Below are 120,992 nucleotides of genomic sequence, written 5' to 3'. Positions count from 1 at the left end.
CCACCCACCAAGGCAAGGATTGCGCCGAAGTGAGGAATACTCTCCGCCACGAATAGCACCACCGCCACAATACCCGTACGCAGCAGACAGCGCTTTATGCCGAATGCTGAAGAGGAGAGAACGGGAAAGATTACTCATTCAGAACTTGCAAATAAGAAGACGAATCCTGTTGTAGCCAAATCAGGCTTAGGATGTGTATTTACAATATAGTACCCAGTATAAACTTCTCACTGCTTCTGTAATGGCTTGGCCGCTCGACCGGCGAAATGAATGGCGTAAATTTTTAACCTTTCACTGTATGGACTGGGATGTATTGCCAAACGCTCGACTCGCTCACATGTGTAACGTCTGGCTGAAGATGTGGTGGTGGTGATGATGGTGATAGTGATGATTGTGATGATGGTGGTGGTCGGGATGTTTATATGGATTGTGGCGGTTACGATGATAATATTGTTGATAGGGTGAGGGATAGGTGTGGAATCTGATGAGTGGGTGAGTTGGGTTAAAAGCCGCTTTGAAAGGTATTCCAATTACAGCTGTGTCCGATTAATGTAAGAGGAAAGCCCGAAGTGATGCAGGTCTCGGACATCAACCACTTCGGCGAAACCCTAGAGCACGGGTATGGTGCTGACAAGCCTAGAAACATAATCAGGACGGAACTTGGATTCGAACCCAGCATCATAGGGTCTGTCACACCAAGAGGATGCGGCGCCTAAGACGACTTGGACATCCGTGCCAAAAAGTTAAGGTTCGCCCAATTCTGTCATGGCATGCAAAATTAGCTGTAGTAATATGAAATAATCGGGTGATCCATAACTTTTTTGTCGTAGTATGATATGTGGTGTTAATGTATGCTATGTTGCAGTGGTCATGTTCATGTCGATGATGAGTTTGATGGGGTTGTTGGTGATAGTGATTCTGGATGATGATGATGATGATGATGATGATGATGGGGGCGTTGGTGATAGTGATTCTTGATGAAGATGATGATGATCATGATGATGATGAAGATGGGAGCGTTGGTGATAGTGATTCTGGATGATGATGATAAATGTGGTCAACGACGGACCTTTTGGTATCTTGAAGATCTCCTCAAGCTCCTGGGCGAAAGGGTTGAGAACGATGATGAAGGCACAGAGTAGATGGATGGTGATGACAATCTCGACCACATACAGCATGGGGCCGCTGCTCACCGTCTTAAGCACGTTGGGATCAAGTTTCTTGCCGTACACGAAGTAGCCGACTGTCGACACCGGCAGGTACATCGCCAACACAACTACAACAGGGACACGAGGCTAGATGGGGTGTAGACACTGGCAGGAACATCTCCAAAACAAGGCAAATATCTCCTTATTTCACCATAAAGCCATGCCATAAAGACAGATAGGTCCCATCTTTTTAAGCATTTTTAGGAAATAGTATCTATAAACTCACCACACCCATAACATAAAGACAACCAAGTCAATAACACAGAAAACGAGGTTCAGCTAACAGTTTTCAACTGATAAAGTTAGTAACCTTTATTTAGAATACTAGGATCACCTTCCCGAAGCAAGAGCTTCCACGAGCATATTTATTACTTATTAGCCAAATCAAGCCCACTTTCCTGTGCTTAATATGATTGGACTATTACACATATCAATAGTCCAATCGGAGAACGTTTCACAAAATCAACATCCGGGTTCCATAAACATGGCCGCTGCCATAGATTATCGATTTGACGCTGAAGTCTTTTCAACAATTAAGCGAAGACAAGTTTTTTCAAGTTTTAAATGAAGTCGCCCAAGACCTGTGCTCTTAACCGGCGCTATGACGAGTACAGTCATTCCCAGAACTGGTACACCTTCGTATGAAAGTGATTTACCGCTGCCGGCCTTTGTTGACACGAATGTGTCTTTTCCCAACCTTTAAACCCCTCAACGATTGCTTTTGTCTGTCTGTCAGGGATGAAACCGCGAAAGTTTTTCGTTATCTGATTAACAAGGTTGTCGTCATCTTTGAAGTCATACAAGCTATAAACAGCGATCTGACTAGATATCACGTTTTCATTATAAGGGACACAACTCTGATCTACGCGAGGTGGCGCCACAATCAAGGCAAGAAAAACGGTCCTAATGTAGCAAGGGCAGAAACTATGATTCATACAGGCTAGTGGACACGCTTGCCTCGGGAAGATGTACAAGGACATTTACTTGATATTCTAGAAGGTACAACTAGAAGCACTGAATGGATTTCCACTTCACATGATGTACATGATTTAAAAGAGATCAGGCACCCGGATGTCGGCTAAGTGTGCCCGCACGCACGCACGCACGCACGCACGTACACACACACGCACACCAAATATTAAGATGCCATTATTTCGATGGATTCTTTTACCGCTGACCTGTTACTGCGTCTGCATACTAAACTACCCACCCTGTCAATCAAAGGTCCATGCTTGCCGCAAAAGGCGACTATGCTTGTCGAAAGAGGCGACTAACTGGATCGGGTGGTCAGGCTCGCTGACTTGGTTGATGCATGTCATCGTATCCCAATTGCGTGGATCGATGCTCATGATGTCAGTCACTGGATTGTCTGATCCAGACTGCATTATTTACAGACCGCCGTCATATAGCTGGAATATTGCTGAGTCCGGCGTTAAACAACAAACAAACAAACAAACAAACAATCAAAGGTCAGCAATTGTACATACTCATGTAGGCGAAAAACACAGCTCTCCCAAACTTGGACTCGTCTTTCATGTCTGCCTGGAAGGTGGGGAACGCTGGGTGCCCCCCGAACGCGAAGCAGATGGTGCCGAAGGCTGTGAAGAAGGTGAGGAACCCAGGTGGAGTGTGGACCACGGGATGGTGGTTGTGATGATTGTCAACCAGGATGTTGGAAAACAGCACAACACAGGCTATGCTGGTGGCCACCGTGGCTCCTATAGCTACAGGCCTGGAAACACAGAGGGGATGCGTGACTATATGTTTCACTAGCAGCTGTATTCAAGGCGACACATCTGTAATTTACTTCACCCAATGTACATTTCCGGGGATTATAACCTGGGTTTAAGATTGACGGGTGAACATTTAAACCACAAGGCTACCCCTTCCAGCCAACTCACACAAAAGGGAGAATGCTGTAGCAACTAAACTTCGCAATGGGAGAACGCTTGAGTCACTAAACTTTTCAATAGGAGAACGCTTGAGCCACTTGACTTCCCAGTCTTTATATGGGAGAACGCTTTAGCCACTAGACTTCCCAAAGCTATAAATGGGAGAACGCTTTAGCCACAAGACTTCCTAAAGCTATGAAAGGGGGGACGCTTTAGCCATTAGACTTCCTAAAGCCATGAAAGAGGGGGGGGGGGGGGGGGGGGGGGGGGGACGCCTTAGCCACTAGACTCTGCAAGAGCTATAAAAGGGAGATGAGCCATCTACACTGACGGGTATGGCGTTGACAACAGTCAAGACAAGACCCGGCGAGGCTGCAGCCATCTACACTGACCGGAATGGCGTCGACAAGCCAAGGATCACAATCGGGACGAATCTGGGTTTCGAGCCAGCAGGAAGTGGTTAGCATCCCTGTCTATAGACAGAAGCATGATATTTTTTAATCATATACCTGTATTTATATGTATTATGCAAGGCGAGAAAACGTTCTCACCAGAAATCCTTGGGCGTACCGAGCCACGACAGCGGGGTAAGAACTCCCGCCACAATGATGAGCCAATAGCAGAAGGACACGTTGGCATGCACGTCAGCCAGCAGACTCTGGATGTTCTCGGAGGCGAGGAGAAGGAAGACCACTGACACCCCGAACAGTGTGAAGTTGATGGAGAACGACACAAGGTACCTGGAAGTAGAGCCGTGGTGGGATAAAACAGTGAATGGTTTTGTGTGTTTATTGTTTAATAAAACACTCAGCAATATTCCAGCTATATGGCAGCGGTCTGTAAATAATCGAGTCTGGAGCGGACAGTCCAGTGATTGGTATCATGACCATCGATTTAATCAAGTGGGATGACAAGCATCAACCAAGTCAGCGAGCATGACCATCCGATCCTGTTTGTCGCCTCTTGTTACAAGCATTGGTTGTTGAAAATCGATTCTAATCCGGATCTTCGCGGGTAGTCAGTGCATGAATGGCTGGTAGGCTGGCTTGTTGTTTAACGCCGCACTCAGCAATATTCCATCTATATGACGGCGGTCTGTAAATAATCGAGTCTTGACCAGACAATCCAGTGATTGATATCATGAGCATCGATCCGCGCAATTGGGATACGATGACGTGCATCAACCAAGTCAGCGAGCCTCACCACCCGATCCCGTTCGTCGCCTCTTACGACAAGCATAGTCGCCCTTTATCGCAAGCATGGGTTGCTGAAGACCTATTCTACCCCGGATCTTCACGGGTATGGTATGTATGAAACAAGTCTGTGTGTCATCGTAGCCTGTCCACGTGACTCGCCGCTCAACAACTTGTTTTTCTGGACCATTCTTAAATATTTACAGGTTATTTACAGGTTTCTGTGACAGTTGTAATTATAAGTGAGTGAGTGGGTGTGTGAGTGAGTAGGGTTTTATGCCGCTTTTAGCAATATTCCAACAATATCATGGCGGGGGACACCAGAATTGGGCTTCACACATTTTACCCGGGGGGGAATCGAACTCGGGTCTTATAGTTGCCGAGAGGGGACATCGCTTTCTCGCGACTTATTACGGCCGTAAGAAAACAAGATATGTGCATCGCGGTCGGGTAGCCTAGTGGTTAAAGCGTTTGCTCGTCACGCCGAAGTCCCGGGTTCGATTCCCGACATGGATACAATATGTGAAGCCCATTTCTGGTGTCCCCCGCCGTGATATTGCTGGAATATTGCTAAAAGCGGCGTAAAACCATACTCACTCACTCACTGTATCGAAAACAATAAAATACTTTGTTGCAAGGTGGGGTTTTTTCAAATGATTCTGATGTAGCTGTAGATGAAAAATTATCTAATATCGATACCAAATCCCTGAGGCAGTCGTGAAATAACACTACAAAGCGAATCAACATTGCACCCCACCCCCAACCGAATATCAAATGGTCGATCTCTAACGGCACCTCCGACGTACCTGCCTGGTTTCCCATATGTCACTTCGCCGATAGCTGGGTACGGGTACCTGACCTGACCCTGGTACTCCTCGTACCTCTCCCTGACCAGGCACCACGCCCTCCCAAGCACGTCCCCCGTGTAGGCCGAGATGATACAGCACAGCAGGATCAACACGAGGCCAATCCAACCTGAACACAATGGTGAGGAGTTCATATCTATAGACTGGATATTACCATCGTGCATTAGTCCAGATATAACCGCCGTGTATATCATTAGTCCAAATATTACCACCGTGTATATCATTAGTCCAGATATAACCGCCGTGTATATCATTAGTCCAGATATTACCATCGTGTATATCATTAGTCCAGATATTACCATCGTGTATATCATTAGTCCAGATATAACCGCCGTGTATATCATTAGTCCAGATATTACCATCGTGTATATCATTAGTCCAGATATTACCATCGTGTATATCATTAGTCCAGATATTACCATCGTGTATATCATTAGTCCAGATATTACCATCGTGTATATCATTAGTCCAGATATAACCACCGTGTATATCATTAGTCCAGATATTACCACCGTGTATATCATTAGTCCAGATATTACCATCGTGTATATCATTAGTCCAGATATTACCATCGTGTATATCATTAGTCCAGATATTACCATCGTGTATATCATTAGTCCAGATATAACCACCGTGTATATCATTAGTCCAGACATTACTACCGTGTATATCATTAGTCCAGATATTACCACCGTGTATATCATTAGTCCAGATACAACCGCCGTGTATATCATTAGTCCAGATATTACCGCCGTGTATATCATTAGTCCAGATATTACCATCGTGTATATCATTAGTCCAGATAATACCATCGTGTATATCATTAGTCTAGATATTACCATCGTGTATATCATTAGTCCAGATATTACCACCGTGTATATCATAAGTCCAGGTATTACCACCGTGTATATCATTAGTCCAGACATTACCAACGTGTATATCATTAGTCCAGACATTACCACCGTGTATATCATTAGTCCAGATATTACCACCGACTGTCGTAAGTATGGGAGTTTTGGTATTCGTAACCTTAAGTTTACTTCGTAAACGAAAATCTTGTACTAAAATTACTTATCTTAAAAAGTAAAAAAGTTGTTTAAGTAAATAAAAAATCAGATGTAAGGCCTAATGCCCACTAAGACTTTACATGTAATTATTTCGAATTGTTGAATTAATGCTATCACACTAACAATGGATAATGATCATTAAAAAGTAAGTTACGGTCACAGTCCATGTTGTCATAAACTGTGTATCTCACCTGCACCCTCCACGGCGCTCGGTAACGCCAGCACCCCCGACCCCGCAATTTCCCCAACGATGAAGACGGCGGCAGTCCATATCGTCAACCCGTGAGGCTCGTTACCCTGAACAAACGACAAACAGTATGTATACTAGCCACATTAAGAAACTGTGCACGGAGAAAATATAGATATAAGGGCACACCGTCCATATATGAAATATAGGTTTGAACACAGCAATTATTGGAGACATTCAAACGCTCATGCACGTGCCATGCGATATGACGTCATTGATGGGGGCCTATGGACGTGCAATGTGTAACTGCACGTGCATCCTGTGCAGCTGTACACAGCATGTGCAACTCAAAATTCGCTGTCACTTTGGAAAGCATGATCTGTGGTCATTCAAAAATTCAAAACTTCTCAGGCGCAGACACAAGCATATCACAAGCAAATCATGCCAAGATTGACAGCTGACTGTTGTCAGTCTGGAAGCAGGTCGTTGTTGGTCGTAATAGTAACACATTCTCGTTTCCTGCGCGCATGTACACCGTCGTGTATATCAGCGCCATTCCACTCAGTGCTTCTCGATCCGTTCACCAGAGAAAGGCTCCTCTTTAGAGGTGAGGTGAAATTGGGTTTAACGTCGCGTCCAAGATTATTGCACTTATATAGCGACGTGCATGCACGTGTATGTGTGTGTGTGTGGCTGCTTGTACTAGTCCGGACTGATGCCGATTTATAGTGCTAGCTCACTGAGATACCATGCCGCAGTTTAACATGAATACCCTACTCAGACACAATGTACTGACTCCGAGCCGACCAGTCCTTGTTTTAGTCCCTTAATGCCGAGCGCCAGACAGGGTAACAACAAGTACAATCTTTTAACGTCTTTTTGTATGACGCGGCCCGGGATCGAACCCTGGACCTTCCGCTCTCCGGGCGGACGCTCTACCACAAGACCACGGAGGCGGTCGCTCCTCTTTAGAGCAAATGTATTTAAGCGGAAATGTTGTATTCCAATGAGAGACTATTCAGAGAACAACTGAACATCTGTTTTGAATTAGTTTCAAACCAGTTGTTTATTCTCAACACCGAAACTTCTACCATAAGTATAATAAAGGGGAAAAGTAAAACCCATTATGCGGTGTGTATATGATTGTCTCACCTGGACGAGCAGGTCCTTGTCATAGTTAACCGCCATTATGTCTGAAAATAATTAAATGCAATTAAAAAAAACCCCATTTTGGCTTATATTGCACACAACGTATTTTCACGGTCATATCGCTTGTCATGATGTATAATGGCAGTAATTCTGTATCGTGGTCGCAGAGTTGCGCCCCTTTGTCGAGCACGGATCCCCTGATCACCTCGGGGTTATCTCGCTCATTAAACTCACACGCCGTGGTATAACTGAAATAATAACTACAACTTTATCGAAAAGATAGCTCATATTAGAAAACGACACCTGAATTTGCTTGGCTTTTTGGTCAGTTATAAAAAAGTGGTACTTCAGGCAAATAATTAAACTATCTCTTGAAGATCATCCTCGATTAACCACGGAGTCCATAGTAGAATATCTTTTTTCACGACGTAATACATCTGGTTATCGAACATGTGGAGAGATGTCATATTTTGTGGCACCTGACGCTAACTGCAAACGAAATCAGTTATGTCTGACGAAACGGTACCCTCTCATTAGAATCCCACTGGTTGTACAGCTTAACGAACAATGTATGGTGAGTGTATACAAACCAACTGACTGTCACCTCACGGTGATAATGGGATAATCCAACAAAGACCAAGTTAAGATAAGAGTTATTTATTTTGATATTATACCAATGACATTTTCTAGGAAGAATTCTATAATGGTTTTACCACGTTGCATGATGTATATTAATAACAAAACAAAAATATGTACGGAAATAAAATGTATTTGAAGCACAATTTTTGTTCACATATTTTGTTCATTTCTTCTCAGTTGGTGGCCAACAGCATCCGGGTACTCAGCAGGAGTCTTCTGTGCTTGTTGATGAAGGTAGTCCTCATGTCGAGCAAGTCGACTTTCAATTCCTGTGTAGATTATATTGCGCTTTAGTGGTGCAGCGCAACTTTACCGTGTTGATCTTCTTTATCACCCAATGAAGCGATAAACGTATGGATGGTGGTGTCAAAGGACACAGCCGGCTGTGAAATCCTTCCAGCTTGTTGGTCCGAGGTCTTTAAAGATTCCGCCGGTAGAATCCGGGGTAGAATAGGTTTTCAGCAACCCATGCTTGCCGTAAAAGGCGACTATGCTTGTCGTAAAAGGCGACTAACGGGATCGGGTAGTCAGGCTCGCTGACTTGGTTGATGCATGTCATCATATCCCAATTGCGTGGTTCGATGCTCATGATGTCAATCACTGGATTGTCTGGTCCAGACTCGATTATTTACAGACCGCCGTCATATAGCTGGAATATTGCTGAGCGCGGCGTTAAACAACAAACCAACCCACCAACCACAATTCAGCCCAGTAATACCCTCCGCACTCCGGGCAGACGCTCTACCGCTAGACCACGGAGGCGGTCTTAGTACTCAAAAGAAGCAAAAGAACATGCCAGTCTACTCAAGACCGAAGTTCTGCAGAGGCTGAACAGACCTCCATCCCCGTTCAGAAAGACCGAGGTCACATTGTGTGCTTACTAAACCCAGCCACACTGATAACGCTTACCAGATGTACGTATCATCAGCCTTGTGCCTTGCCAGCTGGTATTGATAACAGGAAAGCGGATTGAACAAAGTGCAAGATCAGTTACAAAACGACAAGGATGAGTTGCTGAAGACCTATTCTACCCTGGATCTTCACGGATCAATTTAACAATAAGCTGGGATATATATACCTGATATACTGTTCAAAGCCGTGTTCAGCCCAAATCCATCTCTCTACTCAAATAATAGCCTCTCAAATATTCCGGAGATTCCCGAGAGAGTGTAACATCATACAATGTATTTATGTGATGGAATGACGCATAACGTACTTGATGCAACTGCTGCTCAATAAACCGTGCTGTGGTTGTTTGTATTGAAGTTTAGTATTTCCGCTATGCCAAATTTGTTCCGTAATCTTTTTAATATTTAATATTGTTCAAATTAATTTCATCGAAATGGTGTGTGAACTGAGCGGCACCCTTACTTACAGCAACGACGATCATACCACAGCTATTGACCACATGACACGAACCTTCGTTGACAGAGAATGGATACATATGCGTTGACTCGTTTAAAGTCATATTTGATGTGTGAAGATCCGGGTTAGAATAGGTCTTCAGCAACCCATGCTTGCCGTAAAATGCGACTGTGCTTGTCGCGAGAGGCGACTAACGAGATCGGGTGGTCAGGCTCGCCGACTTGGTTGATGCATGTCATCAATCCCAATTGCGTGGATCGATGCTCATGATATTAATCACTGGATTGTCTGGTCCAGACTCGACTATTTACAGACCGCCGTCATAAAGCTGGAATATTGCTGAGTGTGGTGTTAAACAACATACAAACCAACCAACCGTCATATTTGATGTAGTCAACATAATATTTCGCGCGAAGTTTCAACGGTGACGGGTCAAACTGTACCATGCGTAAAAAAATCCGTCAATAGCAATCAGCAGTTTGTTTGTTTGTTGTTGTCAGCAATATTCCAGCTATGTGACGGCGACTGTACCAAAGTGATATGCTTATAGTTATTATTATTTCAAATAAACATAATAAGAGCTGCAACTAAATTAACACGATATTGGAATATATTATTTGTGGTAAAATATTAGGTTTAGATACAATTTCTTCCGGTCATTGCATCAAAATTATTTTACGTTATGTCACTGAGTATTTTTTAACTGAATCATTGGCAGGGCTGGGACAAAATGTGTGTTCCGCTGATTGCTATCTCAGGCTAAGTGTACAAGAAAATACACAGAGTAATTTTAATCTTTGCATATAGAACAATACCCAGCATAACAAGAAACACAATTTAAAGGGGCCAGTGATGTTTTATCGCAAATGTCACATTTGTATTGACCAAGTTTATTATCACCTATTCGTTTACCTGAGAGATACGAGAGGATGCCCTCTTGCCAACAGTCAATATAGGTGAGGTGAGGGGAGGTGAAATTGGGTTTAACGTCGCGTCCAAGATTATTGCACTTATATAGCGACGTGCATGCATGAATACCCCACTCAGACACAGTATACTGACTACGAGCCGACCAGTCCTTGTTTTAGTCCCTTAATGCTGAGCGCCAGACAGGGTAAAAACAAGTACAATCTTTTAACGTCTTTTGGTATGACGCGGCCCGGGATCGAACCCTGGACCTTCCGCTCTCCGGGCGGACGTTCTACCACAAGACCACGGAGGCGGTTCAGTCAATATAGAGATATTAATGCTTAGTTTAATTAAGGCGAACAAGACTACTCGTATTTTTCGCATTAATTTCAAGATTTACACTAATAAATACGGTATATACTCGAATATCCATTAGAATAGGTCCCCGGCAACCTATCCGGGTCCCGTTCCACAAATCGACAGTAGCGTTCAGGTGTTTCTTACTCGCATACATAAACATAGGATAAGATAAGATAAGAATATAGTTCATTATTGTGTCACACGGCATAGCATAATCATTTACATACGGTAATACATACATGTATTAGATTTTTTAACATAGACGGTGCGTTGTCCGGACAAAATGGCCTATGAGAAACATAAAACCAAGTAAATACATGGATAAAAATAATTAAAAAAAATAAAACTGTCTAACATCAATTTCATTGAAAGCACTGGATGTACTATGAAAAGATACAAATGTGGTTTGCTCTGTGGGTTGTAATATTTGACATAGGCGTGTGTAGTTATAAATTGTATGGTACCAATATCACGAAAATATGATATAACACGCCAAATCAGGAGAAAGTATTCAGGAGAAATTCTTTCAACTTTTATATATGGAGGGTACAGTTGGAGCAAGAGATGGAACGAACGCATCACACTGCGTTATAAAGACAGTTTAACCAGTGGGACATATTCTAAAAGGTTATATAGTAAAGAAGTTTTGTTGCCTAATTCAAAACTTAAATCTGAGCACATTTCACAAAAAGTCAGTTTCATCCTCAACTTCGTGATTGTCACAAAATGTACACACACGTTCATGGCGAGGACTGGTGGGTCGTGAAAGTCGACCAAGGGTTTAAAATAGGACACTAGGATGAGATCTATCCAGAACAGAGCGTAGGAAGCGCTAAGATCGCTTTGTAGGACGGGGCCCTGATGGTAACATTCATCACCACTCGCCCCTTTCCGTAACCTGGAAGAAGACTCGTCCCCTAATCGATGAATGTTATGTGCTAAAATACCACAAACCAATCAGAATGCGCGTATGACTGCGCGTAATTCGGTCAAAGAATCCCGCAGGAATAATTTTTTATTTTACATGTCTGGCATCTGAAACTATAGTATTACCTAAACTACAGTTAAATGTGATCAATAATAATGTAAGTCCCGGCGTGTTGTATATAGCATGTGGAATATAAATGTTAAATGGGGAAATTAACGTAAATCATTCCGCAACGAGTTTACAATTATTTTGGCTATGCCCGTTTGCGCTCGGAATCCAGTCGCAAAAAATCCTCGAGAGGGGCACGAGTCTATTCGGCTTGTCCCGGGATAACACGAGTTTGTCACGACTGTGATGTCTTTGTAGGAGGCATTCGTGCATTCGGTGCGGGATGGTTCACATATATTTCCCCAAATATTATATGTATTTCAGATGCAAGTTACAGCACATCGGGACATGCGGAATTAACAGTATGATTGACATTTATAAGTTGCTATAATGAACAAGGGTATTGTTACAGCATATCTGTAACAAATCCATTATACCAGCAAATAGCAGAACAAATTAAATATGTATTTATTATAGTATGTATTAGATTTGAAAGTGATAAGAATCATTATACATTGATTTACGTTAATTATCAATTATACGTTAAACCCAACTCACTCCAACACCCCGTACAACGCATTGTCTCTCTTCAGTAATAGGGAAACAATCAGTTTCTGAAACACTGAAATCAAACTTGCTGGACTGTCAGATAACCAGAGTAAAGCTACCCTTTAACAACCATCACTCCATTAAAATTTGACACGAACGTTGCTTCCTTGTTCAAATCTAACAGTAAAAGTACTCCTCTCAAACTTACATCAATAATTTCACAACAACATTTTGATCTAAGCCAACCGTTACTCAGATAACCAGAGTAAAGCTACCCTTTAACAACCATCACTCCATTAATATTTGACACGAACGTTGCTTCCTTGTTCAAATCTAACAGTAAAAGTACTCCTCTCAAACTTACATCAATAATTTCACAACAACATTTTGATCCAAGCCAACCGTTAAATGTAAATCATGAATATTCTCAACCCACCTTTTTATCGTCAGAGGGAAGGGACGGTTTTTCTGATTTCACTCAATGTTTTCCTGCCGGTGTCGTTATCACTCACGTGATGGTCTGTCATGTCATTCAGTGTGTGTCCCGTGTCACCGTCACGCTGATACCCGCCTGTCTGTGTGCCGGTATCGGGTTGCCTATACGCCTGACCTATATATACATATACATATGACAAGGTACATGTATTGTTTGCAGGCCACGTGCTGTCGGGACCTAGGCCTGTATCAGTTGTTGTTCAATGCAATGGAGTACTCGGATAAGCACCGTTAGTTCAAGGTGTGGGAGGTTATTATTTGAATATATGCATACATAGAAACCATGAGTTATGTATGGCTTGAGGGGATCGTTCGAGCTAAATGCGTTCGTCTATAAATTATTATTTTTTATCTATATCCTACCTCAGTGTGTGTGTGTGTGTGTGTGTGTGTGTGTGTTGTTATTTCTCTATGTGTGAGGTGTACTGTGTGTGCAATGTATGTATATGGTGTGAGTGTGTTTTGTCTCTATGTGTGTGTGTGTGTGTATGGTGTGCGTGTGTGTGTGCGTGCGTGCGTGCGTGCTTTGTCTTTATGTGTGTGTGTATGGTGTGCGTGTGTGTTCGTGCGTGTGTGTTTTGTCACTATGTGTGTGTATGGTGTGGGTGGGTGTGCGTGTGTTTCCTGTTTGTATCTGTGTTTTCACTATATGTGTACAGCTACCCCCTCCCCCCCACCCCCTCTCCCACACTCCCACACGCACACACACACACACGCGCACACACACACGCGCGCGCACACACACACACACACACACGCACGCACGCACACACACACACACACGCACACACACACACACACCTCTCCACAGATGCGATGGAAATGTCCTCCACGTGTCTTCTGTACCATTTTTGTTAAAAGCTTTACTGATTGCACAATCGATACTGAAACTGAATTATTCTTGATTTAAAAACTTTCAAATATATTCTATATAAGTAGCCACTGGTACGTAAATTTGTACATTTTGTGAGTTGATATCATTTGTCATTAACATATCAGATTTAAAGTCATTATCCAAGAACAGAGAGAGATGTAGACCATAACTTGTATTACTTGCTACACTTGAATAATACGTGGAATTCATCTTCAATTTCACCTCTAACAAACTGAGTAAGGATAAGATTTATGGATGAACAACTTCTTTATTACAATTAGGAGCAACGTTTCGGTGTAGGTTCTAACACCGTTATCAAGTAAGTGATTACTCGCTAGATAACGGTGGTGGAACCCATCACAGCACAGGTTGGATGTTACTAATATCATGTGAAATCCATAGAAAAGAAAAAAACAAAACACATGTGAATAATAGATTCCTTACATAGATACCTAGTTACGTTTAAGATAATCATCCTACTGCTTTCACAGTTTAAAACATTGCAGAGGACATCTGCATTCTTCCATTATTAGACCCGACCGCGTCATACCAAAAGACGTTAAAAGATGGTACTTGTTGTTACCCTGTCTGGCGCTCGGCATTAAGGGGCTAAAACAAGGACTGGTCGGCTCGGAGTCAGTATACTGTGTCTGAGTGGGGTATTCATATTAAACTGCGGCATGGTATCTCAGTGAGCTAGCACTATAAATCGGCATCAGTCCGGACTAGTACATGCAGCCACACAAACACACACACATACATGCACGTCGCTATATAAGTGCAATAATCTTGGACGCGACGTTAAACCCAATTTCACCTCACCTTCCATTATTACTTCATCTAGTAATTAACTACCCTTACTTACTTGGCTATGTAAACACCTATTACATCAAGAATTGCTTGACTTCTTCGCACATTTACCAATACCCCAAAACGTTTGAAATATGTGGTATGTCCTTTTTCGATGGCAGCATAATATTCTGGTCCTATATCTCCTTACCATAGTAATACTGGTGCAATTTTTACGGTCAAAAAGTTACACAGGTAAGCTTGAACAGCGAGATGTTTCCAAGCTAATGACCACATTCATATTGAACAAACATTAAACCCGAATATTAATAGTAAATTACTTGCTTAACCAAAAATTTCCATACGCCCATCTTTCCTTTTTGGCAACTATTCCATTTCTGAACACAATTATGTTTGTTCTATTCAAATTTACCACTAATCCTCATTTCAAACAAAAGAATTGTAATATATTTAAGTGTTTTTGTAACCCACTTACTCTCTCACCGTTTTATTATTCAAACGTGAAGTTACCAACATGTGACATGTAGCAATATTAATCAGACAATCCAGTGATTGACATCATGAGTATCGGTCCATGGAATTGGGATACGATGACATGCATCAACCAAGTCAGCGAGCCTGACCACCCGACCCCGTTAGTCACCTCTTACGACAAGCATAGTCACCTTTTACGGCAAGCATGGGTTGCTGATGACCTATTCTACACCGGATCTTCACGGGTCGAAGCGAATGATGACAATAGCGATAACGAAAACATTAAAATGGCATGTGCTGTAAAATATATGTTTCTGCTGCGTGAACTGGCAATGACTGACAAGATGAAATGACAGCTCATTGAAATTATTAAACATATGAGACATAATTAGCCCTTAATTAATATTTTACATTGTGTCAGCAACATTGCTGCCATATAGCTATATACCTTTGTGGGCTTTAATGAATCAGGGGTAGCCCAGTGGTTAAAGCGTACGCTCGTCACTCCGAAGACCCGGGTTCGATTCCCGACGTGGGTACAATGTGTGATGCCCATTTCTGGTGTCCCCCGTCGTGATATTGCTGGAATATTCTAAAAGTGGCGTAAAACCATACTCACTCACTTTAATGAATCATTTATGTATAATGAATTTGGATTTGCCGAAAAGTATATGATTGATTACAACTTCACTGGGGAAAAAAAGTGACTCATGGCTTTCTTTTCCTCCGCGGGTTTGCAACAATTGTGCGCGTTCAGTTTGAAAAATGTATGTTTTGAATGTATTTCATGTGAGGAAAACATGATTCGTCAACATGCGAATACCACTCACACTCACACCACGCACACACACACGTAACTCCCCTGTTGATATTACTGTTGCATTTTGTACCCCTTTTGAGTTATTTTATTTCTAAATGTGTATTTTGCATTCTTTCCGTGGGTTGTGATTTAATCCTGAGACAGAATCACCCTAGAGTGTACCGCGAGGAGAGTGATTACATCCTGTCACCTCGGTTCGCCCTGATTGTGTTTCTAGGTTTGTCAGCACCATACCCGTACTCGCGGTTGTTACCAAAGCGGTAAACGTCTGAGACCTGCATCACATCAGGCTTTTCCTCCACATTAAAGTGACACGTCGTGAAATAACTGGAATACTGCTAAAATAGTGGCGTTAAACCCAACTCAATCACTCACTCTAGACCCGTGAAGATCTGGGTGGAATAGGTCTTCAGCAACCCATGCTTGTCGTTAAAGGCGATTATGTTCCTCGTAAGAGGCGACATCTGATCGGGTGGTCAGGCTAGCTGACTTGGTTGATGCATTTAATCGTATCCCAATTACGTTGATCGATGCTCATGATGTCAATCATTGGATTGTCTGGTCCAGACTCGATTATTTACAACCGCCGTCATATAGCTTGAATAGTGCTGAGTGCGGCGTTAAACAACAAACAAACACACAAAATCACTCACTCCAACACAAAAGTAAATAACTTGCCTGCAACATTTAAAAGAGAAATACCACTACAATTATTTGGGTCCGCGAAGAAGGGAAAATACCTGATCTAAAACTTTGTTATGCAGTAGTTTCAAAAAGGAAATGAGGTAAGGTCCTGAAAACATAAAAAGGTATTTCCTATTTGCAATGCTGTGTCATTATTATCTGTAATGTACTCCACTGGATAATCGAAAGTATGCTTTGGCTTTTAATGAATCCATTAATCATAGCCGTGAATGTATTAAACTTTCACAAACAGTTGGAACGAAATATGCTTTGGGTAGAAATAAAAAAAACGTATTTCAAAATCCTCGTAAACAAAAGTGATGGCGAGAAGTGTGTATTTAACAAAACCTGTTACCAAATCTTTATATTCATTTGATTTTAATCCGAAAATGCTTTTCCAAAAAGAACATTAAAACGAAAACACACATATTATTCAAAATAATGATAATTATTTTATTGTCATGATATGCCGTATTTACAAGAGTAATCAGATATAAACATTAGTCTCTTGTTAAAACATTAACTGTTCTTCAGGAAAAACATATATAATTACACTATTTAATTCATTTTCAAAAATAGTACATATAGAACAATGACGTTTTGTAAGAATACATTGTCACGTATGACCTAACCACGTGGTTCGTCACTCATGCTGTCGACCACTCGTTTGTCCAATCAGGAATCGATTGTCTACAGGCATTACTTTGACACTGCCGGATGTGACGTAAAATACATTCATGTCATAACATAATCTCGAAACACTATTCGAGTTTATCTGGTGGAAATACATCATGTTTTGCTCCATGAGATTCCAGTGCTCTGCAAGTTAACCTGGGGAGCACCAAGAGATCCTTCCAAGAAGAAAAAAAGAACAAACAGAAAATAATGTACTGCTTCAATGGACGTATACGAGTAGAGTCCGGTATAGAGAGGTTGTTGTTATCCTTACGTGCGACATTGATCAGCATTGACCTGGGTTTTGTTGAGTCATCGTTCACAATGACGTTTGTCTAGTGACGTGCTGATAATTGACTTCCAGTCTAAAGTACCCTACTTATTAGCATTGATATGTACACAACTGACAATAGAGCAGTCCACAGGCCCCGAATCAGGATAGTTATATTACTAAAACGCCGGACCATGTATATAAATAGACAAGGTACCTCACTCGTCATCTTGGCCGAAGTTGAAATCATACACGCATTCTGATTGGTTTGTCGTATTTTCGCACAAAACATTCTACGTTAGGGGGCGAGTCGTCTTGCCGGTTACGGAAAGGAGCGAGAGATGACGAATGCACTCGAAGGATCAAACTGCATTTCTGCTAGGGATCGACCATTGATCTTCTGGACTTACTGGGTGTTAAGAAAAGAAAGTGTAGTTTAAAAAAAACTGAATTAAAAATTGTTCGTATTCTGCTCCCGGGTAGAAAAACATGTTTCCCGAAAAATATGTGGTTGTCTTGAAATATCTTTACAAAAAGCCAAAATAGTTGGTCCCTTAACACATGTTTCCCACTTTAGTAGGTACGCACTACCTTGCATGCATCGACACTCATACAGGCAGGACGACTATTCGAGGTAACTATGTCAGTATGCTGTCTCGAAAAAGCAGGGGGCACGGGTGGCCCAGTCGTCTAAGGCGCCGCGATTCGCTGTGCAGAGTTGCGTCCCTTGGGCACGCCAGAAACCTATGATTGTGGGTTCGAATCCCGGTTCGACCCGATTATGTTTCTAGGTTTGTCAGCACCCATACCCATGCTCGTGGGTTTCACCGAAGTGGTAAACGTCTGAGACATGCTTAATTGTTCTTTGTGAACACGAAATTAGGTCAACTTTGAGTGAGAGAGTAAAACAAATATTAATTCAAAGTGTCGCATATCATATCATTTACACTGTTAAAAATGACGTTCAACCTATAAGGTAACGGTACACTTTAAAACAATAAATGTCAACATAAAAAACAACAACTGATGATGATTCTATCACAAATGTATTGCACGGAGAGGTTGTAAGGGAACATGTATCCCTCTGATTATTGTGGCGAAATGTCGTAAATGTGTCCTGACTGCTGAAGTCAACACAGGTCGACATGAAGATCCATTGTCTTAGAAACCGAACTGTTCTTATTATCAAGGTTCATATATATGTATCATTTGGGTATTTACAAATACGGAATACATTTGTGCCACAGACCTTAATATGAGGATAATAAGACTTTTTTATTTATTTCGAGATAAAGCCAGTTCAGTTCTTCACATCAAATACATTCTATATACTGTGAGCGTAAGTAATTTAGTGTCCAACTGACAGATATTGCACAATGACGAGAAACATCATTTTCCCCATAAAATGTGTACGTGATCCTTCCCATTCTCTAACACCAACCAACCATCAGTAAATAAAAATATATACCCCTATAGATAAGTAGTCCAGGTACTCTTAGGTACACAAGGAACCATTGGCAGCCATTATGTTCATACATACAACTGCCTCGGCCCAACCGCAACACCCCCCACCCCCCCTGCAGCGTAACACCTTGATTCACCTCCCACCCACCCGACCCCCACTTCACGATAACTACCGCACACCCGTTACACCCCACCAACCTGTCCCACCCCTAGGAGCCACTGACAGCCCTTATGTTGATATAACACGGCACAACAAAAACATCTTCTCCCCGATGCACATCCACGCCCCGACCCCACCCCACAACCAAGGCAACCACATTCAACCTGATCTCCCCCCCCCCCCCCCCCCGGAACCACTGGCAGCCGTGATATTGACATAACAGGGGACAACAAATGCATCTTCTCCCCGATGCACATCCACGACCCGACCCCACCCCACAACCAAAGCCACCACATTCAACCTGCCCCACCCTACGCCTGTCCCACCCCTAGGAACCACTGGCAGCCGTGATGTTGATATAACACGGCACAGTGAAAGCGCCTGGCGCAAGGAGACCAGCAAAGGCAGAGTACGTGGATGCGATACCAGCGACCAGGCCCACGAACACGATCTCATACAGAGCCACCCTCTTGTGCAGGGGGACCTCACTGCAATAAACCACAGAAACAAGCATTATGTTATAGTTTCAAATATACAAACACAATGGGATGATTAACCTCCTGTCACAGTTTTATTTCACGTGGTGGTGGAATTTACAATTGGGTCAGCAAAATAATTGAATCCGTATGGCCCTGAAGAGGTCCCTTTAAGCTGATATGGATACTTCAATATTAGATCGATACATGCACACAGACACTCTGACAGGCAGACAGACAGACAGACAGGCAGGGAATCGCAAGGAATCACGGAATCTGGGAATCACAAGAATCACGGAATCATGGAACCTGGGAATCACAAGGAATCACAGAATCATGGAACCTGGGAATCACAAGGAATCATGGAACCTGGGAAACACAAGGAATCACGGAACCTGGGAATCACAAGGAATCACGGAACCTGGGAATCATTAGGAATCACGGAATCATGGAACCTGGGAATCACAAGGAATCACGGAATCATGGAATCTGGGAATCACAAGGAATCATGGAATCATGGAACCTGGGAATCACAAGGAATCACGGAACCTGGGAATCACAAGGAATCACGGAATCATGGAACCTGGGAATCACAAGGAATCACGGAACCTGGGAATCACAAGGAATCACGGAATCATGGAACCTGGGGATCACAAGGAATCACGGAATCATAGAACCTTGGAATCACAAGGAATCACGGAACCTGGGAATCACAAGGAATCACGGAATCATGGAACCTGGGAATCACAAGGAATCACGGAATCATGGAACCTGGGAATCACAAGGAATCGCGGAACTGAGGAATCTCGGAATGCTACAGGAACAGGTTCATTGGCCTTCTTGTATATATATAATAAGTGTATCGTACCGACTGCACCTATCATCACATGCTAGTTAGCCTTGAGATAAAACACGTATGTATACGACCCAGATATTGCCTTGTTAGGAGAAGGTAAAGTCCACATATCGGACACCATCGGGAGAAGAGTGCACCACGTACATTTTCTCCCAGTCCCCCTCCATCTTGGTGAGTTTGAGGTAGAAGAGGGGTGGACAGATGAAGGCTAGGATGGAGATGGTGGATCCGCCAACAAGTGCCAGGATAGCGCCGAACTTGGGCACCGTCTCAGCACCAAATAAAACCAGGGCAACAAGAACAGTCCTCAGTAAACAACGTTTCCAGCCGAAATCTGAAACAATATTAATGACATACTTAAAATTAGACTATGATCTACGGCCTGGTATCTGCTTACAGCCTAGGGGGCACGGGTGGCCCAGTCGTCTAAGGATTCCCTGTGCAGAGTTGCGTCCCTTGGGCATGCCAGAAACCTATGATTGTGGGTTCGAATCCCGGTTCGCCCCGATATGTTTGTAGGTTTGTCAGCACCATACCCATGCTCCTGGGTTTCACCGAAGTGGTAAACATCAGAGACCTGCATCACTTTGGGCTTCCCTCCCACATTAAGCTTATACACCGTGATATAACTGGAATACTGTTAAAAGCGGCGTAAAACCCACTCACTCACTCACGCTTACAGTCTACTTCAAGGCAATGTAATAAGTGTCAGGTGTGAAACTTAGATATTGTTTTTTGTTGTTGTTTGTTTGTTGTTTTTTGTTTTTTGTTGTTGTTGTTTGTTTTTGTTTTTTTTGGGGGGGGGCTTTTTAACGCCGCACTCAGCAATATTCCAGCTATATGACGGCGGCCTGTAAAAAAAATCAAATTTGTAAATCCATTGATCGATACTTTGAGCAGCGATTAACGCCATCGGTGTACAATGACCAAACAAGCAACCAAGTCACCAAACATGGCAAACTGAGACCCAGTATTCCGTTCATCTCGCCTTCAATACCGTATTAGACAATGCTTTCACTTACATCTTGTGAATGAAACACGTTTTTTTTTCTTAAATGATAGATATGTCAATTTTTCCTGGTAGTTAAATACTTTTTAAACATTGAATAAGGACATTGATGTGATCTGTGGAATAAAGGCAAACTTGTTTGATTCGATTTTTAAAAACAACAATCGTTATAAAAGACATCAAAATGGTAGCATGTGGTTTGTGAATTTGAAAATATAAGTGTTGCCATTTAATATTTTATTATATGTATGGGCTCAGGAGAAAATCGACCCGTGAAGATTCCGGGGTAGAATAGGTCTTCAGCAACCCATACTTACCGTAAAAGGCGACTATGCTTGTCGTAAAAGGCGACTAACGAGATCGGGTGGTCAGGCTCGCTGACTTGGTTGATACATGTCATCGATCCCAATTGCTTAGATCGATGCTCATGATGTCAATCACTGGATTGTCTGGTCCAAACTCGATTATTTTACAGACCGCCGTCATATAGCTGGAATATTGCTGAGTGCGGCGTTAAACAACAAACAAACAATCAAACAAATCAGAAGAAAATCTTGCGGGTTTGATAGCGAAAGTTTCAGACTTAGATCAAAATGATGATTGACTCTTTGTGCAGTGTCTTTATCTCAAGCTGTTCGGGAACATTTGTGGTTGTACTGAGATAGATATACTTACGGTGGGGTACTTTGAATATTTCCTCTACTTCCTGACTAAAAGGGTTGATAATGATGATGAATCCACAAAACAGATGAAGGGTGACGAGAATCTGCACAGTCACCAACATGGGGCCCGACGACACCGTCTGCAGGATGTTAGGCTGGGTATCTTTCCCGTACACGAAGTACCCCGTTACAGAGACAGGAATGTACATGCACAACACAACTGGAAAAAAGCAGACGACACTTTATGTTGAAGCATACGACATGTCGGAGATTAGCATTATGAGAAGCAGTCGACACGTTGGATGGACATTAAGAGGAAGCATACGATATGTCGGAGATTAACAGTATGAGAAGCAGACGACATGTTGGATGGACATTAAGAGGAAGCATGCGATATGTCGGAGATTAACAGTATGAGAAGCAGACGGCACGAATATTATGGAGAAGCTGACCTAACGTTGGATGGACGTTAGGAGGAAGCAGACAACATGTCGGAGATTAGTGAGTGAGTAAGTATAGTTTTACGCCGCTTTTAGCAATATTCAAGCAATATCACGGCGGGGGACACCAGAAATGGGCTTCAAACATTGTACCCATGTCGGGAATCGAACCCGGGTCTTCGGCGTGACGAGCGAACGCTTTAACTACTAGGCTACCCGACCGCCCCATGTTGGAGATTAACATAATGAGGAATCACATAGGATAATCGAGACTGATAATTCCCTGGCGTTGACGTTTTCTGTTTACGTCATAATAGGGAACCCGATGTTGATTGACGTTAAGAGTTAGCAGACGACATATTAATTAGACGTTATTGGGACGTAGACGTTGATAAGATGTTTTAAGCAAACTTTTATTGACTTTTACGTTTGTTTGACGTCGGATTCGTAAGCAGACGATCGCAACACCTAGGATGGAGGCAGCAGACGTTGGACTGACATTTTGAATAAGCAGGCGACATTTGGTTCTGTCGTTATACGAAAGTAGATAACACATTGACTTCACATGTTGGGGATGTAGATTTTAGAAGGTCGTTATGAGAGTTAAGACAAAGCATTTGGGGGAAACGGCAGAGAGTACACTGGATTTGCGCCTTCGGTGCCAGAATTCGACGTGGATAACGTCATATTCACGTGATGTCTATATGGTATCTGTTTGTTTGCCAGACGTCAACACCCGTTTGGCAAATGTTCACACCGTCAATGCAAGTTTGCAAAGGCAGAAGATGATGCAAGGAAGTCTATATTAAACCGAAATGGTTCTAATTCGATGTGGATAATTATGTCCCTTTGTTGTGCTAGCAGTTCTTGGGTTCGAATCCCATATAATCCCGGATCTTTCAGCACCATACCCATGCTCATGGGTTTCAACAAAGTAGTAAAGGTCTAAGACAGGCATCACGTTTCGTCCCACATAAAGTGGACAGACAGGCCGTGATATTGTTCAGAGAGGCATTAAACCCGACTCACTCTCTCAATCAATCCAATATAAAATGTGTTTCATGTATCATTGACTCCGACAGCCAGTGTTATTATTGTTATTATTCGAGCGTGTTTACAAAATAAATCTTTTAGCCGAGACATCAAAACTGACCACTCACACCTTCGTTTCTTAAACGGTTCTTCTTGAGCAGAATGCCTAAACTTCTACAGACCCAATTCAACATAAATATTCTTTTTTCAACAAAATCAGTAAATATGCACGTCGCTGTATAAGTGCAGTAATATTGGAAGCGACGTTTAACCCCATTTCACCCCGCCTCAACTTCTCACAGAGCTCAAAGCCAGACACGAACGGGCACACCCAAAAGGACCATCTTCACGAGGCAAGAGAGTTAACTGACTACAAAAGTCCAGTTTCCACCCTTGCCGAACTAGGCTGGAATTCCTGGGCTCGACCGTAGCGCCACCAGTGGCACGAGTTATGTCCATTCTATGCCTCTCCCATGTGGACCAATCAGATTCCTACTCTCGTATAACATGCATTTGCTTCAAACAAAATGGTGGCGCCCAGTCAAGACGATCTGATCGACCATCAAGGTCTATTTTGTGATAAAACGGTTCTTACTTCGCGAAGTACATCAAATCACGTGAGCACCTTGATTAGAAACATGAAAAGATTTGGAAAAGATCTGTTGACAACGAGTTGGCGATGCACATGCTTTGCAAATCCTGCAATCGACCGAAATCTGCATGACAGTTTACGAACCGGATTTCCATTTCGGTGCGCGATTTTGATTGGACTATGCATAGACTCGTTAGTCCAGCCAAAATGTAACTCCATAATCCCAGCCTAGTTCGGCAAGGGTGGAAACTGGACTTTTATAGTCAGTTAACTCTCTTGCCTTGGGAAGATGCAAAAGGACAGGTACAATACGTCATGCACGGAATTGGGAGACACAAGGCCACCTTTACATTCGTAGAAAATAAATGTTTGAAATGGCAAAATATTTACTCAAATAAACTTAATCTTTTGTTAAAACTTGGTAATTACCTACTCATGTAAGCAAGCAGGACAGCTTTGCCGAATTGCCTGTGGTCCTTCATGTCTGTCTGGAAGGTGGGGAACGCTGGGTGCCCTCCGAACGCGAAGCAGATGGTGCCGAACGCCGTGAAGAAGGACACAAAGCCAGGAGTATCGTGAACGACTTCGGGGAGGTCCTTCTTGTCGATGACCATGTTTGTGGTGAGGATGATACAGGCCGTGCCTGTCGCCACGGCAGCGCCTACTGCTATTGGCCTGTGAAGAACAAAGAGGAAGAAGTGAACATTCTAGAAAACTAAGTCCTCAGAACGATCTTAGCTATCTCGTAATAACCACTCAGACAAATTCAGGTTTTCCCACGACAAATGCATATTACCGTTACGGAAAGTTAAAACACTGACATCGTGACAAGCCGTGTTTATGTTATTAAGAACAAAAGAAACGTCTAAATAACGTCGCAGACAAGCATGCAGGAATGGTGTTTTAAGATGGCGTCTTACCAGAAATCTTTCGGAGTGCCCAGCCAGGATAAAGGTAGTAGTATGCCAGCCACTATCAGCAACCAGAAACAGAAGGAGATGTCTTTGTGGACGTCAGCAAATAGTGACTGGAGGTTCTCTGAGGCAAGGATCAAGTAGACCACAGCTCCGCCGTACATGGTAAAGTTGATGGAGAAGGATACAAGGTACCTAGATGGGAGATAAAGATGATTATACACTTGCAACTGACCCCAAATCCTACATGATTATAACCTTGGGGCTATAACCAATTCTCCAACTTTCACACTACGTGATCTAGGGGCAGCCAAGTTACCAACTCTCTTTCTAGGCAACCCAGGGACAGTCAAGTTACCAACTCTCTCACAACGTAATCTAGGGGCAACCAAGTTACCAACTCCTCTCACCACGTGACCTAGGAGCAACCAAGTTACCAACTCTCTTACGACGTGACCTAGAGTGAACCAAGTTACCATCTCTCTCACCACGTGACCTGGGGTGAACCAAGTTACCATCTCACTCACCACGTGACCCAGGGGCAACCAAGTTATCAACTCTCTCACGACGTGACCTAGAGTGAACCAAGTTACCATCTCTCTCACCACGTGACCTGGGGTGAACCAAGTTACCATCTCTCTCACCACGTGACCTAGGGTGAACCAAGTTACCATCTCACTCACCACGTGACCTAGGGGCAACCAAGTTATCAACTCTCTCACCACGTGACCTAGGTGCAACCAAGTTACCATCTCGCTCACCACGTGACCTAGGTGCAACCAAGTTACCAACTCTCGCACCACTTGACCTAGGGGCAACCAAGTTACCATCTCGCTCACCACGTGACCTAGGGGCAACCAAGTTACCATCTCTCTCACCACTGACCTAGGGTGAAGCAAGGTACCAACTCTCGCACCACGTGACCCACCTTCCAGGTTTCCCGTACGTGATCTCCCCAATGGCCGGGTAGGGGTATCTGATGTGGCCCCGGTACTGCTCATAGCGGTCTTGGATGATGCACCAGGCCGTCCCCAGCACGTCGCCGGTGTAGGTGGAGATGAAGCAGCACAGGAACAGCATCACCATCCCGATCCAGCCTAGGAATAGAGATGTTAGTTGTGTACTTCGTGATAATATGTTGTTTGTTTGTTTGTTTGTTTGTTTGTTTGTTGTTTAACGCCGCACTCAGCAGTAGTCAAGCTACAGGGCGGCGGTCTGTACATAATCGAGTCTGGACCAGACCATCCAGTGATTGACATCATGAGCATCAATCCACGCAATTGGGCGTGATAATATGTGATACTTAACATAACAATCACCATCGATACCCACCACAACCATACCTATTTCTCATCCGAATCGCATTCACACCTTCTCCTATGCCTAACTTTCTAACACCGCCACTAACACAACCACACAGAACTTCTGCAACATCTTGTGACACACCAACATCGTTATCCACCACCTTCTAGCACCGCCACTAACACACAGTAGTGGTTCAAGCGTTCCCTCGTCACGCCGAAGACCCGGATTCGAATCCCCCACATGGGTACAATGTGTGAAGCCCATTTCTGGTGTCGCTCGCCGTGACATTGCTGGAATATTGCTAAAAGCGGCGTAAAACAATACTCACTCACATCCTTCCAGCACCGCCACCAACACACCCACACAGAACTTCTCCAACATCTGACACACCACCACCTTCTAGCACCGCCACCAACACACCCACACAGAACTTCCCCAACATCGCACACACCACCACCTTCTAGCACCGCCACCAACACACCCACACAGAACTTCCCCAACATCTGACACACCACCACCTTCTAGCACCGCCACCAACACACCCACACAGAACTTCCCCAACATCTGACACACCACCACCTTCTAGCACCGCCATCAACACACCCACACAGAACTTCCCCAACATCTGACACACCATCCCCTTCTAACACCGCCACCAACACACCCACACAGAACTTCCCCAACATCTGACACACCACCACCTTCTAGCACCGCCACCAACACACCCACACAGAACTTCCCCAACATCTGACACACCACCACCTTCTAGCACCGCCACCAACACACCCACACAGAACTTCCCCAACATCTAACACACCACCACCTTCTAGCACCGCCACCAACACACCCACACAGAACTTCCCCAACATCTGACACACCACCACCTTCTAGCACCGCCACCAACACACCCACACAGAACTTCCCTAACATCCACCACCCACACCACCACCTTCTAGCACCGCCGCCAACACACCCACACAGAACTTCCCCAACATCTGACACACCACCACCTTCTAGCACCGCCACCAACACACCCACACAGAACTCCCCAACATCTGACACACCACTTCTAGCACCGCCACCAACACACCCACACAGAACTCCCCAACATCTGACACACCACCACCTTCTAGCACCGCTACCAACACACCCACACAGAACTCCCCAACATCTGACACACCACCACATCCTGGTAACTCATACGATTAGCCCGCTGGAGATCAATTATACCTAGAATCATTCTGGTGTTTTTGTTAGTAATATATCCAATATTCACATCAGCGTGGTGCTTAATCTTTGGTTCATCTGACATCAAATATTCGTAGGATTATTAATACCAATGTCAATTATATTATTGATGATGACATGGTAATCTGCTTATTGCGTGTATCTCGTAATAATAATAATCGCACTGCAAGCCATATCATGTTTGTTGAACAGATGGTGTTTATACCAGGCCAGTAGCTGCTCCTTTGGTCCCATATAACACTTGAGGGAGAGCATGTGATGTTCTACTTCTCAACGTTACCAGTATTCCAGATGTGTCGCACACCTAGGTCCGCTTGCACAAAGCGGCCTTAGCGCTAAGATAATCGTAACTCCCATTCTTTATCATTGGCTTACAATCGTCGTAACGCTAAGTTCCCGTTCTAGGCCATGTAAATAATCTTGACCAACTAGGGCTTAACAGCATGAACACCAACCCAACCGTCGGGGTACGCTGCGACACAGTCATTCAGGTCACACATTGTGAACCCGATCATCATTAGTCGGCCCTTAGGAAATGCATGGAGTACTGATTCCTGTCCTGTCCCGGCATCTCAAAAGGGGTACCCGGTAACATGTGACAGTGATCGTCTACTCTCTGCTGCGTTTAGTTCTCATTTATTTGTTTTGATGAAGGTACTATGTTTTCATGTTAACATGTTTAACATTGAAATCCTCGGTGACAGCGTAATTTGTCGGCTATGATAAAGTAGCTTAACTAGTTCGTTTCGGGGACTGCTGTTTCACGCAGACGTCAGAGCAAGAATCGGCAAGGCAAGGACAGCATACTTGCAGCTGAAGAACATATGGAGCTCCAGGGTGGTATCGACTCGTACGAAGATCAGGCTGTTCAACTCCAACTCCAACTCCAAGTCAGTGCTACTGTATGGAGCCGAGACATGGAGGACAACAAAGACCACCACCAGGAAAGTGCAGACTTTCATCAACAGCTGCCTGAGAAGAATCCTCCAGATCCACTGGGGCAACACCATCAGCAACTCAGACCTGTGGCAGCGTACCAACCAAAGATGAGATCCGGCGCAGAAGATGGGGATGGATTGGGCACACCCTGAGGAAGCCAGTCAGTAACATCACCAGACAGGTGCTGTCATGGAACCCCCAGGGAAAACGAAAAAGAGGGCGGCCAAGAAACACCTGGCGACGGGACCTCGAGGCAGACAGCAAGAAGACGGGACACACCTGGAAACAACTAGAGGGGGCAGCCCAGGACCGAGGACTCTGGCGGACTGTTGTCGGCGGCCTATGCTTCGGGAGGAGCGATGGGCATTACTGACTAACTGACTGTTTCACAATTTCACAAATATTACATACACATATAATTAAGAGAACAAGTCTTTATTCTTCCTATCGATCAAATAGGGAGGAACACACAAACATGGGTATGCATATGTGTTTTGGCGTTTAACGCCGCACTCAACAATATTGCAGCTATATGACGGCGGTCTGTAAATAATCGGGTCTCAACCAAATAAAGCAGTGATTGACTTGAGCATCGATCTACCCAAATGCATACGATGACATGCATCAACCAAGTCAGCGAGCCTGACCACCCGATCCAGTTAGTTGCCTCTTTCGGCAAGCTTGAGTTGCTGAAAGCCGCCAATTCCAACCCGGATCTTCACGGACTTTATGTATATGGTGCTGACAAACCAAGAAGAATAACTATGACGGTTACAACCAATGGTTATAGGATTACGGCACGCCTAAGGGACGAGAATCTGCAGAGCGAATGTGACTCCCACAAAGACGTGAATTGTGACAAATATATTTCTGCGACAAGCTATTTGAAAACGTCAAAGCCTCTGTCATATTAATATTCGTATTTATGAAAAGACACAACAAACTGAAGGGAAAACAAATGTTCCTAGGTAATTCATTCTATTATTATTATTATCATTATTATTATTATTATTATTTACAGATTTTAAAAAAAGCAGCAAAGAGGGTTTGGGTGATCCTGGCACAGTCAGGCTGGTTAGGCTCATCATCAGCTCAGGGCCCTTGCCCCCTCTACACGCAGCCCAGACAGCGAATGAGACATCTCCCAGGAAGCGCTGCCTAGTCAAACCCACCCAGAACTTTTCGGAGAATGTGAAGACTCCCCAACACTGCAGCCTTCTGCATTACCCAGATTGTCAGAAGGGCTGTATTCCTGGTAGCAAACGCGGGTACTCTCCAGATGTCAGTCAACAGATTGGGAGGTACCAAACCTAAGGCACCGAGAACAATGGGGAGTCGGCCAACTTGGTACTTGGGATGCAAGTGTGACATTTCGAAAGCGAGGTCTGCCTATTTGCCATTTTTTTTCCTGAATCTTGTCAATCACATTAGTGTCCAAAGGGACAGAAAATTCAATGATATAAATGATTTCATATGATTTATCAAAAAGGACAAGATCAGGTTTGTTGGCCTCGATACGTCTGAAACTGTATACGGTCTTATTCCAAAGAATTTTGCATTTATCATTTTCCATGACGCCCTCTACATATTCTGGGTCGTACCATGGATGGACCTCTGTGTCAAAACCACAAGCATGGCGAAGACGGTAATAAAAGAATCGAGCAAATCCATCATGCCGCTTAAGATACTGTGTTTGTGCCAAAGCAGGACATCCACTGAAAATGTGTTGGACAGTCTCATTAAATTCATTGCATATTCTGCATTTCATAATTTCGATATTGATGCAAAATCACACATTGACGTTTTCGAGTTGGTAAGTGACTGGTCTTAAGCAGCAAACAGAAAGCCTTCTGTTTCACTTTTTCGGGCAGCTGACTTCATCCAAGCGAAGGACTCTGCAGGGTTGCTTCTGTTCTCAACACACTGCACATATACTCGATTAGTAGTAGTAGTAGTAGTAGTAGTAGTAGTAAGACCGCCTTTGGGCGTCCACCCGGAGAGCGGAAGATCCGGGGTTCGATCCCCGGCGGCGTCATACCAAAAGATGGTACTTGTTGTTACCCTGTCTGGCGCTCGACATGAAAGGGCTTAAACAAGTGGGCTAGCACTATAAATCGGCATCAGTTTGGACTAGAAAAAACAGCCACCCACCCACCCACCCACATTAGTTGTCCCCATGAGTTCGTTATAACGGTAGTTTGAAAGGTACATGTTCCCGATATCGATACTCTCTGTTGTTACTGTTCTACATGTACATACATGATCAGAATCTATCAATTGTGCAAAATATCTTCAAATATCAAATTAACGTATAATGATTCTTATCACTTTCAAATCTAATAAATACTATTATAAATACATATTTTAATTTGTTCGCTATTTACGGTGGCACATTAGGGACATGGAGTCTGTTTTTCCATATTTTGATATTTCACTTACTTTTATCGTTACCTTTTGCCAATTAACACGATTTGTCTTACAAATATGTGATAAATCATGTGTAAAGAAGATATTGAATCGCTGAAGAGTGAAACGAAAATGTCAAAAACTAAAATGAAAATGTCAAAAAACAAAAACGAAAATGTCAAAAACTAAAATGAAAATGTCAAAAACAAAAGCGAAAATGTCAAAAACTAAAATGAAAATACAGAAAACTATTTCAAGCGCGGTGATAATATTTCTACCGCGATGGAAATAGTTTTCACCGCGGTGGAAATAGTGGTAAATAGTTTTCTGTGGTTTCATCTTAGTTTTTGACATTTTCGTTTTGGTTTTTGACATTTACATTTTAGTTTTTGACATTTTCGCTTCACATTTCAGCGTGTCAATAGCTACTTGAAAGTACATTTTCCATATTTTCGGTTGTTTTCATACATGATTTATCACATATTTGTATGACAAATTGTGTTAATTTGCAAAAGGTTACCATATATGTAAGTGAAATATCAAAATATTGAAAAACAGACTCCATGTCCCTTATGGGCCACCGTAGTTTAGCCCAGATATGCTGTAACAATACCCTTGTTCAATATACCAACTTCAAAATGTCACTTAAAAAGGTTACTGTAACAATTGTTTAGTTATAACACAGGCTCTCGATATGTTTAGTACGGTGGCCCATAAGTACGGTGGCCCATTTCCATATTTTGATATTTCACTTACTTTTCTCGTAACCTTTTGCAAATTAAGACGATTTGTCTTACAAATATGTGATAAATCATGTGTAACGAAGATATTGAATCGCTGAAAAGAGAAACGAAAATGTCAAAAACTAAAATGAAAATGTCAAAAAACAAAAACAAAAATGTCAAAGCTAAAATGAAAATGTCAAAAACAAAAGCGAAAATGTCAAAAACTTAAATGAAAATGTCAAAAACAAAAATGAAAAAAAAAAAAACTATTTCCACCACGGTGATAATATTTCCACTGCAGTAAAAAACATTTCTACCGCGGTGATAATATTTCCACCGCAGTGGAAATATTATCACCGCGGTGGAAATAGTTTTCTGTATTTCCATTTTAGTTTTTAACGTTTTCGCTTTGGTTTTTGACTTTTTCGTTTTTGTTTTTGACATTTACATTTTAGTTTTTGACATTTTCGCTTAACATTAAAGCGATTCAATAGCTAATTGAAAGTACATTTCTCATGTTTTCTGTTGTTTTTATACATGATTTATCACATATTTGTATGACAAATTGTGTTAATTTGCAAAAGGTTACCATATATGATAGTGAAATATCAAAATATTGAAAAACAGACTCCATGTCCCTTATGGGCCACCGTAGTTTAGCCCTGAACGTGTTTAACGCTTTAAGGAACAAAGGCAAAATATCGTTGTGATAACATTTAATTATTTTAGTGATCAATAACGCATTCCTATTTTAATTGAGTGGTCCAAATCCAATACATTTATGACCTGAATACTTGAATCTCTGAATATTGTATCATGTTGCTTTGATAACTCGTGGATTGTAGAGATGAACTTACTTGACCTGATATTTTGTACTTGGAAGACCTTGGCGTTCACGGTGTCCTGTTGTGGCATTTACAGAGCAATTACAGAGCAAGAGACCACCTCCGTGGTCTAGTGGTAGAGCGTCCGCCCGGAGAGCGGAAGGTCCGGGGTTCGATCCCCGGCCGCGTCATACCAAAAGACGTTAAAAGATGGTACTTGTTGTCACCCTGTCTGGCGCTCGTCAATAAGGGGCTAAAACAAGGACTGGTCGGCTCGGAGTCAGTATACTGTGTCTGAGTGGGGTATTCATGTTAAACTGCGGCATGGTATCTCAGTGAGCTAGCACTATAAATCGGCATCAGTCCGGACTAGTACAAGCAGCCACACAAACACACACACGTACATGCACGTCGCTATATAAGTGCAATAATCTTGGACGCGACGTTAAACCCCATTTCACCTCACCTACAGAGCAAGAAATACAGGAAAACGTCTTGACAAAACTGACAAACATGGCAATAATGTATACAGATATTAACTCTGAACCTCACACAACCCTTAAACGACCTTGACTGTATATCATTGTATTGTTTATGGCGCCTTATTCGTTCCCAGCAGATTGTGTATGACTGTGAACACTCTATGTAAACACAAATTAGGACTAAAACAAACTATTTGCCAACCTAATATTAGAATTGTACGTAGGGACCGTCCATTATATATTCTTGTTTGGTCTGGGATATTTGTTTGAAACAGAATATTTTCTTTCAGTCTGAAATAACGCCGCTTTTAACAGTATTCCAGTCATATCTCGGCATGTCAGCTTAATGTGGAAAGCCCGAAGTGATGCAGGTCTCAGACGTTTACCACTTCGGTGAAACCCACGAGCACGGGTATGGTGCAGACAAACCTAGAAACATAATCGGGGCGAACCGGGATTCGAACCCACAATCGTAGGTGTCTGGCGTGCCCAAGGGACGCAACTCTGCACAGCGAATCGCGACGCCTTAGACGACTTAGACGAGGTTCAATGAACATGGGGGGAGTGTCATAAGTTCTGCAATCCTAAGGTCATTAAGATTACATGTTACACTCTCTAAGACACTCTTAAGCTTAAACTGCAGTGTGGACACGCCTGGGGTAACACATACGCAGGGGACACAGGGGAAAATTCAATGTTCTGTGGTTGTGGTCAGTGCAGAGACAAGTGTATGTCCTCAACATGTGTACTATAAATTACCCCATTGTGTCACTGACGTTGTTGCTTTACACCAACCAGCTCACGCTTTGAAACAAATGCAAATTAATGTCAACATGACAATCCTCAACTTAACTATGACAAAGTAGTAAATTTGGAATAACAATGTTTTTATTTACTGTAAAGGCGACCTTTCGGTATAGATCCGTATACCGTTGTCAAGCAAGGCTGACTTGACTTGACTTGACTACCTTCCTTGACAACGGTATACCGAAAAGTCGTCTTTACAGTAAACAAAGAAATTGTTATCCTTAACTTGTGTCTACTTTGTCCTCCGTCAGCTTCTAAGTAATGCCTATCAAACTATTCAACGTACCTATGACCGAACATTTAGGAGCGTATAAATCTGAACCCAGTCATATGACCGAACATGTAGGAGCGTATAAATCTGAACCTAGTCATATGACCGAACATGTAGGAGCGTATAAATCTGAACCTAGTCATATGACCGAACATGTAGGAGCGTATAAATCTGAACCCAGTCATATGACCGAACATGTAGGAGCGTATAAATCTGAACCTAGTCATATGACCGAACATGTAGGAGCGTATAAATCTGAACCTAGTCATATGACCGAACATGTAGGAGCGTATAAATCTGAACCTAGTCATATGACCGAACATGTAGGAGCGTATAAATCTGAACCTAGTCATATGACCGAACATGTAGGAGCGTATAAATCTGAACCTAGTCATATGACCGAACATGTAGGAGCGTATAAATCTGAACCCAGTCATATGACCGAACATGTAGGAGCGTATAAATCTGAACCCAGTCATATGACCGAACATGTAGGAGCGTATAAAGCTGAACCCAGTCATATGACCGAACATGTAGGAGCGTATAAAGCTGAACCCAGTCATATGACCGAACATGTAGGAGCGTATAAATCTGAACCTAGTCATATTAGATTTCCGTGTCCTATATTCACGGCTCTTACGATTATTGCACAGGCTAGAAATACAAGAAAATGAAAACCATATTTACACACCTCTGAAACATATTCATTTGCATTTATATTTCTTTGTTGTCAAGACCCGCATTAAAAGGTGCAAATATGGCGGGCAAATGACACGTATATTTGAAACGGTTGTCATATGCATTTAGGGTTACATGTTCATTTACTAGCATGGATAATTTAATAGCATGTGTATATAATGTTGTAACGTTAAAAGTCAGAATTTAACCTGATGTGCCCATTCCTTTCAAACATGTATACATGAACTGACAAGGAATTGCCAAATGTAGTCGACCAAGAGAATGTCACAAGCGACGCAAATGCATGTGCATGTGACAGCACAATATGAATATAGTAGCATAATCAAGAAATACAATCTCGATAAACATATGCATTCAGAGGTGAGAATATTGTGGAAATAATAAGACCATATGGAAATTGAGGTGAGTTTTAAAAAATATGGCTGGTGTGTTAGGACACAAGAGAATTTGAGAGTATGGTAGAATTCGCCTCAGCAAGGTGGCAAGCATAGATATCCGCATACAATATTCAAGGTCTGCATCAGTATAACTTACAGTCATAGAATGATGACGCGACTAGCTGCCATCTTGAAAACATGGCAGCCATCTTGGATTTCTTTTATGGTTAACGTTTATCTCCTCAATATTTACCTTGTATAATATTATATGTGAACAGTGTATGTGTTTATACGTCATATCTCCTGTTGTGTTATTGGTGCACCTCGCTTGATGCCCTCCGTCACCATCCACCGTTTAGATTATGATTGACAAGTTTTTTTAATGAAAAACTACAATTCCGATGGTCTTTACCTGCTCCCTCGACAGCACTCGGCAAGGCCAGCACCCCCGACCCTGCAATCTCCCCGACGATGAACACTGCGGCAGTCCATATTGTCAGTCCGTGGACGGCTTTAACCTGGAACAGGTGGATGGAGCACAATATATAGTGTGTCAGGGAACAGGAATAATGCTGCTTACTTAACTTACATGTGCCCGTTTTCTCAGGTTTACACAGTTTCCTCTACTCATCCGATATATTGCCGGCCACACGTCCGATAAATCCGTGTGCACTCAACAGATTTATTCCTGTCTACTCAACAGATTTATTCCTGTCCACTCAACAGATTTATTCCTGTCCACTCAACAGATTTATTCCTGTCCAATGAACAGATTTATTCCTGTCCAATGAACAGATTTATTCCTGTCTACTCAACAGATTTATTCCTGTCCACTCAACAGATTTATTCCTGTCCAATGAACAGATTTATTCCTGTCTACTCAACAGATTTATTCCTGTCCACTCAACAGATTTATTCCTGTCCAATGAACAGATTTATTCCTGTCCACTCAACAGATTTATTCCTGTCTACTCAACAGATTTATTCCTGTCCACTCAACAGATTTATTCCTGTCTACTCAACAGATTTATTCCTGTCCACTCAACAGATTTATTCCTGTCCACTCAACAGATTTATTCCTGTCTACTCAACAGATTTATTCCTGTCTACTCAACAGATTTATTCCTGTCCACTCAACAGATTTATTCCTGTCTACCCAACAGATTTATTCCTGTCCACTCAACAGATTTATTCCTGTCTACTCAACAGATTTATTCCTGTCCACTCAACAGATTTATTCCTGTCCACTCAACAGATTTATTCCTGTCTACTCAACAGATTTATTCTCAACAGATTTATTCCTGTCTACTCAACAGATTTATTCCTGTCCAATGAACAGATTTATTCCTGTCTACTCAACAGATTTATTCCTGTCCACTCAACAGATTTATTCCTGTCTACTCAACAGATTTATTCCTGTCTACTCAACAGATTTATTCCTGTCTACTCAACAGATTTATTCCTGTCCACTCAACAGATATATTCCTGTCCACTCATCAGATATATTACCGTTTACTCAACAGATATATTCGTGTCTACTCAACAAATATATTCCCGTCTACTCAACAGATATATTCCTTTATCATATAATGGGTAGGTTTCTCGGCAGGATAAAGCCAACGGATAAAAACGATATCCGTTGGGGTCATATGCGGATAGAGATGCAAATATCACAGGTCAAGTAGGGACTACTTTCACTGTTTATAAACAAACATGGCGTCGCACTCGTCATTCGGCGATCGAGTCAGAATTAACCATCGGGAATCTAGATAAACTACAGGGATAATTGCTATCATTATGAAAAGAACAGTCTAATATACTGAAAATCTGTGTCTAACTGTGACGCAGCTAAGGCATTTTATAAGTTTTGGCAACTTTGGAGATATAAATTTCGAAACAATTTGGCGAGGGCACGCGGCCTAGCCAAACGGGATCAGTAGCCATATCTGTGCTTGTAGACATCTGCGGCTTGAAACCTTCTCCACAAATTAAAATAGTTGGATTTGACGGAAATATGTTTGAATTGTTACCTTGTTTCGTTTTGTCGCTATGTGAACATCTGAGTACACTTCTTATCGTAATGACAGGACAGACCGACTGTCAACAACGTTTGACCGTGGCCGTGACGTCTCAAAGACTAGGGTTAGAGTAGCTTCCCTTTGACAAAGGGCAGTTACTCTAGCGGACAGACCGATGGATTGCCGCGAAAGGCAATTAAAAACAATTGTTGTTTTGCGTATATGTTGCATCGCCACTGTATAAGAAACAGATTTCAGTTGGAACTATATTTGCTACTGTCACTGTCCGACTGACACATCACTTACCCTGTGACGTAATAAATATTAATGCGCGCATTGCAGGAAAACTCGCAATGTTTCGGTAATGTTTGTGAGAGAGGGAAAGCGATTTTGAAGCACAGAATTAAAGAATGACATTATATGATAAAGAGGTTATCACGCGAGTGTGTTTGGGGATGGTAAATATCCTGCATTAGGAATACATAGTGTTTATTCCTAATACAGGATATTTACCATCCCCAAACACACTCGCGTGATAACCTCTATGTCCACTCAAATTTACTCCGTGTTTACTCACGAACAAAGTAATGGACCATCGATCCTACCCAATAGATTACCTTCTTATCTTCCATATTCAACCCATCGGGGAAAGAGGACGAATGTTTTCTCGTTGCATCCACCATGTCGGTTAACTCCACAAACTACGACAGCTGTCAGTAACGTTTGTCAAGGATCATATGCTGATTTATGTACACCGGTAATGCGATATGACCATGCCCAGGGTGAAATATGGCGTATCGAGTGTATGCTGTGTGACCAATGTGATAGCTGAAACAGCTTAATCATTGTCGGGATCATCATCCTCAGCAGCAGCAGCATCAGCAGCAGGGTGACGACATCCGTATTGTCACTCAGTGGGGATTAAGACAATGAAGATATGTGCGCTTTAACAGAAATAGGATTTGAAGCTCCCGGTCTTTAGGACTAAAACCATTTTACTCTTAACCCACTTAAGTTAGTGTGGTCCGGTCAAATTAGTCTCCTCGTCGTGTTTTCCAGAAGTGTCATGTTTTACCTACCAGGTGTGGTGAAAATATAATTAGGCCTTTTAAATTCATTCTGTACAAAATGGCGAATGATCATAATTTTTTAAAGAGTGAATTCCGAGCCGTATTTTTTTTAATGATCAAAGATTAAACCCTTTATGGTCAGTCGTCAATCAGTATTTTTGAGCCAACGTATGCTAAAGGTGTTCCGTTGCTCTATATTAAGGAGCGCCTCTGTAGGATTCCGGCGCAGGCTTTGTCATGTTGCCTCTATCACACGAACGCTGGTCGTAAGATCCGACAACAGTGGTCCAGAGCCCCGTTCCACAAAGCGATCTTAGCGCTACGATTGTCGTAAGTCAGTGTTAAAGAATGGTAGTTACGATCGACTTAGCGCTAGGATCACTTTGTGGAACGGGGCCCAGGTGGTTAGGCTCGGGTGCTTGGCTTACTACAATAAACGCCTGCCTTGCAGAAACTCCGGGTCGTATTTTAGTCTACACAATTTAGTTGCCTAATGCTCCCTTTTCATGCCGCTAGTGTACTGACCCAGGTGTAATTACATTGAACACACAAAAGATAAATTATTTAAGGATCAAAAGGGGTTTGTTTTTGTTTAAATTTATGTTTGGGTTTTCGGTTCTTACCTCAATGAATCTGATACAATACACTGTCAATCCTTACAACTGATTGTCGCAACAGAATCACAATGTTCATATTTTCCTGTGACCCTCTAAATCGCAATTGATCGCCGCATACGACGTGAACCTGAGCCACAGACATTGCAACAGCTTAAACAATTACTACAGACCGGACTGGTAGCATTACCCGACGTATGATCCGTACTATCAGTCCATTACCCAACGTATGATCCGTACTATCAGTTCACTACCCGACGTATGATCCGTACTATCAGTCCATTACCCGACGTATGATCCGTACTATCAGTCTATTACCCGACGTATGATCCGTACTATCAGTCCATTACCCGACGTATGATCCGTACTATCAGTCCATTACCCCACGTATGATCCGTACTATCAGTCCATTACCCGACGTATCGTCCGTACTATCAGTCCATTACCCGACGTATGATCCGTACTATCAGTCCATTACCCGACGTATGATCCGTACTATCAGTCTATTACCCGACGTATGATCCGTACTATCAGTCCATTACCCGACGTATGATCCGTACTATCAGTCCATTACCCGACGTATGATCCGTACTATCAGTCCATTACCCCACGTATGATCCGTACTATCAGTCCATTACCCGACGTATCGTCCGTACTATCAGTCCATTACCCGACGTATGATCCGTACTATCAGTCCATTACCCGACGTATGATCTGTACTATCAGTCCATTACCCGACGTATGAACCGTACTATCAGTCCATTACCCGACGTATGATCCGTACTATCAGTCCATTACCCCACGTATAATCCGTACTATCAGTCCATTACCCGACGTATGATCCGTACTATCAGTCCATTACCCGACGTATGATCCGTACTATCAGTCCGTTACCCCACGTAAGATCCGTACAATCAGGCTATTACCCGCCGTATGATCCGTACTATGAGTCCATTGCCCGACGTATGATCCGTACCATGAGTCTATTACCCGACATATGATCCGTACTATCAGTCCATTACCCGACGTATGATCCGTACTATCAGTCCATTACCCGACGTATGATCCGTACTATCAGTCCGTCCATGGACATGCAGTGCCAGGCAGCCCTTGAAGCTAATGGTGGACACGAGAGATAATGAGTTTTCATGTTTTCACCTTTACAATTTCCTATGCTGGACACGTCCACTGTTGTCCGGTTTGACAACATATTGTTGTTCTTTTTAGTACATAAAGCCCCCGTTACACTCTCAAAAGCTTTGATAAAAAACTTAGTCAAAGAAAACTTTGACCAAGTTTTCTTGGTCCAAGTTGGGCTGTTTACACTCATCAAAGTTTTTGACAGGCCGTCAAAGTTTTGGTGGGAATTATCTTGCCCAGGTGGATGCTACTGACGAAGAATTGTTTGCTGTTGTCATATGTATTTTGTGTATTGCCATGTTGAGAAGGCGGCGTCGGGGTAGGCAAAGGCATATTTGGTCCCGAGAATGGCTGCTCGTTGTTGAAACAAATCAATTGATTCTTCCAACATCTCGTCAGTCGAAAATAGTTGACTAATTTTGACTAATTAAATGTTCCTTGCAGTCTGATTGGCTAAATTAAATCAACGTCATCAAACTTTAATCAAAGTTTGACGAGAAATAGGATGGTTTCTATTCCACCAAAGTCCCGTCAAAAGCATGTTACACCATCAAAAACTTGGTCAAAATTGACTTTGACCAAGTTTTTTAATCAAAGTTTTTGACAGTGTAACGGGGGCTAAATACTCATTTGTTTGAAGATGTTGATATTTTGTTATTTAGGATCTTTTATAAAATGAACTGCATTTAAAAATATCCCCATCAAGATTTAATCAGATTCTTAATTTCTCCATAGACCACCGATGGTGGTACAAGTGCATATATACAGTACAGAGATAAATATAACATGTACATCAAGCAGGCTGCGTGCTTTTAGATTTAGCATTCAAAGTGGTCAATACAAATAATACATATTTTGATAGAAGTTTTAGCTCGTTTAGATAAGTTGTTGAAAATAGGCTTTTCAATGAAAGCACATTTAACTAAGTTAAATATCTGCTAGTGAAAGTCCTTTGTTATCAAAAGCTTGACACCCAAATATATAATGAAATCCATCAGCTATTGCTGGGGAGTTACAGAGTGAACATAGACGTTGTTCTCTGGGTACATTATTCTAGCGGCCAGTCTCGACTGGTAAATTGTGGTTATTAGTGCGAACTTTTAAGAGCGGGTTAACAAATTTAGGTAGAAAGAGATAGTTTTCAAATAATGGCATTTTTTTAAGATGTTTATAATAGAAACCTTTTGAGCGCGGCAATATTGAACTTCTCCAGGATTGTAGAAAATGATCGGTCAATATTCTTTCCACAGACAAGACTAGCCACTTGGTGTTGAAATCACATGGCATATTATATACTTGGGTATATAATAAACATTCTAAATTATTTAACCAAGGGTGAATATTGGAGTTTACGTTAGCACCCATCTGAATTGATATATTAGAGTCGAAAACCTATTTTGTGGAGAACGCATGTCTATGCCAAAAACCTATAATTCTCTCAGCTACTCTAATATTTAGGGGGCCCTGCCTAAATCACCATAGACCATAAAAGAAGGAGTAGATAATTCTAAACATGAGTTGATACTCCCAGGAGTAATGCCCTTAAAGTTGCAAACTGAACATTCTGACCAGATTATTTAAATGGCCGTCATGGCGGCCATATTGAACGTGTTTTACTGCGGATGCCATGTCTTTTGCCCCCAAGCACATAATGCCTGCCAGCGTATTTAATTTCAAACAAAGTGATATTGGCTGTGCATGATCGCACTTGCTAGTCAGCGACAGCTTTTGATACGGTTTCGCTGAGTTCAAGATCACTGAGTGCATGAAAGTAGGAGTTATTGTAATTTTTTTAACTGTATTTCAGTTAAACCACATCGTGTCAGCTTAAAGGGACTAAGAAGGCCCCGTTTACCTCTATGGTGAAACCTACGAGCACGATGTTAACGAACATATGGTCATAATCAGGGTGAGCCTGGGATTTCAAACCACGATCTGAGGATCATGACACATTCAAGGGACGCAACTCTGTACAGAGAAATTGCGGTGCCTCGGGCAACTGAGCTACCATACAAATCAACAAAGTGGTGTTTAGATATGTCAACGCCCCTAACACTGAGTACGGGTTTAATACAAAATTGTTGCGCCAACAAATGAAGGATGACGATCGGGGAAAATCTGAAATTGAGTTAGCACGCCAGAAACCTATGATTGTGAGTTCGAATCCTGGTTCGCCCCGATAATGTTTCTAGGTTTGTCAGCACAATACCCGTGCTCGTGGGTTTCACCAAAGTGGTAAACATCTGAGACCTGCATCACTTCGGGCTTTCCTCCCACATTAAGCTGACACACCGTTGTATAACTGGAATACTGTTAAATCCAACGCATCCGCCACGAAGTCGGTATGTTGTAAGGAATATGGTGGTAAATATTTTCTGCACATGTGTACACCAACACATATTCAAAGTTTTTGACAGTGTAACGGGGGCTTAATACTCATTTGTTTGAAGATGTTGATATTTTGTTATACAATATCTTTTATAAAATGAACTGCATTTAAAAATATCCCCATCAAGATTTAATCAGATTCTTTATTTCTCCATAGACCACCGATGGTGGTACAAGTGCATATATACAGTACAGAGATAAATAAAATATGTACATCAAGCAGGCTGCGTGCATTTAGATTTAGCATTCAAAGTGGTGAATAAATTTATATTATATATTTTAATAGACGTTTTAACTCGTTTAGATTAGTTGTTGAAAATAGGCCTTTAAATGATAACACATTTTAACTAAGTTAAATATCTGCTAGGAATAAGTGAAAGTCCTTTGTTATCAAAAGCTTGACACCCAAATATATAATGAAATCCATCAGCTATCGCCGGGGAGTTACAGAGTGAACATAGACGTTGTTCTCTGGGTACATTATTCCAGCGGCCAGTCTCGACTGGTAAATTGTGGTTATTAGTGCGAACTTTTAAGAGCGGGTAATCAACAAATTTAGGTAGAAAGAGATAGTTTTCAAATAATGGCATTTCTTTAAGATGATAATAACAGAAACCTTTTGAGCTCGACAATATTGAACTTCTCCAGGATTGTAGAAAATGATCGGTCAATATTCTTTCCACAGACAAGACTAGCCTCTTGGTGTTGAAATAGGGTCAGGCCACAGGAGCTTAATAAACATTCTAAATTATTTAACCAAGGGTGAGTATTGGAGTTTACGTTAGCACCCATCTGAATTGATATATTAGAGTCGAAAACTTATTTTGTGGAGAACGTATAATATGTCTATGCCAAAAACTTATAATTCTCTTAGCTACTCTAATATTAAGGGGGTCCTGCCTAATTCACCATAGACCATAAAAGAAGGAGTAGATAATTCTAAACGTGAGTTGATACTCCCAGGAGTAATGCCCTTAAAGTTGCAAACTGAACATACCGACCAGATTATTTAAATGGCCGTCATGGCGGCCATATTGAACGTATTTTACTGCGGATGCCATGCCTTTTGCCCCCAAGCACATAATGCCTACCAGCGTATTTAATTTCAAACACATTGATATTGGCTGTGCATGATCGCACTTGCTAGTCAGCGACAGCTGTTGATACGGTTTCGCTGAGTTCAAGATCAGTGAGTGCATGAAAGTAGGAGTTATTTTAACTTTTTAACTGTATTTCAATTAAACCACATCGTGTCTGCTTAAAGGGGCTTGGAAGGCCCTGTTTACCTCTATGGTGAAACTTACGAGCACGATGTTAACGAACATATGATCATAATCAGGGTAAGCCTGGGATTTCAAACCACGATCTGGGGATCATGACACATCCAAGGGACGCAACTCTGTACAGATGAGCCATTCATACAAATCAACAAAGTGATGTTTAGATATGTCAAATCAACACTGAGTACGGGTTTAATACAAAATTGTTGCGCCAACAAAATAAGGATCACGATCGGGGCAAATCTGAAATTGAGGGGAAACCGCCTAAGTGGTCTAGTGGTAGAGCGTCCGCCCGGAGAGCGGAAGGTCCGGGGTTCGATCCCCGGCCGCGTCATACCAAAAGACGTTAAAAGATGGTGCCTGTTGGTACCCTATCTGGCGCTCGGCTTTCAGGGGCTAAAACAAGGACTGGTCGGCTCGGAGTCAGTATACTGTGTCTAAATTTGGTATTCTTGTTAAACTGTGGCATGGTAATAATCATGGACGCGACTTTAAACCCCATTTCACCTCGCCTGAAATTGAGTGGGCACGCCAGAAACTATGACTGTAGGTTCGAATCCTGGTTCGCCGCGATAATGTTTCTAGGTTTGTGGGTTTCACCAAAGTGGTAAACGTCTGAGTCTAGCTTCACCTCGGGATTCCCTCCCACATCAAGCTGACACGCCGTTGTATAACTGGAATACTGTTGAATCCGCCAAGAAGGCGGTATGTTGTAAGGAATATGGTGGTAAATACTTTCTGTACATGTGTACACCAACACGCCAAGAGCCACACACCCATCCCGTAATAAATAACAAGTCCCTAACCTTAGGCACAATCCACATCTGCTGTATGTATAGTTTAATCATCTGTACACGTGGATTATTTGCTGTGAATTAGTGACGCATGTCGTATTAGTCAGCTACTAAAATGAGGACACTTGTAACTCACTGAGGTCAGATGATGCCTACTCCGGGCTATGGAGCCAGATATTGAAGCAATGCGAAGATGCCAGCAAGGCTCTATTTCAAATTTTGGCGAGAAAAATTGGCGATGTAATCTGAGCGCCCATTGGTCAGAGCACTCGCTGGATTTCCTTTCTCTAGAACCAGGTTGCCGCTTGATTCGTAGGTTAAAAATAGCATCTACGCGACAAAGCGGTCCTACCTATACACACGTAGCTCTTAAAGAAACGGAATATATTGTATGTGTAAATATAAAACGTCAGGGCCAGAGAATAGCCAGTGTCGATTCCACAAGGCGTAAAAGGCCATTCGTCACCACTCGCCCCTTTCCGTAACCTGCAAGAAGACTCGTCCCCCTATCGATGAATGTTATGTGCGAAATACGACAAACCAATCAGAATGCGCGTATGATTTCAAGTTCTTCGTCAAAGAAACCCTCAGAAATAATTTTTGATTTTATACATGTCTTGCATCTTAAAATATACCCAAGACACAGTTAAATGTGTTCAATCCTACTGTATAATTCCGCATGTCCCGATGTGCTGTTACTTGCATCTGAAATATATATAATATATTGGGAAATATATTTGAACCATCACGCACCGAGTTGACAATTGTTTTAGGTATGCCCGTTTGCGCTAAGACGGAACCCGGTCGCAAAACTGGCCATGGGAGGGGCACGAATGGTAAAAGGCAAAATAGCGGTAAAAACTACATGGATCACTGAAAATCAGTGATGACACCAGGCGTTCGCGAAAGAGCAGGCATGTCCTGCTGTACCAATGGTCACACAATTTGCATAAAAAAGTAAGTGTTTGTTTGTTGCCCGACGCTTCACAGCAGCACTCCTGCTATACGATGGGGACTAACCTTTTGCTGCCGACCAACAATTTAATAATTCAGGGACCCTTGTTTGATTACGGCTATTAAAGCATATCGATGAATAAAGCGACATCAGTGGCTTTGTAACTAAAACAGCAGTCAAGTTCATCCAAGGATGATTTGTGTGTAACACTCCCATTAACCATATTAGATGTCACTGTGATAAGCATATGTTGCAGACTAAAAGAGTTGTAATTACTTCAGTACAGTACGGTGATACTGCTATATCTGATAGCGAAGCAGCCTATAACTGCAGCTGTGCATCCTCCCGAGGCAAGGACGTTAACTGACTACAAAAGTCCAGTTCCCCCACCCTTGCCGAACAAGCTGGCATTTCCAGGCGCAACCAGTGGCTATTACGAGTTATGTCCCTTTTATGTCCCTCCTACTGACCAATCAGATTCCATCACTCATATCACGTTTCGGTAGATATCCACATACCGTTGTCAAGCCTTATGTGCGCGAAATACGCATATGTCGGAATGCGCACGTAAAATTCCTAATTTAAGGATCTACACCCAAGCGTCGCCTTTACAGTAATTAAAGAAGTTGTTATCCATAAATTGTCTCTACTTTGTCATCCGTCATCTTCTAAGCAATGCCTATCAAACAATTCACTTGCATTTGCTTCAAACAAAATGGCGCCCCCCCCCCCCCCCCCCCCAGTGAAAAAAACCGATCGGATCGATAACCAAGATCTTTATTGTAAAAATACGGATCGTACGCCGCGAAAAAACATCAAATCACTTGAGCACCTTGATTAATAACATGATTGCAAAATATCTGTCGATGCCCAATTGGCGATACACATGTTTTGCAAATCATTCAGTCAACCGAATCTGCACGTTGAAATCCATGTAGTTCGTTACGCGATTTTGATTGGACTATGCACAGACTCGTTAGTCCAGCCAAAATGTAACTCTTGGAACACGGGAGCTGGACCTTTAAAGTCAGATAACGCCCTTGCCTCGGGAAGATGGCAGCTGTGAGTCCACCTGTGTCTTTGAAAAAATAATTGGTCCTCATTTCATACCTAAAGAAATATTGTTCTCTAGAAATGCTGAATGCCCTGGATAAAATGTTCGGCTCGGCACAGATAGAAATACGTGTTTTGATTTAGTGACTGAAAACACATTTGTCGCTAACGGAAATACCACGCCCTTCCTAGAATATTCAATGAGGGTCCCTAGTTGTGGGTAATATAAAGTACAAATTCCCAGGATGCAGGACCTTGTTTGTTGTACAACGCCGCACTCAGCAATATTCCAGCTAAATGACGGCGGTTAATCAGACAATCTAGTTATTACTATTGTGATCAACGATCCACGTCGTAGATTAATTAAATAAATATTCGTTGTGTTCTTTGTAATTCCTGCATTCTGATCAGCTGAATTGGTCACGTGTTATTGCATTCATTTCCCAATGAATGTAAACATTTAGGCCACGCCCACCGAAGCGGACTACTTTTTATTACTTAGGAATGTCGGGGAATCCCAATAGTACAGTCCAGGGAATTCCCTTTCTCCTCACGTGTATCGTCATGCACGGGACATTTAGCGACATTCATGCATATTCATTGTCCAAACCACCCATTAAGACCGAAGGCCGAGAAGGAATGAAACAGCAAACGTGCAGTCTCCCTCGGCTGTTTTTTTTCCACTTGCCACAAATTCCATGTCTTCGAGTTTAAATACTAAGCCGCACTTTACAGCTGTGTCTTCCCATTCTCAGAGAACTAATGTTTGAGTCTGGCGGTGACTGACCATGTCATCCGAAACCTTCTCCCGGAAATTTTTGATCCGGTTCGTTACAGTCTGACTCATTCGTCACCACTCCGTCACCTGCAAGAAAACTTGTCCCGGAATAACTCGAGTTGGTCACGAATGGGTTTGACTGTTGCAGTTCTTCTCACCTCTTGCCTTGATTGACAGGTCCTATGAACCTTGTTTTGATCCTACTCTCCGTTGAGTGGCTACTGACTTTGTAGGCGTGTCAAGTTATGTGCATAAATCAAACAATCACCTGATTCATATCACGCCACAGTATGTACTCATACATCTGGAATGTTTATCAATCTCGTCATTTTTGTCTGCTTTATTATTTACAACTGATGTTACGCGGATTCATACAGTTTGCAAATCGGTTTTTCGATTCATACCCCAATGAACCGAAATAAATACAGTAAATCCTTAACACACACACACACGCATGTATATATATAATTTTAAACAATGTCAGAACACGATCATTGTGTGAAACTTTTATTACTTAACAATGCTATATGTACACAACAATGATTTCCGGAATCAATTTACCCCCCCCCCCCCCCCTTGAAAATACCATCTAATTGCCATAGTTCAAGATCAGAAATAAGTTTGTTATAAAGTTTAATGTCAAATCCTGAATAATCGAAATAACGTTGGAGCTTGGGGACCAAAACGCTATTAAGGATAACTTTTTTCAAGATATGCGATAATTGGCACGTACAATAAATGAAAAGAAAATGATCATCTGGAGTGAGTGAGTGAGTGAGTGAGTGAGTGAGTGAGTGACACAACATTCAGCATATGCAATTGTATCACGGGATTCGCAGTTGATCGAATCCAGGCCAGACAAACCAGAGGGTGATATCATGAGCAACATCTCACACCACAATGACCTAGTCAGCTGACAGTTGGTCGATTAGGTACCGGTACTATTTTTGACTACTACCTACTACTATAGAAAAAATACAAGAAAATCTACAGTTTATCGATGTCTTTTGTTATAGTATTTTAAGTCCCATTTTATCACAAGGACGGGATACAGGTACACACACATACATGTACGCAACACTCTCTGAATCAAACGCAGTCCGTATGTGTGTTGTTAAGGGAACATGGCACCATGCTCTGTCCTACAGTGTAATCAATCTGTTTTTTTATACTGTAAAGATTAAAAAAATATTAAATGTTTTTACCTTCTTGGTCGAAGCATCACCATTTATCAACACATCCGTAATTTCTGATTCCATGATGTTGATGTGGCCGTATGCCTGCTACCATTACAACACTGAACGACTAGGCTGCTTAGTATAAAACAGACCGATATCAAGTTAAGGTGGACTTTGGCGTAGTTGTGATACGACATATCACATGAAACACTGATAGCCGTCAGCGTTGTTTCGAAAGACGTGACATATATCAATAAGATTTAACACGTGCACATCACATGGAACAGGGTTTTGGATAATATATAATTATTTTTATGCTTCAAAATGTGACCAATCAGGGAGCAGAACAACTGACCCCATATGAGCCCGAATATTGTCAGTAAAAATCCCAGATGGTTGTTACTGAACTAATATGAGACCGCATACCGTCAGTAACAGCCATCTTGGATTTTCCAACACCCACATCACATATTTCACATGGAAATTCTTGTACAGAAATTCTTTATTGGACATTGTTTTTTTATATCATTAAGTGTGACGTGCAAGGACATTAATCTTTAATGAAATCTCTTTCGTGACTTTATTAATAAAACTTATTGAGTAGTCGACGAAGGAGGGCAGTTGAACAGAAAGAGGGCTTCTGCAAATGATCATGCCCTAAAAAATAATGTTACCGTTATTAGAGCTAAAATGGGTAGAATTTGTAGCTAATCCACAAAAGAATATAGCTTAAAACAGCAGCTTTCGTTTAGTAGCAGTACAAAAAAAACTCCCAAAACGGAGGTCACTGATGTGCTAATATAAGATAGCTACGCAATAAATCGCAAAGAACAATGACGAACGAAGGATGGTTTATTTACGAAAAAACAGTTCTATCATGACGTCATTTCTGTAGATTCGAACATGCGCTCGCAGCTTGATGACGTCGTAAATTGGACGACGTATTTGAGTTGTGAGTTGTTCCCCATAGACGTAGCTGGGCAGCGCAGATAAACGCAATGGCCGAACGATCGCATCCTAAAAGGGGAAATATGTGACAATCGGTATTGGGAGAAAGGGTTCAGATAATCGACGTAAAAGTTGTTTTCCGCCCCTCGTGGTTTATTCTCCCGGCAGGGGGCACGGGTGGCCCAGTCGTCTAAGGCGCCGCGATTCGCTGTGCAGAGTTGCGTCCCGTGGACACGCCAGAAACCTATGATTGTGGGTTCGAATCCCGGTTCGCCCCGATTATGTTTCTGGGTTTGTCAGCACAATACCCGTGCTCGTGGGTTTCACCGAAGTGGTAAACGTCTAGGACCTGCATCACTTCGGGCTTTCCTCCCACATTAAGCTGACACGCCGTGATATAACTGGATTACTGTTAAAAGCGGCGTTAAACACAACTCACTCACTCACTATTCTCCCTGCAGTGTTTTATTATAAGAGTAACGCTATTTTTCAGGGCATTATCATTTGCAGAAGCCCGAGGTCTTCCGAGGGCTTCTGCAAATGATAATGCCCTGAAAAAGAGCGTTACCGTTATTATAGCTAAAATGGATGGAATTTGTTATCAAATAAAAAGAAACAACAATATCGGTTTTGAAACATTTACTGCAATCAACACGAATGTCACTGACCCACTTTTACAAATATGGAAACGTCATAGAACAAACCATATGACGTCACTATAATACGTGACGTCACTTTCTTTACCCCATGACGTCACCTAACAACGGGCTTGATAATTGCCCGTCAAGCAATATGAGGGCATTATCAAGTTACAGAGGCCCGCTCATTTCTGATAACGTGCGGGCGGTTTAATGATCCATTTTAGCTATAATGTATGATAAATAACTCCCACTCGTCGTATATTTCTTAATAACAACGTTATAGAACATACTGCAAGATGACGTTACAATAAAGAAACATCACGCCAATGACGTCACATAACAATGGAATATATAGCAGCTCGTCGTTAGGCAAAAGAGGACTGCTATCACGATTGTTTCATTTATTGTTTTTAGGTTAACGCCGCACTCAGCAATATTCCAGCTATATGATGGCGGTATGTAAATAATCGAGTCAGGACCAGACAATCCAGTGATTGACATAATGAGCTTGGATGCACTCAATTGGGATACGATGACATGCATCAACCAAGTCAGCGAGCCTGACCACCCGATCCCGTTAGTCGCCTCTTACGACAAGCATAGTCGCCTTACAAATTTCTGATAACATGCGGGCATTTTACTGATATTTCTATCCATTTTAGCTGTAATACTTTGTTTAAACGTTCACATTTAGTGCATTATATATACCATTGTTAACGTTTGTGTTTGCATATGCATTACGGCGTTGTATCGGAAACATATGTACTGGTCACGCCATTTATACCTATTGTAAGGGTCAAGTTTACATTTTGACATGTGCGATAAAGATACCAGACAGTGTAAACTTTTCGGCATAATAAATTTGTTGGTGTCTTTAGTTGCCGTATACGGTGTCACATTTAGGTTAACGGAAATCTATTATGTATGTGTATGTATGTTTGTTGTTTTACGCCGCACTCAGCAATATTCCAGCTATGTGATGGCGGTATGTAAATAATCGAGTCAGGACCAGACAATCCAGTGATTGACATAATGAGCTTGGATGCACGCAATTAGGATCGATTACATGTATCATCCAAGTCAGCGAGCCTGACCACCCGATCCCGTTAGTCGCCTCTTAAGGCAAGCATAGGTTGCTGAAGACCTATTCTACCCCGGATCTTCACGGGTCCGGAAAACTATTAGATCCGGCTGACGCCTCGACCAATATTTTCTGCTAAACAAATACGGCAACTAAAGACACCATAACTAATATTATTATGCAAATCTCTAGTATAATTTAAGGGTGTATTTCAGAGACGCACTCTCTGCTTCCACATGCTTCATTTTGGGAACATCTGTGCATTAATTAAAGCTTTCTTAAGTGAGAGTGAAGTTAGGTCTAACGCCGTTTGGAACACTAATTCAGTTATGCCTAGTAGATTCTGTGAAGGAGAAATCATGACAATCTGTTGATTCTACTTTCGACATGTGTAATGTCTCTATAATTATACATAATGGCCTTAAGTTGCGTCCAATCTCTTTAAAATCAGATCTTAGTTCTCACTATCGCTAAACAAAGATCTGAGGACATCCCATGACGGGTCACGTCAGAACGACCTTTCATCCAACCAATCAGAGCGTCGCTTACCAGATCATGAAAGTGACAGACGGAATGTGTTTTCTGATCATGCAACCTCGAAATATTTAACAGAGAGTATTCCGAACGACAGTTACTGGCTCTATGATTTTATCCATACAATCTAGGCCATCTGTAAGCCATTACAGAATGTTCTTTTTATCAGTTTTAATGATTTTAACTGAGAATACGTCAAAATATGTTTCGAAGCGTAGTCGCCAGTTTGAAACTAGCGTCGTAAAGCTCGAGAAAGGTGCCTTCTGATTGGCTAATGTCGATTTCTTTTAAGTCATTTCATTGATCGGTCAAAGTTCGCGAGAGGTCGTTCTGGCGTGACCCGTAATGGGATGTCCTCAGATCTTTGTTTAGCGGTAGCGAAAACTAAGATCTGATTTCAATGAGATTGAAGGTGCGTGCGTTTTACTTGAATACGAATATGAATACGAATTACATTTGTCATGCGCTAAGCCGCTTAACTCCATACACTAGGTAAATGCTCATATCGCTACACAAAACAGGGAAGCTCTGCTGATACAAGATCATGAATACAAGACAAATAGATGTGGCAGTTTGTGTTGATTTTAAATTTGATAAAAGAGTCTGAACAAGAATGTCTTAAGAAGGGACTGGAAGATAGTCAGAGTTTCTGCTTCCTTCACATGTGACGGGAGATGGTTCCACTGACCTGCAGTATTGTAGACACATGACCTCTGCCTAAACTTTGTCGGTTTTGTCTGTACAAAGGAGGTGTTTCTCGGCATAACGGAGGTGTCTAGGTTGTTGATATATCTGGATAAGGTCAGAAAAGTAAGAGTGAGTGAGTGAGTGAGTTTGGTTTTACGCCGCTTTTAGCAATATTCCAGCAATATCACGGCGGGGGACACCAGAAATGGGCTTCACACATTGTACCCATGTCGGGAATCGAACCCGGGTCTTCGGCGTGACGAGCGAACGCTTTAACCACTAGGCTACCCGACCGCCCCCCAGAAAAGTAAGAAGGTACCGATTGGTTGCAGCAGTGATACGTTAAGGTCAGGATATTGTACACTCTCCAGAGTTCCATGAGGCCGGCAGCCAGCTAGCATAGTACCTCTGCCACATGCAAGCGCCATGTGACGATTCGTCACATCTTTCGCAGTCCATTCAAGATATTGCATATGCTTTTCATCCGTTTCATGTTTGACGAGTCTACACATTTTCATAAACAAATGTCAAAGAATGGTTAACTTTCATTTAGAAAGTATGCAAATACGTAAAAATCTACTTGTTTTTGCGTAGTTATCCTATGTTTACATTGGTTGTACGGCTCCACGTGCTGTCATCGAAGCCCAACGGAGAGCTAGCGACACGGTCACTTTGATGCATAAATATATATTGTCATGCAACTCACTGTCGCAGTTGTAGTAGCATATCTATTTAGTTATGCAAAACAATATGTAAAGCGCCCCCAAATACTTGCATTAGTCCGTTCTATACTGATTTCTGAAAAAGCGCGTTTGTTTACAAACAAGAGAAACGTCCGGTCACGTGATATGCAAATTAGCCTGTGGCAGTGGTGTTATGCTGAGTCACCACTGTGACGGAGTGTGGATATTGTACTGAACTCGACCTGTTACTTGGAGCCAGTACAGATCGATAAGCACACGTATTACGTGCGCTGACACAAGTATTACGTGTGTTTTGGTTCTTGCCAAAATCCTTGCTGCCGTGTTTTTAACACGATGTAATCTGGTTAACTGCTCCTCAGAGATGTTACAGTGTAGACTATTGCAGTAGTCGAGTCGAAGAGCATAAGGTTTCCATCTTCTCGAGGCAAGAGAATTTACTGACTATAAAAGTTCAGTTTCCATCCTTGCCGAACTAGGCTGGTATTATGGAGTTACAGTTTGGCTGGACTAACGAGTCTATGCATAGTCCAAACAAAATCGCGCACCGAAATTGAAATCCGGTTCGTTAACTGTCGTGCAGATTTCGGTCGATTGCAGGATTTGCAAGCATGTGCACCGCCAACTCGTTGTCAACAGATATTCTCCAAATTGTTTCGTGTCTTTAATCAAGGTGCTTACGTGTTTTGATGCTTTTCGCGATGTAAGACCAGTTTTATCACAATATAGATCTTGATTATCGATCAGATCGCCTTGACTGGGCGTCGCTGTCTTGCAACATCACGTTAACTCGATCCTGCTTCAAGCATACCAATGGCTCACAGACGCTCATTTTCGGACAGGCGTGGCATTTCGTAATGTTGAATATTTGCGTAATTTTGTTGTTTTTCTGAGTGGTTGTTGTCAGCACGATGCACAACAATGCATATGGAATCCCGTTAACGCACATGTTTTTATACCCATTCTTGGGTAGTGAAATGCATGGGGCTTGCATAAAAGTCAACTTTTGCATGGAATGCAAGCTTTTCTGTAGCAGTTGCGTTTTTGTGACTTGATTCCATACATGTACTACAATATTGAAAAACAAACTTTATTTGTTTGAAAAATACACTAAAATGTTGGTGTCACAGGAACTTTTGTTTTTGAGTATATATCCAAATAAAGCCTTGCTCCAGAAACTCGATTTATAATCGAAGAGGGCCATGAGTATAACTCTTTTTTCTTGAAGTTACAGATTTTGTATTAAGTTGAACTAGTTCTTCTCTCTGACTCGCTTCTACCATTGCGCTAAATGTATCATACGTTTTATTTTAGCCAGAACCCAGTTTACAGATTTTATGTAAGGGACATAACTCTCATCTTCGTATCATGATCCGTGCAGATTTCTCTCCGGACAAGATATGTTTATGTAGAACAGTATCGTAATAGTATTGCTCCTGGATGGTGCTTGAGAGAACGCATCTTTTTAAATGGTAAGCAATTCCTTTGACCGACTGTGGCTTGAGGAGAATGTGTCTGAGGAGACCAGCGGGGTACCTGCAGCCGATCGCAGCTGCTGAATGTTTCGAAGGCTAGCCTGATCGTATTCGTAAACCTGCCCTACTCCTTGGTTATTTCAGGGACGTTTAATATAGATCGTGTCCCTGTTAGTGCTTGTTTGTTTGTTGTTTACGCCACACTCAGCAATATTCCAGTTAAATGAAGGCGGTCTGTAAATAATCGAGTTTGGAGCAGACATAGCCGAGAGTCGCGATGGGGTTCTACAGCCAAGACATGTCATGACGGTAGGGCCCCATCGCGGCACTCGGCAAGGCAAGCATGGGTTGCTGAAAACCTCCAAATGTTTTATATGTAAGCATTGCCGCTCAATCGTTTTAATCATATTTATTTTTGAGGGGGGATGCGGGCGGAAGTCTTACGATCATTTCTACCCCGGATGTTCACGTGTGGAACTGATTAAGGCCAGTAGGAGCTTTACGTTAAAGTCTGCTTGTAATGGGTCTAGTATTGAACGTTATCGAGATGACAGCTGCACTGATCTTAATGTGCATTTAAAAATCATTCATCCCTGTTTTGCAATATCTAATATGATTTTAATGATGTCGAATTCATGATCTTGAATTAAAATCAGTGTCAAGACCCCAAAAAGTTACATTGGTCAATGTCTGGTGTTTATTTACATGCAGCCGTCATATAGCAAGAATATTGCAGTGTTAAACAGCAAACAAACGGGTGCAGGCTAAAACGGCACCCCAGCAAAACGTCACCGATTTCTCTGGCGGAAACGGCACCGCATTTGGCGAAAACAGCTACTATGTGTCGGGCGAAAACGGCACCTCTATTTTTAATGAGGATAAGAACAATTTTTGTAGTAATATATATATATGGTTTATTTACATGGTCACAGTTATCACAGCATGTTGTTGTTTTCTGACATTCTTCTCTCATGCAACACATCGAAATGCCATTGTGAATAATTGTGATCTGACAGCACCATGTTAGGCCTCTTAAATACAGTTTCAGTTTAAATTGAGTAAAGGTACTTAAAACTTCAAAGCTTATAGTGTTTTCACATTAAGTTAACTGCGCCCCCCAACCAGTCGGCGAGTAAATTGGAGTAGGGGTCTAATTTCTTACTTGTTTTATTTCACAATTTCACAATTATTTGTGTTTGTAAGAGACGACGTGAGTTTAATTTCTATTATTTTTCTTCAAAGCATGTCACATTTTCACAATAAGTTGTGTTGCGTATAAGCTAAGTTGGATTATAGTTGGAGTAGAGGCTAATTTCTAATGTAAACTTGTTTTAGCATCTCACAATTATTGGTGTTTGAAAGTTACCATATAAGTTTAATAGCACTTATTTGACCAAGGTATAAAAATAAGGTGCCGTTTTCGCCAGGCAATAGTAGCCGTTTTCGCCAATCGGTGCCGTTTTCGCCCGGTGACGTTTTGCTGAGGTGCCGTTTTCGCTATAACCCCAAACAAACAAGCATGCATGATGTGAGCGTGGAGTTCTCTTTCATTATATAATATGCATGTAAGTTTGGGGAACTCGAGTTTTTGCTACGATTTAAGAGTGGTTAGTCTAGCATAGTATGAGTACCTAGATCTATGTAGTTCAATATTTCATGATCTTGAATCATTCAGTGACCAAACCCAGAGTGTAGTAAAGGTTTCCTTGGCCAGGGGATTAAGATGGAATATGGGATCAAATTGAAAAATAAATATTTATTGTTTCATGCCACAGTTGGCAACATTCTAATAATATCGAGTCCAGGCCAACCAGGGATTGATAGCTTGATAAACACCTTGGGGTCACAGAGCCTTAGTACCCAATCATCATTTTCTTAAGCCCAAATAAGTAAGCCAATTAACATATTCCAAATTTGCTGCAGTCAACACTCAACCCTAACACATAACAATGGAATATATAGCAGCTCGTCGTTAGGCAAAAGAGGACTGCTATCACGACTCTTTCATTGATTGTTTTTTGGTTAACGCCGCACTCAGCATTATTCCAGCTATATGATGGCGGTATGTAAATAATGGAGTCAGGACCAGACAATCCAGTGATTGACATAATGAGCTTTGATCCACGCAATTGGGGTCGATTACATATATCAACCAAATCAGCGAGCCTGACCACCCGATCCCGTTAGTCGCCTCTTACAAGCATAGTCGCCTTACGGATTTCTGATAACATGCAGCATTTTACTGATATTTCTATCCATTTTAGCTATAATACTTTGTTTAAACTTTCACATTTAGTGCATTATATATACCATTGTTAACGTTTATGTGTGCATATGCATTAAGGCGTTGTATCGGAAACATATGTACTGGTCACGCCATTTATACCTATTGTAAGTGTCAAGTTTTCATTTTGACATGTGCGATAAAGATACCAGATAGTGTAAACTTTTCGGCATAATAAATTTGTTGGTGTCTTTAGTTGCCGTATACGCTGTCACATTTAGGTTAACGGAAAACCATTATGTATGTGTATGTATGTTTTTTGGTTAACGCCGCACTCAGCAATATTCCAGCTATATGATGGCGGTATGTAAATAATGGAGTCAGGACCAGACAATCCAGTGATTGACATAATGAGCTTGGATGCACGCAATTAGGATCGATTACATGTATCATCCAATACAGCGAGCCTGACCACCCGATCCCGTTAGTCGCCTTTTACGGCAAGCATGAGTTGCTGAAGACCTTTTCTACCCCGGATCTTCACGGGTCCGGAAAACTATTAGATCCGGCTGACGCCTCGGCCAATATTTTCTGCTAAACTAATACGGCAACTAAAGACACCATAACTAATATTATTATGCAAATCCCTAGTATAATTTAAGGGTGTATTTCAGAGACGCACTCTCTGCCTCCACATGCTTCATTTTGGGAACATCTGTGCATTAATTAAAGCTTTCTTAAGTGAGAGTGAAGTTAGGTCTAACGCCGTTTGGAACACTAATTCAGTTATGCCTAGTAGATTCTGTGAAGGAGAAATCATGACAATCTGTTGATTCTACTTTCGACATGTGTAATGTCTCTATAATTATACATAATGGCCTTAAGTTGCGTCCAATCTCTTTAAAATCAGATCTTAGTTCTCGCTATCGCTAAACAAAGATCTGAGGACATCCCAAGACGGGTCACGTCAGAACGACCTTTCATCCAACCAATCAGAGCGTCGCTTACCAGATCATGAAAGTGACAGACGGAATGTGTTTTCTGATCATGCAACCTCGAAATATTTAACAGAGAGTATTCCGAACGACAGTTACTGGCTCTATGATTTTATCCATACAATCTAGGCCATCTGTAAGCCATTACAGAATGTTCTTTTTATCAGTTTTAATGATTTTAACTGAGAATACGTCAAAATATGTTTCGAAGCGTAGTCGCCAGTTTGAAACTAGCGTCGTAAAGCTCGAGAAAGGTGCCTTCTGATTGGCTAATGTCGATTTCTTTTAAGTCATTTCATTGATCGGTCAAAGTTCGCGAGAGGTCGTTCTGGCGTGACCCGTAATGGGATGTCCTCAGATCTTTGTTTAGCGGTAGCGAAAACTAAGATCTGATTTCAATGAGATTGAAGGTGCGTGCGTTTTACTTGAATACGAATACGAATACGAATTACATTTGTCATGCGCTAAGCCGCTTAACTCAATACACTAGGTAAATCCTCACATCGCTACATAAAACAGGGAAGCTCTGCTGATACAAGATCATGAATACAAGACAAATAGATGTGGCAGTTTGTGTTGATTTTAAATTTGATAAAAGAGTCTGAACAAGAATGTCTTAAGAAGGACTGGAAGATAGTCACATGTGACGGGAGATGGTTCCAGTGACCTGCAGTATTGTAGACACATGACCTCTGCCCAAACTTTGTCGGTTTTGTCTGTACAAAGGAGGTGTTTCTCGGCATAACGGAGGTGTCTAGGTTGTTGATATACCTGGATAAGGTCAGAAAAGTAAGAAGGTACCGATTGGTTGCAGCAGTGATACGTTAAGGTCAGGATATTGTACTGAACTCGACCTGTTACTTGGAGCCAGTACAGATCGATAAGCACACGTATTACGTGCGCTGACACAAGTATTACGTGTGTTTTGGTTCTTGCCAAAATCCTTGCTGCCGTGTTTTTAACACGATGTAATCTGGTTTACTGCTCCTTAGAGATGTTACAGTGTAGACTATTGCAGTAGTCGAGTCGAAGAGCATAAGGTTTCCATCTTCTCGAGGCAAGGGCGTTAACTGACTATAAAAGTCCAGTTTCCATCCTTGCCGAACTAGGCTGGTATTATGGAGTTACAGTTTGGCTGGACTAACGGGTCTATGCATAGTCCAAACAAAATCGCGCACCGAAATTGAAATCCGGTTCGTTAACTGTCGTGCAGATTTCGGTCGATTGCAGGATTTGCAAGCATGAGCACCGCCAACTCGTTGTCAACAGATATTCTCCAAATTGTTTCGTGTTTTTAATCAAGGTGCTTACGTGTTTTGATGCTTTTCGCGATGTAAGACCAGTTTTATCACAATATAGATCTTGATTATCGATCAGATCGCCTTGACTGGGCGTCGCTGTTTTGTTTGCAGCAATTGCAAGTGATACGAGAGGTGGAATCTCATTGATACATAGGCGAGGCTTAGAAGGGTCATAACTCGTAATAACCACTGGTGACGCTACAATCGAGCCCAGGAATTCCAGCCAAGTTCGGCAAGGGTGGAAACTGGACTTCAAAGTCAGTTAACTCTCTCTCCCTCTCTAACCGGTCTCAGCGATCGCCAGTCGGTCGCAAAGGAAATCAGTCGCCCAGAGGTTGCATCGGGGTCGCAATGTCTGTGTGACTGCAGATTAAAGGGGAAGTGTACACGCAAAAATCACTTTCTTTCTTTTTCTAAACAAAACGCAATTTTAGAATTAATTAGTATCTGTGTTTGAAAATATACACTCATTTTTTTCACAGTGAACGTAGGAAGCTCACAATAGTGTGAAAATGATATGCCGTTATGGGGCCTTCGTTTTTCGCGCTAAACAGGCCTGAGTTATCCCCCTTAGATTATGACGTAATTGATGCCAATTCAACTGGGTCCCTGTCTATTCTCAACGCAAAAGATATCAAGTACCAGTTTGCGGTAAAACAACATGGCCTACGACACACTCCGGCGCAGTGGTGACTCAGCATAACACTATGCTGGCTGGCATCTGAGACGCTAGAATCACACACCTGGACCTACACCACGTGAAGCGGCTCTAACAAAGCATGATGACGTCATAATGTTTATCAATTGGCACCAATGACGTCATATTGCAAGGGGCATAAGCCATGGTGTTTTTGTTGTGGAAATAGAACACTTGGTAAATGTGAAAAATATAAATCGTTTTAATGCGAAAAATATGTTAATTAATTGTGATATTTTTATATTTTTGTCTATGACACTTCTATGTTAACACTTTTAATGTGGAAAAAGTACAAGAAAAATAGGTTCATTTCCGTGTGAACTTGCCCTTTAACCAAGCAATGTTTGTTTCCCTAATAGTTGTCCCTTGTTGTCAATCTATTGGATATTGTTTAAAAGCAATTCTCACATCTTACTTATATAGGCACAATTTGGCATAACTTGATTGATAAATTACAACAAGACGTCGAGAGAGCTATAACCTTGAGCGTTAATGATCTATACTGAACAACAAATGTTCCTATCGCAAAAAACGATAGAACAACAGGGCCGATGATCTCGTCGCGGTAGCGCTGTCCATTGAGATTTCCCTCTACCGCTATCAAACGGGTCCTCTGTATTGCTGTAATCCCACCCCATACCATAACGCTGCCGCCCCCGAACCGATCTTCTTCCATGACACAATGATAGACGTAACGTTCACCTCATCTTCCCGAGGCAAGAGAGTTAACTGACTACAAAAGTCCAGTTTCCACCCTTGCCGAACTAGGCTGGAATTCCTGGGCTCGATCGTAGCGCCACCAGTGGCTATTACGAGTTATGTAAATTCTATGCCTCTCCCATATGGACCAATCAGATTCCAACTCTCGTATAACATGTATTTGCTTCAAACAAAATGGTGGCGCCCAGTCAAGACGATCTGATCGACCATCAAGATCTATTTTGTGTAGATACATCAAATCACGTGAGCACCTTGATTAACAACATGAAAAGACTTGGAAAATATCTGTTGACAACGAGTTAGCGGTGCACATGTTTTGCAAATCCTGCAATCGACAGAAATCTGCACGACATTTTACAAACCGGATTTCGATTTCGGTGCACAATTTTGATTGGACTATGCATAGACTCGTTAGCCCAGCCAAAATGTTACTCCATAATCCCAGCCTAGTTCGGCAAGGGTGGAAACTGGTCTTTTATAGTCAGTTAACTCACTTGCCTCGAGAAGATGTAGACGTGCTTGACGGTGGTTTCCTGTCAAAATGGGACGTCTGGTGGGTCTTCTGGCGACAATCCCTGCACATCTGAGGCGACGACGTACGGTTTGTGAAGATATTCGTCGAAGGCCAGTGATGCTTCTTGCAGTCACTGTTGCTGGCTGGAATCGATTTCGTAGGTTTGTTGTTCGAATCCAGTTGTCTTGTCGATTATTGGTTACGCGTGGCCTGCCACTCCGAGGATGGTCTCTGACTGCATTCGTCTGTTGCCAACGTTGCCATAAACACCAAATGGTGTTTCTGTGGACGTGAAATTGTCTTTCAACATCACGTTAACTCGATCCTGCTTCAAGCATACCAATGGCTCACAGACGCTCATTTTCGGAAAGCGTGGCATTTCGTAATGTTGAATAATTGCGTAATTTTGTTGTTTTTCTGAGTGGTTGTTGTCAGCACGATGCTAAACAATGCATATGGAATCCCGTTAACGCACATGTTTTTATACCCATTCTTGGGTAGTGAAATGCATGGGGCTTGCATAAAAGTCAACTTTTGCATGGAATGCATGCTTTTCTGTAGCAGTTGCGTTTTTGTGACTAGATTCCATACATGTACTACAATATTGAAAACCAAACTTTACTTGTTTGAAAAATACACTAAAATTTTGGTATCACGGGAACTTTTGTTGTTGAGTATATATCCAAATAAAGCGTTGCTCCAGAAACTCGATTTATAATCGAAGAGGGCCATGAGTATAACTCTTTTTTTTGAAGTTACAGATTTTGTATTAAGTTGAACTAGTTTTTCTCTCTGACCCGCTTCTACCATTGCGCTAAATGTATCATACGTTTAATTTTAGCCGGAACCCAGTTTACAGTTTTTATGTAAGGGACATAACTCTCATCTTCGTATCATGATCTGTGCAGATTTCTCTCCGGACAAGATATGTTTATGTAGAAGTATTGCTCCTGGATGGTGCTTGAGAGAACGCATCTTTTTAAATGGTAAGCAGTTCCTTTGACCGACTGTTGCTTGAGGAGAATGTGTCTGAGAAGACCAGCGGGGTACCTTCAGCCGATCGCAGCTGCTGACTGTTTCGAAGGCTAGCCTGATCGTATTCGTAAACCTGCCCTACTCCTTGGTTATTTCATGGACGTTAAATATAGATCGTGTCCCTGTCAGTGCTTGTTTGTTTGTTGTTTACGCCATACTCAGCAATATTCAAGTTAAATGACGGCGGTCTGTAAATAATCGAGTTTGGAGCAGATATAGCCGAGAGACGCGATGGGGTTCTAGTCAAGATATGTCATGACGGTAGGGCCCAATTGTGGCACTCGGCAAGGCAAGCATGGGTTGGTGAAAACCTCCAAATGTTTTATATGTATGCATTGCCGTTCAATCGTTTTAATCATATTTATTTTTGAGGGGGGATACGGGCGGAAGTCTTACGATCATTTCTACCCCGGACCTTCACGTGTGGAACTGGTTAAGGCCAGTAAGAGCTTTACGTTAAAGTCTGCTTGTAATGGGTCCATCTAGTATTGAACGTTATCGAGATGACAGCTGCACTGATCTTAATGTGCATTTAGGAATCATTCATCCCTGTTTTGCAATATCCAATATGATTTTCATGATGTCGAATTCATGATCTTGAATTAAAATCAGTGTCAAGACCAAAAACAAATACACTGGTCAATGTCTAGTGTTTATTTACATGCAGCCGTCATATAGCAAGAATATTGCAGTTTTAAACAGCAAACAAACAAGCACGCATGATGTGAGCGTGGAGTTCTCTTTCATTATATAATATGCATGTAAGTTTGGGGAGCTCAAGTTTTTGCTACTCAGTCATTTGAGAGTGGTTAGTCTAGCGTACTATGAGTACCTAGATCTATGTAGTTCAATATTTCATGATCTTGAATCATTCAGTGACCAAACTCAGAGTGTAGTAAAGGTTTCCTAGGCCAGGGGATTAAGATGGAATATGGGATCAAATTGAAAAATAAATGTTTATTGTTTCATGCCACAGTTGGCAACATTCTAATAATATCGAGTCCAGGCCAACCGGGGATTGATAGCTTGATAAACACCTTGGGGTCACAGAGCCTTAGTACCCAATCATCATTTTCTTAAGCCAAAAATAAGTAAGTCAATTAACATATTCCCATTTAGCTGCAGTCAACACTCAACCCTAAAATATGAATTTCTTCCAGAAAATTAGATATTTAGTTAGATCAACACCTTAAAAGTTGTCCACTTGGTGGTGTGACTATGAATACATCAGGCTTACATTCTGAAAAGTGTTTTTCCAGTCAACAACAGATAAGTAAATCTCCTTTTTGTAAGGGGTACTTGTTATCATGGTTACTGAATACTGATATTTTAAGATTCTAATTTCTACTGAATCTTAGAACATGACAGCAAAGCAGTGTTGTGCATATAGGCCATGGATCACATCTTCCGGTACTGTATGTTTAATATGGGCTAGAAAACGTCCATATGCCAACATACAAAGGCAGCCTTCTCGAAAACTGCTCTCCGTGGTCTGCCCGGAGAGCAAAAGGTCCGGGGTTAGATCCTCAGCCGCGTCATACCAAAAGACGTTAAAAGATGGTACTTGTATACTGTGTCTGAGTGGGGTATTCATGTTAAGCTGCAGCATGGTATCTCAATGGGCTAGCACTATTAGACCTGCATTAGACCAGACTGGTGCAAACGCACGCACGCATGCATGCACGCACAATCTTGAACGCGATGTTAAACCCCATTCCACCTCGAAACCTGCTCGAATACTTCCTGAAGTTGTTGTACAATCCTTGCTTATAAGTAATGATCAGTATATAACATGAGAAGTTATGAGAATATATAAATAAGTCCATGCTGAATATCTTTTCAGGGATTTATGCCCATGGCATGCAGATTTGGAGGGGGAAGGGGAATCACTATTTCGTTCATATTACCTTAAGTTCAGATGTATTCAACATTGCATTCAATGCAGTTATGTCAAACAAAGCATTAACGCCTCTTCCTGTCTAATGTCGTTGTCAGTGGAATACACGACACATCTTTCTAAACATTCATTGCCTTAGTTCTAACTCTAATATGTATTGGGAAGTGTTTAATTCTATTAATCACTTAAAGAATGCCACTGGCAAGCAGGATGTGTCTTTTGTCTTTGTACCAAAGGGAAGGAATTGGTAAATATGAAGTAAAATAAAAACCCATCTTTCATATCTGTGGAAACATTCAATTGATTATTTAAATCTTCATACACACAATCTGCTTCTGTAGTTTTCCCATCTGCACATTATTAAGATAAGTAAACTAATAATTTAACTATAAACAGTTTCAAACAAAATAACATTATGGATTGTGACTTCATTATTCTTTCTGTATGACGTTTCGATAAAGATGCAATTACCTTGACCAAACTCATACCTCCATGATTTGCTTTAGGCCAGGCTTTTTTTATTTTTTAGGATTACGGATTTTTCAGCCCTAAGTCTAGGGTTGGAGGAGGTTGAAAAAAGCAAGAAAAAAAGCCAGATGCATTTTTTTAAATGCAGAATGACTCTGGCATACTTTATGAACATATTCTGTGCTCAAAAGACCGCCATTTGTGAGGATAAAGCCTCTTGTAACAATATAAATTCTACCACTTACAACACGAACAATTATCAAGGGAGGCTATTCATGTTCGGCTTCGAGATCAACAAATATCGATTATGTATCTCATTACTAGTTTACAATGGTACATTCATATGTTTTTTATCGAAAGTTGATGTTAACAAATAAAATAACTGACTACGCATCTATCGGCGAGGAAAAAAAATTGGAAATCTGATTATTATTTTTACATTTTCTCAAAAATTAGAGTCGATGGGTCCTTAATCTGAAAAATATAAAATGCCTGGCCTTATTGAGGTACTAGAATCTGTACTGATATGTCACTCGGTCTTCACTGAACACATTATTATTGTGTGTTTGTTTGGTTTTTAACGCTGCACTCAGCAATATTCCAGCTATGTGACCGCGGTCAGTAAATAATCGAGTCAGACAATCCAGTGATTGACATCATAAGCATCGGTCCAAGCAATTGGGATACAATTGCATGCATTGTCGCCTCTTAAGACAGTTATCTTCGCCTTTTACAGCAAGCACAGGTTGCTTAAGACCTAATCTAAATCAGATCTAGGGTTTTAATGAGTGAGTGAATGTTTGTTTGTTTGTTTATTTGTTGTTTAACACCGCACTATATTCAGATATTCCATCTATATGAAGGCTGTCTGTAAAAGACAATCCAGGCATTGACATCTTGAGCATCGATCCATGCAATTGGGAAACAATGGCATGCATCAACTAAGTCAGCAAGCCTGACCACCCGATCCTGTTAGTCGCCTCTTACAACAAGCATTGTTGCCTTTTACAGCAAGCATGGGTTGCTGAAGACCTATTCTACCCCGGGCCTTCACATGTTCCTTATAATTGAACTATACACTTGATAAACAATTTCAGATCAGAACATTATTATGGCATCAAAGTTCTTCGTATCATATTTATGCATATGAAATAATTAATAAAGGGTTTAATAAAGTCCTTTTTAAGTCATCGTCATATTTTCTACTTCTTCTTCGAAATAGCGTGATGGATGTAGCTGAAACTTTGTGTTTCTGTTTGTTGTTTAACGCCACACTCAGCAATATTCCATCTATATGACAGCAGTCTGTAAATAATCAAGTCTGGGCCAGACAATCCAGTGATTTATTTGATGAACATCGATCTACGCAATTCGGATACGATGACATCAGTGAGCCTGACCAACTGATCCCATAAGACGCCTCTTACGACGAGGATTGTGGATATTTGTTACCATGGTTACTAGGGGTTCAAGTTTGTTCAAGGCATCAGATAACTAGGATATTGTTGGATATGATGTTAAACAACAAACAAACAAAACAAATTTACCTTTATCATATTTATTTTACAGAAAGCTCAAACCTATTAAATATATTTCTGATGTACATTCATGTGTTTTTTTGTAGGCATCTACAAGTGACTGAGTAATTATACTCCAAGCAATAAGAAGCAAGATGTTTTGCCAGAGGGCACTAGCTAAGATCTCCAGAAGCCTGACAAGATGCACAACAAGACCTGTCCTAGGCTCGCTGCAGGGCGTGCTGCGGTCACTGTGGCAGGTGTCCCGAGCCAGCTCCACACAGGGCACGCTGCACGAGCTGAAGACTCGGGGGTTGGTGGAGCTGAGTGGTCGAGACACTGTGGACTTCTTGCAGGGTCTTGTCACCAGCGATGTTGCCGCCTTGGAGGGAGATGTAGCCGCTCAGTACTCCATGATGCTTAATGTGCAGGTACACCACATTCACTACCTCTTCACTTTGGGCAAACCATTTCTAATCAACATCGACCAACAACAACAATGTCCCTGAAAAGATTAACTGTATGATTTTCAGATGTTTTCAATATCCATAAGTAAGGATTCAGTATGTGTTCAATATCCATAAGTATTGATTTAATATGTGTTCAATATTCATAAGTATTGATTCAGCATGTGTTCAATATCCATATGTAAGGATTCAATATGTGTTCAATATTCATAAGTATTGATTCAGCATGTGTTCAATATCCATAAGTAAGGATTCAATATGTGTTCAATATTCATAAGTAAGGATTCAATATGTGTTCAATATCCATAAGCATGATAAGCATGATAAGTAAGGATTCCATATGTGTTCAATATCCATAAGTAAGGATTCAATATGTGTTCAATACTCATTTATTTCTTGTATGCATTGAGCATGGTGGACACACCACTTTGTGTTTGTCATTACTCGTATGGTATAAATTGAGGTAAATTAGAAAAGGGTCCAAAGTATATTTGACATTGAGACAAATTCCTAAGTTTCCATGAGATAACGTTTGTAAGACTGGTGCCCTGATGTCCAGGGTCGAGTGCTGTATGATCTGCTGCTGTATCGACACCCGGACAGTGCTGTGTGTGGTCAGTCTGACCAGCCCCGCCTCCTGCTGGAGTGTGACCGCACAATGCTGGACGAGATGCTCAAGGTCATCCGAAAATACAAGATCAGAAAGAAGGTGAGGCACTAGCATGTTGAGGAGTCCAACACAGTTGTAGTGACCTGACTTACAGAGTTGGTCATGTTTGTTTGTTTGTTTAACGCTGCAAACGGCAGTCTGTTAATAATCGAGTCTGGACCAGACAATCCAGTGATTGACATCATGACCATCGATTCATGCAATTGGGATACGACGATATGCATCAACCAAGTCAGCGAGTCTGACCAACCGTTCCTGTTAGTCACCTCTTACGACAATTAGTCGCCTTTTGCGGCAAGCATGGGTTGCTGAGGACCTATTCTACCCTGGATCTTCACGGTGGAGTTGGTTATGATTTGACTTGAGAGTTGTTTGTTTCTCATTGAAAATATGTTTTCCCTTGTTTAATTGAACCTATCAGTGACAATGCATAAGAGACCAGACAAATTTGTTTCTAGATGTACTGACGTGTCTATCCAAAAAGTTAAACAAATAGCTGACGACGTGTTGTCTTTTATTGTAATTCAATGAATACCCTGTGTTGACTTTTTCGAGGTGTATGATTAGAAAACACATTCCTACTGTCACTATCCCAATCTGGTAAGCGATGCTGTTGTTGGTCAGATAAAAGCTCGTTCCAACATGACCCATTATGGGATGTCCGCAGATCTTTGTTTAGCACTAAGCGAGCACTAAAGTCTGATTTTAATGAGATTGGTTGAAATAATTAGGGATGTCACAATGCAGGTACTGAAAATTAATGCATCCCCAAATTAATACGACTGCTAACCCCTGGCCCAAAATGTGACTCAATATCAATGGGACTCCCCCCACCCATCCCCAGTGGAATGATGCATATCCTTACCTTAATTCAATCAAACAGCAAATAGCACCGCTTATTAGCACTGAGTAGAGCACTTCCGTAAAAACAATAAACAGTGTTTTCCTAAAAATAACACACAGTTTATATGTTTACCCTGTTGACTGGCATTAACATGATTAAGGTTCAAAGGCAATACAAAACTGAACCAACAACAGTTCACTGATTGGTATGCGGATAATGTGTCAACAAGTTTGACATGAGTGGGTAGAACTCTTGACACCAGCAGTGATAACTCACCGGATGCCCATTGTGTAATTCCTATTCTTTGAATGACATTGTTATATACTTGTTACAACTACTACTCAATAAATCATGTTTGTTTTATTTTCAAGTTGGTATTTCCGCTATCCAAAGTGTGCAGTGAGGCCATCTTATTGTTGATAGTCATTTTGGAGACATGAATGCGAAGTTAATAAATGCGAGCAAAGACCACTCGCATTTTTCGCATTTAATTCACGCTCGCATTATTTTCAAGTTTTACTGTATCACATGATACGATACATATCTTGATACAGAAGCCATGATAGCATATGTATCTACATACTACATATAAGACATTTTGTTTGGACATCCTAGTCATTGGACTGAGAATAGAGTCCAAAGACTCACTCATAAAGTAAAGAGTGAGTGAGTTGGGTGTGACGCCGCTTTTAATAGTATTACAGTTATATCACGGCGTGTCAGCTTAATGTGGGAGGAAAGCCCAAAGTGATGCAGGTCTCAGACATTTACCACTTCGGTGAAACCCACGAGCACGGGCATGGTGCTGACAAACCTAGAAACATAATCGGGGTGAACCAGGATTCGATCCCACAATCATAGGTTTTTGGCGTGCCCAGGGGACGCCACTCTGCACAGCGAATCGCGGCGCCTTAGACGACTGTGCCAACCGTGCCCCCCATAAAGTAAAGATGGACAACTGACTAATACCCATCATAACACTGAGTCAAGCCAACTATTCTCTATGAGAAAATAATAAGAAACAAGCAAGTTTATGTACTGTATTATGCCAGGCAGCAAGGAAAAGCTGGTCAGTCAGGCCGGTTTCATATCAGAAAAATTACCAAGAAAGTTATGAGGAATTAAAAAAATAGTTTGTATTGCATATTGATATTGATCATGTTGATGTGAGATCAACAAGGACAATCAATATGGGGTTAAACGTGAATCGATGTCAAATTAAGTGTATCGGGTTTTGTATTGTGCAAAGTTTGGTGACGATGCACCAGTGTACCGGTGAATCGTGACATCATTAGAAATTATGCTTTTCTTTTTTGGGGATTGGAAATTAACATGTAATTTATCACTGTAACATTCTCTATAATTATTATTCACTCTCCTTCCTTTTGGCCAAATGCTCTACAAAACTGTTAAACAAAGATGATTTAACAGTGGTTGTTCTATTTGTAAATTGAGGATTTATAATTTTTATTATAATTGGTTTACAAGACTAACCGACAAAATAAATTAGAAATAAGAAGAAAAGAAAAAATGACTTTTGACAAATTTGATTAAGTCAACTTAGGTGAAATGGAAAAAGATGGGACATTTTATCACCGTTGTTCATAAGAAAGGGTGAATAATATGTCTAAAATTCTTTATTCTAACAAAAAAATCCAATCAGTTATCTTTCAGTATCATTTGGCAATCCTGCTTCCATGATGGTGTGACCTGCAAGTTTGTTTTCTATTCATTTGTAGGAGGGCGGTCGGGTAGCCTAGTGGTTAAAGCGTTCGTTCGTTACGCCGAAGACCCGGGTTCGATTCCCGACATGGGTACAATGTGTGAAGCCCATTTCTGGTGTCCCCCGCCGTGATATTGCTGGAATATTGCTAAAAGCGGTGTTAAACAATACTCACTCATTTGTAGGAGTCCTCATCTGGAAGTGACTCGTGAAGATCCAGGGTAGAATAGGTCTTCAGCAAGCCATGCTTGCCGTAAAAGGTGACTGTGCTTGTCGTAAAAGGCGACTAACGGGATCGGGTGGTCAGGCTCGCTGACTTGGTTTGATGCATGTCATCATATCCAAATTGCATGGATCGATGCTCATGATGTCAATCACTGGATTGTCTGGTCCAGACTCAATTATTTACAGACCGCCGTCATATAGCTGGAATATTGCTGAGTGCGGCGTTAAACAATAAACAAACAAAACAAACAAAAAAATCATCTGGAAGTTGAAATTCATTTTTATTGTGTTTTGGACCAAACATTTTGTTTACAACTGCCCAGGAGTAATAAGAGGCCTTACACAGCTGTCTGCTCATTCTTTATGAATAAGTTACCAATCATGGGATTCCATTGTCAGGTCAATATCCGCCCTGTGGATGAGGAGTGGAGACTGTTTGCTGTGGTGACGGACGTTGAACAGAGAGGGGTGACAGTCGGGGTACCTGACCCCCGAGTGCCTACATTTGGGAGGAGGGTTTTGCACCCTGCTGACAGGCCAGGTGAGGAGATGTGGTGTGAGGGAGGAGATATTTGATGTTCCTGACCCCTGGGTGTCTAATGTGGGTCTACACCCTGCTGACAAGCCAGGTGAGGAGATGTGGTGTGAGGGAGGGGATATTTGATGTTCCTGATCCCTGGGTGTCTTATCTGGGTCTACACCCTGCTGACAAGCCAGGTGAGGAGATGTGGGGTGAGGGAGGTGATATTTGATGTTCCTGACCCCTGGGTGTCTTATGTGGGTCTACACCCTGCTGACAAGCCAGGTGAGGAGATGTGGTGTGAGGGAGGAGATATTTGATGTTCCCGACCCCTGGGTGTCTGATGGGGGTCTACACCCTGCTGACAGGCCAGATGAGGAGATGTGGTGTGAGGGAGGGGATATTTGATGTTCCTGACCCCTGGGTGTCTTGTGTGGGTCTACACCCTGCTGACAAGCCAAGTGAGGAGATGTGGTGTGAGGGAGGTGATATTTGATGTTCCCGACCCCTGGGTGTCTTATGTGGGTCTACACCCTGCTGACAAGCCAGGTGAGGAGATGTGGGGTGAGGGAGGTGATATTTGATGTTCCTGACCCCTGGGTGTCTTATGTGGGTCTACACCCTGCTGACAAGCCAGGTGAGGAGATGTGGTGTGAGGGAGGTGATATTTGATGTTCCTGACCCCTGGGTGTCTTATGTGGGTCTACACCCTGCTGACAAGCCAGGTAAGGAGATGTTGGGTGGAAGAGGGCGGTGAAAGAAGTGTTATGACAGACTCCTGTCATCTTGCATACGCATTCCTTTGGGTAAAAAATGTGCTAAGAATGAAAACTGAGGTGATTCTGAGATTCTGAAACCTAGTATATGAGGATCCTGGCATGGCAAAGGGACACAACTTTGTAGAGCGAAATGTGGGAACCTTGGCACCTGGCAATTAATTGTATCAATAGTATCTGAAAATATTTTGAAATAGTAAACATGCTTTTGATCCTGCACATAAAATATTTAATTTCTACTTTCACTTGTTCTGCATCAGACCTGGAGGTAGAAGGGATGGAACTGGAGTCGGAGACGGAGTACCACCGGCGCCGCTACATGTGGGGGATCCCAGAGGGGGTGTCGGACCTGCCTCCAGGGAACTGCTTCCCACTGGAGAGCAACCTGGTGTTTCATCAAGGAGGTAAGCAATGTGACTTTTCTCATCAGCCATCTTCTACACAACCTGCACATGTTCATAAGCTGCGGTTCTTGTCTTAAGGGCGGCGGCGGTAGGGTGAAGTGTCTGGGTTTGATTCACCCACCCCCACACCCACCCCAATGTGTGAAGCCCATTTCTAATGTGCCCTGCCGTGATATTCCTGGAATATTGCTAAAAGTGACATAAACCCATCCCTGCTCATTTTGTCTGAGGCCAGGTTTCAGGAACGCTTTAACATTTTTTTTGTTTGATTGGTATTTCTTAAAGGTTTTCTCACTAAAATGGTTGACTCAAACATTATTGCATTAACCCATGAAGGTCCGGGGTAGAATAGGTCTTCAGCCACCCATGCTTGCCGTAAAAGCCGACTATGCTTGTTGTGGCGACTAATGGGGTCGGGTGGTCCGGCTCGCTGACTTGGTTGATGCATGTCATCATGTTCCAATTTCGTGTATTGATGCTCATGATGTCAGTCACTGGATTGTGTGGTCCAGACTCGATTATTAACATACCGCTGTCATATAGCTGGAATATTGCTGAGTGCTACGTTAAACAACAAACAAACAATGAAAACATGTTAATGAAGTTTAGTTTTCCTCCTTGTCCCAGGGTTCCCATATACATGTGTATGTGGAAGTTATAAGGTTCAGAAGCATGTGCTGTTTATGTGTTAATGATCCAAATCTCGATTTATTAATGCAAGTGAGTTTGGGTTAACGCTGCTTTCAACAGAATTCCAGTTATATCATGTGGGAGGAAAGCCCAAAGTGATGCAGGTCTCAGACATTTACCACTTCGGTGAAACCCACAAGCACGGGTATGGTGCTGACAAACCTAGAAACATAATCATGGACCCATGACCATAGGTTTCTGGTGTGCCCAAGGGATGCAACTCTGCATGAGAGTTACGACGCCTTCGATGACTGGGCCACCCGTGTCCCTTATTAATACAAGTCTTGACTCCTTGTTGAGGTGTCGACAATGAGAAACGTTGTTGTTTCACCATTTTTGATTTGTAGGTTCATGTAAATTTATGTCATGGCGCATATTGACCAGGGTGCCGTTGTACAGAGCGATCTTAGCGCTAAGGAGATCGTAACTCCCATACCTTAACATAGACTTACGACAGTCATAGCACTAAGGTTGTTTTGTACATTGGCACCAAGGAAAATCTGTAAAACAACAAATTAAGTTGGTCTGTCCTAAAAGTACTCCTGCATCTAGAAATGTATGAGAGACTCAAATTCAGTACCCATACATTGTTATCTTGTCAGTTTGATTCCTTAAGTCCGGGATGATGGCTGAGTCTTTTATGCTTGCAGTGAGTTTCCAGAAGGGCTGCTACATTGGTCAAGAGCTGACCGCCCGGACGCACCACACCGGGGTCACCAGGAAGAGACTCATGCCTCTAGTGTTTGACAGGTATGTGTTCAGTCGTCATGCCACAGATGGGTGAGTGTTTGTTTGTTTGTTGTTTAACGCCATACACAGCAATACTACAGCTATGTGATGGTGGTCTGTGAATAATCAAGTCTGGACCAAACAATCCCGTGATTGACATCATGAGCATTGATCCACGCAATTGGGATATGGTGACATGCATCAACCAAGTCAGCAAGCCTGACCACCCGATCCCGTTAGACGCCTCTTACGACAAGCATAGTCGCCTTTTATGGCAAGCATTGGTTGCAGAAGACCTACCCTACCCCAGGTCTTCACGGGTCTGAGTGAATGAGTGAGTTTGGTTTTATGCCTCTTTTAGCAATATTCCAGCAATATCACGGTGGGGGACACCAGAAATGGGCTTCCCACATGGTACCCCTGTGGGGAATCAAACCCGGGCCTATGGTGTGACAAGCGAACGCTCTATCCACTCGGCTAGCACACCTCCCCACAAGTGTGTGACAGATTGTTCCATCGCGCCACTGGTGTTTGACATGCTAAATACAATCTATAATTCTGGTAAAAGTTTACTTTGTTGTGCAAAGAGCTGAGAGATGTGTAGCATTAGGGGGTAACTATTAATGCAACACAACTGTCCATGTTGTTTAAATCAATGACAAGTTACAGTATCAATAGTTACATTGATGCTGTGCTACACAATCTGTACTGATGATTGATAGAAATAATAAATTGAACAAAACAAATCCATTTGATTTGTTTCAAAATACAGATAGGGATCTATCTAGACCTGATCAGAGACCGAAATTCGTCCCCAAGTCTGCAGGAAATGTCAGTACAATATCCCAAATTGGAACAATTTCCCAATTCTTGCTGTTATAGCAATGTCTTTGTAGAGGTGTCTTGTATTCTACTGATGACATGGCATGTATTGAGGAGAGGCTGTAATGCTTAGTTTAATATTTTGCATTGAAAGCGATTTGAAATTATCTCTAAATTTTTGAAAATAAGAAGTTGAAAAAAAATCAAAATTTTGAGCAAAATAGAAATGTTCCCAATATGCCTACCATGGGGACTTAATTTGGAATCCAAGACGAAATCACTGACATAACTTATGCAAGATGTTTCAGGCTTTGCCATCTTGTCAAGTTATGCCAGGAAGTCTACGTTTAGGACAGTACATTGGCTTATCAACAAGGCCTGGGTTCAATTCTCCACATTGTGTAGAGGTCATTTCTTCTGTTCCATGCAGTGATATTGATTGAATATTGCTAAAAGCGGAGTAAAACCATACTCACTCACTCACTCCCAGTGTATCATATCTCAGTTTGGTTTTCATCAATACCCTGGACCCTTTCATCACCAACCTTTGTTTTGAGTCCAGGTTGACTGACACGACACTAAACATAGCTGTCCAATCAAATTATCATGACTGAAGCAAGCAGTGATATCCCCCTGTACTTGACTTGCCTTTGCATGCCATCTCAAATACCATCCAGAACATCTTATTGCTTTAGGATCCCAATCTTAATACTGAGGAAAACATCTTTCTATGGCGATGAGACCACCTCTAGTGGAAAGGGTATCTGCCCAGAGAGCTGAATATCGTGGTCGATCCGCGGCGAAGTTATACCTAAAGACGTTAAAAGATGGTACTTGTTGTCACCCTGCCTGGTGGTTGGCATTAAGGGCGAAATGAGGAATGGTTGGCTCAGGGTCAGTGTACCCTGAGGAGGGTATCCATGTTGAACTGTGGCATGGTATCTCGGTGGGCTGGCATGGGCTACCATTGGCTTGCACAAGCAGCCACACACACACACACATCCATGTCGCTAAACACGTTCAATAATCTTGATCGAGGTGTTAAACCACATTTTACCTCACCTTTATGGTGGTGAACTGGCCAGGGTATATATCTTAATAAAATGGAAACGTGATACACTGAATAATTGACAATGTCACGTACTGTAGTGGCTTTATAAACCACCCACACTAGTCCCCCTGTTTAACATCACCCCGACTGACTGATTTCAGAGATGGCGGTCCCATAGAGACGGGGACGAACATTACAAGAGATGATGGCAAAAATGTTGGCAAATTCAGAAACTCAGTTGGCAAATATGGACTCGGACTGATTCGCATGGCTGATGTCAAAGGTCAACTGTCTGTAGCCAATACGAGTGGAGAGGCTGTTCCAGTGATTACCAACCCTCCCTTGTGGTGGCCGCACGAAGCACAAATACAGTGGAAGACTGAGAGAGGGAAATGATCCCATGTGTTCAACACACCGTGGAAAACTATGTATAGTGCAAAACCTCTTGAGATTACGATATAGAAGTTTGTTAATTGTAACAAGATTTTAGTTGTGTTATTGAATATACTGATGGTGAATGTGTGCCTGTTGTTTTTTTACTTTATGATCGTGGAGTCTGAAAATGTTTTTGGAGAGGGGTCCTTCCCATGCAGATCATCTCAACTAACAATACTTATAAGACCAAATTGGTATTTGAAATAGTTTCCCGAATAACCTCTTGGCCAGATAGTTTAGGCTGTCACAGGGATTCATCTAGACCTGCTTAGAGGCCGATATTGAGCCCAAGTCTGCAGCAAATGGCAGTAAAAATATCCAAATTGGAATTACCGTATTCGACGTTAGAAGCGCCCAGTGCGCTCTCAAAATTAGAAATAGGGGGCTCTTATAAGAATATTATTTTGGTGAAAAAAACAGAGTTGACACTTAAATTTCGTGGTTTATGCTGACAGCCTGAAGTGTTTTTGTATGACAGATATATGTTTTAGTCTGTTTTCAGTCGTACAAATGGGTATCTCTCATACCCTCCCGTCTAGTCGCACGTTTAGAGGAAGCCAGAAGCTGGAATGTAAACATTAAACTTGTTTCCGTCCGGTTGCGCACGCACCTCCCTATGACATGTCACAAATCTCTCAGCGCGCCTCTGGGCTGGTCGCTCGAGAAAGTCTTTCGCGGTAGACTGCTAGTTTGTATTCTACTAGTACTTATCGCTTATCTACAGTTGTTCTAATAAAGTCATAATATGTCTTACCTGTAGACTCCTGGAATGTAATCCTTGGTAATCCATTGTTTGTGTTCAACGCGTGTTTCGCTGTTTGACAGTGATTCTACACGTGGCAATATGTCGGGCATTTGTGCCTCGTGTCAACGAAAACTGTCTAAAGTAGACCCTCACAAGTATTGTCCTTCCTGCATCATTAAGGACGGGTTTTCAACGTATTCGTGGAATAAACGTTGTAAAAAATGTGAGAACTTGTCTTCAATAAACTTTAACTTGTATCTTCGTGCGTTGGCGAAGCGGGCCACTGACCAGCGCTACAAGCGGAGATGGTCATCGGTTGGATCCTTGGACTCTCCGCATCAGGCCCTGGGGGTGGCGAGTCGACCAAACCTCAGAAATCAGTTGAAAAAGACCCGCCTCAGTCAACTTCAGTTTTCGACAAGACACGTGACCGTTCGCCTGCTGATGATACTACCCGCACGACTGGTCTTCGTCATTCGGTTGATCGAGAGCGTCACTCAGCCTCCCCCGTTACGGCGGGACCGGGTGGTGACGAGGACCATGAGGGGACTACGGTCCCCAGTCGGTCCGCATCTCGTTCTACCAACGACGATAGGGACGTCGTGCGGGACGACAGTGGACACAGAAGTCGTTCCCGTTCAAGTCGGGACGACAGGATGAGTGCCTCGTCGAGAGACAGTACACGACACGAGGGCGTTCATCGTCATCGTGGTCGTCGAATGTACGATTCGGACGATAACTACGATGGGGATCGTAGTACTTCTACAGTTAGAGATCGTAGCCCTCGTCCCCACGGGGACGTGCGACGTTCTCGCAGGGAGAGTTCGGGGGTTCAGCGTCGTAGTGAAGATAGTGACAGAACGACGACCTCGTCTCACTTTCATATCGACCCGGCTTTGATAGCCCAGATCACGGCGGCGGTCCTCGCCTCGACGGCGTCGACCAAGAAGGATACGACTACGTCAGGGGTCCATGGCCCGTCAACTATTCTACGATGGGGATCGTAGTACTTCTACTGTTAGAGATTGTAGCCCTCGTCCCCACGGGGACGTGCAACGTTCTCGCAGGAAGAGTTTGGGGGTTCAGCGTCGTAGTGAAGATAGTGACAGAACGACGACCTCGTCTCACTTTCATATCGACCCGGCTTTGATAGCCCAGATCACGGCGGCGGTCCTCGCCTCGACGGCATCGACCAAGAAGGATACGACTACGTCAGGGGTCCATGGCCCGTCAACTAGTACAGCAGCTCCTTCATCTACGCCTCCACACTCGACGTCGACGATGGATTGTGACCAAAGCCAGCAAAGAACGATGACAACCCGACGCGTGCGGGCTTTAAGGTCGGAGATACACCGCAGTCTCTTCAGTTTTCTCCTCCCGATGTCTTCAGAGCCATGGCTCACGATATGGACCAGAACTTTGGCTCTGCTCTGCCTGGGCAGAGCTTCTGCAAGCCGCCTGGTCGATCTCGTTACCCGATCTATGGCATGCCGTTTTCGTCACCCATGACTAGGGATTTGGACTGGGGGCTACTCTTCAAGAGACAAGTACCCTCAACATTTGGAATCCATGGGCACTGCTGTTCGTCACCAGCTGCAAACGCTTGCTATGCTGTCGACAGCGATCAAGGCCCTCTCAGTGTACTTTGAGGTGAAAGAACCCCAGGACGAGGACGACAGGACGGTGCCATCGGTCCTCACCTGTATGCAACGGTGGATCTAGGACGTCCTCGCCCAGTCCCGATATGTATCGGGCCAGATTACTACGGCGCGTCGCCATGGTTACATCGACTGCACTGACCTACCTGATCGTCATGGCAGGTCACTCTTACGGGCCCCATGGACATCGCAACAGTTGTTCGACGGTCGTACCAACGACGTTCTGGACAAGTACTCCAGGGAAGCCGAGCGTGACATCATCATTTCGGCTTCACCCTACCTGTCCAGACGGCCACCGGTTTCGAACGCCCCACGACGACGTTACCGAAACGAGAATGTAGGGACGTGCCTCGACAGCCGTCCCGCAAGGGAGGTTCCGACAGGAAAGGTCGCCAGGTCTCCTTTTCCAAGTTTCCCAGAGGGGGAAAGTACCAGCGGGGGAGGAAGTGAGGTCCCTTCCCCCGCCGTCGCCGTGGTTGGAGTCTCCCCCGGTGACACTACCTTTAGACGAGCTACCGGTAGGGGGGCGACTTCGTCACTATGCCCACAAGTGGGTTTTCCTCAACGCAACATACCTCCAACCACCCGACACATTCACCTTGATATCCCTCAGCTCTCTGCGTCGGATGATATTACCGAACGACTTCCTCGTCTCGTTAGACCTTCAGGACGCGTATCTACATGTACCAATAGCTTCCGAGTTCCAGAAGTACCTCCGATTCGAATACCAAGGTATTCATTACCAGTGGGCGGCCCTCCCGATTGGAATTTCTACGGCCCCGTGCTTTTTCACACGGATCATGAAGACGGTCGTAGAATGGCTCCATCGGCAGGCGATCAGGGTCGCCTTCTACCTAGACGAAGGGCTCCAAGCTCACCAGTTTACAGTAGCCCTTCAAGGTGGGTTGGCGACCACCCTGAGTCTACTACGGTACCTCGGGTGGATCGTCAACTTTCAAAAGTCGGACTTGGTACCACCTCGGGTTCTACAGTACATTAGGATACGCTTCCAGACGGGAGTCAATCTGGTCCAGGAACCTCAAGACCGTTGGGACAAGATTGTCAGCAGCGTTCCGTGACGTCTACATGCCTCGTCGTCGGTGCAAACGTGGCAGGAAGTCCTCGGTCTGTTGACATCGGCCCAAGACTTGACCCGTCGAGGTCATCTTCAACTTCGTCCGCTGCAGAGATTGCTGTACCCCCACCTGGAGTTTCCCAATCTCCTGGTTCCACTTCCGGCGCAGCTACGTTGTCATCTGGAGTGGTCATCGAACGTTTGCGAGGGCGTCTTTATGAACGAGCCTCCGTTCATACTACACCTATTCGTAGACGCGTCATTGGAAGGCTGGGGAGCGCACTTCGGGGACGACCAAGCGGCCGGGCGGTGGTCGCCAGTAGAAAAGGTCCTCCACATCAACTACCTCGAGATGGAAGCAGTGATTCGGGCGGTCGAGTTTTGGAAACTTCGACTCCGTCGGAAACGGCTGATGATACAGTCGGACAACTCCACAGTCGTCCACTGCGTCAACAAACAGGGAACAACTCAGTCGGCGGCCCTTCTGGACCTGACATTCAGGTTCTTCGCCCTCGTCAACGACTTGGACATGGGCTTACGCGCCCGTCACATCCCGGGGGCCAAGAATGTGATTGCCGACGCCCTGTTGAGACCATCGAGGCCGTCTCCCACGGAGTGGATGATCCAACCGACAGTCTTTCATCTGCTGACAGATCGACTCTGGTTGCCCCAAGTAGATCTCTTTGCTGCCCCGTACAACAACCGCCTCCCTCGATTCGTGTCGCCGGTTCCAGACCCATGGGCATGGGACCACGACGCTCTAGCGATATCGTGGGGGGTCTAGACGCTTACGCGTTTCCACCAACGGTGCTGTTACCATCGCAACTGGTGAAAGTTCGTCAAACGGCCAACCTACGTCTGCTTTTGGTCGCGCCTTATTGGCCGGCCAGAACATGGTTCCCGGAACTTCTTCAGATCATCGTTCAACCACTGTTCCCGTTGCCAGATCGAGACGACCTCCTTCTTCATCCTCACACCGACGACTTGCATCCGGGGATAAAGAACTTCCAGCTTCACGCCTGGGTTGGCTTAAGACCTCGTTAATGAAGAAAGGCTATTCGGCTAAAGCGGCAGCGCTTGTCTCGTCGGCACATCGAGTTACGACTCGTAAGCTGTAAGATGACAAGTGGACCACTTTCTCCATTTTCGCCAGGTCTCATGGCTTCAACCCGGCGGTAGCGACCCCACCACAGGTGGCGGAGTTCCTAGTCTCTCTCCGGTCATCTCGGCGTCTGAAAGGGTCGACGATCTCGACATATCTGGCAGCTTTGGCTTCAGTAGTGCCGTCTCCTACGGGCGACAAGCTCACTAACGTGCTGGAGTTGCAGAAGATTCTACGTGCCTTCATGGTTGAAGATCAGTCACGTAAATTCCGACCGCCGGCCTGGGACCTCGATGTCGTTCTGCGCAACCTGTCTCGTCAGGCTTACGAGCCTCTCGATAAGGTCGCGTTCGACTTATTGTCTCAGAAAACGTTTTTTCCTTCTCTCGCTGGCTACGGCTGCGAGAATTACGGAAATACATGCCATTGACGTCGGTCGGATTACGTTCGATCAGCGTAACCATGGCAACGTCCATCTTGGTCTCCGATGGGATTTTTTAGCGAAAAATTAACTTCCTGGCCAAGATCCGAGAATATTCAACATTCCTTCCTTGTCTGCCATTATGGGCCCTCATGATCACGCTGATCTCACCTTGTGCCCAGTTCGTGCGCTTCGTATTTACCTGCAGCGTTCTGAACAGCGACGACAACATTTTCGACGGCTGTTCATACCGCTCTCAACCAATGCAAAGAATGAGATTACACGTAATACTCTCTCATTTTGGTTGAGAGCGGTAATTCTCAGAGCTTACGAGGCGCAAGGACTCGCACCTCCCACCTCCTCTCATCCGCACGAAGTTCGAGCCATCGCTTCAACATTAGCACTCCACAGTAATTGTTCGCTACAAGCTATTATGGAGGGCTGCTTTTGGAGATCTACTTCAGTGTTTGCTTCGCATTATCTTAGAGATATCTCCACAGAAGATGTTGAAGGACTCAAACAGTTTGGTCCACTCGTGGTGGCACAACAGATCTCTCAGAAAAGACAGTGAATTTGTGTTTTATTCACTTTGGAGTTCTTGCTCGACACTTCGTGACATATAACAGGTTACAATAAAAGCTGTTGGTGAATGTACGCATTCTTATGGTTTTTTGTTGCGTGTAGTACTTCTGTTTTTTATTATGGTTATTCGGTGTATGCATCGTCTTCCCATACATTGTAATACTGCTCGTATTTTTTAGTTACCTTGTCTACGGCGAGTTGTTCTGTAACTAAATTATACGCCGACCACACTTCGATCGCAATTCAACTGACGTGTGCAGTTGTCCTGTCGCTTCGATAATTATTTGTGAGTCGAAGAGCATTAAACATGCTGTTTTAGTTACCTTGTATACTGCGAGTTGCTCTGTAACTAAACTATTCGTCGACCACACTTCGATCGCTGTTCAACTGACGCGTGCAGTTGACCTGTCGCATCGATAATTAGTTGTGTGTCGAAGAGCATTAACCATGCTGTGCGTTCGTGATAAACAACTTGTCTCGTCCGTGCATCTGGTCGAATGTTCTATTGTCACTACAGGGGTGAGGAACTTGGTACATTCGACGTGAAAGTGGTCACTGCCTGATTACTTTCCCGACCCTCCTTCCAGTGTTCCGTCGAATTCTACCCATTTGTACGACTGAAAACAGACTAAAACATGGGTTTTTCAGATTAAAAACGATGTTTTATTGGTCTGTTTTCAGTCGTACGTTCCCACCCAGCCATCCCCACAGGGAAGTAATCCAGTCCAGTCCTGCTTGATGGCTTATTCTTCAAGATTTGTGACATGTCATAGGGAGGTGCGTGCGCAACCGGACGGAAACAAGTTTAATGTTTACATTCCAGCTTCTGGCTTCCTCTAAACGTGCGACTAGACGGGAGGGTATGAGAGATACCCATTTGTACGACTGAAAACAGACCAATAAAACATCGTTTTTAATCTGAAAAACCCATTTTTCGGAAATTGAATTGCCCATGATTAAGGGTGCATATAACACACGAGTGCGTATTATATGCGAATAAATAAGTCTTGTATACATTGATCAATCGGAAGGGGTGCTAATTGGGATTGTTCACTCGCCAATATATTAGCAAATGTCGCCGTGGGCGCTTATTAGAGCGGACCGCTTATTACGTCGAATACGGTATATGTTTCCCAATTCCTGCTGTTATAGATATAGCTAATGTTATGGCTTGGTAAAGGTGACTTATATTTCACTGAGAACAGGACGTAGATGGAAGAGGATTGAATGCTTAGTTAAACATTATTGCAGTGAATGCAGTGTTAATATTTAAAAATAAAATACCCCTAAATTCAGGAAAATAAGAATGTTATTAAAAAAATCCCAATTATGAACAACATAATGATTTTTCCTAATTTGCCTGTCAAGGGCACTCAGTTTATAATTCTAGATGAATCCCTGCTATTGAGTAAACCCATCCTGTCTGTCTACTTTGATAATCCCTGCTGTCGAGTAAACCCATCCTTGGGCTAAAACAAGGACTGACAGCTCGGGAGTCAGTATACTGTGTCTGAGTAGGGTATTCATGTTAAACTGCGGCATGGTATCTCAGTGAGCTCGCACTATAAATCGGCATCAGTCCGGACTAGTACAAAAAGTCTCACACACAATGCACGCATGAACACACGGTGTTTTATAAGTGCAATAGTCTTGGGCGCTACGTTAAGTCCAATTTCACCTAACCTCACCCAAACAACTTAATACCTGTAACAAAAAATGTGTGAAATCAGTTGAATATCCATTTTTCTTTATCATATTCTCATTATAATTGAGAATATTTATCCCCAAAAGATCTTTAGTGGGCATCTAGAAATATGCTCTGTCCATCTGTCCCGAGCGTTGCCCTTTAACCCCATTAATATTTCTATACACAAAAGGAGAGTGTTGAACTTGTGCCGTTTGCTATTCACAAAATATAAAACAAAAAAGAAAAGTAAAACTGTTGCCTTTCCAATCGACAAGGTTGACTTTTGTCAAATATGGGTAGGGTTTGTATCCAGGGAATAATTAATAAATCATTCAATATTTCTTAGTGAGATGTTGTATTCTCATTGAGGATGTGCTGAACTTGTGTGTTTTAAGCTTGTCAGGAAATGTTAAACAAAATATATGGAGTTGTGAAATGTTGTATTATGTACGAGGGTTAATCGAAAAGTCCTAGGCCTCATTGTCAGCTCCCAAGACAAACACCACCGAGTGCTGCGGAATATGTGCATTATGTCATCTTCAAATATGTCTTCTGTTGATTCACAATATCAGATTGTTGTGTTGTGTGGGTTAGGTTGAGATGGTTTTGCATGCACATGTCAAAAATGACTAAAACAATCAAAGCTCTTGTATATGCCGTCTATTTCTTATTTAGAAGGCAAGTACATATGCAGTTTAACAATACTCAGAAGAAAAATGTTTAGCAACACCTTACATTCTTTGAAAAACTGAAAGAAATGTATGTGTACAGTTTGATAAATGTTTCCAGATTGGGATAACACCTACATACTGCATGAGCACATCACACCTTGCCTACATGCTGCATGAGCACACCACACCTTGCCTACATGCTGCATGAGCACATCACACCTCACCTACATGCTGCATGAGCACACCACACCTTGCCTACATGCTGCATGAGCACACCACACCTCACCTACATGCTGCATGAGCACATCACACCTCACCTACATGCTGCATGAGCACACCACACCTTGCCTACATGCTGCATGAGCACACCACACCTCACCTACATGCTGCATTAGCACACCACACCTCACCTACATGCTGCATGAGCACACCACACCTCACCTACATGCTGCATGAGCACATCACACCTCACCTACATGCTGCATGAGCACACCACACCTTGCCTACATGCTGCATGAGCACACCACACCTCACCTACATGCTGCATTTGCACACCACACCTCACCTACATGCTGCATGAGCACACCACACCTCACCTACATGCTGCATGAGCACATCACACCTCACCTACATGCTGCATGAGCACACCACACCTTGCCTACATGCTGCATGAGCACACCACACCTCACCTACATGCTGCATTAGCACACCACACCTCACCTACATGCTGCATGAGCACACCACACCTCACCTACATGCTGCATGAGCACACCACACCTCACCTACATGCTGCATGAGCACATCACACCTCACCTACATGCTGCATTAGCACACCACACCTCACCTACATGCTGCATGAGCACATCACACCTCACCTACATGCTGCATGAGCACACCACACCTTGCCTACATGCTGCATGAGCACACCACACCTCACCTACATGCTGCATGAGCACATCACACCTCACCTACATGCTGCATGAGCACACCACACCTTGCCTACATGCTGCATGAGCACACCACACCTCACCTACATGCTGCATGAGCACACCACACCTCACCTACATGCTGCATGAGCACATCACACCTCACCTACATGCTGCATGAGCACACCACACCTTGCCTACATGCTGCATGAGCACACCACACCTCACCTACATGCTGCATTAGCACACCACACCTCACCTACATGCTGCATGAGCACACCACACCTCACCTACATGCTGCATGAGCACATCACACCTCACCTACATGCTGCATGAGCACACCACACCTTGCCTACATGCTGCATGAGCACACCACACCTCACCTACATGCTGCATTAGCACACCACACCTCACCTACATGCTGCATGAGCACACCACACCTCACCTACATGCTGCATGAGCACATCACACGTCACCTACATGCTGCATGAGCACACCACACCTTGCCTACATGCTGCATGAGCACACCACACCTCACCTACATGCTGCATGAGCACATCACACCTCACACCTCACCTACATGCTGAAATGATCTTGTTGCTGTTATTTGCACAGTGTTTTCCCTATCCAATTGTCACAAGGAATCTGTTATTCGAATTTAATATTTAATACCATTATGATACCTTATTCAAAGACTGTGGTTATGTTTTATCTTCAGAAAAGGAAGGTGTTGCCCAACATTTTACTGATATTTGTAAAGACTGATTCTGATTTTAAAGGTTTTTCTCACAGATAAAGTTTAAGCGGTGATGACACTGATAATCATTCCACTTGTAATTAAACTCCTTTCTCAGTCCCAGACAGTTTTCAACTCCTTTGTCATTATTAGGGTTGTTACGATCCCAGTTGGTGTACGTCATGGCCTTGTTCCCCTCCCACAGCCACTTCCCTTCAACGTTCATGTCAGTAGCACCAAGCCAGTAATCAGTACCTGAAAGGAGTAAGTGAGTGAGTGAGTGAGCGAGTATGGTTTAGCGAAGCTTTTGGCAATATTCAGCTATAAAAGGAGGGGAACACCAAATGTGAACTTCACACATTGTCCCCACGAGGAGGTTCAGTCCCGGGCCTAAGGTTCGGGCGAAGGCTTTATCCACTAGGCTATCCCTGTCATGATCAAGAGTTCACAATGTTAATAAATTACACTTTTTCAGACGGCACACATCACCCGCGACGTTTCGAAATAACAAGAATGAAATAATCAAGTTGGTAGGCTAGCTTCATTGGTTAAATTAGCGACTTCAGCCAATGGTGGTAAGCCATCACAGATGATGTAGGAACATAGTGTATACAAACGGTTGAAGAAGTGATGATGCCACTTCCCAAACAGTACACAATTGCGTTGGGATTGGAAGAACAGTACATGTACAGAGTGAGTGAGTGACTTGGACGTATTCTAGTTATACCACAACGTGTCAACATAATGATGGGAGGAAAGCCCGAAGGTCTTACACCTTTACCCTTTTGGGTATGGTGCTGATAAACCAAGAAACATAATCGGGGCAAACCGGAATCGAATCGAATCATAGGTTTCTGGCATGCCCAAGGGACGCAACTCTGCACAGCGAATTGCGGCGCCTCAGTATACTAGTATACTAGCATCACCTAGCATCCTGCTGTACTTAGTGATGTGTTCAATTAGGAATGGCAAAAACTGCCACAACACCTGCCATGTTGTAACTTCTTGTTCTATTTTTTCCAATAAGTATGCTATTTATGTGACTCAAAATGTTCTGGTAATGTAATAAATGTATATATATGTTAAGGCAATGCCAATTCTTAGCCAAAACACATCTCAATTTGGCAGAGGTAAAATTGTACAATAACAAATACGATATATATTTTTTAACAGAAGTGAAATGTTCTTCAATCATATCTAAGTAAAATGCCATTGCGTTTGCCTCAAGATGCTTCACATCTGCTGAATGCAGTCATCCAGCAGAGTTGTGAAACTAGCGACGGTGCTTTATTCTCTTCCAGGTGCATGTAATCAGGGCCTGGTTAGGCCTCCTACCACTACCAGGGAGTCTACCATAACTCACCCTTGCCACGACGTCTGACATGGCCCCTCAGAAAGTCATCCTCAACTTTGCTGGTTATCCTCGCCAGGTGACTCTGCATATACTGACAGTATGTCTGAAAATATAAAATTGACTCCACTGAGTGTTTTTGTACAGGCACGATCGAACACTGAAACATTGGTAGTAATTGTCGTAAATAAAAACACAAAACCTTCGGGGCGTCGGGAAGCCTAGTGGTTAAAGCGTTCGGTCGTCACGCCGAAGACCCGGGTTCGATTCCCGACGGGGGAACAATGTGTGAAGCCCATTTCTGGCGTCCCCCGCCGTGATATTGCTGGAATATTGCTAAAAGTGGCATTAAACCATACTAACTCACTCACTCACAAAACCTTCACTACTAAAAACTATATAAAAAAGTATACTCCGTGTATGTGTACTACCAAATGTTAATGTTTAATGGTACGTCTTGTAGAGGCTAGTGAGAAGCCAATCTGGAACACAGTTGCCATGGACATATTTTCCGCTACAATCCGGGTTTCACCACCCATGCCTCAGGTACCCACAGCAAGAAAAGACAGTGTAAGGAATGTTGTTGGTTAGTTTGTTGTTTAACGCCGCACTCAGCAATATTCCAGCTATATGACGGCGGTCTGTAAATAATCGAGTTTGGACCAGACACTCCAGTGATTAATATTATGAGCATCGATCCACGCAATTGGGATCGATGACATGCATTAACCAAGTCAGCGAGCCTGACCACCCGATCACCATTGATCAAAGCGTTGTTGCCGTCATGGTAGAATGGAGATAAACCTACTGTGTTTTGAAATTTGATGTAGTCCCACTGTAGAATAGAAACCTCTTTAGCGCGAGGTTCCAAATTATAATAAAGAGGTTTCTATTCTACAGTGGGACTACATCAAATTTCAAAACACAGTAGGTTTATCTCCTAAATATATATATTTTGATCATGAACCTACATTGTTTCAAAAAGAGCAACATTTCATTCATAAATACGCGCCTAAGTTAAATGTAAAGGCGTAAGTTATTTGTCCATTGTCACCTTGGTATTGTGACGTCATAGTTTCCTAAATGTTATGACGGCACGAGGGGAGATTTTATTCTGGGGGCGAATATATTTCGTGACACCGGCAGCCAGCCAGCATAGTATCTCTGCCACAGGCCAGTGCCATGTGACGATTCGTCACATCTTTCACAGTCCATTCAAGATATTCCAAGATATTCCATTCATCCGTTTCATGTTTGACAAGTCTACACATTATCATAAACAAATGTCAAAGAAAGTATCCCAATACGTGAACATCTACTTGAAGCCCAACGGAGAGCTAGCGATACGGTCACTTTGATGTATACATATATATTGTCATGCAACTCACTGTCGCAGTTGTAGTAGCATATCTATATAATTATGCAAAACAATATGCAAAGCTCCCCCAAATACTTGCACTAGTCCGTTCTATACTGATACTAAAAAGCGCGTATGTTTACAAACAAGAGAAAAGTCCGGTCACGTGATATGCAAATTAGCCTGTGGCAGTGGTGTTGTGCTGAGTCACCACTGCGCCGGAGTGTGATCGCTGCAACGAAATTGCATCACAATGCTTTGCAGACCATTGTGATGTCACCGGTTACCATGACGTCACAATCAAATGACATCACTAATGGCTCTGCTACTGAAGCTGTTAGCAGTACTCTTTACACTCAAGACACTGCTTATTACTGTTTACAAACTGAAAAAGTTGGAAAATGATGATGGATGATAAATAAAATCTCACCCTTGTGTCTTTTGATATCAAATATATCAACACTCGTTGATATATTTGATATCAAAAGACACTCGGGTGAGATTCTCTATTTGACAAACAGATAATTAAGAAAATACAAGATTTGATTGACGGCGCCATTGCTTTATTTGTTTTTGTTTTGAGAAAGAAGTAATACAATAAATTATAATACGGTTATAACGAACACGCTTATAAAGGAACTGACGGATATAACGAACTTATTTTTTGGTCCCGACTACTTGCTGTAGTCATGGTGTATGTGTACTTATAACGAACTACGGTTATAACGAACTAAAATTAGTAGTTCCTATGAGTTCGTTATAACCGTAGTTTACTGTAGTTTGAAAGATGTAAACAAACCTTTAAGAGAAACCTTATCTTTATGTCACAAAGCTATACGTGTACATACGAAAAACTAATTATGAAAATGTTTCTTAAAGTATATATATATATATATATATATATATATATATATATATATAGTAATAATTAAATAAGTGGAGTAAGATTGAACACAGTTTTAATAGGCTAGCGCTTTCAACTCGTACCACGTACGAGTCTCATCAGGCCATAACTGAATAACGGACATGTAGTAGTAACATATAGTTACGTGACGTCATAACATTTAGGAAACTATGACGTCACAATACCAAGGTGACAATGGACAAATAACTTACGCCTTTACATTTAACTTAGGCGCGTATTTATGAATGAAATGTTGCTCTTTTTGAAACAATGTAGGTTCATGATCAAAATCTATCAGATAGATTTTCGGATGATATGAGTTTATCATTGATGCATTGAAGTTGGTTATTACCATTAACATGTTTTATTTTGATGGATCTTATTATTCACAAAAGAAAGGAGTAGCCATGGGTACTAAGGTAGCCCCTACTTATGCAACCCTTGTGTTGGGATTTTTAGAGAATATGTTTTATGATAAGGTGAGAGATACTCTTGGTGAATCTATGAAAGAACAAATTGAATATTTATGGAAAAGGATTTTAGACGACTGTTTTATCATATTAAAAACCAGTGAAAGTCAACTTACCGCTGTTCATGAAATTTTAAATTCACTTAATGCGTCACTCAATTTCCATATGGAAAAAAGCGAATCCAGTTTAACCTTTCTCGATGTAAGAATCAATTTAATATCTGGGAGATTTGTACAAACTGATATCTTTTATAAAGATACTGACACGCACCAATATTTGGATTTTGGATCATGTCACCCGTATCATACAAAACGAAATATCCCTTACTGTCTCGCAAGACGTATTTGTACCATTGTTTCCGGGAATGATGTTAAAACTACTCGCCTTGCTGAACTTAAGAGTTTCCTACTGCATCAAAATTATCCCACAAAGCTAACTGAAGATAGCATACAGAAGGCGCTAAGTATTAAGCAACTAAAACTGAGAGAAAAGTCTGAAGAAAACAATATGGGGAATAATTTAACTCCAGTATCTACCTTCAACCCTAATCATGAAAAAACATTATCCATGGTTCAACGATACCTGCCTATTTTGAATCAAAGTATTAAAATGGAGAAGATATTAAGCAAATACAAAATTATCAACAGCCAAAGACAACCCAAAAATCTTAGAAAGATTTTGACAAGTTCTAGATTTGATTCTGTTGTCATCACTCCACAGGTTTCTAAGTGCGGTGACAAACGTTGCCTAACTTGCAGCAATATAATTGAAGGCTGTTCAGTCCAAATAACAAAGGACACTAAATTTACTGTAAAACAAAACATGTCTTGTGATACTAGAAAACTTATTTACTTGATTGTTTGTAGTGGATGTAATGAAAAGTATATCGGAAAGACAGAACTTAAATTAAAAAGAAGAATGAATCTTCACCGTTCACAAATAAAGGAGCCACACAACCGCACGATTCCACTCAGTGAACATTTAGAAGCATGTGGAAACGGCAACTTTTTAGTTTTCCCGCTATATAAGCTAAATTTTGATCATGAACCTACATTGTTTCAAAAAGAGCAACATTTCATTCATAAATACGCGCCTAAGTTAAATGTAAAGGCGTAAGTTATTTGTCCATTGTTACCTTGGTATTGTGACGTCATAGCTTCCTAAATGTCATGTTACTACCACATGTCCGTTATTCAGTTATGGCCTGATGAGACTCGTACGTGGTACGAGTTGAAAGCGCTAGCCTATTAAAACTGTGTTCAATCTTACTCCACTTATTTAATTATTACTATATTGTGCCTGAGAGTTAGAACTTTACTGTGCTTTTATATATATATATATACAAAAATGAGGTAAATGTTCACTCGGTGTACATGTAATATATAATAAAATAATAAAGTCCACGTTAGTCCATCATCTTCTTTATATCAGTTTCATACATAGTACTTTCGCTGTCTCATGACAGCTCTTCAGTGTAACTGACATATACATATAATGACGTCATACTTATGATGACGTCATAAATTACAACTGTGACGTCACAATGTATTTACACACTCCAGCGACGACACTGAAGAGCTGTCATGAGACAGCGAAAGTACTATTTATTACTTGCCCGTGAAGAGATCACCCGTTTAATAAACATACAGCTGTATTACACATTGTGTAATACCAAAACGCGTGCTTATGTACTCTCGGAACACGTTTCTAGAACAAATATTGAAAGCTCTCAACATCCCTTGGCTTATTCAACGACATTGCATTTGGAGATGATAGATCACTGAGAGGAGCTTATGCACACTCGATGACCCAAGCAACCTTGTTGCTAGGCTGACGTCATATGGCATTGTTTCGCCAAAGGATCTTGCAACAAAATTCCACAAATTACGTCATCGGGTATTGTGACGTCATTGTAAACTTTGAGGTGCAAGGCCCCGTTCCACAAGGCGATCGTACTGTAGCACGACAGTCGTTGGTCTAAGTTAAAGTATGTGAGTTGCGATAACCTTAACGCTACTATAATTTTGTGGAACGGACGACTGAATTCTAAAGGTGGACCGTTGTATGGTATTAAATTCATACGTTTCAACTTTTGACGTGTTTGAAGTATTATTGTGTTAAACTCAATTAGATTATGCCGTTGATCGTGCAGGTGTCAGCCTATTCACACTCAACAGTATAATTCTAAAAACGTTATAAATGGCAAGTAATAAATAAAATACTAAACTCGCTCCCGTGTAAAACCAATTTGATGAAACTCGTGAATAGTTGTGGTATCTGACTCGCTTTCGCTCGTCAGATACCACAACTATTCACTCGTTTCATAAAATTGTTATTACACGGGAGCTCGTTTAGTATTCTATATGTATGAAACTGATATAAAGAAGATGATGGACTAACGTGGACTTTATTATTTTATTAGTCGAGCACAATGATCAAAGGGAGCAACTCTATAATACGAGTAATTGTTAGATAGATGTCAAAACATTTTTTAAAAGAAACCATAGCTTTGTCTTACACATGTATAATCATATTTATACATACGAAATGCATAAATCTTTTTATGAAATGAAATGAAACTATTTTTTTTAAACCTTCCTAACTGTAAATTATTACATATACATGTTTGTGTTAGTCCGGAGGACTCAAATGACTCCCCAGGCTCGACGACTCTAAGAGTTATTTGAGCCTAGGCTCAGATGACTCCCCAGGCTCAAATGACTCCCCAATTTGTTTTGAAGAATACAAATGTTTTGACACTAATTGCACATCAGTCCGTGAATGTCGTACACAAATAATATTTTTTTCGATGAAACAGCACAGTATTTTCGATGATTGCACCCCATGTGAAATAACCAGATTTTTTGCATGATAAAATTCTATGTGATAAATTATCAAGTCATTTCGTTTGGACCTTTTAAATACTGTTTCACATCAGCAACTTTATTTTCTGACATAATGGCTGGTATTGACGCTTTAATTTAGAATAGGGGGAGTAGTTTAAAAATATATTACTAACGTGACTACTGTAGATACACAAAACATTATTTATACCATTCCGCCCAGACAATGTGTCACTGCCATAATCGAACGTTCAATACTAGACGATGTAACATATGTGCCAGCAATTTGTTTCACCATCTGGGTTACATATGTTTTTTTCCTAGCTCATGCATGACTTGTGATGGTCATAACATTTGAATACATTAACAAGTGATGACTTTATATCAGTAGTGGGTCAAAGTTACCTAATTTGAATTAAATTCCACCTCGGCACATATTATTTTGTGTATACGCTGTATAGCCCTTGGGTGTGTTCTTGAAATACCTAAAATACTATTGAAGTCAAATTCACTCTAAAGGTCAAGTTTACTCTGGTATAGTGAAGTTTGGGGGTTGCATTGAAGATAAGGTTGTGCGCGGTTAAAGGTAAGGTGAGTGGAATGATCATAGTTCTGCTTCATTGTTGTTGGTTGGTTTGTTGTTTTACGCCGCACTCAGCAATATTCCAGCTATATGACGGCGGTCTGTACATAATAAAGTTTGGACCAGACAATCCAGTGATTAATATCATGAGCATCGATCCATGCAATTGGGATCGTTGACATGCTTCAACCAAGTCAGGGAGCCTGACCACCCTATCCCGTTACTCCAGTCTATCCGGGATAGAATAGGTCTCCAGCAACCCATGTTTGCCGTAAATAGCGACTATGTGTCGTGAGCACATGTTCATGAATCACTATCAAATAGTGATGATACCTGGTTTTCGCGAGAAGGTCAGTGTACCCTTTCCCACCTGTGGCAGAGTCAGTAACCATGGATACATCCTATTCTGAAGGTGATGTAAGACCACATACCTAACAGACCCGTGAAGATTCCGGGGTAGAATAGGTCTTCAACAATCCATGCTTGCCGTAAAAGGTGATGATGCTTGTCGTAAAAGGCGACTAACGGGATCGGGTGGTCAGGCTCGCTGACTTGGTTGATGCATGTCATCGATCCCAATTGCGTGGATCGATGCTCATAATATTAATCACTGGAGTGTCTGGTCCAAACTCGATTATTTACAGACCGCCGTCATATAGCTGGAATATTGCTGAGTGCGGCGTTAAACAACAAACTAACCAACAACATTCCTTACACTGTCTTTTCTTGCTGTGGGTACCTGAGGCATGGGTGGTGAAACCCGGATTGTAGCGGAAAATATGTCCATGGCAACTGTGTTCCAGATTGGCTTCTCACTAGCCTCTACAAGACGTACCATTAAACATTAACATTTGGTAGTACACATACACGGAGTATACTTGTTTTTAGTTTTTAGTAGTGAAGGTTTTGTGAGTGAGTGAGTTAGTATGGTTTAATGCCACTTTTAGCAATATTCCAGCAATATCACGTCGGGGGACACCTAAAAACTAACTAGCGGTTTCACTCCTGGCCGCTCAACCCTAGATAACCTCGCCCGACTAGAACAAGATATTAAGACAGGACAACTAAATAAACAATATACCACAGGCATCTTCTTAGACTTCGCTTTCCACTGAAAAATATTTAGTCCTTCCATTATTGGGTTCGGGTGATTGGTGATTTATTTTTTATTTTTTATTTTATTCGGTGACTTCTTTTAGATGGAGGTTAAAGAGGAAGAAGGGAAGATGGGTTAATTTTAGATTGAAAGCTACTTTGTGGAAGGATTTCATGCTAGCTTTTGGTGAGTTTTGACTATGTATGTATACTAGGAGTAAGGTGAGGTTATTTAGGTTTTGGGTGTTAGCTGGTTGGGGAGTTTTGCGGTTTAGTTTTTTCTTCCTTTTTGGGGCTGAGAGGGAAGTTTGGTTTGTTTTAGTTGGAGTACTGTCTATTGTTTCCTCAGTAGTGGAGGAAATCTTCGTCATCGGTTAGATTAGGTTTAGCTGTTTGAGTTTCCATAGGGGAGGCATGTGATGTGGAGGGTTGTGTAGGTGTTTGCGGGATGGGTGTAGCTGTGGATTTCTTAGTGTTTGTGTTTTGTTGTTGTGCTTGCTTGTGGGGGAGTGTTGTTGCCATGTGGGCTGTAGGGTGCTTGGATGAGGGTCGTGTTTTGGTTTGTTTTGCATGCGGGCCGGGGGTTGATGTTTTGGCTATGTTGAGATGTGGGAGGGTTCGTGGTTGGTTGAGTGGCTGCTTGTGTGTGTGAGGTGGGTGCAGTTTCTCGGTAGGGGCCCCAGACAGAGCTGTCGGTTATGGGTGTGGTGTTTGTTTGTGGGATGGTGTTTGGGTGTGGTGTAGGGAGGAGTGGTTTGGATGCGGGTGTAGCAAATTTTCGTGTTTGGATTTTGGCCGTGTCTATGTTTATGTGTTTGTTGGCCTGCTGGGTGAGTGTGTGTCTGTGTGGGCATTGGTTTGAAAGGGAAGTGTGTTGGATGGATTTGCAGTGGATGCACCAGGGTGTGCATGTGCCTTGGCAGTATGTTTGTGCGCATTTTTTACATTTAGTTTTAGGGTATGTGCATTCGGAGGCAGTGTGATTGTATTTGAGGCACTAAACCCAGATCAAAGCGGCTTCACTCCTGGCCGCTCAACCCTAGATAACCTCGCCCGACTAGAGCAAGATATTAAGAGAGGAAAACTAAATAAACAATATACCACAGGCATCTTCTTAGACTTCTCTAAAGTTTTCGACATGGTATGGCACGACGGGCTAATACAAAAACTTTAAAAAATAGGACTCAAAGGTCAGATAATAAACTACATCCAGGACTTCCTAAACAATCGTAAAATAACCGTGGGTATAGACCAAACACTATCGGACCAATGTCCCCTAGAAAATGGCACTCCCCAGGGCGGTATCCTCAGCCCCACCCACTTAAATATAATGATAAACGATCTATTCGATGGCCTATCCCCTTAACTAAACACATCAAAATTCGCGGATGATCCGCACTAAAAGCATTAAAAGCATTAAAATGGCCTAATAATTACTCCAAAAATCTCTAAATAAAATACAACAATGGGCTGACAAATGGGGCTTCTCCCTTAACTCAGAAAAAACAACAGGAATAGTATTCAAACTCCCCAGTTAGAGCCAGTTAGGCATCTTAGGGTGTTTAGGCCTTTACTGCATTTAGTTGTTAGGTTTTGGATGTTAGCATCCCAGGTGAGATGTTCATCGAAAATAAGTCCTAAGAATTTGGTTTGTTTTTGAAATTTGATTGTTTGGTTGTTTAGCTGGCTTCTGATGGAGACGATGTTTAGTTTATATGCTAGTCGTTAGGTATAAAGATTGTTTAGTAACTTTAGAAGTTCTAGGACAGTTATTAACACGTGTCGTGTCAGCCCTATGACATTCGCGATTGTCAACTTCCAGAAAACATCCTGTGTTGGTTTAACATGAATTAGTAAAGGTTAATTAGGGATGTCCAACACGTTAATTAATGTCAAAACACTGTCATTTCCTGCCCAGGATATCGCACCCCTAAACGCTAAGGTCGGTGAGAAACATTCTCATCAAAGAAAACAAACAGTGAAGACTGTAGATTCGGTTACAGGCCGGCAAAGCCACATTTCGAAAATAGATAGCCCAAATTGATGTGGCTCTCGCGGCAATGGTTATGGTTGCGTGATTGTATAATGTGGCTCTCGCGGCTATGCTGTCAAAACGTGCTTTGTGATTCTAACAGGTTACCGTATATAACAAAACAAGTCTTGTTTTCTCATTTTTTATTCAACAAGGATAACATATTCATCAAAACTTTACATTGATGAATATGAATAGCATATGAATATCATAATGGATTTAATGTCATTACTGCAGATGAAGGAGGTCGCCCACGTGGTCAGCATATTCCATCTCACTCAGGTGTTGGTTCAGGAGCTGGATCTTGAGGGACGCAATACGTGCATGGATTGCCTTGTACTTCTTTCTTCGTGGAGGTTCTGACCACTGGTGAGAGAGTCTCAGGACTGCAACCTCTTTGAGTGACTGCTCTCGCTGAAATAGCTTCACTACCTCGTAGATGTTCGGGTGACACTTCTTGGCAAGTTTCTTTATCTTGTTGTGCCACCCTTCCAGGTGATTGTTGGTACGGTGGCCTTGGCTTTCGAAATGGTTCCAAATCTCTGGCATGAAGGCCCATCCTTGAACCCAACTGGTTGTCACGTAGTCCATGAAGGCAGTCACTTTAGGTGAGGTGGGTGAGTCAGCAAGGGCATCAAGTCACACATCATCCACTTTGTCACGAGGTACTAGAGGGAGGGCAGCAGCTCTTCTCACCAGCTTCTTCACCTCCTCATCTTCCTTATAGTCCATCACCAGACCTTCTTTCTGCACCCTCCTCCAGATACATGATACAATGTTCTTGTCTGTAGTGAAGATGAGGATGTCGTCACTAACACGGTGTAGGAACTGGTCGCCTCCCTCAGTCTGGGAGTACTTCTCCTCCAGCTGGATCTGGGGTCTGCTGTCAGGAAGGCGGGGCAAGGTCTTGTGTCTCTGGCGGTAGAGGATAGTGGTGAGAGACTTCAGGGCTGGTATCTGCTTCAGGGGGTCATCTGAAACAATGTCGTGATGTTGGCGTAGTCTGGATATCTCCTCTCCGTAGATAGTGGGTATAGGGGTCGTTTCTGTCCTCGCTCTCTCCATCAGTCTAGCCTTAAAGGCATCAACCTCAAACTCGGATGATAGTTGGTCGTGGGAGTGACCCATGACCTCAATGGCGTGGAGCAACTCAGACTGCTCTTAGACCAAAACTTAAAGCCATCATAGTACAAATGTACGCCTCCTCTAACACTTTCAATGAACTTTATTTGAACTTGTGCGTTTGCCATGGTTCTGATATGGAGTGAACACGACGTCACTTAAATATGTTATGAATAGCAGGATGAACTCAATGTCAATTAAGACCGCCTTTGATCTCTAAAGAACACCACAATTAGTAATTTAAATGTGGGACACTCATTTAAAGGTATCTCTAAAGAACACCACGCTTAGTAATTTAAATGTGGGACACTCATATAAAGGTATCGGTAATCGGATTAATTAATTACCCGCTAGAATAGGTGAAATGCACTCAGCTGAAAATGTGGCTCTACCGGCAATAGCCATTTCTGAAATGTGGCCCTCCCGGCTAGACACCGTAGATTCCCGTCGTCTAGCTACAAATCCTGTGATGTATTAAAGGTTGAAGAACTTTGAACTGAACTGTCCGAAAGTTTATATCTAAAATTTTGGAATTGGATACAGTGATAAAGTCTTATATCAATATGTAGACTCATAAATATTGGTTTTATGTTTTAACGGAGATATGATATTTTCTTATGAAATATCGCGTATTAGTGTTATTTGCATGCTTTACCATTCATTGTACCGTTCTAAACCATGTGAATGTTGTAATATCAGTCAATCGGGTGGGCAAACAGCCCAATCCTCGCCCTATAAAGGGGTATGTCAATCATTTTGCAATTTTAAATGACCCCTGATACTTTATGAATACTTTATGACAGTTTATGGAGTCAAAATCAATGCTGATTATTCATAAACTTATTGCTTCGTACTATAGGCCTGTGGCCTCTTCAGTGCTGAATAAAGATTGAAAATACATCAGTCAATCAAAGATGAAGGTAACTTTATACATCAGAGTTCTTGAGAATTAGTTCATGTTTTGTTCTTAGACTTACATTTCAACCATCGATTGTGTTCACATGTAGACTCAAACTGTCATATTAAAAAAATGTATACAGACAACAAAAACTGTATTAGAAACAACAAACTCTGTAAACTTTTAAGCATAGTTTTTGTATAGCATTTCAAAAGCCTGGTTTGTTTGCATTAAAATCAAAACAAAGGAATCTGTAATTAAAATGTGTAAGGTGAAAAAGCTTTTACATAAAAGAGCAAAATACATGGGGGAGAGTAAATATATAATTCTGTATAACTTTTCTTGAATGGAGCACATTTGAAAAAAAAGATAATCCAAGCACTTTTCCTTTCGTTTTTCATAATCATATTAAGTTGTATATAACGTATGAATCCCTTCTCAGATTCACCGCCAGCCCGATTATAACAATTACATGATCACTTTGCTTTGTCGATGCCGGTTGATGTTGTTCAATACAGGCTGATAGTGGGTGTTTTTGAATCTATTCTACATGCTAATCATTTCGGGAAGATGATACACATTTCTCTATATTTTTGGTTACTTTGCTTATATAATTTCCGATTATCATTCTTAGTTTTACCTTTTCGCTTCTGCTGCGGTGATATCCATCCGAATCCAGGACCTTTGCATAGTCCAGATTTAAAGAATATACATCTAAACGTACGCAGTTCTTAAAGACAAAGTAGATTTTATCAGTGCTGAATTAGATTAGTTATGATGTTGTATGTTTAACAGAAACCTGCTTGCACCATGATATTCTAGCCACTGATCTTACACTGATACCATTTTCATATCGTAGCCTGTATTAAGGAATATATTTTAGATCTAAAATCAGAGTATAACGGACAGCCTGAGCTGGAGGCGCGCGTGGATATATTGACAGTATTTACGTAGTTAGTGTTAAAACTGAATGTTTGCGAGGATTAATAAGATTTCTGAATTCTGTTACAACAGTAACCGTACATGTATTTGTTACATTAAGTCATTTCATTCAAATTTGTTTGGTATGATTATGTCTTATAATTATTTTAGGATGGAAGGTACAGTTACCAAATAAAATATGCTGAAATATCAATTCATTATGACCATATTTCATAATCTATTTTTTAAAGTAACCCTCCTTACATTAAAGATAACTATTTAAAGAATATAGTACTTAAAGACATTGCAACAAACCGAATAATCAGGGGGGAGACTTTATACTGGCGCGAAACATATCCGCCCGGGGGAGATTTTATTTCAGAACAGATTCTCCGGGGGAGAATTTGTACCGGTATAAAATCTCCGGGGGGGGGGGGGAAGTATTGTACGGGGGAGAGTTTATACTGGGACACCGGCCGTATGGAACTCTGGTTAGGAGAGTGTGCAGCGATATCTACACTAGATATCGCTCGATCTCACCCAGGCGATATCTCCTGTGAGAGCCAGTTTTGGATGATAAAGCGCACTTACCTTCGCCTCAGCGAACGACGCCACTGTGGTTGAGATCCAGTAGCAGGAGTCCCCGTGACGAAGGAATCCCAGAGGACACCGGCCGTGTGCTTGTTCGGAAAAAAAGTGATTAAACCACAACTATTACGTCGTCACTTTATCATTTTAATGGCCTATTTTTTTCACGAATGAACAGTTGGCTGTACGCGAGTCATGCCTACGACACAGCGTGGTCCGGTGTATCACGGGATTACATTGATATTTAAAATTAATTTGTGATGCTTTCGGCAAGAAAAGACTGAATCTCAATTTGTAGCATCTTGCCAATAAGTTAATTGAGTAAACGCTATACAAAAAATATTGTGCATTATTTGCATATTGGGATCAGATCATGAGAGAGACAACTCGCATCTAGCGAGGAAATATTACGATATACGAGATTGAGACGTTACGAGATATATCCCGTGTATATTGTCAGAACATCAATCATTCATACATCTGCAAGACTCGTATTACAACATTCATTTTGTGAGATCATGATCAACTGATTGACGAGTTTGATATTCGAGGTCTGATTGATAAGTTCTGAAACTCACATTGACCTAAAGATATTAAAATAATTTAGTTTTCAACATAATCCCTTCCACCTTGATACACTTTTGCCAACGTAGAAGTCCTCATGACTGTCCATATCTTTCCCCACACCTGCTGTGACGTCATCGTTCGTGTAGAAATGGGTTTCGGCTAGTGCTCTTCTCGTGTTTGGGACCACAAAGTTGATTGGTTGGTTGATTGTTTAACGCCGCACTGAGCAATATTCCAGCTATAGGACGGCGGTCTGTAAATAATCGCGTCTGGACCAGACGATAAAGTGATTGACTTCTATGAGCATCGATCCACGCAATTGGGATACGATGACAAGCATCAACCAAGTCAACGAGCTGGTAGGTGGCGGACCCCGTTAGTCGCCTCTTATACGACACTATAATCGCCAAATAATTGTTATCAAGCCAGAAGTGAAGAGACGAACTGACGGTGTTACACATGTCCAAAGCTCACTTTTAGGTTCAAGCATCTGGACTTAATGGAGACCATAATTGACTTTAGTTTTATGAGATATTTTCTCTTGAGAACATGGCGATGTGCCTTGGAGTAAGAAAGGCAATGCACTCCGCTGAAGTAGACAGAATTAATACATGAATTACCTGCAGCCAGTGATGCAAATGTGAGCAGCAGGAATGATACGACTTCGAGTCTCATGCTTCTGGTTGGCAGCGTCAGACTTGAATATTGGGAGGCACAGCTATATTATAGGTTATACTTGCAGCAAGGCAGTAGGTGCGAGTGAGGATGTACGTGGCTTCAACAGCTTTCATAACATCATGTTACCAGTAAACGAGATGATATTCTGGTCTGACGCCTTCACTGGGCAGTTACGTTAACTTGGTTGCAGTATCTATGCATGGTGGCAGGACATTTGGGATGCTTGATGGTGTCAGATCCTGTTAGTTTATTCCACAGCAGCTGTATCAACACTCGCAATAATGATTTATATCAAGTTATTCATTTCGTTAAACCTTTACGTCACATCGGCAATATTTCAGCCATATCGTGACGAGAAATTTCACTTTTTAATACATGTGTTTTAACTAAATTAAAACCTGTCATCGATGGACAGTAAAATTACTAGAATATCACAGATTAATATTTAAAACTAGCATACAAGTATAAAAGATATCACTGTATATAACGGTACAATATAAAAAGGGCTATAGATGCTAGCAGCTTAAGGTAGATCACCATGCTAGGGTCCATGGGGACTTACTGTACTTTTGTTACCTGCATGGATCCCAGCCGGATTTACATCATCCCTTCAGCTGTTGGCGATTAATGACAAATCTAGCCAGAATAAACGAACATATATACTACGTCTAAAAACGAGCAGAAATAAACATACTTTGAAAGACGTGGTCTTACATACCCTCTCAGGGGGAAAATAATTTTACACTACTTTAACCCCCTTCGAGGATATAGCCACTAACAATCTCAGTTACTGATTAATTCTACTAATTATTAAAGTTATTTATTTATTTACAAAATATAACAATAACAATTTATGAAGTAATTCGATTTCCTTTAAAAAAACAATAATTATATGACTATTTACCTGATAAAAAAGATCCTTGATACATGATACTTTGAAATATTTATCCCTTGTGATGGAAAAATCAATGCAATCAAGCAGGACATGCTTGATCGTGATTCTTTCATCCCAAGGGATGCAGAATGGAGGATCCTCACCTTTTAATAAATATTCATGAATATATCTAGAATGGCCAATACGACATCGTCTTAATACGACCTCTTCAAATCTGGACTGACAACCCAAGTAGGTATAACCGATATTTACTTTTATTGCATGTTATTTATTTATACCCACTTGAGCAAGTTTTGAAACATGAGGACGAACTGCAATGAATTAATACTCAAGATAATACACAAAATAACTTTTTCATATAAATATCGATATCAATAACTGAAATCAATACTATATATGTTGAAATGGCTTCACATATTGTTCAGTATCTTAACTCCCACAAACGAGTTTTAAAATGGGATGGGCTCCGAATAAGTCGCACCTCCAATGTTCTGGGATTTATGACCGCCTCCGTGGTCTAGTGGTAGAGCGGCCGCCCGCAGAGCGGAAGGTCCAGGTTTGATCCCCGGCCGCGCCATACCAAAAAACCGTTAAAAGGTGGTACTTGTTATTACCATGTCTGGCACTCGGCATTAAGGGGCTAAACAAGGACTGGTCGGCTCGGAGCCGGTACACTGTGTCAGAGTGGGGTATTCATTTTAAACTGCGGCACGACTAAGGGACTAATAGCAGCCTGGTGACAACTTGACATAGCCGAGTTTAAAACTTTATTAAAACAAATTTACACATGTCATGAGGGAAAGCACCAAATAATCACACATTAAAACAGCCACGTGGTTTATCATGGTTTTGACTGCTTTTAGCTGTATATTAAGAATATCAGAAAATCAGACAATGTGACATGTTAACAATCGAATCTAACCCTTCAAACACTTCAACGAGGATGATGTCACCTCAAGGTAAAACGTACCCTTGCCCCTATGGATTAATATGCTATACTACTATTTCGTATTATTATTTGCCTACTGATATATGACAGGGCTGTGGTATGGGAGCGTATTAGTGCAACAGTCTCAAATATAGCATCTACGTATATAGAGGTTATCACGCGAGAGTAACTTGGCCTGTTCTGTCATAACGTTAAGAAGTTCAGTCAGATGTAGCACCAAAACGAAACAAGGTAACAATTCATACATATTTAGCCTAAATCCATCTATTTTTATTTGTGGAAAAGGTTTCAAGCCTCAGAGGTCTAAAAGCACACATATGGCTACTGATCCCGCTTGGCGAGGCCAAGTGCCCTGGCAAATAGTTTCGAAATTTATATCTCCAAAGTTGCCAAAACTTATAAAATGCCTTAGTTACGTCTCATTCGACACTGATTCTCAGTATATAAGACTGTTCTTTTGATAATTGTAGCAATTATCCCTGTAGTTTATCCAGATTCACGATGTTTAATTCTGACTCGATCGCCGAATGACAAGTGCGACGCCATGTTTGTTTATAAACACTGAAAGTAGTCCCTTGACCTTTGATTTTTGCATCTCTATCCGCATATGAGTGAGTGAGTATGGTTTTACGCCGCTTTTAGCAATATTCCAGCAATATCACGGCGGGGGACACCAGAAATGGGCTTCACACATCGTACCCATATCGGGAATCGAACCCGGGTCTTCGGCGTGACGAGCGAACGCTTTAACCACTAGGCTACCCGACCGCCCCTATCCGCATATGACCCCAACGGATATAGTTTTTATCCGTTGGCTTTATCCTGCCGAGAAACCTACCCATTATATGATAAATAATATTATCTACTATTATCTACCTTTAGCGGAGCTGAAGAAATCACTCGAATATGTTGTTTGTCATTATTTCTCCATTACAGAAAATAGGTTTAGGAGGTAAAACGTGAATATGAAAGCATGAGAATTAAAAATAAATATAAAAAATATTTAAAAAAACCCTTTTTCAAACCCGTCATCTAACGAAGCACTGAAAGTATAATTCTGCAGTTTGTGTTTTTATTTCAGAGCTAATTGATCGACAATTTGAAATGATCCGGGTACGTTATACAAATATGGAAAGGCCAAATAAACACACTGCCAAACATTTAATTAGTGAGAGAAGAGAGAGAAAATATTGTTTATTAAAGTGTCACATGTTATATACACTTCGTAATACGATATATACAAAACAGTAAAATATAACATCCGGCCAAATATGACCTACGAGACACTATAAAACATATCAATCATAAAACTATTCAGTTGAAACAGAATAACTCCCGACACCGCGTTGCGCCGCCCACACACCACGTCATACATACATACATACATACATACATACATACATACATACATACAAGTCATACATACATACTTGGCTTAAAATGAAATTGCCTTCTTTTAACCATGTTGTAAATTGATTTGGCTAAAATACATTGGAGCGATTCTTCGTTCATAATAGAAATAAACTTTTCTAAACTACTCATATAATGAAATGTTTTATCTACAGAAGTTGCTTCTTTAGCTAAGTTGTATCTTAAATCATCATAAAATGGACATTCTATTAAAAAGTGACATTCATCTTCAACATAATTTACATGATCATTAGTAGGATTGGCGTGACAATATTTACAAGTCCTATCCAACAGTGGGGTAGGTGGCTTGGCGTAACGGCCGGTCTCAACATGTAAAGGTAAAATACCACATCGAAAGGATGCTAAAAGTCTTCGATGATCTCTAAAACGTACATGACATAAATAAGGCTCAGCAGTAGTTGATGATTTGTACATTCTGTATGTGCGTAATTTATTGCCATTTGGATTATTCTTGTCATTCCAAAGCGCAGTATACCACATATCACAATCTTCAGCAGTTAAGAAACACTTTACACGGTCAACACACTGTTTAATGCTGTATCCACAATAAGGTAAATTTGACAAATTATAGTGAGCTAAAATGTTTACGATTTTTTTATCCCAGGATTGTGATCGGATTTTGGACCAATTATGAATGATAAGAGGGAGATGATGGGCCTGCATATTCTGAATTCTAAAATATAATCTAAAGCATTCAACGTGCTGTGACACTTTCACAGAACACCAGCCCATGTCCCCCCTCATAGCAGTAACTGGGGCATTTTTTCTTACGCCTAGAAACAAACGACAAGCCTTATTTTGAATTATTTCTACTTCCTTATACTTATTCAAACCCCAAATGCCAGCACCATAAAATAGAACAGGTTCTACAAGAGCTTTATAAAGCTTGTTAAATACTTCGTAAGACATGCCACCCGCGTGTTTAAACTTTGAATACAACGCAGAAAGAGCTCTGCTAGCCGATTTACACAGTACCTGGACTGTTTTGTGCATATCTAAATGCTCATTAAAAGTTAAACCAAGATATTTGTAAGAGCTTTCATAATCAATAATAGATTTGCTGCATACAAATACTCCCTCAGATCTAGCCACAGATTTGTTTCTGAAATGCATGATTTTGGTTTTGTCTGAATTAATATCCAAACGCCATTTTTGACACCATATATTTAAAACATTTAACATTTTCTGTAACGAGTCTTCGTCTTCAGCTAACAAGGCTATATCATCAGCATACAACAAAACTGATAACACAGAACTTTCAATAGGTATGCCACAGTTTAACTTATTCATGTCTAACACCAAATCATTAATATAAACGGAAAATAACGTTGGCGATAACTTGCATCCTTGTTTAACGCCCAAGGTAACATTAAAAGATTCAGTGATAAAACCATTGAGCTTAACTGCACACTTTACGTCCATATATAAGGCTTGTACAGCTTGTAGCATTTTACCATGAATACCAACATAAGCTTGTACCAGTAATCAGCTAATAAACTAGTGTCCAACTAGGGTCGCAACTTCACAAGACAATATCACTGTCTGAGTAACGAAACGTATATATAATATATAAAGTCGCATACGTAGACGAAAGTGTAATGGTAGTATGTTTGGAGACTATACAGCATGGAAGCATGTTTGTACCAATCAATACCACAGACATATATACTGCAGCGACCGAGCGTTCATACACTCACCATAGATTAAGAGCGGTGACGGTTGCAGTAGACGGGTGTGGTAGGCGGGGCGGTGTACAGCTGCGGCAAGGGTGCCTGTAAACGTTGAGATTGTGATGTCATTTCTCATATACCTGAACACGAACTTAGAACTGAATTGACCAAAGGATTGTTCTCAGAAGGGAAAGATAGGTAGGAAGTTTTGTTTGGAACAGTCTGTCTATAAGTGGGTCTAATCATTTGTAACCATCAAACTGTAAACGCAGTTTGGAACTTACCTTATCATTTAGTTCTGTTCAACATCCATAGACGTCAGTGGTAGACTGATACTGGCAACATCCTACCTTACACCTCACATGATTTGGAATATTCTCCTTTAACTCATTGTATCATGAATGTTAACCGAATTTTGTTGTTGAGGTGACGTTTTAACCAAATGCAATTTGATACGTTCTCGGAAGATACATACTTCCTGCATTAAAATCTTTCACAACAATCCCCTGACTGACGTTGTCCAAATACAAAATACCCGAGAAAATGCTTGTGAATACAACCGAGTCATCGTTCAACTAGAAAGTGTTAGCGGGTGTTACAGGTAGAAATGTGAGCCATGAAACATGAAACACCCCTCAACACCCCAGAGCTGCCGAGTCATGGACAACACCAGGGACTTGTAGGAGGACGATCGTGTCAAAAGCAGGACGTTGTACCAAGTTTTAAACATACATGTTAAGTTGGCATCTCTGGATCATGCCAGTTGTCAAGATTGATAGAATGCTTTGAATTGTTTATGGATAAGATATATTGATATCGAGTGTATCAGAGGGTGTCAATTCCTGCACATGAAGCCGCGTAACTGGCAGGTATTGCAGAAGGTAACATGTCACCACACCTGAAGAACAATATTTTGTTAATTTCAGAATTATTCAATTACTTCTATAAACACACATGACGATCAGATCACGTTTGTAATGTCCTTCTTGAAGTTGTTTTAGTGGACGGACGAGTATCGAGAATGTATGCACTAACATAACCACTGTTCAAATTGACGGGAAAATGTTTTCTCTAAAGAATTAATTCCTAGAGAATAAATATATCGTTTATAACTATAGTTTAACTTACCGCATTTGAGGATGTAACAGCAGATTAACCTTGTCGCCAATGAAAGCTTGTGGCCACTGAGGGTGGCAACCATCGCTGCCTTTTTCGGATGAACGAAGCCTGGTCGTTGACATCGATGCCTGAAGTGGTAAGAAGAAACAGACCATTTAAACACCAGGGTGGAAACACCTATTCATTGACCAAGATACACACTAATCTACTTCTGCAAGCATCTCCCAAAACCAACATCCGACATCAATCTTGTCGGCAAATCTTTAAAATTTCACAATTTAAAGAGAGGTTGCCTCAGTGCCGAACAGTACTTAAGTTAATCCATGTAATATATGTCGATGGATTTTCATAAAGAACAGAACAGCTTGATGCTGGAGGAAAGCCAGAATTAATGCAGGGGTATGGTGATGATTAAACGTCGAAACAATCATGTCAAATCAGGATTCGACAACGAAATCATAGGTATCTGGGACGTCTGAGGGAGGCAGAGTCACCATTGCGTGTGGAAAGGTGAGGCGGTGAATGTTATAGAACGCCCCAGGCAGCAATATTACAGATAACATTTGATGGTTGATGGGGTTGTAGAATAATCAACGGGGGTACAATCACACATGTGACTGGCCCTAATTGTATTCAACAACCATAGTGAGTGAGTGAGTGAGTGAGTATGGTTTTACGCCGCTTTTAGCAATATTCCAGCAATATCACGGCGGGGGACTCAACAACCATAAGGTACCGGGTTACCTATTCTGCCCTGGGTCACCCCGAGAGCATATAGAAGAACCCTGTTAAATGTTGGTTTAGTGGGTTAGGCCAATGATCGCTAAATGCAATGTCTGTTCCCATAATGACTGGAACATGTTTGCCCTCCAGAATTAATTACTGGAGTTTTAATAATATGTTAATAACTATAGTTTAACTTACCGCATTTTGGGATGTCACTTATCGTTGCCTCTTCCTGATAAAAGCTGCCTGGTCGTTGGTTACGATGTCTGAAGTAGTAAGGAGATGTTCGTCAACATATGTAGTAACATACTATTTAAACACCAGGGTGGAAACACCTCTTCTTTGACCAAGATACACACTAATCTACTTCTGCAACCCCATGCTTGCTGTAAAAGGCGACTATGCTTGTCGTAAGAGGCGAGTAACGGGATCGGGATCACTGGATTGTCATATAGCTGGAATATTGCCGAGTGCGGCGTTAAACAACAAACCAACCAACTTCTGCAACCATCTACCAACACCAATTTCCGAAACATATCAATCCTGTCCGCAAATCTTTAAAATTTCACAATTTAAAGAGAGGTTGCCTCAGTGCCGAACATCGATCCACGCTGTATGAATACAATGACATGCATCAACGAAGTTACGAACCTGGCCACCCGATCCCGTTAGATGCCTGTTATGGGTTGCTGAAGGTCACGCCTGACCCGGATGTTCACGGGACTAAATGTGAGCGGGTGAGTGAGTGCTGTGACTGTACATCATTATTCCACCAATATCAGAGATTGGGACAAGAATGGGCACAACACGTGGGATAACGTAACAATAGTTGGGTCAACTTACTGGTGATGCCTCCTGCCAGGGTCATCTGAGGAGCACCAGCTGGTTTGCGGATGCGTCCCCTTCTCTGTAATGAAACAAACAATACCCTTACTCAATCAAAGGATACACAGTCCCACTTACCAGGAATATATATATAAACGATACAAATCATTTATCACGTTCCTATTGTGTCGGTTTGTGATTTAACGCCGCGCTCAGCAATAGGTCTCTATATAATCGAGTCTGGAACTACCCGTGAAGATTCCGGGGTAGAATAGGTCTTCAGCAACCCATGCTTGTCGTGTATAGTCAGTCTTACAGTGGTGTACTGTCACTCTTACAAGGGGGGTGTACAGTCAGTCTTACGGGGTTGTACCGTCAGACTTACATGGATGTACAGTCAGCCTTATATGGGTGTACAGTCAGCCTTATATGGATGTACAGTCAGCCTTATATGGATGTACAGTCAGCCTTATATGGGTGTACAGTCAATCCTACAGAGTTATACAGTCAGTCTTACAGAGTTGTGCAGTCAGTCTTAAGGGGTGTACAGTCAGTCTCAAGGGTTGTGCAGTCAGTTGATGTAAGTTAATCCAACCGTAGAAGGTTACCGACAGTATTACCTGAGCTTACTGTCAGTCGTACATCAGTGATCAATCAGTTTTATAATTATGTTTAAATCAATATGGATGTACAGTCAACCTTGCATGGGTGTACAGTCAGCCTTATATGGGTGTACAGTCAGTCTTAAGGGTTGTACAGACAGTCTTAAGGGGTGTACAGTCAGTCTTAAGGGGTGTGCAGTCAGTCTTACAGAGTTGTACAGTCAGTCTTAAGGGATGTACGTCTGTCTTACAGGGGTGTACAGTCAGTCATACAGGGGTGTACAATCAGTCTTACCGACATTCTGATTGGTCGGATGAAAGGTCGTTCTGATGTGGCCATAACTGGGATGTCCTCAGAGCTTTGCCAACCAGTAGCGAAAACTAAGATCTGATTTAATGAGATAGGGCACGAGTTGGGCACGAATGTGATCGAAGTACCCATATCCTGAGCCGCATTCTAATTGGTTTATGGAAGCCCTCGAGAGAGGCGCCCTCATTCGACATTGCCATACGTACTTCCTTTCTGATAATATAACAATGAAGAAGTGCGTAGAACGCGCTCATCCATGGCCTTGACAACCCTCAAACCAAAACAAAGAACCCACCTCCTCCTCCCCTTCCACCGCCACCTCCCTCCACCACCACCACTACTTCTTTTTCTTTTTAAGAAAAGAAAAAATGAACATAAAGGATTTCACATGCGATTCTTTTAATTTTGATATTTTCATATTGTACGAGCGCTTCTTATGGTCGCCTCCACCCCGGAAACGGACATGCCGCCATCTTGGATGTACAGACCAATCAGAAGCCAGGAGCGGTCCAAGACCGATGCTAACAACTACTGATAGAATATATTTATATATTTACCGTGAAAGAAGCCAAACAATTTACAGTTAATTTTAGGGCATCCAGCGAACAATACCTTCTCTCCAGTAGTTGCTGGACCAATTCATTTCATTCCAAATACAGAATGTAAACGCGTTATATATGTTTTAACCCATAACTCTTACGACTCGAGACACACAAAGCAATACTTTCCTCTCCAGTAGTTGCTGGACCAATTCATTTCATTCCAAATACAGCTTGTCAACGCGTTAGATATGTTTTAACCCATAACTCCTACGACTCGAGGCACACCCATCATAACTTTCCTCTCCAGTAGGTTCTGGACCAAATCATTTCATTCCAAATACAGATTGTCAACGAGTTACATATGTTTTAACCCATAACTCTAACGACTCGAGGCACACCAAGCAATAATTTCCCCTCCAGTAGGTTCTGGACCAAGTAATTTCGTTCCAAATACTGTCGGCACCAAACCCGTGCTCGTGGGTTTCACCGAAGTGGTAAACGTCCGAGACCTGCATCACTTCGGGCTTTCCTCCCACATTAAGCTGACACGCCGTGATATACCTGGAATCATGTTAAAATCGGCGTTAAACCCAACTCACTCATTCTTAATACAGATTGTCAACGCGTTATATATTTGTTTTTACTCGCACGACTCGAGGCACACCAAGCAGTACTATCAACTCACACCATGGTGCTGACAGATGTCTTCGATTTTACATGCGCTTCATGTTGATTTGAAATCAAACCGTCACTACTGCGTTTGATTATATAATTTTGAGTGACCTGAGTCCACAGAGGTTACCACTTATATGCCAACTATGTTTGACTAGTTTCAACCATAAATAATTTGTGTTAATTTTACATGCATATTACACGACAAAAAAATTCAAAATAACGCCTTTAACTTTATCAAACACGTTATCAAAGTTGCATTATGGTTGGTTGGTTGGTTGGTTGGTTTGTTGTTTAACGTCGCACTCAGCAATATTCCTGCTATTTGACGGTTATTGTAAATAATCGTGTCTGGACCAGACAATCCAGCGCTTTATATGAACATCGATCCACGCAATTGGGATCGGTGACATGCATCAACCAAGTCAGCGAGCCTGTCTAAAGTGTGTATACTAGCGGAAAAAAGTTACTGTGCTTCACATGAAGTGGTGTAAGTGTTATGCAATTGAAAATAACAACATAATAATTGGTCACTCGTCTCATCAATGTTTTATCAACAAATTTATTGACACAACTGTAATTCTAACTATCAACCAAACATTGAACCAACCGAGCTAGCGACACCGGCCGGTTCTGGTCCTGTCGTAGGCGTCTTTACAATCTCTTCCTATGTTGTTCTATGGGGTAGAGGCGTGGAGCAACAGCCGACCATGTCAGTACAACATTATTATGCTGCCTCAAAAGTTTGTTACAAGTGCAACATGTGGGTGAACAGGCATGATCCCGAACGATGTTTAGTCTAGTGGTAGAGCGTCCGCCCGGAGAGCGGAAGGTCCGGGGTTCGATCCCCGGCCACGTCATACCAAAAGACGTTGAAAGATGGTACTTGTTGTTACCCTGTCTGGCACTCGGCATTAAGGGACTAAAACAAGGACTGGTCGGCTCGAAGTCAGTATAATGTGTCTGAGTAGGGTTTTCATGTTAAACTTCGGCGTTGTATCTCAGTGAGCTAGCACTATAAATCGGCATCAGTCCGGACTAATACAAGCAGCCACACAAACACACACGTACATGCACGTCGCTATATAAGTGCAATAATCTTGGACGCGACGTTAAACCCAATTTCACCTCACCTCACCCATGAGTTGTGATACCATACCATACCATACCATACCATACCATACCATTACGCTTCCACCTCCAAACTGACGACGTTGAGTAAAGCAAAAGTCGCTGAAACGTTCTCCTGGACGCCTGTAGACCCTTGAACGACCCACCAAAGATGTCCCGATGAAACCTGGACTCATCTAAGAACAGAATACTGTCCTAGTCTTGTCTCTCTTGAACCTCAAATGCTGTCTACACCAAGCTAGGTATGCCTGTCGGTGACGTGGAAGCAAAATTGGGCGTATCGCTGGACGTCGGGGCCAGATGTTGTGCTCCCTCAACCGGTTGCGCACAGTTCTGCCACTAATTGGTCACAACCGAGGAATTGTCCTAGCTGTTAATGTGTCATTTTGGTATTGATTACGTAGATACACCAACCGAATATGGTTGTTTTGTTGACGTGACGTCACGCGTAGATGTCTGGCCCGTGACAAGCCATGATTTATTTTGCCTTGCTGTAGATAACGGCTCCAAGGAGATGGTACTGTGTTTCGGTGAACATTAAAATACCTGGCAACTTCCCTTTAAGGTCATTCCTGTTTGCAGACAACCCGCGGCGCGAATACGTTGACCTTCAGCAAGCCGTGGAACTGCGTAAACGTTAGTTACGGTTACGCAAAGTGTTTGTATGAACACCTGATAGGTAAGCATTCACTGTGTGCTGTTTACAATTAAAAACAAACAAACGTGTGTGAGTATCATGCTTCCAACAAACACGCAAACACCCAATTTGTGCGCCCTGCAAGGACATGCACGTGCAAATTGTGAATCACGACCTTAAAGTCGAGATGTCTTTCTGAATATATATTGAAAAATGCATGGTTTAATTTCAGAATAAATATATTTTTTATGAATTTTATATGATTCACAGTTTCTTTTTTCCGTTAGAATAGATCAACAACTGAAAGTGAAATTTCCCTTTTCCACATCAGAATAATATTTTTTTGTGTGGTTTGTTTGCTTCTCGTCTCACGCCGCACTCCGCAATATGCATATATATACTGACCCGTGAAGATTCCGGGGTAGAATAGGTCTTCAGCAACCCATACTTGCCGTAAAAGGCGACTATGCTTGTCGTAAAAGGCGACTAACGGGATCGGGTGGTCAGGCTCGCTGACTTGGTTGATACATGCCACCGATCCCAATTGTGTGGGTCGATGCTCATGATGTCAATCACTGGATTGTCTGGTCCAGACTCGATTATTTTACAGACCGCCGTCATATAGCTGGAATATTGCTGAGTGTGGCGTTAACCAACCAACCAACTAACAAACATATATATACTTCCAATATCGAGTTAATTATAGTCAATAACATAATTTATTCATCATGGAATCAACACACGAAACTAACTAGCTATAACGATGACGTCACTTGGAGGTTGTAAACAGATTAGTGCACCCCAAGGATTGCGTTATACAAAACAACCTTAGCGCTACGACTGTCCATGTTGAGGTATGGGAGTAACAATCACCTTAGCGCTACGACTGCCCATGTTGAGGTATGGGAGTAACGATCACCTTAGCGCTACGACTGTCCATGTTGAGGTATGGGAGTAACGATCACCTTAGCGCTACGACTGTCCATGTTGAGGTATGGGAGTAACGATCACCTTAGCGCTACGACTGCCCATGTTGAGGTATGGGAGTAGCGATCACCTTAGCGCTACGACTGCACATGTTGAGGTATGGGATTAACGATCACCTTAGCGCTACGACTGTCCATGTTGAGGTATGGGAGTAACGATCACCTTAGCGCTACGACTGCTCATGTTGAGGTATGGGAGTAACGATCACCTTAGCGCTACGACTGTCCATGTTGAGGTATGGGAGTAACGATCACCTTAGCGCTACGACTGTCCATGTTGAGGTATGGGAGTAACAATCACCTTAGCGCTACGACTGCCCATGTTGAGGTATGGGAGTAACGATCACCTTAGCGCTACGACTGTCCATGTTGAGGTATGGGAGTAACGATCACCTTAGCGCTACGACTGTCCATGTTGAGGTATGGGAGTAACGATCATCTTAGCGCTACGACTGCCCATGTTGAGGTATGGGAGTAACGATCACCTTAGCGCTACGACTGCCCATGTTGAGGTATGGGATTTACGATCACCTTAGCGCTACGACTGTCCATGTTGAGGTATGGGAGTAACGATCACCTTAGCGCTACGACTGCTCATGTTGAGGTATGGGAGTAACGATCACCTTAGCGCTACGACTGTCCATGTTGAGGTATGGGAGTAACGATCACCTTAGCGCTACGACTGTCCATGTTGAGGTATGGGAGTAACGATCACCTTAGCGCTACGTCTGTCCATGTTGAGGTATGGGAGTAACGATCACCTTAGCGCTACGACTGCTCATGTTGAGGTATTGGAGTAACGATCACCTTAGCGCTACGACTGTCCATGTTGAGGTATGGGAGTAACGATCACCTTAGCGCTACGACTGTCCATGTTGAGGTATGGGAGTAACGATCACCTTAGCGCTACGACTGTCCATGTTGAGGTATGGGAGTAACGATCACCTTAGCGCTACGACTGCTCATGTTGAGGTATGGGAGTAACGATCACCTTAGCGCTACGACTGTTCATGTTGAGGTATGGGAGTAACGATCACCTTAGCGCTACGACTGTCCATGTTGAGATATGGGAGTAACGATCACCTTAGCGCTACGACTGTCCATGTTGAGGTATGGGAGTAACGATCACCTTAGCGCTACGACTGTCCATGTTGAGGTATGGGAGTAACGATCACCTTAGCGCTACGACTGTCCATGTTGAGGTATGGGAGTAACGATCACCTTAGCGCTACGACTGTCCATGTTGAGGTATGGGAGTAACGATCACCTTAGCGCTACGACTGTCCATGTTGAGGTATGGGAGTAACGATCACCTTAGCGCTACGACTGTCCATGTTGAGGTATAGGAGTAAGGATCACCTTCGCACTCATTCGTGACCAACTCGTCTTATTCCGGGACAAGCCGCATTGCGACTTCTGCCCCTTTCGTGTCCATTTTTGCGACTCGGTTCCGCCTAAGCGCAAGCGGGCATAGTTGAAAGAATTGTCAACTCGTTGCGTCATGATTCACGTATATTTCCACCATGTCATATATATTCCAGATGCTATTTAAACACATCCACACTTACGGTATTTATACTGTATGATTAAACACATTTAACTGTATCCTTTTTTTAGATGCAAGACGTGGGGGACGAGTCTTCTTGCAGGTTACGGAAAAGAGCGAGTGGTGACGAATGAGTTGGTGTGTGCGAAGGGACGTACAATCACCATGACACGTCACAAATCTTCCTCCGCACACAGCAACATTTGTTTGTTGTTTAACGCCGCACTCAGCAATATTCCGGCTATATGACGGCGGTCTGTAAAATAATCCAGTGATTAATATCATGAGCATCGATCACGCAATTGGGATCGACGACATGCATCAACCAAGTCAGCGAACCTGACCTCCTAATCCTGACCCATGATTGTCGTAAAAGGCGACTATGCTTGTGGCAAGAGGCGTCTAGGCGTCTAGCGTCTACCCCCGGAATCTTCACGGGTCTCGATTCCGGGGTAAAATAGGTCTTCAGCAACCCATGCTTGCCGTAAAAGGTGACTATGCTTGTCGTAAAAAGGCGATTAACGGGATCGGGTGGTCAGGCTCGCTGACTTGGTTGATGCATGTCGTCGATCCCAATTGCGTGGATCGATGCTCATGACATTAATCACTGGATTGTTTTTAGCTCAGGTGACTGAAAGTATCAAATTTCATCTACAACGGAGTTAGCATACTTAAAACACTCTCCCTTCTCCCTAGATCACTACTCTTTTCCTATGATAGTAACACATTTATTTGATTATTTCAAAAGGCCTCTACACATATTTGGGCTTCATAAAACTGATGTTCTTTTCCAAGTTCTAAAGGATCACAGAATCAATAGAATCCACTCTGTATCCGACTTCAACGGCTCAGAAGTAGAAACAAAACCAAAAGGTTTGGAGGAGGAGTTCCACGTGTCATCAATGTCTATCTATCACTGGGACAATGGCCACAACAGTGTGAGCTACATGTGGTCCAGAACGAACACACAATGAAGTACTCTACCTCTTTAAGAAATAGAATCAAATTTCACTTCAAAATGGGATATCAAGATTACTATAAACAAAGTGTGAAGATACTTTCTCCACAACATACTCAAGGCAACAGTGAAAAGTGCTCCCGCTTATCACAGACCATGTCCTTGCAGCCTCCACAGAAACAAAGACCAATTTTTAACCGTATGAGAAAGTAACACCAGAACACTTTGCCAATTCTTTCAACCTTAATACTCACTCCTAATCAGCCCACCTATCAACACTGTTTGACAACTTCTCAAAGGTGACACTATTCTGTATCAAACTCTTTCCTCGCTTTCCTCTTTCAATCACTTGATTGTCTGGTCCAGGAACATTTATTATTGTTTGTTGTATAACGCCGCACTCAGCAATATTCCAGCTATATGACGGCTGTCTGTAAATAATCGACTCTGGACCAGAAAATCCAGTGATTGATATCATATTAGCATCGATCCACGCAATTGGGATCGATGACATGCATCAACCAAGTCAGCGAGCTTGACCACCAGATCCCGTTAGTCGCCTTTTACGACAAGCATAGTCACCTTTTACGGCAAGCATGGGTTGCTGAAGACCTATTCTACCCCGGATCTTCACGGGTAACAGTCACAAGAAAAAGTTCTTGGACGAATAAGTGGAATAACGCGGGACATTCAGAAACCAAGTTATCGGACAGAATGGATTCTCGGAAGTGTGGTACCACTTGTGAACTGAGGATACAGTGATTTTGTGGAAATGTGTCATTTTAGCTAGTGGTGTTGTGTGGTGCATGTTTTCTAGCGGATATTCATGGAAATTCGCGGAACTTTGGAAATAACCAATTCGGAAACACAAAGGTTGGATCGTTTCAATATTATCTCAGCCCTGCGACATTGCCTTAAGTACATTGATTTATAGTCAAATATCAAACATGTCTATGTTTGGGCGTTTGGAAGAATTTGATGACAGTAAATGTGACTTTGAAACTTACATTGAACGTTTTGAGCAAATATGTAATGCTAATGGTACTCCGGACACCCGTAAAACATCGGCAATACTGGCTTCATTTGGTCCTAAAACCTTCACGTTGTTGAAAGCTCTCATTGCAAAACAATTGCTGAACGGTTCCGATTCTTTAGACGAAATCAACAAGAGGGGGAGAGTGTTTGTGATTATATGGGAGAATTCCAGCGTCTTGCAAACAAATGTCATTTTGATAATTTCTTAGAGCAGGCCTTGCGTGATAGACTAGTCTGTGGGTTACGAAATGAAGCTATTCAACGCAAATTATTGTCAGAAGTTGATCTTAACCTTAAGAAAGTTCAAGACATTGCCATTGCTATGGAATTAGCCGACAAAAATGCACACGACTTGAAAACTGTTCAAGAACAGAACGGTGGAACTCAAATCAATCAGGTCACACAGCAAAGGTGAACCAATAGGAAGCAAGGATCGCGTCCTTCACCTCAGAATGACACATGTAAGTGAGTGAGTTTATGCTTTACGTCACATCGGCAATATTTCATCCATATCGAGACGAAAAATTATACATTTTTAATACATATATTTTAACTAAATTAAAACCTGTCATCGATGGACAGTAAAATTACTAGAATATCACAGATTAATATTTAAAACTAGCATACAACAATAAAAAGATATCACTATAAATAACGGTACAATATAAAAAAGGGCTATAGATCGCCATGCTAGGGTCCATGGGCACTTACAGTTCTTTTGCTACCTGCATGGAAGTTTTAAATCTACATCTGTGATAGTCTAGTGTTTTTACTGTCCTTCGTCGACAGATTTAACTGTCTTTATTTATATATGATTCATGTCCAACTTGATTTAGTCACGATATGGCTGAAATATTGCCGATGTGACTATAAACATTAACTCACTCACTCACTCATCTGCATGGATCCCAGCCGGATTTACATCATCCCTTCCGCTGTTGGCGATAAATGACAAATTTAGCCAGGTTAAATGAACATATACACTACGATTAAAATTGTGGTGAAAAAACATTTCTTTGAATGACGTGGTCTGACATACCCTCTCTGGGGGACAATCATTTTACACTACTTCAACCCCCTTTAAGGGTAAAGCCACGAACAATCTCAGTTAACATGTTTTGCTCTACCAATTCTAAAATATTTATTAATTACAAAAAATATATTCAAAATTTATTTAATAATTTTATTTCTTTAAAAAAAAAAAAAATTATTAAATGAGAATTTGCTTGATAAAAAAGATCCTTGAGCGATGAAACTTTGAAATATTTATCCATTGTGATTGAAAAGTCAATGAAGTCAAATGTAAGGTCACAGAATCAGAAGTGTTACCGCTGCGGCAAAACTAATCATAGATCAGAAGATTGTTGGTACAAGACCTTTAGATGCAATAATTGTTCCAAAATTGGCCATTTGCAAACGCAGTGTAGATCAAAGTCAACCAGTTCAATAAACCCATGCTTGCCGTAAAAGGCGACTATGCTTGTCGTAAAAGGCGACTAACGGGATCGGGTGGTCAGGCTCGCTGACTTGGTTGATGCATGTCATCGATCCCACTTGCGTGGATCGATGTTCATGATGTAAATCACTGGATTGTCTGGTCCAGACTCGATTATTTACAGACCGCCGTCATATAGCTGGAATTTTGCTGAGTGGGGCGTTAAACAACAAACAAACAAACAAACACTGTGACATCATTGTGGCTCCTAACAATGATTCAGGTAGTGCAGACATCCTTCACAGAAGAGAAATGCTGTTACCAACAACTTTGCAGGCTACAAAGTCTACTTTTCCTGAGACATATCACAGACCATGCCTCAGCAGCCTGCAACACCATCATCCACCACTGAGACAACAATGACTCCAAACGACGATGCACCACCAAATGTCTTTCCGCAACACCACACCGGTGCCATCCTTGATGAAGCGACGTTTACAACGACTTCGCCTACCTCCTAAAAGACTTTATTTGTGACTTTCTCGCATTGTGACTTTTTCGCATTTCCTCCTAGTGCTGCTTAAACTTGTTCGCGGTTGTGTTGTTTATTCTAAACAGGGAGGAGTGTAGTGTTGTGTTGTTTACATGGTGCACGTGCTACTTCGCGCACTGCCAATTCGGATGTGACGTCACATGTCGAAGTGACGTCACTGGCGACGTCTGCTCGTCATTGTCATCGTGGGCTCCCAAGTAAACAGGCATTAACAAAAAGGTCATCTCGTTATCATTACGTACTAGGTAGTGAAGAAATTCTTTGGCCTATACACTACAGTCCTGAAAGTGGACAGGTCAAGCCCCTGTCATACTGCAAAGTGGACAGGTCAAGCCCCTGTCATACTGCAAAGTGACAATGCTTTGTTGTTTAACGCCACACTCAGCAATATTCCAGCTATATGACGGCGGTCTGTAAATAGTCGAGCCTGGATCAGACAATCCAGTGATTGACATCATGAGCGACATCAAGGTGACTATGCTTGTCGTAAAAGGCGACTAACGGGATCGGGTGTTCAGGCTCGCTGACTTGGTTGATGCATGTCAATGATCCCAATTGCGTGGATCGATCCTCATGTCAATCACTGGATTGTCTGGTCCAGACTCGATTATTTACAGACTGTCGTCATATAGCTGGAATATTGCTGAGTGCGGCGTTAAACGACAAACCAACCAACCAACGTCATGCATCATCATCCACCATCATTTTGTGTAAGGTCCCTAGAAACAACGTTGACGTGCACAAGCAACGTCACGCATCATAATCCCAAACAACTCAAAATGCTCCAAAACACCATCACGTGACCCTGGTATTCTCAAAGTGCTGGTGAAAGAGATTGTTTTGTAAATGTTTGTTGATAGTAGAGATGCTGATAGACTTTATAACAAGTCATGATCAACATTTCCCAACTGTTAGTTATTTACACTGGTCTACATCTGTATTGTTTCTTTGCGACTTCTGTCAACAAAATCAAATTTATCAATTTATACCTGAAAAATCGTGTTGTCATAAGATTATGACTAGGCCTACAGCATCTAACTAACTGTAATCCTCTGGTAACTGAATGTCTGAAGACAAAATACCATTTTATATATGAATATATCTCCATTCAACTCATATAGTTTAGTGTAGGGTGTAATGTTTGAATGTTTTTGTTGACAGTAGCAAACACTAAATCTGTCTTTATCCCGTACAGTGATTTCAAACCAACCATCAAATCTTATACTCGGGATCTCATGCAAAAGAGGTGGGACACCCAAGTAGGAAGCAATAAACAACACGAATTGAAACCAACAATCGGTCATACCTACTTAGGTTGTCAGTCAAGACATGACGAGGTCGTTTTACGACGATGTCGTATTGGCCACAGTCGGTTTACACACGAATATCTGCTTAAGACAGATGAGGACGAACCTCCTAAGTGTATCCCTTGTGATGAAAGGTTCACCGTCAAGCATATATTGCTTGACTGTGTGGACTTTGCAATCGCAAGGGATTCACATTATCAAAGTGTAAATCTAAAAGATCTCTTTTCCCGTGTCAGCGGGCATCTCATCATAAATTACTTGAAAGAAATTGGTCTGTATAATAAATTCTAAATATGTATGTGAATAATTAAATGCTTGTTTTTAAATTTGGTGTGATGCTATTAGCAACTGACATTATTAAAGGCTCTGTCCATCAATTGTCATCAATTGTTTTTAAATATGACATTGCATAAATAACTAGATTGTGTATATACTAGCTTGGTCTCGTCGCTATATGGCTGAAATAATGCCGATGCGACGTTAAATTTTAACTCACTCACTCATCTCACTATGAGCAATGGACAGAACTGAGAATACTTTATCACGAACAGTAGTGAACACTGCTGGCAACATTCTGTTTTAGTAAGTATAATTGAATCCCCAATTATTATCCCCCCGACATATACTGACGGGGGGATATAGCCGTCAGTATGTCCGTCTGTAATCATTGTTTGTCCGGAGCATATTTCCTAAACCGTACAGCCTAGCTTCACAAAACTTGGTACACTTAACAATCAGGCTCAGTAGAAGTGCCTTTAGCTATTTAGAGATTTTTAGAATTATTTATTTTTGTCGTTTCCATGGAATCATTATGAACTTAGGAAATTTGTGGGTAGTGCTCTTGTCCGGACCATATCTCCCGAACCATACAACTCAGCTTCTCAAAAGTTGTTACACCTATCAAGCAGGTTATGAAGTGGTGCCTTTGCTATTAACAGATTTTTTTCGATTTTTTTTTCAATTTAAAATATAAAATTTATGAACTTAGGGTAATGTCCTCGTCTGGAGCAAATCTTCTGAACCATGCGACAGAGATTCACCAAACCGTATGCACATATCAGTCATGTTCACTGGTAGTGCATTTTGTTATTTATAGATTTTAATCTTTTTAATTTGTAGCCCCTGACATATAGTTCTAAGGTGTACTATTTACCGATATCATTTACTATATATGATGTGAGCTACATAACCTAGTACATTCTCTTTATGCCTTTGTGTCATGAGGCTACCACAGAACTATTCATATGCGAATCTGCGAAGTTATTGTTATTTCAATTTCATGAGATCATAAGAAAGTGAGCTACATGAACCAATATTTAACATCCTTCATTATATTTCTGGTTTTGGCATCAAGGGAAAAGATTTTCTTGCCAATCTAAAT

The 120,992-nt window shown here is 42.0% G+C and overlaps 4 protein-coding genes across 9 annotated transcripts in view; 1 reads left to right on the top strand and 3 right to left on the bottom strand.

The window, feature by feature from the left end:
* LOC124138223 (amino acid transporter AVT1A-like) overlaps nt 1–12,990 on the bottom strand; it is a 16,512-nt gene extending 3,522 nt beyond the window's left edge. The window contains exons 1-8 of the mRNA XM_046504768.2: nt 12,857–12,990; nt 7,566–7,606; nt 6,418–6,523; nt 5,100–5,268; nt 3,652–3,840; nt 2,696–2,940; nt 1,070–1,276; nt 1–106 (exon numbers count right to left, since the gene is read on the bottom strand). The exon at nt 1–106 is cut by the window's left edge and continues 84 nt beyond it. Of these exons, the coding sequence (XP_046360724.2) occupies nt 1–106; nt 1,070–1,276; nt 2,696–2,940; nt 3,652–3,840; nt 5,100–5,268; nt 6,418–6,523; nt 7,566–7,601 (1,058 nt within the window). The 5' untranslated portion in view covers nt 7,602–7,606; nt 12,857–12,990. The remainder of the gene's footprint in view (nt 107–1,069; nt 1,277–2,695; nt 2,941–3,651; nt 3,841–5,099; nt 5,269–6,417; nt 6,524–7,565; nt 7,607–12,856) is intronic.
* Nucleotides 12,991–19,390: 6,400 nt separating this feature from the next.
* Nucleotides 19,391–48,626, bottom strand: LOC124138313 (amino acid transporter AVT1J-like). Of its 2 annotated transcripts, none has more exons than XM_046504902.2 (8): nt 37,847–37,922; nt 35,624–35,729; nt 26,057–26,225; nt 25,135–25,323; nt 24,648–24,889; nt 22,164–22,370; nt 20,624–20,813; nt 19,391–19,635 (listed from the first exon to the last, which is right to left on the bottom strand). In XM_046504902.2, exons 1-8 carry the CDS (start codon nt 37,910–37,912, stop codon nt 19,476–19,478), a joined length of 1,329 nt encoding a protein of 442 aa, XP_046360858.2. In that variant the 5' UTR covers nt 37,913–37,922; the 3' UTR covers nt 19,391–19,475. The 2 variants fall into 2 exon arrangements, with proteins under 2 accessions (XP_046360858.2, XP_046360857.1); XM_046504901.2 differs by lacking the exon at nt 37,847–37,922 and adding an exon at nt 48,507–48,626 and having other exon boundaries at nt 19,392–19,635.
* A 5,777-nt stretch (nt 48,627–54,403) lies between these two features.
* LOC124138221 (putative transferase CAF17 homolog, mitochondrial) lies at nt 54,404–75,357 on the top strand. Of its 3 annotated transcripts, XM_048384369.1 has the most exons (8): nt 54,441–54,543; nt 61,906–61,983; nt 66,022–66,345; nt 66,941–67,090; nt 70,243–70,384; nt 71,400–71,543; nt 72,884–72,983; nt 74,997–75,357. In XM_048384369.1, exons 3-8 carry the CDS (start codon nt 66,070–66,072, stop codon nt 75,229–75,231), a joined length of 1,047 nt encoding a protein of 348 aa, XP_048240326.1. In that variant the 5' UTR covers nt 54,441–54,543; nt 61,906–61,983; nt 66,022–66,069; the 3' UTR covers nt 75,232–75,357. The 3 variants fall into 3 exon arrangements, with proteins under 3 accessions (XP_048240327.1, XP_048240326.1, XP_046360722.2); XM_048384370.1 differs by lacking the exon at nt 61,906–61,983 and having other exon boundaries at nt 54,404–54,543; XM_046504766.2 differs by lacking the exon at nt 54,441–54,543 and having other exon boundaries at nt 61,872–61,983.
* Nucleotides 75,358–83,185: 7,828 nt separating this feature from the next.
* Nucleotides 83,186–100,406, bottom strand: LOC124138220 (perlucin-like). Of its 3 annotated transcripts, none has more exons than XR_007218304.1 (5): nt 100,225–100,406; nt 99,041–99,129; nt 86,237–86,330; nt 84,614–85,128; nt 83,186–84,551 (listed from the first exon to the last, which is right to left on the bottom strand). XR_007218304.1 is itself a non-coding variant. In XM_048383886.1 (4 exons), the coding sequence occupies exons 1-4, from the start codon at nt 100,277–100,279 to the stop codon at nt 84,911–84,913; spliced, it is 456 nt and encodes a 151-aa protein (XP_048239843.1). In that variant the 5' UTR covers nt 100,280–100,406; the 3' UTR covers nt 83,186–84,910. The 3 variants fall into 3 exon arrangements, 1 of the variants encoding a protein (XP_048239843.1); XR_007218305.1 differs by having other exon boundaries at nt 83,186–84,520; nt 84,676–85,128; XM_048383886.1 differs by having other exon boundaries at nt 83,186–85,128.
* Between the last annotated feature and the right edge of the window lie 20,586 nt (nt 100,407–120,992).

Source organism: Haliotis rufescens, unplaced genomic scaffold (assembly GCF_023055435.1).
Source record: "Haliotis rufescens isolate VD_foot unplaced genomic scaffold, xgHalRufe1.0.p SCAF_5, whole genome shotgun sequence".
NCBI classification, from domain to species: domain Eukaryota; kingdom Metazoa; phylum Mollusca; class Gastropoda; order Lepetellida; family Haliotidae; genus Haliotis; species Haliotis rufescens.
This window is presented reverse-complemented; position numbering and strand designations above follow the sequence as displayed.

What these genes read in the sequence shown, in the direction of transcription:
- LOC124138313 (XM_046504902.2), bottom strand. Translation starts at nt 37,912, where the DNA reads ATGGTGGATGCAACGAGAAAACATTCGTCCTCTTTCCCCGATGGGTTG. An exon ending in TGTCCTGCTTGCTTACATGA is followed by an intron (nt 22,371 to 24,647) that starts GTAGGTAATTAC and finishes GCTTTTTTCCAG; the next exon opens with TTGTGTTGTGCATGTACATT. An exon ending in GAGGGGGACTGGGAGAAAAT is followed by an intron (nt 19,636 to 20,623) that starts GTACGTGGTGCA and finishes GGTTTATTGCAG; the next exon opens with TGAGGTCCCCCTGCACAAGA.
- LOC124138221 (XM_048384370.1), top strand. Translation starts at nt 66,070, where the DNA reads ATGTTTTGCCAGAGGGCACTAGCTAAGATCTCCAGAAGCCTGACAAGA. An exon ending in GCACCCTGCTGACAGGCCAG is followed by an intron (nt 70,385 to 71,399) that starts GTGAGGAGATGT and finishes GTTCTGCATCAG; the next exon opens with ACCTGGAGGTAGAAGGGATG. An exon ending in ATGCCTCTAGTGTTTGACAG is followed by an intron (nt 72,984 to 74,996) that starts GTATGTGTTCAG and finishes GACTGATTTCAG; the next exon opens with AGATGGCGGTCCCATAGAGA.
- LOC124138220 (XM_048383886.1), bottom strand. Translation starts at nt 100,279, where the DNA reads ATGAGACTCGAAGTCGTATCATTCCTGCTGCTCACATTTGCATCACTG. An exon ending in CGTCGTTCGCTGAGGCGAAG is followed by an intron (nt 86,331 to 99,040) that starts GTAAGTGCGCTT and finishes TTATATTTTCAG; the next exon opens with ACATACTGTCAGTATATGCA. An exon ending in TGTCAGACGTCGTGGCAAGG is followed by an intron (nt 85,129 to 86,236) that starts GTGAGTTATGGT and finishes TACTCCTTTCAG; the next exon opens with GTACTGATTACTGGCTTGGT.